General features: G+C 39.5%; 8 protein-coding genes and 1 pseudogene across 23 annotated transcripts; 3 read left to right on the forward strand and 6 right to left on the reverse strand.

The window, feature by feature from the left end:
* Window positions 1–6907: 6907 nt before the first annotated feature.
* LOC115747445 (pentatricopeptide repeat-containing protein At1g79490, mitochondrial) lies at window positions 6908–9888 on the reverse strand. Its single transcript, XM_030683626.2, is given in 3 exon segments — window positions 6908–7121; window positions 7250–9461; window positions 9463–9888. Coding segments are annotated over 2 exon segments (2490 nt in total). The 5' UTR covers window positions 9760–9888; the 3' UTR covers window positions 6908–7121; window positions 7250–7268.
* Window positions 9889–11265: 1377 nt separating this feature from the next.
* On the reverse strand, window positions 11266–16263 carry LOC115747447 (calcium-dependent protein kinase 26-like). The gene is made up of 8 exons (XM_030683628.2): window positions 15952–16263; window positions 14738–15576; window positions 14132–14275; window positions 13899–14051; window positions 13328–13443; window positions 12751–12918; window positions 12313–12537; window positions 11266–11789 (listed from the first exon to the last, which is right to left on the reverse strand). Exons 2-8 carry the CDS (start codon window positions 15504–15506, stop codon window positions 11667–11669), a joined length of 1698 nt encoding a protein of 565 aa, XP_030539488.2. The 5' UTR covers window positions 15507–15576; window positions 15952–16263; the 3' UTR covers window positions 11266–11666.
* A 14176-nt stretch (window positions 16264–30439) lies between these two features.
* LOC115747415 (mitochondrial phosphate carrier protein 1, mitochondrial) lies at window positions 30440–34473 on the reverse strand. 3 transcript variants are annotated; one of them, XM_048279818.1, is made up of 7 exons: window positions 34186–34465; window positions 33085–33217; window positions 32868–32982; window positions 32748–32791; window positions 31849–32063; window positions 31628–31752; window positions 30440–30879 (listed from the first exon to the last, which is right to left on the reverse strand). In XM_048279818.1, the coding sequence occupies exons 1-7, from the start codon at window positions 34321–34323 to the stop codon at window positions 30822–30824; spliced, it is 828 nt and encodes a 275-aa protein (XP_048135775.1). In that variant the 5' UTR covers window positions 34324–34465; the 3' UTR covers window positions 30440–30821. The 3 variants fall into 3 exon arrangements, with proteins under 3 accessions (XP_048135775.1, XP_030539426.2, XP_048135776.1); XM_030683566.2 differs by having other exon boundaries at window positions 32868–33217; window positions 34186–34462; XM_048279819.1 differs by lacking the exon at window positions 30440–30879 and having other exon boundaries at window positions 31628–31748; window positions 32868–33217; window positions 34186–34473.
* Window positions 34474–36582: 2109 nt separating this feature from the next.
* Window positions 36583–45495, forward strand: LOC115747492 (alpha-1,3-mannosyl-glycoprotein 2-beta-N-acetylglucosaminyltransferase). 2 transcript variants are annotated; one of them, XM_030683675.2, is made up of 18 exons: window positions 36583–36962; window positions 38561–38611; window positions 39492–39579; window positions 39982–40044; window positions 41680–41714; window positions 41812–41888; window positions 42001–42046; window positions 42192–42254; window positions 42484–42550; window positions 42617–42685; window positions 42766–42835; window positions 43016–43077; window positions 43534–43624; window positions 43715–43808; window positions 44276–44338; window positions 44413–44451; window positions 44534–44704; window positions 45162–45495. In XM_030683675.2, exons 1-18 carry the CDS (start codon window positions 36891–36893, stop codon window positions 45276–45278), a joined length of 1338 nt encoding a protein of 445 aa, XP_030539535.1. In that variant the 5' UTR covers window positions 36583–36890; the 3' UTR covers window positions 45279–45495. The 2 variants fall into 2 exon arrangements, with proteins under 2 accessions (XP_030539535.1, XP_030539536.1); XM_030683676.2 differs by lacking the exon at window positions 39982–40044.
* Window positions 45496–46959: 1464 nt separating this feature from the next.
* Window positions 46960–54217, forward strand: LOC115747435 (protein NUCLEOLAR COMPLEX ASSOCIATED 4). Its single transcript, XM_030683602.1, has 15 exons — window positions 46960–47417; window positions 47781–47873; window positions 47968–48041; window positions 48504–48565; window positions 48648–48696; window positions 49368–49468; window positions 49544–49617; window positions 49763–49864; window positions 50432–50490; window positions 50588–50762; window positions 51275–51448; window positions 52795–52948; window positions 53078–53135; window positions 53219–53324; window positions 53783–54217. The coding sequence occupies exons 1-15, from the start codon at window positions 47022–47024 to the stop codon at window positions 53984–53986; spliced, it is 1881 nt and encodes a 626-aa protein (XP_030539462.1). The 5' UTR covers window positions 46960–47021; the 3' UTR covers window positions 53987–54217.
* A 937-nt stretch (window positions 54218–55154) lies between these two features.
* Window positions 55155–58048, reverse strand: LOC115747436 (probable protein phosphatase 2C 27). Of its 10 annotated transcripts, none has more exons than XM_030683610.2 (6): window positions 57774–57854; window positions 57280–57320; window positions 56951–57185; window positions 56615–56809; window positions 56261–56466; window positions 55155–55904 (listed from the first exon to the last, which is right to left on the reverse strand). In XM_030683610.2, exons 3-6 carry the CDS (start codon window positions 57161–57163, stop codon window positions 55352–55354), a joined length of 1167 nt encoding a protein of 388 aa, XP_030539470.2. In that variant the 5' UTR covers window positions 57164–57185; window positions 57280–57320; window positions 57774–57854; the 3' UTR covers window positions 55155–55351. The 10 variants fall into 10 exon arrangements, with proteins under 10 accessions (XP_030539470.2, XP_048135767.1, XP_048135766.1 ...); XM_048279810.1 differs by adding an exon at window positions 57611–57645 and having other exon boundaries at window positions 56951–57320; window positions 57689–57851; XM_048279809.1 differs by lacking the exon at window positions 57774–57854 and adding an exon at window positions 57461–57594.
* Window positions 58049–65016: 6968 nt separating this feature from the next.
* Window positions 65017–72032, reverse strand: LOC115747438 (zinc transporter 5). 3 transcript variants are annotated; one of them, XM_048279817.1, is made up of 12 exons: window positions 71781–72032; window positions 70972–71164; window positions 70783–70868; window positions 70117–70201; window positions 69444–69522; window positions 69109–69239; window positions 68882–68968; window positions 68662–68774; window positions 67011–67141; window positions 65955–66081; window positions 65820–65862; window positions 65017–65424 (listed from the first exon to the last, which is right to left on the reverse strand). In XM_048279817.1, exons 1-10 carry the CDS (start codon window positions 71828–71830, stop codon window positions 65969–65971), a joined length of 1068 nt encoding a protein of 355 aa, XP_048135774.1. In that variant the 5' UTR covers window positions 71831–72032; the 3' UTR covers window positions 65017–65424; window positions 65820–65862; window positions 65955–65968. The 3 variants fall into 3 exon arrangements, with proteins under 3 accessions (XP_048135774.1, XP_048135772.1, XP_048135773.1); XM_048279815.1 differs by having other exon boundaries at window positions 65017–65441; XM_048279816.1 differs by having other exon boundaries at window positions 65820–66081.
* A 22383-nt stretch (window positions 72033–94415) lies between these two features.
* Window positions 94416–100592, reverse strand: LOC125315089 (annotated as a pseudogene).
* A 7409-nt stretch (window positions 100593–108001) lies between these two features.
* LOC125315042 lies at window positions 108002–116175 on the forward strand. 2 transcript variants are annotated; one of them, XM_048278913.1, is made up of 6 exons: window positions 108002–108146; window positions 108229–108519; window positions 115524–115608; window positions 115738–115771; window positions 115902–115940; window positions 116006–116175. In XM_048278913.1, the coding sequence occupies exons 1-5, from the start codon at window positions 108040–108042 to the stop codon at window positions 115907–115909; spliced, it is 525 nt and encodes a 174-aa protein (XP_048134870.1). In that variant the 5' UTR covers window positions 108002–108039; the 3' UTR covers window positions 115910–115940; window positions 116006–116175. The 2 variants fall into 2 exon arrangements, with proteins under 2 accessions (XP_048134870.1, XP_048134869.1); XM_048278912.1 differs by lacking the exons at window positions 108002–108146; window positions 108229–108519 and adding exons at window positions 114825–115052; window positions 115142–115435 and having other exon boundaries at window positions 116006–116136.
* The last annotated feature ends 26392 nt before the right edge of the window (window positions 116176–142567 follow it).

A 142567-nucleotide genomic window follows, 5' to 3' on the forward strand; every position in this document is an offset into this window, starting at 1 on the left:
CACTGTCCTGTTACTTAAAGCTCCACAATTTGTAATGAACAAACCAGAACTCAAAAAAACAATTGGATAATCATCTCTACGTGCTACTCAGCCTGCCACTCTCTTCTTCTTTCTCTTCTCTTCCCACTCCGCTGCAGTCCCTCCAGAATGGAGCAGATGTACCTAAGTAAAAATTAATAAGAGAAGAAAAAAGAAGGAAAACCTTTTGAGTTGCGGGAATTCGCTGGCCATCAACGGCGCCTCTCTCATTTCTTCAATAGGATCGCTCCCAGGTCACCATCAGAGTTTCAATCTCCTCCATGCACGTACGTTTTTCTTCTCGAAAGGCGGCTATAAATTGAGCTTAATATCCTTCTACTGGAGTTCATACTTGATCTTGCGCCTTCTCTCATCTACAATTCGTATTTCCTACTGTCACAAGTCCCACGTCTATCCTTGTTATTGCCACCGATTATAGTATCGTAGCTGAGTTCATCGAGAAATCAGAAGAACACATAATGAGGGAAGAGGAATACAAATTGCTATGTACGCAACTTGCAAGAGAGGAAGTTCTCTCTTTTTTTTATTTGTGCAGTCCGGTGGAGGAGGCTAGCGAGGAGGTCACTGCCGCATTCCAGGCCTATTCTCGAGCGGCACTTGCTGCTCATGCGTAGGCCTGGATTGCAAGTGCCGCTCGAGTGTAGGCCTAGAATGCGGCATTGACCCTCTCGGCAGCCTCCTCCACCGGATTGCACAAATAAAGAGAGAGAACTTCCAACCTTGAAAACTGCGTGCATAGCAATTTATACTCCTCTTTCCTCACTCTGTGTTCTTCTGATTTCTCGATGAATTCAGCTACATTGTCATAACCAATGGCCATAATAAGGATAGACGTGGGATCTGTGATAGTAGAAAATACGAATTGTAGATGAGAGGATGCGCAAGACCAAGTGTGAATTCTAGTAGAAGGATATTAAGCTCAATTTATATTCTGAAGTTCAACTTTTGAGGAGTAATGAGTCGTTTAGAGCTGAATGAGGCGAGTGAAGAGACTTGAAAGTGATGGGATTGATGGCCTTGTTTTTGATAAAGCAATAACTTCGTTTCTTGGAATATGTTCGTCTTCACAAGCTGAATTATGGGCACAATGGTTGGGACTTACTATAGCAAAAGAACATGGTTTCCATAAACTCATCATTGAGATGGACTCCAAAGATATCACTGGACTTATTAATCAAGAGAGTATAGCGGATACCATAGGACCAACACTACTTAAAGATATTAGAAGACTTATGGGCTCTCTTTATGAGTTCAAAATTCGTCATATTTTTTGTAAAGACAATCGACCTGCGAATATGCTTGTCAATAATGGTATAACAAGGCGATTGGATATTACGTTCTGCTTGCAGCCTCCTAAAGAAATATCTCATGTTTTATTTAGTGATAAAGTTGGGATATTAGATTGTAGTTTATTAGGTTTGTACATTCTGTTATCAAAAAAAAAAAAAAACCTTCATTTTCTCTGGCTCGCCATGATAGACTTGACTATGAAGTGGAGAGAAATAGAATGAAATTTGAATATTTTATGATTTACATCCAAGTAAGTTAAAATTTGAATTCTTGGGTAGTGCGGAAACGGTAGCGATTAAAAAGGAAAAATCATACCGCGGCAGAACAAGGATAAAGTGCAAGACGTTTGAAATTCAAGATTTTCTCTTGAATAACATACACACAAACATTTGATGAGATTAGCCGAACGACCCGGTCATAGTGTCATCCATCCCGTGATCCAACTCCGCCCCCTCCCTTTCGTGAATGGCTCCACAAGACTCTGTTAAATTTCAAAAGAAGAAAATAGAGAGTACCGAGAATGACGTTGCTTTCATTCCTCTTCTATCTCTATTCTGCCATCAATAGAGTCTTTATGGGAAGAGAGAGAGAGAGAGAGAGAGAGACAAGACAGTGTTTTATGGAATGAAATTTTCTCTCTTCTGCTTTCGAAGAAAGAAATTTCATTAGAAGAGGTGTTTTTTCAAACACTCTTACCCATGCTGCAACTATGAGGGAGTAGCGTTCGGTTTCTTCTTCAGAGAAGGAAAAAATCGATGGTACCATTATTGATTGGATCCATCTGCCTTTCCTTTATCGTTGGATCATGCATGGATGGGTTCCTGCTGGTAGCAAGGATTGTCCATTTTCAACCTGGGCTTCTTCTTAGCACCGTTACATTTGGGATGTTCTTGATATTTTACGTCGACAATATTGCAGAACAGAATCCCTCAAAAAGATAGCTACTTAAAACTTGATGGAGTGATTAATCTTTGTCTCTCATTTGAGCACACGAAGAAAAGGAAAAGCAGAGAGACTGAACCATATTCCTGCTCTATCTCTCTCTCTCTTCTTCCTTTCCTCGGGACTATTTCCGTGTCAAGAAATTGGTTTTCTTGTTAAGTGAAGTCATTTTCCTTTGACCAACTTATTTTACCATATTGAACACCGAGAAATGCAAAATAGAAGTTCCACAGTAACATAATAACCCCCATACAAGCACAGCCTAGTTGGAACAGAAGTTAAAACTTTGTAAGCTTAATTCAAGTCCAAATAATGATACATAGACAGTTCGAGTTAATCTGAATCTAGCTCGAGCCTATTAAAGACTTCCAAAAGACGGGCTTGAGCTGGGGTAATCAATCTTTGATTGTACATCTGGATCTATTACCAGACCCTTGAAAATGGGGCTCGGCCAAGCTCGAGGTCTAATCAATTTGACCCTCATTTATATGAAGATTTTTGTTTAAAAAAGAAAAGCGTATTGCAAGTTCTTCAAGAAGGTAATAGAAAAGTATTGCAAGTCTCAGCGCATCGCATCGATTGTCCTTAGAAGAACATTGAATAATATTTCCTCGTTAAATGTGTTTAGCAAGTATCTCGAAAGCAATCCTAAAAAAAACCCCAATAATAATTAATCGGGGAGATCAATGGCAATTACATGTAAACATCAACAAAACCCCCACCCCCACAATGATCGGAACAGCAAATTGGGTTGATTAATGGCCCATCTTCATGTTCGCGTCAAGATAGCACGAGCTTTGGACTTTCGTGTCCCGGTCATGTGATGAGATATTATAATTTTAAAATTATTGATTATGTATGAGAAAAGTCAGTGTGATGAAGTCGGGAAAATTACCTTAATTGGTCGATAAAAATTGCACATGGGGCATTTCGTCATGAATTTTTTTCTTCTTCTTTTCCCTAGCTTCTCAATTATATTAGACAACAAACATCATCGTATACTAAGTTTTATCAAGACTTTTAAATGATAATTGGTCTGGGGAAAATACATAGTTCTTCTATATAGATACTTGACCATGGTATCTTTGCGTAGATGGTTACTCGAGATTACTTTTTTTTTTTTTTTTGGTCTTGCGCGGCCGGCGCTATGGCTCAAAAGAGAGCTAGTCCGCGCGCCCGCCACGACCCCCTCTTAATCCCACTACCCGACCTCTCGGAAACGGCTCAACATCTTGGCGAGATTACTTTTATTCTTTAGATAAATAAACAATTGTTTGGCACGATTTTCGGCTTCTAAAATTTTGTTTCTTAGCATTTGTTAAATATTTTGTGCATATTTTTGTCTAAAGAGATTTTAAGAATGATTTCCATCTCGTCCTTCTCAGCTTGTTTCAACCTTGACCCATATTTTCTGCTTCCCCAACTTACGTCAATTCTCTAAAATCATATGAATTTCCCACAATTTTTTCTTTTAAGTGAAGTGATCCTTTTACTCTGACAAAGAAGTCACAAGATTAAATTGGGACAAATGAGGTCCTTAAACATCACCACAGCTGGCGCGAAAGTCCAAACACAATGCTCGAAGCTCTTTCGCTTTGTTTGAATTCAAGCAGAGCAAATAAAGCACAAGAATACTTCAGACATTGATTCCAATTCGTTTGTCCTACTAAAGATGTCCAACAATCCATTAAGCTTACCCAAAAAAAAAAAAAAATGTGGCGGCGACCTAATTGGAATTAATAAGTAAATATGAAAATAATCAAGATGGCCCGGACGCCACTTGACCACCAGATCAAAGAGAAATAGTCGAGATCAAAGTCGGAAGCATTTTTGTGCTTTGCTTATGCTTAAATTCGGAAGATGTGAAGAGCTTCAGGTCTTGTCGCGGGACTTCATCTTGGGGAAGAATCGTTGACGCGATACGAAAGATAGATGTCCCTCGTGTAGAGAAAATATTAGGTCCTCCGGGAGGGCCACGTGGCTGTGCTCCCCAACCAGTCAAAAAGCGACACGTGGAGCCACGTGTTTCTGTCATCCAGCTGGCTTTTTCCAAAAAAATCTTTTACTTTTCCTTTTGTATTTGAAAATTTGCTTCCCTTAATAGACCCTGCTGCTTCTGAAATATCCTTTCTCTCTCCTCCTCTGTTCCATCACTGTTCACTCGCTTTCCTGCACGCATTAATGATCGCATCATTCATCTATTATCATTAATTTCCGCTTAAAAGTAATACTCATCTGATAAGTAATCTATTATAATATGTGATTGCTTAGGAAGACGAATATGGTGGTTCTCCGAAAGTATAATTTTTCTACTATAATATTTATTCAGGCCTCAAAATCTGCTAGGCCCCACAGTCCTTATCAACCCATCAGCCTCTCTCTTTTTTTTTTTTTTTTTTGCAAATTAAAGACCTTGATATAATGATTTTACAAGACCGAGGTCAGCAAAAACCTTTGATTACCCAAACATTTAAAAATAAAGATAAAAAAAAAGTCAGTGAAAACTTGTTGTGAAAGGAAGAGACCGCGTTTGATACGATATGGGGAAAGATACGATGATTTTGTTGTGTATTGGCAGGTATTTTTTTTTTTTCAGATTTAACTATGAAATTTGGAACATCCGATCTTTGAGATGTGAACTAGACTTAATGGCAGCACATGAGATGGTCAAATTTTTAGATTATAATGCATACATATATTTAACATTATATGATTTAGCTAAACCAAATCAATATCATTTTGGAGATGGATATATTAACTAGAAATTTGAATTTGATACCGTGTATGACGTAAAGAAATTCGATGAATTAGGAGAGTTTTGTAAAATATGTGGTCCATTAACGGACCTAACATTTTAGGAAAAATTCCAAATAAGGATCTCAAATGTCCTCATTTTTATAAGTAAGGCCCGAAGTGGATCTAGCTGAAGCATTTCGTCATTTACTTTTTAAATTTTTTATTTTTCTTTTATTTTCTTTTATCTTTTTCCTCTCCCATCCCTTGGCCATTGCCAACCTCAGGCGTTAGGCAAGGGCTTTCCTTGCTAGATGCTGGCGAGGCCGACCCTTGCCTCAGTCCAAACTCTGATCTCTGTTATGGGAACTTCGTGAGTAAATTCACGTAACTCTCTCCCGTCCTCTTGATGGTGTAGAAAGATGGACATCTCGAGCTGGAGCTTGAGCTTGAGCTTGACCAAGTCGCTTCCTGGGCAAAACCTGCTTCCTGCTCCGAATGGAATGAAAGCACCTCCCTTCTTTCTATAATTCTGCTTGCAAAAAGTGAGCAAATGTAATATCGAACCACTAACGTGTTTGAAAATGCGCATTTGGAAACATCACAAATGACCGTGAAAAGATTTCTAAGCATAGTGCCACAGATTTAGTAGACGCAATGCAAGATGGTTCTCTTATATCCCATCTTGAAGGATCAAACTCTTCTGGTTCCGAGTAATTAGCCGGATCCATATTAACACCTTTGAGGCAAATTAGGACATTCCATCCTTTTGGTATCAGATATCCTAAGATGAAGAATTTCTTTTGAATGAGGAATCATCAGTAAACAGGAGGAAAATGAAGCAAATTGCGCGGCTGACCATTGAACTGTGGTGTCTTCTTTCGCATCTCGAAACAACGAGAATTCATGGATAGACAGTTGTGGATCTTCTCACGAAGTTCCCATAACAGAGATGAGAGCTTTGGACTGAGGCGGGGGCCGCCCTCGCTGGCATCTAGTGAGGGTCGTTGGGGAAGGGGGGAGGAAAAAGCAAAACGAAAAAAAAAGGGAAAGGAAAAAAAAAAGGAAAAATTCAAAAAAGAAAAGGATGAAAATACCCTTCGTTCAGGCTTTTATTTGAAACAATGAGGACATTTCAAACCCTTATTTCAAATAAAATCCACTTCAAGCTCTCATTTAAGAAAATGAGGGCATTTGGAGTTTTTATTTGGAATTTTCACCCTATAGTTGGATTGACTTGAAGTATTTTTCTCCATATATATTTGTATAGAGAATATCCCATAATTGTTCACGTCTTATCTTACATAAATTTGTTCAAATAAGACGACGGTAAAAAAAATTGTTGGTGCATTAGGAGTTCTTGTAGCTGCATTGCTTATTAGTCGACGATTCTAGCGTTTATGCTTTGACCATGGACCAATTGCTCTTAGATGTTCATGCTATTGCTTTAGTAGGGGTTCGAGTGTACACTACACCGAAATTTGTATGATTTTGTGGATCAATTGTTCTTTAAGTAACTTAGTAGTAAGATTTGCTTGGCCAACTATATTTGTCTATACAGATCTAAGGTTTCTGAGCCAGCCTCTAAAACTGTTCCATTGAAAGATTATGGTCATAATCACTCCCTCTATCTGCTTGCTCGTAGAGTAACTCCTAAAAAGTGCTCCATTTCTCGTATCCGGACAATGCTGATGGCTAATGCAGGGGACCGCAGGGCAGTGTTTAGGACATGGAAAGGCGATCGAGCTGTACAAGGACCGTAAACCCGATCTACATCAGAGCAGCTCACAATCGAGAAACCGGGCGGTGTTGTTTATGATGGTCATTGGAGTGGTGATCTGCCGGTTGCACGAGATATACTGGAGACTGGCCCGTGAAAGGAAGTTCAGATACATAGTCATTGATTGAAAAACCACATACAAAATTCAATTTTCAGAAGACTTCTGTGAAAGCCACGAGCTTTTAAGAGGCGAATACTGTAGCCACTGAGTACTTAGATAAATCACACTTCGGATATACTTCAAATACCCAACTAAAACCTGCTACTCTTCTCTCCTCCGCCTCTCTCATTATTCATCTCCCACATCCTCGCTCTTTCACTTTCAGTAAGATCATCACTGGGCATGCAAAAATTTAGCAGCTAGGTAAGCTACCAATGCAAAAAACGCATTGTCAACCCAATATGCATGTATAACAGAATATGAGATTTCTCATGATCACGACTGACGTTTGTTTACCAACTTACAGCTAAAGCGTTGCTACAGTCAAAATGCCTTCCTAGCCATGAGCGGTTTGGGCGGCGATAGAGATCTGATCTCTGGTGCTGAACTAGGAAATATTGTGTTAAGCTTGTGCATGAGAATGTCAGCCCTTGACGGAATCTCATTCAGCAGAAACTGTTGAACAATCGGTTTCTTAAACCACTCCATGACTGAATCCCCTGGCGCTCTAAGAACCACTTTGCTCACCTCAAATGGAGATTCCACTGAGCTCAACATCTGCGCAACAACAATCTTCAAAGTGGGCCCTGTGACCAACTTGATTCTTCTTGGAATGACCCCATAATACAACATTCTCTTCCTAAACCTATGAAGCGTGTGCACCACTGCTATTAGAGCAGCTCCCACAGACAAGTTTCTCACATCAAGCGACCAAGCAATATGCTGATCAAAAACAATTGCTTTAGGGAAAAGCTTATTCTCATATGCGACTTTCCAAACGCACCGTGCTCGATTTATCTGCCCCATAAGGACAAGGTAATTAAGAAGAACATTAACAAAGTATCTAGCTGCACCTTCTTCAAGTTCATAATCAATACCCTGGAAGAACTCCCGCACAAATGACAAAACAGGTTGTTTCCTCTGTTCAGGGCCTATGAAGAGCCCGCACATGAAAGAATGTGCTTTGTGCTTCGAGGCACTAAGAATTGACATCAAATGCCTCTCATTTTGCTCTTCTTGACATCTCACAAGATGGGCCAGAATCGATGTGTAAAGTATGAGATCCACCTTTGCAGCAGAATTCACATAGGTTTCAAGAAGAGGCTTTGCCGACTCATACAAGCCATTCTTCATGCAAGATTCAAACAACTGTCTGATTATAAAATTATTTGTCCTAATTCCAGATGAACCCATGAACTGTAGCCACCTTAAAGCAACATCAACAGAACCCTCCTTGATATAGACCATCAAGACATCACTAGCACTCACATCAACAGAAAACCCCATGGCTTTCATCTCAAGAAGTATTTTAGCAGCCACATCTACGAGCTTCTTATTAGCCAGGAGAAGTAAAAGGGCAGTGTAAGTGCTTAAGCCAGGCCTCAGACCAGCATTCATCATTGAATTGTACAGCTTCATGGCGGCATCTACCTGTCCAGATGCAGCATGCATCTCCAAGAGGCAAGAGTATGTAGATGGGGTGGGCAAAAATCCAGCCTTCTCCATATCTGCAAAGGCAGACATTGCAATGTCAAGTTTCCCTGATTTTGCATGGGACTCAATAATCATCGTGTACAAGCCAAAATTGGGCCTATATCCAGCCTTCTTCATCTCATCCCACAGCCTAATCGCAGAATCCAACTTGCCAGCCTTCGCAAATGACTCAATCATAGAGACATACATGGTTGCAGATGGCCTCATACCAAAGCCCTGCAATTCCATGTAAATTTTCATAGAGGTATCGAGCCGCCCAGCTTTCCCCATTGAATCAACAAGTGAAGCAAAGACATTATAGCTCGGTTTAAAGTTCCTAACTTTCATCTCTTGAAACAGCTTAAAGGCTGCGTCCAGTCGACCTGATTTTGCCAAGCTAGGTATCATCAACTCATAGGTGGATCCATTCAGCATACTTGTTGCCCCCTCCATACTTTCGTATATCTCGAATGCCTTGTAAGGCAAACCCTTGTTTAAAAACAAGCTCATAACGCAATTATAAGTTTCCGCATCAATTTGCCAACCCGCATCCTGAACTTTCTTGAAACAACAAAAGCAAACCTCCAATTTCTCCGCTTTGGCCATATACTGAATCACCTTGTTATAAGCTGTAAAAGAAGGAGCCCCAGTTGTACCGGAGATCATCTCCTCAAACAAGGATTGAATCCCATCAAAGTCCCTTATTTGATTCAACCCGTCAAACAAAACAATGTAGCACTCATCGTCATGGACATACCATGGCTGTCTCTTCGCCCATCGGAACAAACTCAATGACGCACTGCTCTCTTTAATGACCTTCATCGCCTGAACAACGTGAGTCATGTTCGGCACGAACTGGAGCTTGTCCAGCTGGTTCTCCAAATCGGGCCCCCATTTCCACCTCTTCACAACCTCGGCAATCTTTGCGACTGCCGACGCATTCAGCAACGGCTTCTTGAGGCCGCCAATAAGCACGTGATCGTCCAACCCCGGCTCCACCGAGCGGATGCCCTTACCGGAGTATATGACACTGCCCGATTCATCCTAAATACTCTATTTCTTCAGTCCACTCGCCCGATTTAGCACCATCACCACTATTGATCCCAGAACAGTAGCTCCTAAAAGATTGACAGCTAGGGTATCTCGGAAAACTGGGGATTTTAACTTCATGTCCCTTGAAAGAACTCAAGAAACAGTAATTTCTAGAGAACTCGCCGAGTCGCCATGTGAACGAACCAGGTGGTTTTGCAATGGCGCAAGACGAGGACAACAAGCAGGGAATGTTAATCAGGTGGGATACTTTGAGAGGGATTGATTTTCTACAGCGAATCATCCGTGCCATCAGAGTTCGGACATTCTCATGGGTTTGACGCTTACCAAAGCCTTGAGTCAGTAATTGTTTCGGAGAGACGTCTAACCGAGCTACTTCATGCTCCGTGCCGCCATAGCCGACGCCAGGGTTTAACCGAAGTGAAGCAGAGGAGAGAGAGAGAGAGAGAGAGAGAGTGGGAGCGGGAGAGAGAAGAAAACAGAGTAGAGAACCAAAACTCGGGCTTGGGATCGGGCCGGGCCTTAGAAGAAACGGGATGACGGGAACCTGGGCCTATTAAAGCCCGAAATGCAAAATGCTCGGGTCTTGGTAAGCCGTTTCATTCTTAGACCCGGCATGGCCCATTTAGGCCCGTCTAGACCCGATTGGTCTTATATTGATTTTTCCATTTGTTCTCAATTTGATTGAAGCGAAGTGCGTCCAAATTGCAATCACAGCAGAGGAGATCTCTACCGTTCTCAAATCCAATTGTAAATTACCGATTGCTTTTAAGTTCTTTAAGTAGACCCCTAATTCATCCGTTGACTTTGACTTGCTTACATACTATACTTGCCCACCAAAAAAAAAAAAAAATTCCACATTTTCTGATAGTGTGGGCTGCTTGCGTCTTTGGATCTCTCTGTCACTTTGCACTTGACATTGATTTTAATGACCTTGCAGCGAGAATCAACAGGTCTGGGAGTTTGAGATTGAAAAATTTATACCCTTTAAACTGTATGCATCCGAACCAGCGAAAAAGATATGATCTTCTCGGGCCTAACTCAGACATGTGTTGCGTTAATCTTGTGCATAAGAATGTTGGCCCTCGGCGGGTGGGGTCTGATCCAGAAAGACCGGAAGTCCGCCACTTCTCCGTTCATAAAATTTCTCGAGACTGGAGCCACAGCATGGCTTCTTCCGGTTATCGATTGATTTCCGACTGTTTCGACTCGAGTTGTTGTTCACATTTTAGTGGAGATATGAAACCCGCAAGCACAGCTCAGGAATGACGGTCGGAGATGAACTTAGGGAACGTGCTTTTGCCCAGCTGTGAATGCTGGAGGAACTAAAACCTCGTGCATAGAGAAGAAGCTACAGGTCTAGGAAAAGGAGATGAGTTACTTGCACGAGAATCTACTTCACTGGCTTTAGTTTTCACTCGGCTGGATCTGCTCATGCTAAACGAGTCTTGCGTTTTCGGAATGAAACAAGCACAAATAGCGGCTCGTTAGTCATAAAGATTGGCCAGAGAAGCGAAGAAAATGCGAACCATGTGGCCAACTCTGTGTGAGGAAGCTAGACATTTTCCATGTGAACCGGGTGAAACTTGAGAGCAATTCTTGATCCTTGAAGGCAGAAACTGACAGAAAACACCATTATCTTTTGCAATTCTAGTCATCTTCACTGGCCGGCTGCAACTTCCCCTTTGAGGAATTCTAGGGAAGCCAAGCTTTTTGATACTGTAAATTTGTAAGTGCAAGGTTTCCATAAACCGCCCTCGACCAGATCTGAAAAGGGTTCGAAACTTTTTTATATCGATGAATCAAAGAAAACCAGAACACTCTAGTTACATTTCCTTTTGGACGAAATAAGGCTCCCCACATAGAGATTTCCGAAAATTTAGCAGCTCAAATAAGTACGAGACATATACAATTGTACAACTGAAGGCAGTTTGGACATTGCCTTCTTCAACCATACAGGGCGCAAGAGAATAACAGGGAAATGCTCCATAAAAAATGAGTTAGAAACTATCGAGGAAGTAAAACCACTCTGCAATCATCATCATAATTTTTCTCTTCCCAATTCTGCTATCCGCCAGTCAGAAAACTATGGAAGAAGATTTGATCAATCAAATATTTGTCAGAATAAATGCTGTTAAGTCAAAAGGCTGACATGAACCTTCTAGGCTTATACCTCTGCTGGACATTCTCAACTGGATGCTACACAGCACCCTGAGGACCTCTCATGCTAATGTTTAAACTGTTTGTCGTTGTTCGTCTCCCGAATCCAGCATTCCCCTTTTGCATCATGGCGACGAATTCACCATAATCGATTCTTCCGTCCTATATAGCAGATGAAGCATAAACTTTTGAGGATCACATTTTGAGGGCAAGTTTGAATGACATTTAGAACTATAAGAACACTCAAATATAGCTCAAAATTCCGGCCACGACAATCCATAAACAGACATGCATGAACGCACAAACAAATATGTGCGCAACATCCATGTGTGCGCCTTGCTTATTGTAACTTATTCTTGAGATATCCCCATGTAATATGTAAGTAGCAGATGCCATATATGGTAAGGAGGAACCTCAACAACCAGCACATCATGAATCTTTCTAAACAAAATGACGTTTTATCAAGAGGAGACACAATCTCAAACTCATCTTTACTAGTAGATGCATCATATGGAAATGGGTTAAAATTTAGTATACTTGTCGTCTCTATGGCTGCTATCTTCGCTCATGCTCAAGGGGCATTGTTGTATGGCTATCAAACAACTAACATTGCAAAAACAAATACTAAACCCATTTCACTACCAAAAAAGAAAGCTCAATATTGGTCATATTTTCATGGACTTACATTATCTTGATCAACTTCTCTGATGATATCTTCAATGAGAACATCAGTTATATTATGCTCGGAGCAAGCGTGCTGGAGCTCGTCAACTGTAATATAACCACTTCCATCCTTGTCGAAGTACTGAAAGGCTGCAATGAGGTGCTCTTCACGTTCAAATTTGTTAAGGTGAATTGTTGCAGCTATGAATTCGCCATAGTCTATCGTTCCACTGTTGTCAACATCAGCCTGAAGAATGAAATTAGACATCACTTCAAGATGGCCGAATATATGCATCAGACAGACTACTTATCTGGTTAGTTGAGTTGATATTCGACATGATACTATAAAGAAACTAAACATGATATACTTTAAGAACAGCTTGGAAAAGTTGACCGAGGATGACAATTTAAAGACTCAGTCTTAAGTAAAAACAAAAGAACCTACAAGTGATATACTTACAGCATCCATGAGATCACGTATCTCCGTGTCCTTCATCGTGGAACCATATCTTCGTAAACCAGCTTTAAGTTCATCAAAGGTGATCGCTCCACTGTTATCTGTATCCATTGCTTTAAACATTTCTTTCAAACCAGCAATCTCCTCCTCAGAGAGACTTTCAGCAATTACCTGGTGAGATCAGCACAAGCAATAGAGTTTGTCACAATGAAACCCCATTTTCATAATCCAAAGAGGATTGGTGGAGATCAATAACATGTAAGTTTTGTACAGTTAAATGAGAGGGTCCAAATTTGCAGGAATCATATAACAGGATTAGTGCACAATGCAGAATAGCAAAGCATAAGCGAACTGAGATTTTGCAAACTTTTGTATGAGAAGGGGACTTGCATTTGAAGTCGAAATTTATGTTATTCCAATAACAATAGCAATTTGAATTCTGCCATAAGGCACTTGTTCATCCAAGAAATGGGAAGAAAACATCACAATCTAGCACTCATGATAAAGAAATAGCTCCCAATAAAGTGCACCCATGTCAATCAAAGCGAGAGAGATTAATATAAAGATGTCACATACTTACCCGCAGAGCCATCTTCTTTAACTTATTCATTGCAGAGAAATGTTTGAGCCGAGATAGAACTGCTGGATCTAGTGCTCTATCCGGGGCAACTCCATTCTCGCATATCCATGGATGGCCTGAAAATCATTGTCTTTAGACTCCTGAACAAAATAGAGCCTCAAACAGCCGAAAGACAGAAAAATATAGCCCTTCATGATAAAGAAGAAGAAAAGAAAGTGGAAGGAAGAAACGGTAACTTTATTGGCTCCCCTCTTAAGTTGAACATAATAATTGCAGTTGATATAAAGCTACTGACAGCGAAAAGGTAGCAATTCGCACTGTCAAGCATAGATATTTGGCTCCATTAGTTCGGTAAGCGTAAGATTTTTTTATCCCAGATGAAGCAAGAAAACCTGTGTTTATGGTGCCCGAGCACCATTTTAGCACTGGCAAATTCATGCAGGTGCCAAGAGCATTTTTCTAAGTAAACAGTACAAGTGATGCTGAGAAACAAAGTTTTGCTCCTTGAGACAGGGCATACAATAAAAGTATGTTTAGATGATTGAGAAAAAGCTAAAGGAACTGAGCATACATAATACTTCATGAGCTGTCAAGCGATTTGAAGGTCGGCAGCATAGCATCTTCCTGATCAGGTCCTTGGCACTGTCGGATATTAGGGGCCACGGATCTGAGTCGAAGTCTATGTGTCCCTTCAGCACAGCATCGAAGATTCCCTGCTGCGTTTCTGCAATACAGAATGTATCTACTTATAAGCTTCTCGCGTAATGAAGAACTGCGAGAACTTACGTCACAAACAAGGATTACCTGCCCAAAATGGAGGCACGCCACTCAACAGGATGTACAAAATTACACCTGCTGTCCACACATCTGCTGCTGGCCCATAATGCTTTAGAAGTACCTCAGGGGCAACATAATATGGACTTCCAACCACATCAGTAAATATTTGCCCTGAAGCAGAGAGCATGAGTGAAGTTTTTCTGATAGCGCATGAAAGGATAAACAAACACAGTAGCACATGTCAATTGCATGAAATGCCATGTTCTGTTTAAAAATTTTGCTTGGCCAGATATGATGGGGATGGACTTCACTTTCATCGGTGCATTTGTCTTCTGACTTGTGAAAGAAAAATCATAAAGCTTCATATGGAACGAGTGGTTCTCTTGCAAGTCGTCTGCTATATTTGGATGACAAATTTCAGTGATTCAACTTCAATCAGTGCCAACAAGATGCACACACCCGCAGAAATAAACTGCTCAAATGCTCGTGCATATGTGCAAAATTAGATGCTTGTGTATGATTACTCAGATGCTGGGGGTCAAATGGGAAAGAGATAGCATCTTGTTGTTTCATGCACCCGACTCGATTTAACGAATTCATGAGAAACTGGGCCAAACAAGCTCCTATCTATACCTGGTTTGAAGAAAACTGAGAGCCCAAAGTCGATGGCTTTGAGAGTGAAATCGTCGTCCTTGTTGACCAGCAGAAAATTCTCAGGCTTCAGGTCTCTATGCATTACTCCGAGTGAATGGCAAGCCTCAACAACCCCAACTATGATTTTAGTTAGCTCAGCGGCCTTCCTCTCACTATAATGCCCCCTCTGGATAATCCGGTCAAACAGCTCACCACCAGAGCAGAGCTCCATAACGATGTGGACGTACAATGGATCCTCGTAAGCACCCTTAATTGTGACGATATTCTTCTGACCAGCTAAATGGTGCATTATCTGGATCTCCCTCCTAACATCCTCCACATCCTCCCTAGATATCAACTTCCGCTTTGTGATCGACTTGCATGCATAGTCCATACCCGTGGCATTCTCCGTGCATAAGTAAGTAACCCCAAATTGACCCTGTCCCAACTTACGACCTAGCGTGTAGAGGTCCCTGATGTTAGCAGTTTTATGGCCTAATACATAATAAGCCTGGTTATCAGCGCTCCTCCTCATGACAATATCTTTCTTACAAGGACTAACGAGCGGTGAATTATCGTTACGTTTGCTATCTTTCTTTCCGTCAAACTCTGGCGCCCCAAGCTTCTCAGAGGTCAAGCAAGACAGCGAGTGACTGTAATTGGATCGATCAGATGGCGGGTTCCTCCTGGGATCGGTGGAATTCTCTAGGGGCTGATCGTAGCCCTGAAAGTACTTCTCATGGAGAGATCCTTGGCATGCGTTGCCCATAAAAGCAAAAACCAATCAGGACCACTTCACAGCTTTTACCTCATCCAAATAGGTCTCATCAATCACACAACTGCAGAGAGGTTAAGGAAGAAAAAAAAAACAAGAAACAAAGACAAAATTTTGAGCTAAACCCAGATCAGATGCCTCAAACTTGAATAGCAAGCCACATGAACAGGCAATATCTTGCAAGATTTGAAGATTTCCATGACAAATCAACGCTTTTGGCTTGATTTGCTCAAAGCTGGAAATTCACGAGGACAGAAAAGAACAGGGTAAAAACAGATCAAACAGAGCTTTCTATATCTGCACACGGATAGCTCCTGCCTCTGCTAAATCTGGGAAAGACGAATTTTTTCCATAAAGCATCACACGTAGAGACGTGCACTCAACAACATGCAGGGAGAGAGAGAGAGAGAGAGAGAGAGAGAGAGAGAGAGAGAGAGACCTGGTATAAAAGTGCGTAGGAATTGCAGGCGACGAAAAGGGTTGACGAAGCTTGCGTCCGAGACAAAGATGGAGATCACGTTGCACGAAAGAAGAGGAAGGGAGATGGCGAGGACGACGATGATGGCGCTAAATGCGAACGCGATGCTTTCATTTCTTCCCGTCCTTTGTCTCGTTGGAGTTAGTTGTTCCGTTATTTTTGGGTGTCAGAAACACCAATCCGCGCACATCTTGTTGACTACTGGTCAAGGGAAAAAGAACAGGACACCCGACTCACTCTCTCTCTCTTTCTCGGATCATGCGGCTCTGCAAGTTTCTTGTCTCTGGTCCGTTGTTCTCTCCATCGTCATTCTTTTTCCCCTTCTTCTAACTTTGTCGGACGATTTCTTACCTAGACCCGGATCTACTGCGTCAAGTTCGTATGGTAACGACTAACCATTGATTTTGTGGGCCCCGCACAAAACTCATACGTGGGACCCACAAAATCGAATGTGGACATTCACCCGGTGCGATGGATGTTTGGTCTAGGGAAGACATGGAAGTAATTTTCCGTAGCTATATCTTATAGAAATTTTCCGACATTGTGCCCTTACAAGGAAATGGGATAGATTTGGGGGATGAATAACGTCCGGAACTCATTACATGGTTTTATCATGGAATCTCAAATCTACTCAGTAAAACAGTAGACATCTTATTGCAATCTTAAAGTAAGGGAAGATTGTTCGAAGCTATATTATCTTATAGATGTTGTCAAACATTGTGCCCTTACAACAAAATGGGATAGATTTGGGATGCGAATGTCGTCTCCAAACTTATTACGAATGATTTTATCATGGAATCTCAAATCCACTCAATAAAGAAGTCGGATACCCATTCTAATCCTAAAATAGAAGATTGAGAATAAATTTAAGATCAATGATCATCAAAATAGAAAAATTTAGCAAGTCTAAAATGAGAAACCATGCTTGAAAGGGTGGCCCAAATTTTCACCGTCTAAATGCCTAATCCACCCGTGTTTATGCTAAGATAAAACTGCCCTTAATCTTTTAATTGTAATTTAAAAGTGATGGCCACCACTCCCTTTTTAAGTTTTTTTCCTTTTCTATTAAGGATAGTTACTATAATTAAGAATCAAAATAGTAAACATGTCTTTTTAGCGTACTAAGGAAAAGTGCATTCTCCGATATTCCTATTACGTTTTCCATGCCCGTGTAAAATTATCGCACTAATAGTAAGGAAAAAAAAACATTCTTTAATATAGTATAAAACCGAAAAGTCTCTTCTTCATCATTGATCTTATAAAAACTTATATATAATTGTCCCTATTATCTCAAAAACTCTCTTTCTTGGTGAAATTTTTATTCATTTCATTAGTCTAAAATATATATCACGTCTCTTTATTTACTATATTAAAGAATTTATATTTTCCCCATAATATATTGACAAGATACTTTCATACAAAGCATATTAGATGTTAGAGGAATATCCAGGAATACACCCGAAAACATTATCCACAAGAGGTCTCTCGATATTTTTTCGTAAATAGTTCCTATATGATATTAATTTTTGTCAACAAAAAACTAAAGATATTTCATTGGCATTTAACAAAAAATCTCATTTTATGCAAAATATTGATTTAATTAAATCTCATTTACTTAACAATTTATCCATAAATTTGATCAACAACGTAAATATATTTTTATGAAAGAGATATCTAAAAATTAAAAAGCATAGGGCCTTTAATATACATGGAAAACTATAATAAATAAAAAGTACACACATGAAATTCTTAATTATGGTAGGTAGATCCTACATAAATATAGAAAAGCTGAAAAAAAAAAGAAAGTAAATAAATTCGGGACCACCAACTTAGTTTTTTTTTTTTCAGAAAAATATATAAGGGACCACCAACTTAAGTTGCAATTGAATGATAGAGAACAATTTTGTCTTTTTAGTGAAAATTGGGTGGATTTAGTATTTGTTTTATCTAGTTCTATCATATTTTATTCTATTATAGAAACCACACTGTATGCACATAAATCTACGCGTGAGGAGGGAGGTGGATTTAGTAATTTAGACTATGAAAATTTGGGCCAATCCTACTTGAAACGGTGGCTATTACTAATTATAACCAATCCTATTTAAGTGTTTGATTATGAAAGGAAAATTATTTTTTCAATAGGGTAGCCGGGCAAAAGATTTATCGAGTTTAGGGTTCGAAATTACATATCGCAAAACCTAATACCTATCTCAAACCATATAGGATTTTCAACAATTGACACGATCCTATCCCGCTTCCCTTCGAAAAAACTCTTTTGCATCCCATTCACTTTTGGGTACAAGGTTACATGCATCTATCTTCACACTTATGGCGCTTTATCCTAAGTACAAAATGTCGTAGAATGTGGTATTTTCCTTTAATAAGTTTAATACATTTCGTCATTAATGAAATGATCAAGTCCAACGCATCCAAAACACACTCGAACCAAACAACGTAGGTAAAAAGTTGGATGGTCCATGATTATCAGACTTTGGATAGGTCTCATATTGTACTTCTTACCACTTGTACTTGGATCATTGTGGGCAATTAATGCTATATAAAGGTGCAAAACTTTGAAAACAAATGGCTTAATACCCAAAAAAAACCTCTAACTTTAACATTTACGATAATTATATCCAAATTTTTTTTTTGTGTAATAAAAAACTTTCAAACTTTTACTTTTATCTTAATTCTATCGGTCTAATATAAACGTGGCCGGGGGCCGTGAACCGCCGGTTCCGGTTCGTGAACCGGCGATTTCGATTCGTGGCCATCATGGAAACGGAACCGGCCCTTCAAGGGCCGGTTCCGGTTACCAATTTAAAATTTAATTTAAATTAATAAATTATGAAATAAAAAAATAATAAATTGTCAATTACAAATTATAGTCAAATTATTTATTGTAATCAAATTTAGGATAAAAAAAGGGGGAGAGGAAATGGACTTGAACTTAATGAATTATCGTTAAGCGCCTACATATCTTCTTGGGGATAAAAGAATCAAAACTCATGTAGTTCTTTTATCTTTGATAACCCTAACTTATCTCATCATCAATCGTCGTTATCCGTTTTGGTACTCGTGACAATGGTATTTCCATTATCATCATTGAAGAATTTGTCGTCTCGATCCAGCTCTTGTTCTCGAAATTTAGCCTTTGCCCAATCATGGACACAAGCTTGAGCCTTCACAGCATCCGAATTTAATCTTGAACGGCGGTCGTCCAAAATTAATCCTCTAATGCTAAATGTTTGTTCAACCGCAACTGTTGAAGAAGGGGTTACTATCATCTGGCTTATGATAAGAGCTAGGACTGGGAATTGGGTTGAATGAGTCTTCCACCACTCCTGAATTTTGAAATGTGTGTTGTGTTCGAACTCACGGAACTCAAAAGCAATGGTTAAATAATTTTCTAATTCGAAAATATTATATGTTACTCCATTTTATTTTTTTGTTTATTAATTAACATATTATACCCTCTACTAACTCTACTACTCTCTTCCCTTTGTGAGCCACTAGGTTGAAAAGATCCACTTCCACTATCACCTAAACCATATCTACTACAAAATTCATTATATAATTCTACTATAACCTTTTTTACCTCTACTTGTATAGTTTTAATATCTCTTGTTTCATTCAAATGTAAACAATCATAGTAATAATCATTCAAATAATCATACAAACCATCTAATTTAGTACGTGGATCGAAAACAATAGCAACCAAATAAATAAGAGGAATGTAGGCATAACAATGTAACCATTTTGTTTTCATTGCTATAATAGTCGGAGCTAATTGAAAATCTTACTCATATTCACAAAAAATACCAATAATGTTAACACACTCTATTAAAAATAAATGCGTAGTAGGATAATAAACACCGGATAATGTATAAGTTGCATTATTAAAAACTTTCAAAAAATCTAATTTTTTTTTTTTTTGCAAACAACCCAATCTTGAGGGAGTAAAATAATTTCAGAAACATTATTTGAAATAAACGTACATAATAAATCTTTATAAGCAAAAAATTAATGAAGCAACTCGTAAGTAGAATTTCAACGAGTCTAAACATCTTTTGAAAATCTTTTTTGTTTTTATCCATGTGATTTACAAAATCTGCCCCATTCTTTCATAACCTGGGGGACAACTTCATAAAAATTTAATTTCTTTCTTTATTGGGGTAAGAAAAATCTCAAGAGTTCGTAAACCATCTTATACACATAAATTTAAAATATGACAAGAGCACATCTAATGTGAAAAAATTATCCGCCAAAAGAGGGTTTACAAATATTTTCTAAATCGAGAATGGAAGCGGTATTCAACGCGGCATTATCAAAACCAATTGAAAAAGCTTTATTAATTAAATTATTCTCTTCTAAAACTTGTTTAATCATTCTATAAATATTATTGGCGGTATGTCTTTCATCAAACACTCAAAATGGAAGTATTTTTTTTTAATGTTCCAATCGTCACCTATCCAATAATATGTGATACCCATATAAGAATGAATTTGCCAAGGATCACTCCAAATATCGCTACCTATATACACATGTTCATTGAAATCCACAAAAAAAATTTGCAAAGCTTTTTTTTTTTTTTTTTATACACCCTAAAAAGTTCGTGTTTAAGAATAGTTCTTAGAACAGGTTTTGCTTGCAAAGTACATGCAGTGTCGATAAAAAAATTCAAACCAAAATTTTCACCAGTAGTAAAAGGTAAATGTTCAATGGCAATATATTGAGCTAATGTTTCTTTATAAAGTTCATCATTATAACGAAATAAAGGAGAAGTGTTAGGATTGGCATATCCGAAAACTTATTGTTGCCTGGTATTGATCCCCACTTGCGTTGCATGTTTTTGCGTCAGATTTCAACGGTATATTCCATATCCGTCTCCTTTATTACAATTGTATGATTTCGTACAATATTTACAATTTATCTTGTATTTGCCTCAGCTTACATGTACCTTGTCGAAATGTTGCCATAAGTTGGATGTATTTTTTTAGGCTTGTCGTTCCGGCTCCTTTATTGTCGACGTTTCTTTGACACCGGTAGGAGGATGAAGACTTTCTTGCGTTGGGACGTGCTCGATGTTGGGAACATAGTTGATATTATCATCATCGTCTACCCAGCATGTAAACTCACGAGGATCATGATATTGAGGATAATCGGATTCCTCCATCCCCATCGTCATTGGGCTCTTTCCCCTATCACCAGCTCCACTCTCACTTGCCAGTTTTTTCAAAAAATTGAGCGGAAAGCCGATTTAGAAAATTGACACAATTGAATCGGGATTGAGCGGATTGAGAGAATTTGAGAGAATTGAGAATTGAAAGAATTTGTGAGAATTTGTGAGAAAAAATAAAATGGGAGGATATAATATTTATAGAGAATTTAAAAAAGAAAAAAATAATAAAAATTTGGGGGGGTTCAACGGCCATAAGAAAAGAGGGGGGAAACAAAGGGAAGGGCCCGGAAGGGGCCCGAGGTCGGGGTGGTGGGCCCGGTGGGCCGCCGCTCTTTTTTTTTGGGGGCGGTTCTTAAGTTTTTAAAACCGGAACCGACCCGTGAGGAGCCTAGCCGGTTCCAATTTGGAACCGCCGGTCCCGGCCAACGGACCGATTCCGGTTATTCCACGGGCCGGTTTCGGGCCCAAACCGGCCCGTGGCCATGTCTAGCTATATGTGAAATATAATATTAGAATGAGGGTGTCTATTAAAAATTACAATTAAGGCTCCGTTTGTTTCGTGAAAATAATTTTTTTATAAAAATGATTAATTGTGTTGCCTTTAAAAATGAATGAATAAAAAGTATTTTCACCGCCGAAGATAATATTTTATATATAAATTATTGTTGATAATAAAAAAAACTCATTAATTAATTACTTTATGAGAAACAATGATTGTTTTTAGGAAAAATATTTTTTAAATCATACTATCATTAAACGATTGTCATCTCAACATATTTGTTTTTCAATCTGCATCTATCTTGATTCTTGAATCTAGTCTCTTTTACCATCTTATTTATTTATATTTGGATAAGTAGGTAGCGACCACTTCATGATTATTAAGTCGAGTTAGGGCTTTCCATAATGCATTTTAACTTGTTGTATACATAAAAAAAAAAAATTCTCATCATATATAATTTGATAGTGTTTATATAATATTGACGATTGCCGAAAAGGTAATTTGCCTTTTTACATGAGAGCTCATAATGAAATTCCATCATGCGGTATATCAATGTAACAACATATTGTTTGATGACAACGTAGAGTGGAGAACTAACAACATTTGAGCATGTGAATGGGATTGGGATTGGGATTGGACGAAAAATATTGGCACTTATGAATGTGGCAAAATCACATCATCTTAGGTTCATCGATTCCAAGGGACAATCCGGTGATACAATGCGTTGCTTGGATATTCTTGTAGATCCTTGTTGAGCGATCGCTCACTTGTTGGAGGCGAGCCATCTAGTACGACACCGTCCGTCTTTAGGGTCCTGGTAGACTTCGGTCTAATCGAAAGTAATGGTATTAAGTATCCATTGATAGCCTTCATCATCATCGGTATCCTCTTCCATGGTTGCGGATGCGAGTAAATTTGCAACTCCGTCGGATGTTGCATCTTCCATGAAGGTTTGCTCCATTGGCCTTCTTCCGCCGACAAAATCCGTAAAACCCGACGTCGTTTGTGTAGAGATCGCTAAGTGCGGGCAAAATGCCGAAGCCAAGGCGTCCTCCTTTGAACCCTTGCAATACAATCGTCGCCGCTTAACTTGAGGACCAAGACACATTGTCTTCGACGGTTCCATGTCGATGTCTTGATGAGGCCCATCAATTTTGTTGTTGAAGTGGGAAGAATTCTTAAGTCCACGATTTTCTCCCATTTTGATCGGCATGCTGATAACTAGTGTAGCACCTTGTTTTCCGTCGCTTTTTTCTTTTTTAAATCGGATTTTGCACAGAACAATCTACAAGTTATGGATCAAAGAAAACCCTAAGGCGTTAAAACATTTATGATGTCTCATCAAATAAAGTCGTGTAGAATATAACCTAAGTTGATTACATGAACGCATTGTGATTAATGTGGCTTTCAAAGAATGAGAAAAAGAAAAAGACACGCGGTCGGCTTTCAAGATTTTTTTTTCACATAATGAAACCCTAAATCAGCATAATGAACTCTAGAATACTTAACGTCAAATAATCAGAAAAGAACCAACGACTTTCCAAGGTTGATTAGATACACTCACATAATACGAAGTCCGTGATCTCTAACAGTGAAAAATTAACTAAAAAACCTAAGGTCGACAAACACGGCAATAAATTAACAAAGGCCAAAACAAGAGAATTCAACTCACTTCTTGGTTTGGCATGGAGTACTCGTGCATAATCCAAGATCCTTTGCCGGTGTTTTGGCTGTTGAAAGAGGAGCCATCCTTCACTTTAAAGTTGAAGTGTCTCTTGTGACCAAGGACATCGCCATGGCAATTTTTGATGTCGGTGGTTTTCATCACCTTCCAGCATCCCAAACCCACCGTTCTTTCAACTCTAGACTTCTTTATCTTGAGCTTGGTGAAGACGTACAAGCTTTTCTCTGTCAAGGATAATGGCACGGATCAAGGAGTCAAGATCAAATCAAATCATTCTGTTAAGGATAATGGCACAAATCAAGGAATCAAGATCACATCAAATCATGCTAGTACAAGCAAGTGCTAAGATCAAGGGATTGTAAATTCAATTTGATTGATTCTAATGGCATGTAATCTCTTCTATAAATACATGTACTCGCACATGAAAAATGTATTAGTTACAAAAATCTTTTCCTCGGAATCCTTTCGATTCTCATAAACCTTTTATGGTATAAGACCTTCTTCGCTCAACCGAGCCTTCGATCCCACTATGTCGAGTTCCGCCAAGACCAACTGTTGTTATCCGCCATTTTCGGCTCGGTTTCTGAACCTATTTTTACCGCTGATTGCATTCAGCGGAACCTCTCAAGAGGCATTAAAAAAGCTCACCAACTTGTATGCCAACAAATCTAGTTCTCGGGTAATGTTTCTCAAGGACCAGTTGTCCATAATCCGGCGTCAATCGAGGTCGGTTTCCGAATATCTTCAAGAATTAAAGGGTATTGCCAATGAACTCTCCATTATCGATACACCCCTTTCAAGATGATGATATTGTTATTCATGCCTTACGTGGAATTGGTCCTGAAATTAAAGAATTAGAGGCTGCGATTCGCGCTATAGAAAATCCTATTTCATTTGAAAAATTACATGACAAACTTGTCGCTTATGAAACTTACCTTAAGCATAAAGAGAAAGCCGCAGAATTCATTCCTGTCACAGCTCGGTATATTGCCAAATCATGCTCTAGTTCGTCCACTGCTCGTTGGAACGGTGCCCAAAACGGACGCGGTGCTTCTCATGGTGCTCGCAACAACTATGGCGATCAATAGTCCCGTAGAAACCCTCCCAGTAGGGCAGCCCATCTCGGTCTCATGACTCTAGGCCTCTATGTCAATTTTGTAATAAATATGGCCACACGGCCAAGACTTGCTACCGTATCCGAGGTCGTCCAAATACCGACCCTGTTGTGCACCACACAATCGCCACACGCTCAGCCCCTCAATGGCTTGTTGATTCAAGAGCATCCCATCACGTCACCAATGACTTAGCAAACCTATCTCTCCACTCGGAGTATGAAGGACTAGATGACATTGTTATTGGTGACGGGACAAGTTTGAGTATTTCACATATTGGGACGATAAAACATGTGTCTCCCGAAAACACCTTTGTTTTACCTAACACACTTTGCGCACCGTCCCTTACTCAAAATTTAATTTCCCTCTCTAAATTTTGTGCTCAAAAAAATGCCATTTTTAGTGTTTTTAAACCACTCATCAAAAAACAATTTCAACGTCCTATTATCTCTGTCTACTCCAATGGCGGACGTGAGTATCTAAAACTCAAAACTTTTTTTAGTACATACGGTATTTCTCATTTCACCACTCCTCCTCACACCCCACAACACAACAAGACAGCTGAATGGCAACATCGTCATGTTGTAGAAACATGCTTAACTTTACTTCACAACGCATCTCTTCCAACGTCATTTTGGTCCTATGCCTTTTAAACTGCTGCATATCTCATCAATCGACTACCCACCCCAATCCTTCAATATCAATCTCCATATCAAAAACTCTTCAATCGAAAGCCGAACTAACTCAAACTTTGCATTTTTGAATGCTTATGCTATATGTGGCTCTGCCCATATGCCCAAAACAAGCTTGATAACTATTCTCGTCCATGTATATTTCTTGGCTACTCGCTCTCTCAAAGCGCATATAAATGTTTCGAACCCCAAACCAAACGTGTTTACACTTCTCGTCACGTTGTGTTCCACGAACACATGTTTCCATATATCACAACAAATTCTTCACCTCCAAGCCCATTATCACCTATGAATCCCACATGGATCCAATTTCCAATCACTACCCAACAAATGAGTTCGGCCCCGCCTTCTATCCCAACGCCGATTCAATCGCAAGATCCTACAACCGCTGTCAATCCCGTTGCTCGCTCCCTACGCAACAGTTGTTTCTCCAATTCATAACACCGACACCATCAACAACCATTTTTTGCCCGAATCACAACCCCAGCCACCGCTCAACCCACCCACAACCGACCTTTTACTTGAAACCCAAACCAACTCAAACCAAAATAACACACCACTATCTATCACAAATCCCACCCCATCGGACCCACCTCCCTCATCCTTCGATCCACCACCCCAACAGGCCTTACCACCATCACCACCACCAACCGCAACCCGCAGCCATCCAATGATTACACGATCTAGAAATAACATCTTCAAACCCAAACAAATTCATCACATTACTAAACATTCTCTACCCGATACCATCGAACCAACATGTGTTACTCAAGCCTTGCAAGATGCCAAATGGCGACATGCCATGTCCGAGGAATTTAATGCGTTGCTGCACAATGGAACATGGGAACTCACTCCTCACACAAATTCTAGTAATGTTGTTGGTTGCGGGTGGATATTCGGATTAAACACGGACTTGATGGCGGTATTGAGCGCTACAAAGCACGTCTTGTTGCTAAAGGCTTCCACCAACGCCCTGGGATTGACTATAAGGACACCTTTAGTCCTCATTGTCAAACCGACCACCACTCGCGTTGTGCTTTCTATTGCATTGAATCGAGGATGGCTACTTCGACAACTTGATGTCAACAATACATTCCTACAAGGGGATCTCACGGATGAAGTGTACATGACTCGACCTCCGGGGTTTATTGATCCGACTCGACAGAACCATGTATGCAAATTGAGTAAATCTATTTATGGATTAAAACAAGCGCCAAGGGCATGGTACACCGCATTGAGTAAATTCCAACACACTCATGGCTTTCGTAACTCTCACTCCGATCCATCCCTATTCATTTACACCATGGGTCCAATTACAACATTCTTCCTTGTCTACATTGACGATCTCATCATCATAGGCAATGACACCTCTTTCATCGCCAATTTTATTGAAGCACTGTCTATGCATTTCTCTGTGAAAGATTTGGGATTACTTTATTACTTTCTTGGCATTGAAGTGATTCCAACCAAGACAGAATACTTCTCTCTCAACAAAAATATATTCGTGAGATTCTCCAAAAACACAAAATGGATGTGGCCAAGGAGATAGGCACTCCATTAGCAGTGGGAATCAACTTATCTGTCCATGATCCAATTGAGGCAACCAATGCAAGTGAGTATCGAAGTCTTATTGGGGCCCTTCAATATCTCACTATCACAAGACTTGACATCGCATTCTCCATCAACAAATTATCTCGGTTCATGCAACGTCCCACTATTACACATTAGGGCTGCTGCTAAATAACTTCTTCGGTACTTAAAAGGAAACATATTTCATGGGTTACATCTAACACGCTCAACGACATCTATTCTTCATGGGTTCTCCGATGCTGATTGGGCAGGTAATGCAGATGATCGATCATCCATCTCTGCATTTGTCATCTATCTCGGCCCTAATCCAGTATCCTAGAGTGCGCGGAAACAATGCACTATTGCCCGATCTTCAATAAAAGCCGAGTATCGCGCCGTTGCTACCGCCACAGCAGAACTACAATGAGTTCAAAATCTGCTGTTCGAACTTGGCATTCAACCGACCACCACTCCAACTCTCTACTGTGACAACATCGGTGCCACATATGTATGTGCAAATCCGGTATTTCACTCCCGAATGAAACATATTGCCATAGATTACCATTTCGTTTGTGATCTAGTTGTTAAGTGGAACTTTCCGCACCTCCCACGTCTCAACCACGGATCAACTTGCAAATGCTCTCACAAAACCATTATCCAAATCTCGGTTAAGTTATTTGCGACCCAAGATTGGCATCTTTGATGGAAGCGCCATCTTACGGGGGCGTGTCAAGGATAATGGCACAGATCAAGAAATCAAGATCAAATCAAATCACGCTATTAAGGATAATGGCATAGATCAAGGAATCAAGATCAAATCAAATCACGCTAGTACAAGCAAGTGCTAAGATCAAGGGATTGTAAATTCAATTTGATTGATTCTAACGGCCTGTAATCTCTTGTATAAATACATGAACTCGCACATGAAAAATGTATCGGTTACAAAAATCTTTTCCTCGGAATCCTTTCGATTCTCATAAACTTTTTATTCTCCGCGTTCTCGTTGTAGAATTCCCATGACTCCTTCTTGTACACGTCGAACTCGCGGATGACTTTGGGAAACACTGAATCCCCTCTCACCCTGCGCGCTAGGCAATAGAAGAGTTGTTCCTTAGACAGACAAAATCGATATCCAATGGGAAGCGCATCCGCCATTCTTCCACTCTTCTTTTACGTCTCTCTCAAGAACTATTTGAGACTCTTCAATTTGGAATAACAATCTTATATAACTCTCTAGACTTTCCTTTTAGCAGGGGGAAATTATACATTTATAATAGAGATAAGCGCGAAAAAATAGTTATAAACTCTATGAGTGCACTAACCCAAATCCTTTGCGGCTACATCGGATCAAATCCGAATAATTCCAAGATACATGAAAACAATTAATGTTTAGGGCAATCCTTAGGCTTTAAGTTATTAATTTTACCATTTAATCAAGCAGTGTGGTTCAAGGAGAAGTTGTGTTTTCAATATATATCCCCAAAGTCGTGTGTGGATTGATCATCCCCACGGGGCACGGGTGATCCATGCGTCTCATCTGCCTCGAGCACCACTCGACCGTCCATCCCATCCACCGACTTACAATTCAATTAGCTAACCGATTTACCGACTTTGATTTGAACCCGCGAATCTAGAGAGTCCAGCTGGTGCCCAAAGAAAAGGCCCATGCCCGACCCGGAGAGTTTGGCTCATTTGCTGTATCCGACAAGAGAGTTCAAATTCTTCGCTCATTGTGAATTTTCAACTATGCCCTCGAAAGCTAACGGCAATTCTCTCGAGCGGTCCGAAACAAATGGAGGGTAAATCCATAAAATCGTGATCACATACCCCCCCCCACTTTCCCTCTATTTGTTTCGCATCCCACACTTAGGCATGGCCACGGGCCGTGAACTGCGGGTTCTAGTTCCGATTCCGGTTCCCGGGGGGAGGAGGGAAAGAGCAACGGCTCTTTACCTAATTTTTTTTTTGCCGGTTCCTAATTTTTTAAAATCGGAACCGGCCCGTGAGGGGCCGGGCCGAGTTCCGGTTCGGAACCGCCGGTCCCGATCAACGGGCCGGTTTCGGTTCTTCCATGGCCCGGTTCCGGGCCCAAATCGACCCATGGCCATGTCTAGTCTAATACCAAAAAAAAAAAAAAAAAAACCTCAATCTTAGCATACGTTCTATATATCCAAAAACTTTTTTTTTGTTTCATAAAAAAATTTTAACTTTTACTTTTATCCAAATTTTACCACCATCAACCTTTCAACCATAATCATTGTTAGTTAATCCTACGTGGCTCGAATTTTTTCGCCGAACTTACCACTAAATCTTTGAAATTTAGAAACAATAGGTTTCGGGGACAACGAGATTTTAGATAGTTCATCCAAATATCTCCATGTCTAACCATTCTTTAGGCTATTGAGTGTCGAAAAAAATATGAAATGTCCTATCTTGAGTGATTCTGTATCTTCCAACAATATGTAGGGAAAGCAAACAACATAAGAGAAGTTCGGAGGTTTTTTCATATTAGCTTTACTGAAGTGTAATTCATTAACGATGTAAAAATGCCACGTAGGATTAACTAATGGTGTTATTGATGGAAGATTAATGGTGGTAGAATTGGGACAAAAGTAAAATTTGAAGGTTTTTTATAAGACAACAAAAATTTTGGATATAATTGGGACATATACTAAAGTTGATGATTTTTTTGGTACTAGGCCGATAGTATTGAGATAAAAGTAAAAATTTGGGATAGAATTGGGATAAAAGTAAAATTTGAAGGTTTTTTATGAGATAATTTTTTTTTTTATATAATTGTCACAAATACTAAAGTTTGAAGTTTTTTGGGGTATTGAGCCGAAAATAAATATGACATTTTATCGGTTTTGATAGGTTGTTTAGTACTCTGTAAACCTATGTGGTGTGAGGTTAATGGGTTGATAGAAAATTGAAGCTGCAAGTATTGGCAAGACCGAGAAGCCCTCACCGGACTCAAATTAAGAGAAGGAAGTAATTTTTTTTTCTTTTCTTCATAGGATCAGCAAATTCTATTTCCTTTTAGAGATTAAATCGCGACGGAACCATATATATATTAGGGGTGAACGTGATCCGGCTGATCGGGTTCCAGGGTTGGAACCAAGAACCGAGCCAGTCCCAGAGAGCCTGAAATGAAGCACCGCATCAGCGTTACCTTGGAACGGGCCCAATACCAAAAAAGCAGCCCTTCTTTCTTTGCCTCCATAGCTCGCAATTCGCCATTTCTATCCGCAACTAGCTTTCTCAAGACCTGACCTCTCCGTCCTTCAATGGAAGAGTGAGCTTTCATGATGAACAACTAGCCTTTTCAAGAACCGACCTCCCCATCCTTCAATGGAAGAGTGAGCTTACATGATGAAACAATCAAGCAGAATAATAACGCCATGCCATACTGTCATTATACATAATATTCGTAACACGACATACAGGGGAGGAAGGGAAAATTTACTGTCTTCCTCCTTCCGTATACCCAGTCCCAAATTGTCTCAGTAGTCCACCGATTCAGTGTTCACAATGCTTGAAAATAAACATCACAATCCATACAAGTACAATACGAAAAAGGGGAAGATGATCTTGCAATGTAGTTTTTGCCTTCTTAACCGAAAAAAGAAAAAAAATGGGCTACCCAAATGAGCGAGGAGCAATTGCCGATAAAGTCTGCAACTTAAGCAAATGCAAACAAGAAAAATAAAAATGGCAACTTGAGAAGGGGAGGTAACTTGCATGGCAAGAAAGTGTGTTCAAAAACCCGTTTTCTAGCCTCTGTGTGTGTGCTCAGACTGCGCTTGTTCATACAACATCAGAACAATGCGTCCCCATGACCATCAAGCGGAGCAAGCAACTGTTACAATTATGCAAATAGAGCCTTGACAATTGGTATAGCAAAAGCCTTTGAGCCTATAAAATTCTCTGAATCAGTGGGGTAACTGTGGATTGATCTGAGGGGAAAAAAAAAGCTGTACAGTGAAGGCTAGACTTCCTCTTCGATGAACTGCAGTGAATCCGGAGGTTCGGCAAACTTAGACGAGCTTCCTTGTTTGGGAAAGAAACAGGTTGATCCGGAGGCTGTTAGAACTCAAATTGATAAATTAGCTTCTTCTTCTAGGCGACTGCAAATCCCTCCACTGGTAGGCCTGAAAATTGGAACAGAATAAATTAATCAGATAGGTGTCCTCCAAAGGAAAGCAGAAATATATAATCTAACCACAGAAATCTCCATATGCTCAAAACCAAGCCTTGGTGATTAGGGAATTGTTCATCAGCATATCGAACGATCCAGGGAAGCAGACAAATACTCGTAAGGTCTATACCATCTGCACAAGGGTGCAAGTTGTCCTAGCAACTGAACCGAGGTTATAATCTTTATTGTGTCCAATATTTTCCTTCAAAATTTGGATTTCATCTACCAATTACCTTATATTATCACATGTTTTGTCCTTCATTTTCATCCTTTGTGTTTTCAGATGAAACCCAAGAGATACTACCAAAGTTATGCAATCGATTTTCAGCAAGTGCAAAAATCCCACACCTTAAAAGGATGATCAAGACGATACTCTGCGTAACTAAATAGACCAAATCGCAAACAAATTGCACCTCACTTTACCACGCTCAAATTGAGATTCCAGCAATTTAATGCTAGAAGATTTTGGTGTTTAATTAGATGATTCCCGCAAAAGCAGATAGCATGGATCCTGAAAGTGACAATGTTTAACTAGATGCTTCAAGTAAATACCAGATAGAGCTAAAGACGCAGAAAAATGAGCACATTGTGCACCATAGAATCAGTAAGTTCAAGTACTTCTCATTGGTTAGGGGTAAGTCATTTAAGCGATGCATCATTATCAACTTCTTGACCAAATGGAAAGGGCGAAGTATACTTACAGTCCGCTTAGCACTTTAATCGTGTCGTACAAAAACCACTGCAATGTAATAACAGGTCCCACGATCATGATACGAACAGGAAGGCTTCTTCTAAACATATTGACAAAGCCAATATCCTTCACCGCCTAAGACAAAAATAAATCCTCGGAAATCTCAAAATTCGTCGTTCCAAAGTCCACAAAAACAATGAGCAACAAACTAAATCTTCGCAAGAAAGATACCTGTACGACGTTTTCAGCTTTTCTGTTGTAAAGAGACGCAACGATGTTGTCAGCAGGGTTAGAAATCACAGTACCAACAGCACCGGCTGCATAACCCGCTAAACAAGTGACACCAAGCTGTTGGGTTCTTGAGCACTCCTCCTTTCTCCTTTTGAGAACTTGTCGATATATCAGATCCACTGAATGCTCAAATGTGGAGAACATCACCATAGAGACTGTGCCAAGGCAAAGCTATGAGAATTGAGAATGAGCTTGACCAAGAAGAAATTAAAACAGACACCGTAACCCCACAAATCTATATGTGCATTTCAGATAAGCTGAAAGGCATGGAAGGAATTGACAAACTCAAGGTGTAACCACATAACTGATGTCTTAAGCAGGTGCCACTAACTACGCTTCTGTTTCTAGGGAACCGCAAGATCACTTCGCACTGAAGTGGCAGAAGTGTAACTTCTTTAATTCATTCCCTGGAAAGATTGCATCACGTGCCTAATATATCAATACATCTTGCCTGAGGATTATAGAAAAACCCTTATCGGGAAACTTAAATCTACTATTCTGACAAGTTACAGAGAGAGAGAGAGAGATTCAGTTAGCCCTCTTCCCAGACCTAACATAGCAAGTATACCTTTCACAAACATGAGGAACAGACCAGGCGAACTAACAAGCATCAATCAGACATTATCTGCAGCTACATGGAGATAACCAAGGAAATGGATGGGGCAGAGTGCATAAAATAGGCATCGCTAGATCCAATATGAATATGAGCTACCCAGCAATTATATGGAAAGGCCAATGACGATCAGACTTTAATCAACATTTCAGCCTATAGATATCAGAAATTAATATGAGATTCATGGTATTCACTGTGATAATGACTGTCATGCCAATGAGCTTACATGGAAGGTTACGGCCCCAGAGAGGAAGTATCCCACGGTAGAAGCTGCAGTGAGATGTAAACTTCAAACACAATTGATTCATTTTAAAAAGAAAGTAAGATCAAAGTTTCGGTAGCATACCCAGAAAGACCCTCTGTCCTATACAGTTTTGGAATCCCCTCAACTAAGCCCTTCGCAAAGCTGGGCTGCGTTTGGACACGAACCTTGACAGCTTCAAAGGGACATAGAGCCACGTCTGCGAATACTTGAGCAGAAGCGCTGCTTAGAAAGAATACGAGACTACTGTTGCGGTCAACCAGCAAATCAGAGTAAAGTTTCTTGAAGTACTCGTAGAGACCAAATTTGCAGCCACCCTGGATGCCGTATCCAAACAACTTGCCGGACCAACCTCTCCAGAGAGAAGAAGGTCCTTGCTCTCTCCAGAGAACCGATAATCCCGATGCCATGCCATGATATTTAATCGGATTAACCTGGAACATATTAATCAACTTGGGCTATAAGGTTGGAAGTCATAGAGTTTGGAGGAAAACTTGTTTTCAGTTTACCTCCATACCTGTCTATTGAAAATTGGCATGTCTTTTTGGCACATGTATATAAGAAATACTGGTCATCTTAGCCAAATCTCGTTTCTTCGTTTACTCCAGGCAATTCAAGTCAATCACCTTTCTGTTACTTTCGTCTCGTTTTCTTAAACACCATGAGTATGAGTAAGTAGATTAAGAGAGCTAATTGGCACCAGAGTGACTCTGCTAAAATGCCTTGGGTGATCACATTTTCTTTTCTTTTCTTCTGGCCCAAAAGGTGATCAGATGGCTGACCTCACAATGCACTACTAAGATTCAAGGTTTTCCTTTTCATTTCTCCATGATGGAAAGAGCATAGTTATGACACATGACCCCATCCCACTCCATTGGTACAGCAGAAGAATTTAGACCTTACAGTGTGAAAATCCTTTGACTTTGCATTAAGCTACAAACTCGCACGAAAATTGTATCTTCCATGGATTGTCCACCGTTTTACACATAGAATGAGAGTCCACACTCCACCCTTCTCTTGCAAACTTCGTAGACGCGCACGCATAGGAGAAAATAACAAGAATGAGGATCATGCAATCCATATGCAGGTGGAGCAGAAGAAAGATAGAGGCGAACAGAGTCTCGTCAGCAATGAAGCACCAAAGAAAAGGATGAGAACATTCCCATTTGGGTACATGTTGCAAAGCTACGGGAACGCTGATATTTGGAGAGGCACTAATACTAACTAATCAAGCAAACCCCTTTTCAAGCAATGTCTCGTCGAGCTTATATGGGTACAACACAGCAAGGACCAAGCTACGCAACCACGAAAGCAACACAAATGATCAAATCAGAACATGCCCATTTGGGTGTTAATTCTTTGATATTCTTTCTTCCGGGTTAATAATAACTCGAGAACTGACCTGCATGTTCACTTTCAAGACATCAAGAGGCGTGACCGCGAGATGGGTGGCGCCAGCGCTCAGCATACCTCCGACAGTACAAATGCCATAATACCCAGGTGAGAACTCCTCAAAGATCCTCCCTTCGACCCCTCTCATTCCTCTCTCGAACACAAAGAAGCGAAAATGAACTCGTCCAAGAAACTTGGAGGCGTCAAAGGAGAGGAGGAATATGTGCGGCAAAGACGTAGGGGCTACGCACAAATTGGGTCCTCAACACGTGCTTAGGCCGTGAGTAAATGACCTTCTCTTGCTCGGAATACGTCCACGTTGGCGCTGTATGCGCCAAGGCTTGTGAAAGAAAAAGCTGAAGAGCTGGAGCCGCCTTTCTGGTTGGAAAAATCGAAACTTTTCATGGAGTTCAGTAGGGTTGATTGTGACTTGAGAGAGAGAGAGAGAGAGATGAAGTGGAAGTCGGTTGGAAGTTTCCAGGTTTTGCGGTTTGTGAACGAATTATTTGTAACGGGATTGTTCTGAATTGAGTTTAAAGCAATTCTCGTCTTACTCTATTTGCTCCGCCAAAAATAAGGAATTCTCGTCAGCCGGCCGGCCAAATATTTCTACCGATTAAGGATATTTTCGTTAAAATACATTTTAAATTTATTATTTAAATTTAATTAAATTGCGAAATAAAAAAATAAAAAGTTAAAATACAAAGAAAACCCGCATGTGGTTCTATTTTTTTTTAGTATTTTTTAATTCTTAAAAAAACAGAAGAGGGAAAAAATAAAGAAAAAAATAAAAAAAAGAATAAATGACGAAAATGCCCCAAACCTAATAGTGAGAGGCCCTTTTTTAAAACTAATATAACTACTTTAGGCTCTTATTTGAAGTAATATCCATTTCGGACCCTTATTTGAAATAATAAGAACACTTCAAGTTATTATTTGAAAATTTTCCAAATTTTAATCCTTACAACTTTTTATGTATCACCATGTTTGCATTCAAAATAACTAAAATGAACAATATATTGACATATAAGCAATCCTATACGTGCCAAGGAATTATGCACACTTGTTTAATAAATAATGCGGAAAGTTTATTTGTGATGCTAAAAAAAAAGCCAATCACTGAATGCCACGTGCGTTCTCATGGACTCGGCTGTCCATTGCATCCAAGTCATCATTTTATTTTAGATCCTTTTAGGTCCTTTCCTACATAAGAAAAATATGTACACAATTTCCTTAATTTTACCGAAAAAAGACATTATCGGAGATTTGCATAGGCCAAACGGAAGCGCAAACAATTGCAAAGTGATTCGAGTCGAGGAAAAAAAAGAAAGCAAAAAGTGAACTTGTCACGCTGAATGTACATAACACAATGTTGTGCCTAATTTTCACGAAGAGATCGACGAGATAGGTTTATTAGAATCCGTAAAGAGGAGATTACAATTGTTGGATCACACTCCGTCCAAGTGATTTTTGACGTTCAACCTCCCCGGCCCCCCCCCCCCCCCTCTCTCTTCTCTCTCCTCCTTCTCCCAAAAAAGAAGAAGAAGAAGTGATTTTTGACATCGAAAGCATTGAATGAAGTCCACAATGATTAATTAAGAAAATGCGTAATGAGATAATTAGTCCTTAAACTTTAGCTTAATGTTCAACCATAAATTTTTAATTTATCTAATGCGATCTGTGAACTTTATCACAACGTGTAATGTGGTCCTTAAACATTTACTTTGTTTAATGTTATATTTGAACTTTTAGTACATATTCGGTTTAATCATGAATTATATATAAACGTTTACTATTGTCATTCCATTTATTTAAGCTCATGGATAACATTAAACATATTCATTAGCCTATGGACTAAATTGAAGATGTACCAAAAGTCCAGAAACCGCGTCAAATAATTCAAAAATTCAAAGACGACAATACTACTTTGTTTAAAGTAGTATCTAAACTTTTGGTACATGTTCAGGTTAATCCTTGAATTATATATAAATGTTTATTATTGTCATTCCATTAATTTAAGTTCAAGGACAACATTAAATATATTCATATAGCCTATGGACTAACTTGAACATGTATCAAAAGTCCGAAAACCACATCAAACAATTTAAAAGTTTAGAGACGATATTACATATTGGGCTAAAAATTAGTGATCATATTGAACAAATTAAAAGTTTAGAGATTATATTACACATTAAATCGAAATTAATAGATCATTTGCGTCGTTTTGCCTTAAGAAAAGCTCTCACAACTTGCTTTCCCCGACTAAAGGAGTAGTCCGGCTTATCGGGCACGGTTGACCCTTGAGAAACGCCCACCTAAGAAAAATCTCGGGTCGGACTCGAGAGCTCAGAATCGGGCTACGTCGAGGAAGAATAGCAAGGCCTCGTCTCCAAACAGCCTCCGGCCGGCTTGCTCCGATAGTCCGACTCGGAAAGCCAGTCTCTCGCCTCAGTTCGGTTTGGTTTGACTCGCTACTCGGAGTCGTCGTCGTCGTCGCCGTCGCCGCTTCCAAAGATCATCAAAGCACAAGACGAAGAGCAAAGCGCCCCACATCGACGCTCGAGGATCGCCATTAAAGCCTTCTAAGAATCCTCAAGCTCCTCTCGTTAGCCCGACCTGATCCTTCCTTTCCAGTCGGCCATGTCCAGTGCTCTCGACACCTTCGCCGCGTGATCTTCAGCTGCTACGGCGATTCCCCTCCTCTCCGGCGACACGATGGTGAACAAGTTCCTCTGCGACTTCCGGTTCCTCCTCCTCGCTGCGGCGGTGGCGTTCATCTACATCCAGGTGATTTCTTAGTCCCCTTTCTCTCGCGATCTGGAATATTGCGGTGTGAGCTACCGATAGACGGGCATCTCTGCTCGCAGCTGCTTTTGTGGAGCCTAAATTGTTGGGAGTCATGAGCTATGCCGAGAGGAGAGTGTGTTTGCTTCTTTCATGGCAAGAATCTTTCTTGAGGTTTTGTTGTATTATTGAAGGGGTTATATGTCGTTCTGTAGGTTTGTGTTGTTCATTTCTTTCTCAAACGCCACGCCATTTTGCGTGTAGAATAGAATTCAGAAGCTGAGAATGGCGTGAATAAATACCAAAAAAGTTGTTTCACGCAGTTTGCTAGTGCTGATGGACTGAAAATACGGGCAAATTCAAATGCAGCTTTATCTTAGCTTAAGCATTTTGACGCCACATATGAACCAAAGATTTTGTTCCTTTTTCGTTTGCTTGCATCAGTCGCTGAACTAAAGTAATTACGGAATCATGCGAGATAGAAGGATTAAGGTTTCTTTCCTAACATGTAAAAGAAGTGTTTGATGTAGAACAAATCAGAAGAGGTTGTTAGTACTAGATTGTCTACCCCAAGTAATGATGTAGGAAATTATAGTGGCTGTGGGTCGTCTATTAATCGCACAAGGTCTCGTAACTGTAAAATACCGTAATTTAGATGGCAGTCGCCTTTTGGGCTCTGTTGTGGTGTTACTCTGGAGAATTTTGCTTTGATGACCATGGACAAATAGTACTTTGGGAATTTCAGATCCAATTCTAGGTAATTTGCTGGAAAAATGAATAGATGCTTTGATTCAAGAGCGGGGCCTGTAGCTCAGAGGATTAGAGCACATGGCTACAAACCACGGTGTCGGGGGTTTGAATCCCTCCTCGCCCCTGGGCTAGCTAAAGGGATTGATGAAAGAGCTTGACTGAAGGCTTTGACAGATCCGCTGAAGAAGGATGGGCTTAGAAACTACTCTGAAGAGTAAAATATGGGTCCATTAACTCGGGTATTTGATGCTTTGGTGATAGTATTTTAGGTGAAACTCGTTTTTCTTTTCTCCGCTGGTGTAGTTCCTGGTAAAGGACAAGACATCTTATGATTGAGTACAGGATTGTATTGCCTTTTGCCTCATTCATGGATTTTTAGTTATCTTAGCACATGCTAATAATCTATAACCACATTTAAACTGTTTTTTTTTCTAGATTCACCTTCAACTGCTGCCTTTTCAGCCCTTTAGCTCTCCCATTTCATGTATAAAGTACTGTTCAACAGTATGGGAGATGCCTCATCTCATGATTATCAATAACAGATATCCAAAATGGTTCCTAGCCAGGAAAAAGGATTTGTGTTCAACTTTTCTTTTATCCAGTTTCAGTTAAATCTTTCAGTTCAGTTTCTTCACCAACTTTATTGTTTTGCTTCAGCTTTAAAGAGATGCTTCAGCATCAAGCAATGTACATACCTATGTAACAGTCATGTTGGCTTTCATGATCAATTCTTCTTGCATTAGTCTATGTGTCCAATGGTTGTCCTTACTTCATTGGTTTATCTACCAACATCATATCTTTACTCGTTTGACTTATATCTTTTTGTTTTTGTTTTTTTCCCTCTCCCTTAGATGCGTCTTTTCACGACACAATCAGAATATGCTGATCGACTTGCTGCTGCTGTAAGTCTATCCTAATACCTCATGCTGGTCTCTCATTCTGGATTGATGGCCATTTGAACCTCTAGCTTTGTTTCCAAAAGGATACACATTTGTACGTAGTAAACTTCTTATTATCATGTGCAACCAGCATCTAGACTTTCTAGTTAAGTACATATAAGCTTGGGTAACTTTGTATCTGAAATTCTGTCCACCTGGTGAATTTAAAAAAGAATATTGAGCATGCGGTGGAACCTTTTCCTTGCTGTGTGGGAGGAACCTTTCTAAATTTGTCATGTTAACCATATATTTGACAATGCTAAGTGCTGAATCTCTCTTGCATCGAACTTCTAGTAAATTTACTATCTTGCTTGAAATATCGATTGGAAAGAGTCAATCTGTTCGAGTGAGGATAGGATACCCCATGAAATGATGGTAATTCTCAACTAGTGTTTTTATTGTCAGTCAAGAAGTACTGATGGAAAATCCATTACAATATTTAGTTTGTTTGGTCTTTGGATGGTCTTATTGTGCTGCTGTCGTTTGGGAGGAGTAGCTTCTGAGAGGATCATACTTGAATGATGGTAGTAATTCTCATGTATTGTGTTTAATGATTGATTCAAGAAGTTCTAATGGTGGACCTGTTTCATTTTTTGGTTGGTTTGGTCTTTGGATGGTCTTGTCATGTAAACGTGTTTCCTATGATTGTGTCCTTGGAGTAGCTTGTGGGTAATGACACGAAGTACTTTTATAACGCTATAGTTTATGAAAATATGAGAGGGAGGGAGGAAGGGAGGGAGGGGCGCGGCAGAAACCAGAAATCTAATGCGGGCATCCCCCTTTTCCTAACCCACAGCCACTAGAAATCATCATAGACTTCTTAGATGCATCTTTCATTTTGCAGGTTGAAGCCGAGACTCGTTGTACAAGTCAAATGCGAAAACTAATTGATCAGATAAGCATGCAACAAAGCCGTATTGTGGACCTAGAAGGTGTGGTAATTTGCTTGTGAGCATGTTTTTCCCTCATGTTGCTTCTGTAGAGGACTGGAAATACATGGATCTTATGCAAGCTTGCAGCATATGAATCTTTTAGTACTTGTCTGGCTTCGTGCATCAGGAAAACCGCATTCTGCATTTCTGGATTCTGCCAATTTGGAGTTTGATTGCAATTGTTGTGATGCAGTGCTTTACTTATAGAAACTCAAAATTTTACTGAGTGACTAAAACTGAAGGAGATTAATTATCATTCTTGTGCTGTGGAGTTCTACTACTGGACCTCTCTTTGAAGTTGGAAGAATCCTGTTTATCATTCATCATACTCAATCTGCAATGTATTTGTTTTTGAACGTGCCTTTATCTATATGCTTCACCCACTTGGTGTCTGAAACTCAGAGGATAAGAAACGACAAGATGAAGAATATGGGCAGATGAAGGCTCTTGTTCAAGATCTTGAATGTATGTTAGCTAGTATTTCTGCTCCACTTGTTTGTACTTCTTTCTCATTTTATTTTGACATGCTCATTCTAGTTGTGATCCAGTAGTTGATTTTAAATTTTACAAGTTACGAATGTCCTTTTACTATCAGTCTATTCTACCAATTTAGTCGTACTTTGATGGCCTTTCTTTAAGAATTATGACATGTTTGCAATAAAAAACATTTAATATTCTGACGGGGGAAGATGGTTAACCAATACACTCATTGATTTATGTAGAAGTTGTTGCTAATTTTCCTTACTTGCTGTAAGAAATTCCTAAATCATTATCATGATTCAATAAACATGGTTGTGGATGTCAATTTTTTTGTCCGTTATCTATAAGAAATATTCAATGTCCAATTTAATTGAGAAAGGAAAGTTTAAAAAAGAAGAAGAAGAAGAAGTAAATTCAACTGAAATGATAGAAGAAATGTCCTTGCATATCAGAAATGTACAAGCACAAATTGAAAGAAAAACATCACTAGGCTATACAGAATAAGACCGTAAATTGTTGGTTTTAGTGAGGTGAGCACATTATGGATGCAGAAATCATAAAATATATTTAGATTGATAGAGATAGGCAGTAGAACCTAAAGCTAGCATCAACCAGGATGCATTCGAATGAGAAAACACTCACCATAAAATTGACTGTGCACACGTGTGAGGCAAGCCCTTCATACAACATTATGCCACTAAACTGTGGTGGGGGGTGGGGTTTGGATATAACCTTGTGCAGCTCGTAAAGTTTGCTGTACATGCTGTGTTTAGGTTCTGGATCAGAAAGTATTCAGTAAAGAGATTAACTTCTTGGAAATTTCTTTTGAGTATATATAATTTTACCCTAGCCTTTTTATCCTAGCTGCTACTTTGCCCACTTATTGCTTCTTCGCTTACTACTTGATATAGTACTCAAGTCTCTACCTATGCTTTCATTCATAAAGACGAATAAAGGAGATGTAATATTCTGGAATCTATTCAGGTAGGTATTGCCAAATATCTGCTTATGCAGATGGAACCAAAACGGGTTACATTAAATATTCCTTTGCTCCAACTTCTTCTGTCAAATGGTTGCAGTGCAATAGCATTTCGGGGGATAAAATCAACATAAAGGTTTTGTTTGGGAGAGAAGGGGAGGGGAGGGGAGGAGAGGGGAGGGGAGCGGAGGGAAAATGTAAGGTGTTGTTGAAATATGGGAAAAATTCAAATTTTCGGTGAGAAGAAATGGAGGGAACATTTGGAAAAATTCCCAATTTCTTCACCTGTTTACTTCAATCCATGTCCCAAACAAAGCATAAAGGACCGCAGTGGGTAGAAATGTACAACATTTAGCTCTAACCGATGAAAAGTAGAAACAAAGAATGCTTACTGAGCTGTCTTAGATGGATATCCTCCTGCTGACAAAATTGAATGGAGTGATTCCGTTAATTTTCAGTCAATCTCCTTAAAGGCATCTTTAGAGGGTTTTTATGCTGTTGATTGCTTGCGGGTCTGTCAGTCGGTTTCATCATGTATCTCCTTTTTATGTTAAAATTACACACTTAAGCATATGGAATACCGATTTTGCTGGTGGAATGTCTTAAGTGCTACTAAAGTTTCTCTGTTGCTAATCTTGCAGTTAAAGGCCTTCAAAGACGGGTGGACAAAATACAGGTTTTCTTCTGACAATAATATGTTATTTAGCTTCTCTAGTTTACAAGTTCAATTTTGTTGGTCTAAGTTGATGAGATCTTTTTGTTGGATATATCAGACCCAAGTGGCAGCAGTGGTGATCATGGCATGCAATCGTGCTGATTATCTTGAGAGGACCATTGACTCTATCTTGAAGTATGGCAGATCTATTTTTTTTTTTTTTTTTTTTTTTTTGGGGTTTTGGTGAGAGCTCAAGGCACTTTGTACAGATCAGTTCTCCTATTATTGGATTCTTTTCATTTCCCAGATATCAGAATGTCGTTGCTTCAAAGTACCCACTTTTTGTATCCCAGGTAGTATAACCTCAGTTCCTGTTTTAGCAAAAACAAATCTAGCATTCCTTTATTGCTGTGCTAGCTTTACCCCACGGCCCCCCTCTCCTTCTTTAATGTTTTTGTTCTAATTTATTTGTGTTTGACCACAAAATTGTTTCCGTAGGATGGGTCTGATCCGCAAGTTAGAAAGAAGGCCTTGAGTTATGATCAGTTGACCTACATGCAGGTAAGCTGCTGAGGTCTTTCACGGAACAAGTTTCACACGATTGTTTCTTTATTATCTGAAAATCATGAAACTGAGAAGAGAGAGAGATTTTTGTTGTTTTTGACTATGTCTAGATGAAAGCTGTAATCCTGACTATGTCTAGATGAATGCAGTAATCCTGACCTAGGTTCTTTTGCAGAGGTTTTAGTACTTACCTGTGTATTTGAGAAATAACTGGAGTTCATTGCAGCATTTGGATTCTAAGCCAGTGCAAACTGAAAGGCCTGGGGAGTTAATTGCATACTATAAAATTGCACGTAAGATCGATTTCTTTTGCTATTGCTTTGATAGGTTTTTGCCAATCTCATGTGTGTTCATGTCAGGGCATTACAAATGGGCAATGGATGAATTATTCTACAAACATAATTTCAGTCGAGTAATCATACTTGAAGGTGAAAATATCTTTTTTTGCTGGGTTGCTTTCACTACATCTAAAGTGAGTGCCTATTCACAATCTTTCACCTCAATGCAGATGATATGGAGATTGCACCTGATTTTTTTGATTATTTTGAGGCTGCAGCAGCTCTCATGGAAAAGGATAAGTATAAATTCTGGAAATGCCTAAGCTGTAATTGGATATCTGAATTAAAATGTATGATAACTAACTGTTAAAGAATACCTCGAATAAAAAAAATAATTGGACTTAGGCTCGAATCTAAGTTCTGTGGAGGAAAAAGCACATTATGAACTTTACTGCAATCTTCCATCTCAAACTATGGCAGGACCATTATGGCTGTTTCCTCATGGAATGACAATGGGCAAAAGCAATTCGTGCATGATCCAGGTAAATTCTCATAAACTCTTGCCTTTTTAGGGGAAGAAATGAGGTCTATGCCCCAAACGAAAAAGGTCTTTTGCAGTCCCCATTTCTGAGTGTTAGATATTAAATGTCTTCATGCATGCACATAATCTTATTTTTCTTCTTTTTCGAATGTGCTCAAAAGCTTTGGAACTTTGCTTGGTATAAATGGACAATGAGCTTTACATAAGTAGCGAAGCTAAGTACTTGCTCACTGCCTGCCACATGTGAAAAAATCATTTGAAAATGCTGCTGAAGTTAAATGGCTGAATCAATAGTGTGGGGAATGTTTTTTTTTTTTTTTTTTTTTTTTTGGGGTTGTTATCTTACCATGGATTCAAGTTTGAAGCTTCATTCACAGCCTTATCTACCTTTCTTGTCTAAGATATGTGTTTCCTTCTCCACATCTCTTTTCTTGTAATCTTTTACTGAATTTTGCAGAAATCCTTTACCGATCTGATTTCTTTCCTGGACTTGGATGGATGTTGACCAGATCTACATGGAATGAATTATCGCCAAAGTGGCCTAAGGCATATCCTTATGGGTTTGATATATGTCTTTTTTAAATCACATATGTTGCTGGCTTATATGTCTCCCTAAATTTTCTTTGACAACGCTTCACTTACTGGGACGACTGGTTGAGGCTACAAGAGAACCACAAGGGTCGACAATTTATTCGACCAGAAGTGTGCAGAACTTATAATTTTGGTGAGCATGTAAGTGGATTTTGTACACGCGTACTCTGATTATGGTGATTTCAGTCTTCTGCAGTTAAGTTGCAAGTTTTGCCAGTATCACCTAGTATGTAAGTTAATTTTTTCCTCGCAAGTGGGAGTCCAGTACTCATAGAAGAATTGGGGAATGGATATCCCAAGAAAGAGGGAGAGTCCAGCAATGATGAGGTTCCTCATAGAATTCATTTTGATGACTGTGCTCATGGTAGAGGGCTTTTAATGGTTTTGCGGCGAAGGCCACATCATGTACCTGCTGGGTTACTTTAATATGAATTCGGGAGTTGTATGTTGGATGGCTTGGGGTTGATATGGGAGACAATAGCGCATGTCGTCTACAACTTTGGCATTGCAAAGGATTTGATATGACTACGACTCCTTATATGTTTGCATGTCCATTATCTGAGAAGTTGATACCATGAATGTTTATGACAAATTTGATATTCTCTCAGGGGTCTAGTTTGGGGCAATTTTTCAGACAATATCTTGAGCCAATCAAATTGAATGATGTCCAGGTAATTAATATATTACAAGTTAAGCAAATTGTTGTATTTGTTGTTGACCTTTTGTTATCTTTCATTTATGAAAGGTTGACTGGAAATCCAAGGACTTGAGTTACCTGATGGAGGTATCTGTAGTAGTTTGATTCCTAGAAGTGTCTATGCCTTCTAATGTTCTCCGACTGATGATGTGTCTTCAACTTTTCTCAGGACAAGTATGTTAAGCATTTTGCTGAAATTCTGAAAAATGCTAAACCTATTAATGGAGCTGATGTTGTCCTGAAGGCCTCTAATATACGAGGTGACGTGCGTGTTCAATATAAAGACCAGCCAGATTTTGAACGCATTGCCCGGCAATTTGGTGTCTTTCAGGAATGGAAGGTTAGCGTATTTCTTGATGGGATTTCTTTTAAGTTTATTCTGAGTTTTCTTAGTTTTATGTGGCTAATAAAACCAACAAGGTATCCTTTCTCTGCATTTTGAGCGGATAGTCTAGGATATGTGTCAGTATGAGCCTTTAGTTCAGCAAATGTTGGTTCCATGACTGGGTCTTCGATTATCCAACCATTTAATTGAAATAATCTATATATTCAGTGGATTAATCTGCACATCCAGTGCAGTCGGTACCTGTTACCTGATTCAATGGGATGTAGACACTTGGAGATTCTCCTGCACGACCTTTAGCCAACCCTTAAAATTCACCTTTTATTTTTTGATCCCTGAAATGAGCATGTTTCTATGCCTGCATTGTCCTTGCTAGTGTTAATGTTTCTGCAGTTGGATACTCTCTTTCTGTCTCACTCACACAAAAGTTATGATGCTTTGTCCCTTGTTCCAGGATGGTGTACCAAGGACAGCATATAAAGGAGTAGTTGTCTTCCGGTATCCACCCCCAAGACGTGTGTTTCTAGTGGGTCCGAATTCTTTCAAGCTGCTTGGGATCGAAGGTGTTTGATGTAGGGTTTCACGGCGCTGTTATATCATGGTGCCAGACTTCGGCTTCCTCTTGCCTCCCCAACGCCTAGTGTAACTGGTACATTATTAGAGGAACCGATTGGGCATCACAATCAGAGCTTAACATACAAATACAGGTCATCAGTCAGGTTTAATCCACTGCTGCTTGCTGATGAACAGAAGTGTAGAGGTCTGAGGATTCGATTGGCGATTTTGATTTAGGAGGGAGAGGGAGGATATTTCTGAACGACAGTGTCCAGTCTATATGCATTAAACGGCCAAACCAAGAGTTTGCCATAGGTCATACTAGCTACTTTAGCACTTAATAGCAGGCAACCTTACCATTTTTGTTGCTCCCGGAGGTGGTTTTCTTGTGTCTAGACCCCCCCAAAAAAAAAAAAGGTGCTTTTTCCCCGTCATACTAAGGAACATACATGTTTTTTCTCGCCATTTTTCCCTCGTGTTTTCGTTTCTTGTTCTCCCCTCTTTCTGTTAGTAGGAACAGGAAGGACTAAATGTAAGAAAACCACACGCATTTGTCGAAACTGGGAATTCATGTCTCTTTGTATACGAGCCTGTTGTACCGAACCCCGTGAAGAGGAACTTTCTAGTTGTATCCTGTGTTGTGAATGTGCATGACTTGGGATGGTCTTGTTTTCCGTTTTAACAGGAAGGTTGTGAAAAAATGATGACAATTAAGGGTTTATTAGGATTAGTGTTGTTTTCCTTTCTCCTGATTGAGGAACTCCGGAAGCAAAGCACCAACCTCTTGCAATCTGTGAGGTGAGCCTAAGCTCCTCCTGTACCTTCAGGAACTTTGGTCTGATTGTTTTAACAAATCAGAAATCTTAGGGTTTTGATCTGCCCGACTTTGATTTTTTTTTTATCTGGCTTTTTAATCGTAAGAACAGCAGGTTAATTACTGAAATAAACAATTCACTTTATAGTCATTAGCTAACTTTTGTTTCCACTGCAAAAACTTTCTAGATCGGGCGCTGCTTTGCGCCTCGGTCTTTCATGGCGGCATTCGCCCAAGGTCTTCGGTGGCGATGTTGCTATCCCCCATTGATGAGAGAGAGAGAGAGAGAGAGAGAGAGAGAGAGAGAGAGAGGAGAGATTGTGGCATTGCCGCCATAATCGGTTTGATGAGTCTTGCCTGAGGTCTCCTCTCCTGATCTCGCTTTGCGGGATCCCAGGCGAGCCTCTCATCGTGTTTACTCAACATTGAGGAGGCCAATCGCCTAGGTCGGCGTGAGGACTCTGTAATCTTGGCCAACCTTTTGCCAGGGGTCGCGGGTGCACATCGGACGGCTCATGCCGGGGGACGACGGCTCGCGCCAGGGGTTTCGGGGTTCTTGTGAGTGCGAGGCGAGGCGAGGAGCACGACTTGCCACTTGCACTTTTCTCTCCTTTCTCTTTTGCACTCAAGTTGTCAATTTCAGAGCCATTTTTTTTCCCTAATTATTCCGTTAATCATTCTGAAAATCAAGTAAAATCCTCTACGTAAAGAAACGAAAAATTTGTAGCAAAATAATAAGTCGAGGAATGTAATTTTAACTGAACCAAACAATAATAGATGCAAATTTTTTTTTTTTTTTGAGATTCAATGTCGATTGCCACATGCCTTTACTTAAAAAAAAAAAAAATGATTTAGGTGCCTGAAATTCAAAGTGGTTCTAAACCCTCCTCGCAAACGCAAAACCCTCTCTCTCTCTCTCTCCATCCACCTCCCAACCCTGCGACAATGGCTTCCTCAACCTCAGCTCCCTCCAAGACCCGGAAGAAGAAGAGAGACAAGTACAAGTACAAGCTCAAGGACCTCAAGACCCTCGGCCACCAGCTCCTCTCCTCCCGCGCCCACGTCAACAACCTCCCCATCCTCCTCACCTTCGTCTCCCCCGCCTCGCCGCCGCAGCACGCCCTCGAGTCGCTCCTCTCCCTGCAGTCCTTCTTCACTCCCCTGGCCCCCGACCTCCCTTCGTCCTCTGCTTCCGCCGCTGCTTCGGGCCTCAAGGAGGAGGATGCCGCCAAGGCGGATCCCGAGTTGATTTACAGGACGTGGCTCCGGTCGAAGTTCGATGAGTTCGTTCGGTCGCTCATCGAGGTGGCGGTGTCGGCGCAGGCCGAGGAGACCCTCAAAGTGAGTGAACTGCTCCGGGCGAATCTTCTGTGGGAGTTTCTTTTTCTGTTCGCGTGAGAATTGTTAGCTTTTTTAGTAGAAGTGACTTTGGTTTTTTTCTGTGATTGGCAAGTTGTGAATTTCTGGCATCTGAAGGACGATGTGGTGAACGTGAGCTTGAGTGCTTTTAAAATTGCTATTTGCATTTTAATATCCTGCTCGGAAGAGACATTGTGGCAGCCTGTGATTAGTTTGGTTCATCATAGTTTCGGCACAGTTGATTTCCTTGGCGCTTTGAACGTTTTCTTGTTTCTTTCTTGGATTTCTGCTTGAGCTGTTTTAGGTTTGTAAAGTCGTTATTGTCGAGGATTGTGGCTTGTGTAGGAAATCGTGTCGGATGCTATAATGGAATTCGTGAAGATGGGAAAAAGGGGTAGGTTTCAATCAGCCATTTACTACCAGCTTATACATAGCATTGTAAGCTACCTTTTCATCTCTCTTTGTTTGTGTTCTGGCAATCCATCTTTCTATAACTTGATTAATGATAATGCTCAACCGCTTTGTGTTCCAGGTCTATTCTTCTGCAGAAGTTGAGTTTTTGTTGGAATTGCTTTCGTCGAAGTACTTCAAGTACATTGACATTCGGTATGATGCACTAATAAGCTGCTCGTAACTGTCTTCTTTGCCATGCTTGGAGTTGGAGATAGATTTCTCATGTTGTGCCCTTCATTTTGTTGTATCCACCTTTAAGTGATGTCACAGTTATTTTCTAATTTTTACAAAAGGTTTCATGTTGCGTGTGATGGCAATGAGAGAATGACATCACAGTTATTTTCTGACCTTTGAAAGAGGAAATATATTGCCAGTAACACATAGATGCTTTAACAGTTTTAACTTTCATTCTCTCTTTGGTTAATGGAATCCAAGTAATAAAATTTTGGTGAAACAGAACCACAAATTTTCATTTTGTTTATTGGTGTCAAAATAGGATATGGGGTATAAAAATGGCAAATCTATTCTCTGTTTTTTCTTTTGGAAATGCTATTTTTCAGTGTCATGTTTTCCTGTAGTGCATTCTGTTAACTTTTTGTTATGTTCTTGCTGCAGTTACTTTACGTACATTACACTAGAAAAGCTTTCTAGGAATTTGGAGTCTAAAGATACGAGAGGTACTTGGTGCTCCTCCTTTAAATCTGTGGTACCAGTGCTACTTTTGGTATTTTCGTCATCATTTTGTACTCTTCCTGTCAGATGACAGAAGTTTTGCTGATGGCGGGGATGGGAGAGATTTGAAAGCTAGGTTCGTATATTACATCTTGTTGAGAATGAAATTTTCCAGTAGTTTCATTCTTTAATTCTCTTTTGAGTCTGAAGTCTCGCCAGTTCCTTATCGTGGTGAGACTGGTGTCTGTTTAGCTTGTAGTGACATTATCTGAATATTAGAGGTGTTAATAGCATTTACAGACCTCTGCATAATGTCATGCTCCATTACAAATTGTCTCACTGTGAAAACAATAAAAAGTGACCTAATTGGAAAAGAAGTAGGTTATATGATCATTCTTGTAGTGGTTTTATGATTATTTTTATGGTGGTTCAGGTGCTTTTCTTTTCTCTTACGTAAATGAAGAGCTTCTTATATTGATTTTTTCTTTTTCTCATGGTTTCATAATCTTCTATCTTCTGGTTACTCTTTGGTTTCAAGTTTCAACACATCTCCATGTCCTGGAAATTAACCACAGTTATACGGTTTATAGACAATGTATAGAGTACACCGACTGTTGTAGTAGTTGTTCACAGGAAGATGTTTCTAGATTTATTAGTGGTAAAGGGTTCCTTGGTAGTTAACTAAGCATCAAACTGTTGGCAAATTTATTACATGCCCAAAAAATGCTTAGAATTTAACAACAGAATGATGATCAGTGTCTAGGAGCAATTAGCCTGCCTTTGTGATTGATTTACTACTTGTTGCAGCATCGAGCACTCAATTAGTACGATCCATTACATCATATCACATGTCCCTCCTCTGAATAGCCTGGATGAAAAGTCTGATTGTGAGATGTGGAGTGGTTCAGGTAATGCTGCATGTTCTTCAGGATGTTCATACTTTCTTGTTGCTATATTCAAAATTTCTCTGGTTCAAAAAACAGGTGATGGTAGTGGAACATCCGAGTCTTTTAAACCAGAAGTTGAAAAGCCTAAAAGTGAAAAGCATGACTCTTCTGTATGTATTACTGGTTCATCTACTGCCCTTTAACATTTTCCTGATATGCCTCTTCCACTATACCTTCCAAAAATTCAAAGTGATCCGTATGCTTACTTTCTACTTATAAAATGGGTATTTGCTTCTCTGTTTAACATCTATTCAGGTTCTGTCTGCCACCAAAGTAGCTAAGAAGATAAAATTGAAGTTCACTAAATCATGGATTTCGTTTTTGAGGTTGCCACTTCCACTTGATGTATATAAAGAGGTATGTTCGGGAACTTCTTTATAGTAATGCGCATGAAAGTTTCCAGAGCGTGACTTTCTGTGGTGTCCCTGGTAGCGCTGTCCACTGGTTCACTGTGTTTCATATGATGGTTTGACCATGCAAATGGAGTATAAGATGATGGATTTATCTGTTCATCTTGGTACATCAACATTGGAACAAGTTTCGAGTGCCTGTTGACTGATGCAACTAGTTTGAAGGGGCCTTTGCCATCAAGTATTCTTCATTGCCGATTGTTTGCCATGTAATAATATGGAAAATCTTGTCTTTTCTAAGCAATTATTAATTTTGGCTCCTGAACCTCTTATTATGGTCGACGTTGAATAGTAGTTTGGTATAAGGAACAAATTTTTAGTATAACCTTGTTTGGGTTGCTGGTACTACTGGCTAAACCATGTTTCCTTCATCGTTTTTACTATTGACATTAGTTAACTTATGGCTCATGGTCATATTATCCTTCTATGGTTTCCTGATGGGTAGGGTGTTGTATTGACTGTACGTCCAAAGTTCTATTTAAACTAAATGACATGCCTAGCTTTGGACACTCAGGTTCTGGTCTCTCTCCCTCAGGCAGTTATTCCTCACCTGTCTAATCCCATCATGTTATGGTGAGTTTGCTTCCAGAATTTTTTTTTTTATTTGCTTGTCAATTTGACATCTTTCATGCTTGAGAAACAACTTAAGCTGTAAACTGAACTATTGCAGTGATTTTTTAACGAGATCGTACGACATCGGTGGAGTTGTCAGTGTCATGGCTCTCAGCAGTCTCTTCATCCTCATGACAGAACATGGCTTAGAATATCCCAACTTCTATGAAAAGCTTTATGCCCTATTGCAACCCTCCATCTTCATTGCAAAACACAGGGCGAGATTTTTCGAAGTAAGTTTCACTGATCGTGTCTATTATAGTACCTGACTCTGTATCATTTCTCCAAGCGGTCCTGGATCACATCAATTTTCATCTGAATATGCGATTTATGTTTATGTGGGACCTAGAAATACTCTGAATTGTTATAGAGGCATGAAGTTAGCAATGATCGAGGGTTTTTAATTTGTGTTTGCTCTGAATTATGTTGATGCAATATGTGAACCATTACTGTCGGCAATTAGGTAATGGTAAGTCCTTCAGATGACCGATATGCAAGTTCGTGTAGGGCTGTGCATTAGTAGAGGCTATCCACTAAAGCGATTTGGACCTTTCCTGACATGAAGCTGACATTTTCTGGATGCTTTGCTGGCTTCATTGCTTTCTTATGTTGACCTGCTCATATTGTCAACGATTATACGAATGTGTAAGAGGATGAACTAGAAACTAGAGACATTCTATCTGGCATTCATGCTTTTCTGAACCTTTGGAATGGTTTCTGACCCTATGGTAATTGTTTATTGCAGCTGCTTGATTCCTGCTTAAAATCACCCCTCCTTCCAGCATATTTGGCTGCTGCTTTTGCTAAGAAGCTTAGTCGACTAGCACTTTCTGTGCCTCCAGCAGGGGCACTGGTTATTGTTGCTCTTATCCACAATCTCTTGCGACGGCATCCTTCAATCAACTGTTTGGTGCACAGGGTATTCTTTTAGCCCGGCTTTAAACTTTTTCAAATTCCATGCCTTAAGGTCTGTCTTGATTTAGCGAATTTTTTTTGGTAATTTTCAGAAATTCAAGTAATGTTTAAATTTTGGCTTTTGCTTTTTTTTTAAATGCAAACAAATATGTTTTTTTTTTTTTTTTTTCATCTGATATGTGTGCTATGCACATATCACACCATCTATGTGGTGAATATGGTCTTACAAGTTCCCTGGGATGTCTATTCTGGAACTATTTTTAACTCTTTATAAGATTCTTTTATTCCAGCGCCACTTAAATGGGAAATGGTTACATTGTGGTTTTACAGGATTCTGTGTTAATTGGAATATTTTATGAGATGCATTTAAGCATCTAGGAAAAAAGTTCAAATTTATAATTTGATTGATCAAATTAGTAATATGGAGTATCATTACAATATGTAAAACACTGATGATTCATGTACTTTTTTGAAATGAAGTAGCCCAGTCTTAGGCCAGTGTATTTCGTTACTTGAAAACTATTTATTCTATGGATTTCACTTGAAAGAAAATATTCCGATTTTACGGACATAAGGATACTCACTGTGACTGAAAGGGAATGTTGTGTGCTTCTCAACTTGCATGCTTTGGCAATTTTTGTATGTCAATAAAGAAGGGCCATTGAATTTAGTGATGCCTTATATGATTATATCAACCTGGATGGTGTGTTCTTTGTGTATAGGAAGAAAAGTAATGACTTAACGATGATGTTGGTGTCTAGCTGATGGCATAATGTAGGGTGCAGTTGGAATGGTATTTCATGGTATATGAGCACCCAAAGGATTGGGAAAACGCTTCCATGTTTGTTAAATATTCTCGAATGTGATATGTGGCAATTTACTGCATTGGAGGCCGATATACGTGGGACCCATGTTTTGGCGGCTTGTAGCTGTCTTTTGCAAATATGCAGTTATTTTGTACATTACAGGCATCTCTGTCATGATGCTTTGATAACTTCCCTTATGTAGACCATCGACGGACATACCCCTCTAAAGAATTGACTTCTTAGGATTTTATGGATTGTACGGTTGCAGCTTAATATTTTGTTTGAGCTGAATCTTTAGAAGCAGATTTACCTTTAATTTTTGGTGAAATGGTGGCTCTGTTAGTTTGGGTAACGTAACGATGTATAAGAAAGGATGAGTTGTAGGCTTGGAAGTTAATATTTTTTCTGAGCTTCCACCAGGACTCTTTGAAGGAAGTTTTACCTTTTACTGGAATGATGCTTCTGTTTGACTGATTGCTCCTCCCCGCCCCACTCACCAAAGAAATAAACTCTCACGCACACAAATATTTGTGGAGATGTGCAGGAAGATAGTGAGTCCGAGGCCAAGGATCATCTGAAATTGGAAGAGCAGACTGCTGGCAATGGAAATGACTCAACTGGCAAAGATTTGTCTAAAAAACCTGGTTTTGATCATTTCCGGGTTGCTGAAGTTAATCCTGTGAAGACTAATGCAATGAGTAAGCAGGCTAAATTCTCTACATCTTATGCTGAGCTTAACTCATTCAAAAAATTGGCATTCGCATGGCAGAATAACATTCTTTGTTGCGTTGTAACATGCTGATGAGTGATGACATTTCTCTTTGCAGGAAGTTCACTTTGGGAAATTGATACGTTACGACACCATTACTGTCCTCCAGTTTCAAGGTATGGGAGACACGTCCTGGTGTTATATTCTAGTGCACTTTACATCCTACTTTTAACTCTACTTCTTTCCCTGTGCATATCAGGTTCGTCTTATCATTGGAGAATGATTTGACAGTCCGGGCTAAGACAACGGAAGTCGGCATTAATGATTTTAGTTCTGGTTCATATGGAACAATATTTGGAGAGGAGGTAAAATGATTTTTAAGTCCAAATTCCAAAACTCATCTCACTTTCTGTGGTGCTGCGCTTAAGATCTAATACATACTCCTATCTGCCTCCATTATTTTTTTTCACTTCTGTACTTTTTGTCTCGGTCTGTTTTGTCTTCTCAATTTCATTGGGGAACAGCTAGATTGGAATCTGTTCCGGGGGCAGGCTTTTTGCCCTTTACATGTTTGTTCTTTGCAACTCATGGCTGATTTACATGTCCTATATGTCTTGGAGGGAGCTTGTCTGTCAAGTACATAGTGTCTTCTGATGTTCAATGAGTTTCAAATTTGCCTGTTGCATTCCTCTAATGTAGTCTGTTTTTTCAGGAAATATGCTGTCGATGTATCAATCAAAATCATATGTTTATATTTGCTGTGACTTTAATTGTATTATGTAATTTCTTCTCTCTCCATAACCATTTCTTGTACCCGTCACAGATGAGACGAAGGGTGAAGCAGGTGCCCCTTGCATTTTATACAGCAACTCCCTCAGCTTTGTTCTCAGAATCTGATTTTCCTGGTTGGACTTTCCATTATGAAAATGGGGAGAAAACGGATGCCAACGATGATGATGGCACAACTAAGAATGTGATTGAAGATCACGCTCACTTATCTGCGAAACGTCAGCGAGTGGAATCCTGATGACTAAAGCTCTCATCTACCTTCTGCTGTGGTCCCATGCTTCCATACCTGGTCATTGCCGCTGAGGATTTTTTTGGCGTAAGCTGCAGTTTAGTAACGTATACCAATTCTTAAAGAATTGACCATTAGATCCAAATCTTGTTGTAAATTAACTTTGAAGGGACGTGAACACATTGAAAAATTGTTCGTGTCATTATTTTGCTAATATTTATCTTGATTGAAATTTTGAAATATGTTGGCGCACTTTGTAGATTCTCCTGCCAGTTGATAATTGAGATCACATAATCTGATAAGAGTACCATTGAAGCAATTTTGAGCTATGAATGATACACACTTCGCATGGATTTGAACGAGTTGCCATTGGGGATGGTGACAGCGGCTAGTCATTCTTGTTTGGGAAAAGCTATCAAAAATACTAAATTATGTCTACTGTGACATATTTATCTCAATTTTTTTTTTGTGACACTAAAAATTTTAACCTTGCACTCGTATAACACATTAACTATGAAACCAGAAACCCCAAGCTTTTATTTCTTGGTTTGAGAAGTGCATTGTTGGAACTGGATTGGAACACCAAGCGGCCCTAGATTGTTTGTGTTATACATTTACTTCAAATTATTTTTTTGTGATACATAAAATTTCAAATTTGTAGGTGTGTGACACATTTATAATATTTTGGTATCACAAGAAAAAATTTAGAATAAATGTGTTACACCGGTAATGCATCACATGGGTATAAGTTTGGGATTTTTGGTATCACCAAAAAAGTTCAGGATAAATGTATCACAATACGCATACTTTAGGATTGTTGGTGGTTTTTACCCTTGTTTTGCTTAGTTTGGAGTATTTTGAGATGCTAGTACTTCAAACAGTGTGGATAACTCAGCCCGGCAATTGGAACTTGCGAGTTAACAGCTATAGGTGCCGTCGGTAATTTTCTCATTTCAGCCGTGGTACGGTAGTCTTGTTTGAACAAAGAGGACCTGTCATATGTCCATTATAATCAGCGAAGGAGCAAAGGCAATCCAGATTTGGTATGAATGAACTTGTTCACATTAAATTGCAAATTTGTTAATTATGCGTTTTTCATACATTAATTCAGTGCCAGCTTGAGAGAGAGAGAGAGAGAGAGAGAGAGAGAGATTAACCATTACTTGTACAGCAGATCTAACATAGACAAAATCTTACTATCTTAAGATGTACACAAAGCTACATATAAACGTCAACCATTTGTTATTTCGCCTGACATCGATGACCTGCTATACAATGGAACGATCGGGAACGGCGGTCCTTTTTCTTCGTGAGACACGGTAGGGCTCCTTCCTCTTCTAAATTGTGAAGAATGAATTACGATTTTACTCCCAATCACATATTATTATCCAATGCATCCTGAAGAAGAGATATACCTTCCACTGATATACTTTTCTTGAACTTTGGCATCTCAAGCCGGGGCGGTGGATCGGGGGAAAAACATACAACTACAACCGTCAGATTATCACACGTTTCCCGATTAAGTGCCTCTCGAATTAATTCCCTCGAGCACCTCTCAGGATCGTTGTGAATCATTAGCTCCTTCCTCACAATTGTGACAGCACATTGGCTGCTCATCACATCCCACAAGCCATCACAGCCGAGAATCAGGAACTCGTCCTCTTCACAGAGCACCATCTCCTGCAGCTCCGGCTCTGCAGTCAAAGGAGAAGATGAGCCTTCACGGCCTTTCATGTGCCAGTCTCCAATAGCCCGTGCAACAGACAGATCACCATTCAGATAACCATCATAAACAACACCACCGAGTTCCTCGATTCTGAGCCGCTCTGATGTAGAATCGGGTTTATGGTCTTTGGACAGCTCAATTGCCTTTCCACGCTTCCCCAACACTGCCCTGCAGTCCCCTGCATTAGCTATTAGCATTGTCCTGAAAAGAGAAAAGGAGCATTTTTTAGGAGTTACTCCAATTACGAGCAAGCAGATAGAAAGAGTGATTATCATTTAAAACTTTTCACTGAAACAGCTTTACAATAAAAGCCAGATCAGAGACCTCGATCTGTACACACAGATACAGTTCACCGGGCAAAAAATCACAAAAATTACAATATAGTGGATGCTCAACTCCTGCTAAAATAATCGCAGGAACATCTAAGAGCAATTGGTCCATGGTCAAAGTATGAATGCTTGAATCATCAACTAGTTGGCGATGAATTTACAAGAACAACTAATGCATCAAGATCTTATTTAGAGTGAAACAGAATGGATGAAGTTCAACTCATTCACCTTCCACGAATAAGGGCTGTCAAAACAGTGGTACCAGAGGAACTGTCGAAAGAACCTACATTGGCAAATGCGCTATCAGCTTTCAAGAAAGCACTCTTGATAGCCTTCTTCGCACAGTCAGGGAAATGGGTGTCCTCGACTATAAACCTCAGAATGTTCTCTCGGACAAATGAAGCTGCATCGGTACCACCATGGCCATCAAACACCTGAAGTTATGGAGAAATAGTATAATAAAACATCTCAATCCATTCCATGAATAAACCAACTTGTTGACTGTGATAAGCCAAGTTAAACTGTTTATGAAACCAGTAACAACAAGTCCTCATCCACAATCAAAACAGTCAGATTACAGACCCCATAGAAGGCTCCAGGACAAGGAAATTCTGCAGCTGCACCTAAATGTTCGCGAAGGTTGTCTATACAGATGTGCTCATCCTCCATAGATTGCTTTGGCCCAATGTCAGAACAGCTTCCAGAGCGGAATACCGGTACAAAAGGAGGATCTTCATCTGATGATGGCCTTACAGTAACTACTCTGATATCCAATTCCTAATTAGCGAGAATAAACAAGATGATATCAGCTACCAACCAAATTCTGCCGATTACTTAGCAAAACGATCAAATACAGACACATTGTCTAAAACATTCCATGAGTAGCAAAAAAAAAAAAAAAAAAAAAAAGGTTCTAACCAATTCACTGGCAGAAGACAACTGGGAGGAGCTCATGCAGTGTCTAGGAGGTTTTCCGATCGTCAGTTGCCTCAGGTTCATCTGAGCCTCCCCCTTTTCTTCAGCTGTTAGCACCAAATTTCCCTTTTCATAATTAGCTTCGAACGACGAAGGTGGACACGGGTGATCGCTCTCTGGAGCCATATTCTCCTCAAAACATGAATTCACTCTCATGGATGGGAAGTTAAAAACAAGTCTTCTTGTCTTAGACAGAGGAACAAATTGTGCAATTGCATTAGCAGAACCCCCCAACGAAACTAGCATACACCAGGTCTATCTGCAATATCAGCCCCTTCACGGCGACAATTCCTCGAATATATGGCCGACAAACCTGGGCAAGATAAAGAATTCAGATACATATAATTTGAACCCCAGAAAACCATCCAAACTTCTTCCCAAATGTTAACACCCGTTCGAAAGAGAACTGAAAATCAGACTGGTACTTATAGTCCCCAAAACACATATCCTCACCAACCCAATGAAGCAAAGACCACAACTCCAAACACAAGAACGAGAGCAGTTAAACTCAGATGCATAGATCACCATCCACCAACTCTAAACAGAAGTTAAAAACATACCCTGACAAGACTCAAAACCACATGAACCACGCATATGCTCGACTGTGGAAAGGAGATAAATTATGCGGAGAGACGGAGAAAAAAGAAGAAAAAAACACAAGAGAGACGTAAAATCCAGTGTGAGAGAAAATGATTGGTGGGCTTGGTGGGCAACCGCTAATTACGCTTGCCGTTCCTTTCTGGTAAGCCGAAGGAACGAATCCTACCCAAAAATCTTTCAACGATGCCTTGGAAAGGCCTTTCCTTCAACAAAGAAGTGAATATGATTGCGCCCCAAAAAGACCCAAAGCGAGAGCACAAACTTACCGAGCAAAAGCTCGAATCTTTCGGATTGACGGGAAAAACAAGAATGGGTGCGCGAGCGTTGTGTGCTGCTGGGTTGTTGAACCGGCGACTTCTGGTTCAATCCGGTCATGGGTGGGACTGGCACGGGACACAGAGACCAGGAAGCGACACGTGGCCGAGCCTTACTGAAGGACCCGATTGCTTGACAGCTTGAGCGTGGCGGAGTGTGTCGGATTGTCAACAATTGCGGCGCGGTTATGTCGGAAATTTCTGATCTTGCTTTCGTTCAAAGCAGACAGACGCAAGGGGTGGTTAGACTAAGACAACCGAGACTAGGAGGCGGCTACCAAGTAAGCATGATTTCGTCTTCCTAAACCGAATCAATCACATGTTAAAAATCGAATTTTTATAGAATTCATGCATCGCAATTAGGATTTCTCTGATTACTCCACCATTTACCGATCGTGCTTATCTGCTGCATGTTTCATTAATATTATCTCATATTAACAGCATTTGTACTTGTTAAGCTATGCTGAATGCACTTGGGAAAAAGGGAAATTAATTTTTCGATTCATCTTGACTCTTTAATCTTGGAGCACATCTACACTATTTATGCTTATAGCATGTCTTAACTAAAGTGAGAAGAGATTAATGACAGAGTTAAGTAGCCATCCTAATCTAATGATTCTTGATCATGTAATTCTTCACATGTTTAATCTAATTTAATACTAGATGCTCCAGGGAAGGCCTCATCAAGAGCTGACATGTGGGCCATTGGATGGTTGCCACCGAATTACCCTTTGCTTTTATTCTTTTGGGGATATATATTTTTTTTTTTACCTTTTTCATTTCTGAGAAATAACCTGCCCATCAATGAAAAAAATACTTTTGTTTATTATGTGGATGCCATACCCTCTCTACCTCACATGGTCTATGAAAGTGTATCTACTCTAAATAGAAGTGTATTGGTAATATTTAAATAGTAAAAAGTTTCTAGATACCACTGAAACGATTGCCATACATGAAAGTTTTCTAAAAGAGAGATGAATATTTATTTATTTTTTTGTCTCATTTTCTATTAAAATATTAGGTTAGAAACAATCATAAAAAAAAAAAACTTGATCAATCAAAATAAATTGTTCTACATAGAATATTGACGAAGAACCTCTTATCCTATAATTCGATTCATATAAACATATTTTTCCGCATTAGAGTCATTTTATTTGAACAAATTTATGTAAGATAAGACATGAATTTTTTATAGATAATCTCATGAATATAATATATATATATATACACACACACTGTCATAAAATGATAGGTCCGTCAATGGGCCACATATTTTACTAAACTCTTCTGATTTGTCTAATTTCAAAATTATTTCTTTTACTTATTTACTTCTTGCCCTATTCAATTTGTTCTCCATTGCGTAACATCAAATCCGTTTACGATTTTTGAACAATTTATCTACCTCCATAATGATATTTATTTGGTTTAGCTAAACCATATGATGTTAAAATATGAGGGAGAATCACCAAAAATTCCTAAACCTGCTGTAACTACGTCAATTCGGTCTTAATTTTTTTTTTTTGTCAATCTAGTCCTAAATCTTTTGCATTTGCATCAATTTAGTATATTCAGCCAATTTTGATCAAAAATCATTGGTATGGACTTCGGCCGTCCTATGTGGCGTGGTCGATGCTGATGTAAACAATTTTTAATAGTATTTTAATATTTTTGGATTTTGATTTATTTTTAATTTTTTTTTCTTTCCTTCCTTCTTCCTTCAAGAGAATTAATAAAAAGAGTCATTAACATATTACAATTGTGTCAATTCATTCCTAAATCTTTATTTTTTTTCAATTGAGTTCTAAGACTTTTGCATCTATACCAATTCAATTAATCGGATCAATTTTGACTTGAAATTATCAAAATGGATGCTTGCCATTCTACATGGTGCGGCCAATACAGATGCGGACAATGTTTAATAATATTTTAATTATTTTTACTATATTCTTCCTTTTTTATTTTTTTTCTTTCTTTCTTTTTTCTCTCCTTCCTTCTTCCTCCGATAGAATTACTAAAAAGAGTCTTAAATCTATTACATTTGTGTCAATTCAGTCATGAATCTTTTTTTTGTACCAATTGAGTCATATCTCTTTTGCATTTGTGCCAATGCGATCCATCCGACCAATTTTGATTAGAAATCGCTAACATGGATGCTTGCCATCCTATATGGCGTGACCGGTGCTAACGTGGATAATTTTTTTATAAAATTTAATATTCTTTCAAATTATTTATTTATTTTCTCTTTTCTTTTCCTTTTTTTTTAATTCCCTTCCTTCTTTCTCCCTTTAGCTGGTCGCCGATGTCCGAGACATGTTGAAGGAAGAAGGAAGGGAAGAAAATAAAGGAAAGAAAAAGAACATAAAGGATAAACAAAAGAAAACGTAAAAAAAAATAATTTTAAAATTATTAAAGTAATATTAAAGATTATCCACGTTAGCGCGGGTCACGCCACGTATGATTGCCGATGTCCATATCGGCGACTTCTGATCAAAATTGGTTGGATGGATTTTGGCAAAATATTTAGGACTAAATTGGTAAAAAAAAAAGGGGGGTTTAGGATTGAATTGACACAATTGTAATATGTTTAGGATTTTTTTGGTAATTTTCTCTTCTTCCTTCGGCTGGTCGTTGAGATTTGGCGATCAGCTGGGAGAAGATGGAATGGAAGAAAGAGAAAGAAAAATAAAAATAAAAAAGAAAAAGAAATAAAAATTTAGCAAAAATATTAACTATTGGGGGCGCTATTTCCACTCCCAAAATGGCTCATCCATCCCCTAAAAATTTGTAAGGACACAATTACCAAATAGTGGCTCCCACCGGCCCCATCCTGACTTGGCTTCTTCTTTCTTGTGACGTCTCTCTCTCCCATCTCCGCCACACAAAACGAGGCGGAGACGTAGGCGAGAGCACCCAAGCTTCTCAGCCTCGTCGTCGGCGAGATCACGAGGGCGGCTAGCAGGACAATTGCCCAAGGTGGTGTAAGTAGTCCCCAATAAGATTTAGAATGTATTTATGCTCTTTTTCGATTTTCTTTGTTAGACTAGCTTTTAATCGTACTCTCTGCTAGGGTCAATCAGTGCCGAATGAATATGGGTTGGATCCTCGCTGGTGTCGGTGACAAGGTACGGTCTATTTTTATGGTCTCGTACTTTTTTCTCAGTACTCACTTGAAAGAGGTACCATCATGAGATTTTCTCTTAATGATTCCTGGGGTGGCTTACTCTTTCCGTCTGAAAATTGTGCCTAATTGCTTAACTCATGCTCCGTTTGTTTCGCGAAAAATATGACCTTTCCGATAAATGTTTTCTAGGAAGTCATTTTCTAGGAAAATGACTTCCTTTTCCGATGTTTGTCAAAAATTTAAAAAAGTTTCGGAAAATATTTTCCGCCGTTTGGTAAGGAAAATTCGTCTTATTTTAAGTTCGGAGATTTGATTATATTAATTTTTTAATTAATGCCATTTCGGTACCAATTTCATGAAAAAAGTTCAATTTGGCAATTTCGATGAATTCTGACTTGAAGTTCAAAGGTGCAATTTTTCGAATTTTCTTTTTATGATTTTTTTATATTTTGAAATTAAAAAATAAAGGAAAATTAAAGTGAATTGGTTCAAGGTTACCTTTCCGAATTTGAAACAATATCAAATCGATTCAATCCTACTTGCGGATAGGGTCGGCGATGGTGCGAATGGCGGTATCTCAAGCGAAGGAGCCTCACGGTTCATGGTGAGTTCTAGGGATGCTTCAGCAATCTCAAATCAAAATCAATTCCGTATGTCAACTTATTGCGCCCACGGAAATTGCCACCTTGCAAGGGGGGGGACTTGCAACCGTGCTCTCTATTGTGGCCGTGAAGTCTTCAATGAATTTTCGTGGCCTCAAAAGTCTCCCGTGATCGGAATCTACGGGAAGAGTCGCTTGGTTATCGTCACTGCTTAGTAAGGGAGCTCATGGATGACTGCTATGAATCGTTTTCTCGGCAAATGTTCACCATCGGGCAAACTTGTGAAAATAGAGAGAATGGAGCTTCCCTTGGCCGTTAGTAAAAGCGCGAGAACGGAGGGAGAGAGATGCCCCTCTAATTTTTGTGGAAACAAATGAAGGTGGTCCCCGTCGACTACGCTGCGGAGGTCTCGCGGCGCCTCTTGGAGGCCACCCTTGGCGGCGACTTGGAATCGACCTTTGAATGCCTCGTCGACCCACTCATTGATGTCAACTACGTCGGGGTGGTGAGCCTCAAGACCGGAAGGCCGACGTCATCCCGCATGGCGAGTCCTCCGTCGAGCTCTGCGTGGAGCACAAGAAGTTCGGGACGGACGTCATGACTTTGTTCCTTGCTATAGCTTTCCTTGCTCGAGGCCGTAGCCACTGGCTGCGGTTGTGGCCGGCAACCTGCCGAGAGAGAAGAAGGAATACTAAAAAAATAATAATAAAGAAAGTAATTAAAAAATAGATTTTATCCGAAAAATAAAAAATGAAATTTTTGAATTTTGAAAAAATAAATAAAAAACAAAAAGAAAGCAAAAAAATAATTAAAAAGAAAAAAATAGTTGAAAGAGAGGAGGAATGAAAAGTGTGGAAAATGTTTTCCCCTTCTCAAAATGAGGAAATCATTTTGCTTAGTTTTAGAAGGTTTTTTTTGTTGACCGGAAAATATTTTCCGTTGATTGCTCATTTTCCGCCCCCCAAACACCGGAAATTGGGGAAAATGTTTTCCGGGAAAATAGTTTTCGTGAAACAAACGGAGCCTTAGATAAAAAAAAGTTTAAGAACCACATAGACGTCCAAGAACAAAATTGTTCAACAACTGAGTTCTTTCATAAGTTTAAGGACTAAGTTTAAACACTAATGTCGTATGTAGTGGAAAAAATATTCATATAGTTAGATATTTGCATTAGTTTCGTTGAGTATTGGATGCATAGGAAGTGGGCAAATAACCAAATCAATCCAAAACTTACTGTATCAATATCAATTCAGTCTCAAATTTTGTAATGTTATTTGGTCCTAAACATTTGCACGGAATTCTAATGTAGACCTTTTTGTTAGATCTTGTCGGAAATCGCTGACGTGACGGCCCAATCATCACCAGCCGTCCTACATGGCACAATGTCACGTTAGCATCTTCTGGCAACTCTCCCTCCTACCGCCTCTTTTTGTAAATCTACGCTAGCCTCGATGCCCTGCCACCATCACATTGCTCTCATCCATCATCAATTTTACCACACGAAAGACTCGGGATTTGCTTCTTTCTTCTTGTGCTTTTTCGAAGCATCATCGAAGGAGCTGGTTGGACTTCTCCAGATTTAATGGTTGCTCTGTGTGCGCTGTTTTCTTGCTCTGTTTGCTCTACTTTTGTTGTCATGGGTACCACGTAGTTAGACTTGGACCTCCTAAACTCAAGACTCAAAAGTTTTGCAAGATGACTTGAAAAGTGAGATCAGAGACTGAGCCTATAAAGTGGATTTCATGGGAAGGATCTTTTGCTTGGAGAAGCGAGTGGCGGGAGATGAAGACGGAGATGTCAGGAGTGGGCGCCAGTGGGACCCACCATTTGGGTAATTCAACCCTTTTAATTCTCTAGGGAGTGGATGAGCCATTTTGAAAGAGGATATATCACGTCCCTAATTATTATTAAAAATTATTCATATCGGTGCTGATTTCACCACATAAGACACATGTCATTCATATCAGCGATTTTCGATCAAAATAAATCTTGACACAAATACAAAATGTTTAAGACTCAATTTCAAAAAAAAAAAAAATATGACTGTATTGACACGATTACAATAGGTTTACAATTTTTTTGCTAATTTTTCCTAAAATATCGTATGCACTACAATCTAAAAATTCCATTGAGTGTAGTTCACATCTTAAAGATTGCATGTTCTAAATTCCATAGATAAATTTTACAAAAGTAACCTCCAATACACAACAAAATCAACTTATATTGCCCATGTAGAACTATTTTGTCGAATCAAGTTCACTCCCTTCGTCTCAAAACAAGTTTTTACCTTTTTTTTTTGGGGGGCCATCAACGGTTTTTACTGACTCAGACTTGTAAAACCATCATATCAAGTTCTCCAATAGAAAATGCCGATAGATTGATGTAGAAAGTTGATATCAAATTTCTCTTATCTAATCTCTCGTAACATTAGATAAGAGAAAAATTTGAGGGCCTTTTGGAGAACCACACTATTGGTCCACCTAACCAATCATATATTAGTACTTTTAGTTGGAAATTAATGAGAATATTTTGAATTCTGTGATTGACTGCACAGACGATTGACGTGATCCTCCCAAAACTCTTACAGATCCCATCCGAAAATGTTCCTTGACATGGTTAAGTTTTTGCCTAAAATCCAATCCCACATATCTATGTGCTTCTTTCATTATTAAGCTTACATGGGACATAAAGAGCGTCCCAGGCTCTTATGTTGCACAGGAAAATTGCCAACAGTTTTGTTAACAGTCAGTTCCAAGCATTTCTTTTTATTGGCTTGGCGACCTTGTCGACCATGGAATTCGAGCATGACATATTAGTCATGCTCTAGCTCCCTTCAGCGTAGGCTTAGCAAGTCAGCATTCAGATTCTTTCGAAGCGGGTTGATTCTAGAGTTTTTCATCAAGGACTTAATTAATTTGTAACAGAAGTCGCCCCAAATGGGTTTGTACTCCGCAAACAGGACACCAAGCAAAATCCAACGCATTTACACCTTTGGTTCTAATTCTGGAGAACAATCGAGCAAAACGGAAACAAAAACATACCTTATCCAAAAAAAAAAAACATAAACAAAAACATTTGCAATGACAGTGGGTATTAAGAGGAAGGACTATGCAAAAGGATTGTAAAAAGCAAAGGGCAATTTGCATACATTGAACTTATAAAATTGAAATTGAAATCTAATGTCTGTTCAAAGTTCGTAAATATTAGTTAATATTCCTAAAGAAAAATCGCAACATAAAGATGAAAGACTTCCATTTGATACTAATAAATAACTCAATACATGTGGAAGTTATGACATTCTTCCACCAGAGAAAAAGCAGATCTAACAACAAGAGATGTTGCCGTTCTTTTCCTTAGAAACATGGACGAGAGTTCTACTTACCATAGCTCCGTACTTTTTCAATCAATTGATCACCAATGTATAGTTCTATCTATTGCCAATGCCCAACAAATGCAGCGAAACAATGTTCATCATCGACAAGGTGCGAACTACAAAGTAATTCGTTGTGATACAAATCTATACAAGCGTTTGTGCTTCACAAACTAAAGGTTAGGCTACCGCATGTGATTCAAACCGGCAATACAAAAATTGGCTCCTATTAAGATGAACGGGTCGGAAAAATATGCTCTCTTCTTATTAACGGGTAAAGAAGACAACTTATTCATCTTTGCCTCGCAAGGTCATATCACGGAGCAACCATGACAACTGACAGGAGAAGTTAGCAGCTGATATCTCCCCGATAGAATTCTCTGTCCGATGGAAAAAATTCGATAATGGCACTGCATGAAAAATGGAACTGTCAGCAGAAGGTAAACCCAAGTTATTTGATTAAATAGAAATATTTACGGTGAACGTGAAAAGTTTCTCAAATGAGAATTTTTGCATAACATTCTTAGATAAGAAGATGTTCGAAGATACAAGGGAAAATTACAGTTATAGAAAGATAGAAGATGCAATCAGACCCTCAGTTTGATGCTTCTGAATTTCTTAGGGCTTAGGAGGGATTAATTGGAAATTCTAAGTCATATTTACTTTAAGGGCTAACAATGTCGCTGTGACCTTACTGGGATTGTCTCTCTTCAGTCGAACTTCAACCAGTGGTGCAAGCAATCTATGATGCCCTATGAAAATAATTTCTAAACAATTCAATATTAAATATCACAAGACCGATTACCTCATTATGCTCCCAGAGGAGGTACTGTGGGATGTCACATCAACTGTCGATAGAGTCCCAATTGTATCAGAATATGGAAATCAATTAGACAAAGCTATGTGAGCAACTATGGGTTCATCCAACATTCATTCAAACCTCATAAAGAACTTTCAAGTTGGAAGCGGGGACATCTGTACTTGTTCCCCCAAAATGCCATCGGAATGGCCCGATCTTTGGAGAGAATCTCCCCTAGGACGCTGTAAAGAAGTTGCTGCATATATCCCTACAAAATCCATTATTCACATATCAGCTGAGGCCTCTAAAGGTGCATCATGATGACATTAAACCCATCAAGAAGACATACGCCAGGCAAAGTGTGAGACAGTAGCTTGCATAGTAACAATGATACCAAATGCCAGTTTGTTAACAATAAACTTGTTTGTATATGTGGATACTAGGCTTGTGCTTAATTGAGCACTCCCATTTCCTCGTGATCTTCACGTTTATCTATAATGCTGATGTCTCCTAATGGGCATAAGCCATATCACAAGCATAGAATACCTCCTTATTTCTATGAACATAGAAGAAAGTTAGTCTAGAGAGCAGATAACAACTGCATATTTCTGATCAGAAGAGCAGCTTTGACTAGTTGAAATCTCCAGAGTATCCCACAAATGGGAACTCGGAATGTAATACTTTCTTTAGACTGACAAGATGTTAGCTTGCACATTAAATAATCTAGCAAAATTACCAATTTTAAAACCAAATTAGAGATTAAAGCAAGCTATTATATCTATCAAATGTGTGTACCATCTTAAAACCTAAGGAGCCAAAAAATGCTTCTCCAATTCCATTTACTAGATGAAACTTTCCCTCGTAGTTATGATAAATCAAAGATGGAGATGCACAGCAATCTTTTGACTGAAACTTTCTGCTTAGTACACCAGATTTAACATATTATTTAAACTAAGAAAGTTGAGCTATGGTAAATGCATACAAATGGGTTCTTTTGCAACTTTATTTTCTCATATATTGGCGTATTAGTCTCCCATCTAGCATATGAATCAGCAGTGACCATTTAAGGTACACTGCACACTTACGTATTCTACAAGTAGTCAGTATCAATTTGACAGTACAAACTAAACAGTGGTTCCATTTATGATGATACTTTTTGGTGTAGCCTCATTGTTAATCAAGAGTTTCCAAGCTTACCAAAGCCTAGTATTAAGGCACAAATTAGAAAACCCATAAGAGAAAAGTCCATTTGGTAAACAATCTCCATTGTTATGATACATCCACCAGCTACCATCAGATGACGCGGAGAAGAAAAAACCATGTGCAATCTGCAAGAGACAAATTAGAAGAGTTGTCAACAAGGTAATCATCAGATTCTCCATATAGCTCAAGAACTAAATAGACAAACTAGACCATGGGGAGGAAATTTGATGGAAATGCTCCCTTAAGAACCTCAGAAGAGATGAACATTGAGCATACCACAGAGTCCTCTTAGTAAATGCAAAGGCGGATGGTGAAAACATCAACACGGTGAGAACATTAAATAAAATAATCTTGCAAGGCTTTTGCACCAGTGCAAGAGTCAGTCAGGCTAGTAATTTGCTGAGCAACAGTATAACTGGTTGGAATAGTTGAACTCGCTGGTTGGTATATAGAAATTACAAGGTAGGTAACCTAAATAAAGTAATCATACCATGGACACAAATTCAAGTCTAGCAAAGTGATCAGTTAGCACCCTCAAATGTTTGAGCCTGTGCTTCAAGACTCTTCAGCACAGGCCAGCGGTTATATCCCCAAGAGTGAAGCTTTATAACTGAAATCACTTGTTAACATGTAACTAAAGAGTTCCTTGCCATGACTGCTAAACCATCCGCACATGTTCCAAGAGGGCAGGAGGTTATATCCTTGCCCCACCATTGTTCGATAATTTTTTAAAGTTCCCATATCTGGTCAAACCGCATTGACTGCCTTGTTAGATTGACTGGTTGAACCAGGTGAATACTGGTTTGTCCAAACCAAAATGGATTATAAAAGAAAACCAAACAATACCATGTTGCTGTATCTAGTGCCACTAGTTAAACATACGGTTGTTAAGATCTGATTCTGCTTAAGATCGATGGGGATGTTTGCCAGATTGAATTGTAAGACTGGATCGAAAACCATAAGATCCTAAGAATTTCAAAAAGAAATAAACTAAAACTGTCATGTAAATTTTACCAGTTAGGACATTGTATGAGATAAAACTCCAAAAGGCCAAAATTAAAAGAACATGCATATTTCATAACCTAAAATATCAAATTGTGCAAATTTCAATTATAAATTTACTAGATTTATATGACAACTGAATCAATAGGATCCTATTAAATTTATATGACAACTGAATCAATAGGATCCTATTTATCCTACATGTTTTTCCCTGATTTTTAAATTGTAGGATCCTAAAATGTGAATGGTGATTCTTCTGAACATGGTTGGATAGGTCTGTCCAGTTAGGAGAACATTGACAAGAACAATTAAGTCACTTGAATGTTTGTAACTGCATTGCCCAATGTTGCGACTCATACAGGTCCAACTCTATGCCAATTTAGACTCAAGATTGATTACTTTATGCTGAAATACTAGACTGAAGAATGTTGCCTAAAATAATGAGCAGATATACGTATTTAAGGGATAGAGGGGGGCTCATGAACGGTTTTTTCATCTGTTTTGCAGTGTGCTCTCAGAGAGCTAGTCTGCCACCAAGTTACCAGAAAAATATGATCATGTTCACTTAAAAACACGATCATTGATTCATATGCCATGAGAGCAGAATATTAATCTCAAAAGACCAAATTTTTATGTAAGGTACCTCTCCTCCGCAATATTGTCAATGTAAAAGATCAAGATAATCCCAAAAGTAATGGTGCTAAAAAAAGCCCATGTTGAAAATGGTAAATCCTTGCTGCCAGCAGAATCCGATCCCTGGATGATCCATCAATAAAGGCAGATGAATATTTGTAAAAACTAAAGCACACTTCATGAATGCTTTAGGCAGCACAGGCATAACGCGGCGTAACTGAAGAACTTACAATGATCATATCCCACATGGCCACAGGAAACAGAAAACATGTCGCAGAAGCAACTGTTATTGCATGGAGTCTTCTTTTATATAGATTCTAACATTTGCAAGAACAAAAAGCACAATGGAATTAAATTTGAAGTAGTTATTTGCCAGTTTCCTCTCGGGAAAAAGCTTGTTAAGAACTGAGTGAATTCCAAATTACAGAACTAATTCCGGACAAGTAAATGCCAAAACCTTGAGTGAGACTCGTCGTGCAATCACTCTCCTCAATGCTGACAGGATTCCAGCAAAGATTGGAAGTATCATCTCTTTCATACCCAGATTGTGTTCTGTCTGAACGTCAGCATCAGGGTCCTCTCCAAACTGTATTTTAAAGTTAAGTCTACATTCATACGCCAGAGGTATTTATCAAATTGAACAGGTGGCCCAAAAAAAAAAAAAATAGACATGACAACTAATGAACTGACAATTTCAGCAGAACACGAGCAGCACTAATGCTAGTAAACCATAAGACTTATGAGCTTCATGCTGTTAAAATATGAAATATTACTGCATCAGTTACAGGATATTTATTGGAAAGTATGAGGCCATAGCCCATCCTTGCGATAACAGGTAGAAAGACGCCAACATTGCCACCAACCCGCCAACCTGTAGAGGGAAGAAATATTCACTAATTGGAGGAAGAAAACATGTGTACAATATTGAATGATCATTTTTGCCTCTATCAGATGGCCAACCTATAAAAGTATAGTGCAAGAATACTGCAAGACAACTATACTAACAAATTTCACACTATATGACATCCAGTTAGCTTAGAAATGGACTTCAATGTATGCCGGATGGGTCTATTGGTCTATCATGCTAGAGAGAAAAACTTACTAACATTCGTTCTTCTCCTTTTCTTGATGCAGTGAATCACTATTGACTATCTTCTAGATTCACAGTAATGAATAAAAAGGGAGGAGACGGACTATGACTGGTCATTTCCATAGGCATTCCAAGCAATTAAAGACATAAAGAATATGCACTAACACCTTCTCTAACATATATGAACATGACAGCGCAATGTTTGTTTTCACAATTGATGCCCTTATCACATGGTTCCATCCCACTCAAAGACAATGGTGAAAACAAACAAAGCCATTTCCAACTGGGTAAATCAATGCATGGATTCTCTCACATCATTGCGCTCTATCTAGATCCTCTTAAGAGCTTCACGCATTCGAGGATAAAAAGGGTTACCTTTTTCCATAAGTGCTGTCTTTGTCCATAGAGTGCAGCAGATAAGACCCCAAGAACAGCACCGGAATACTCCGCCATTAAAGCTCTATTTAAGTCAAAGAACCAAAAATGAAAGTCAATGATTAATGTCTATGCCATACTTAACATAAGATCTTGACAGTTCAATCTGCAAAAGAAAAGCAACAGAGTAGAAGATTGCGACTGGCAATGTGATTGCTGAAGTTCCTAACATTTCCTTTAATTCTAGACAAGATTCCGGAAATAAAAGACCCTTCTTTAGGAAATGGTTTCAGCTTTCTCATTAACTACAATGACAGCAGCATTATCGACACACAAAGCAAATTTGTCTACGCACAGAGACTTCTTGAGTACTGAAGTTCCAAGCAATGTTAAACAGAGGAAATACCAAAAACTTTCTTTCATAAGAAATGTCCAGTTTTTGTCAATTTACATCAATAGCTGTTCATTTAATAATTTGTCACTCTAAAACCAAGTTGCATAGATGAAGATCAATGCCAAGAATAAGTATCAATTCTTTCGCACATCTACCACTTCTGCCAACTGTGGACTTACCACAATGGTGCTAATTATTGGTGATTTTAAAAAAAAAAGGAAAATTAAATAAACAGTACTGCAAATTACTAAATTCATACTCTGGAAGCCTACCTAAGTGGTCCACATAATTTCAAGCCCTTTCCCCATAAAACAAAGTAGAAAGCTGTTATGGCACCATTTATCACAGAAGGAACGACCTGAAACCCAAAGATTAGATAAAGCATGTCAAAGGAACCAAACAAAAAAATTCACATTTTCTTTTGGCAAGATTGGATGAGGAGGAAAGTCTCATTGCTTTACCTGAGTATTAGAGAGTGGTCTACCCTTCCAAGGCTTCTGCAGGAGTAAAAACAGGATTGTTGCAGGGACCAGACAACAGAAGATAAAGAGCACAACTGATGCTCCCGTCTGAGTCAAGTAACGGTACATTGAGTAGACCGACCATATTCTCAAAAAGTTGCCCAATATATGGATTATCTGCAAGGAAGTGTGCCTGCAGAAAGTATACGACCACAGGTCAGTGGTTTTTGCCGGCTTTACCAACCATATATCTCAAGCAAAGAATCTATGAGATGCCTATGCACTGGGAAAGTAAGCTTGGCCACTCACAAGAGTCAACCACTGCACGAGCAATGCCAGTAGCAACATGCCAATGGAAGAGGATGTGGTTATGCATCATTTTATAATATTGAAGACATAAATATGCAGCTGTAGGAATTGCACCCAATAGCTGGTTTAGCCGAACAAAACAAGCACGGACGTTAAGAATTCACTATGTGCGGCTGCATGAATTGCACCCAATTTGACCATTTGCATCTCCGCTCAATTCATGTAGTCATCCCCACTTCCGCAAATACAATCACCGATCAGACTCAAATCCAGAAATCAAACAGTTGGCAAAAACTTTAAAAAACCATTCCTAATCGCTTTAAAACCTACACTTCAGCCCAAGCGCAACAATTTGTCGCGACCTCGGAAACAGCAAACAGAGTCCACACAAGACATCAGCTACTTCACTCGGCAACCCAAACAGGCCTCTTTAGGATCTACGCAGCGAAAGAAGGGAAGAGAAGTGACTCGAAAAAGCATAACTCCGAAGGCTTACTTACCCAAACTGAGGCGATCCTCGATCTTCAGAGGTTTGCTTCGGCGACATCATCTTCGCGAGAGTCCAATCGATAGAGCACAGATTAGAAGCTAGTTTCTCGCTGCACGATGCGACGTTGAACGAGCTCAATCCTGGACGAATTTGAGAGCCAATGCGTCCTTCGACGGTTCAGTGGGTACCAAGCAGAAGCTTCGATTCAATCTCCCGAACAACAGCGCTCAACGACGACGTGACCCTGCTCCGCGAGAGAGAGTGTCCATCTGATTTCTTTGTCTATGTAATTCACTATTGGTACCTTCTTCTTATCAAATTTATAATTGAGTCTCCAATCTTTTAACTTATTGCAATTAGGTCCTTTAGTCACCTGCTGCGAATTTTACTGTCGAGGCATAACTAGGTTGTTCTAAAATTGCCGTCGAGACCTATGTTGGAAATATTTTCGTGAAAGCTATTGGACACATTTAATTTAAACTTCTCTCTCCCATAAATTTATTACACCCACGTCACATATGTATAAAAACAAACTTAGTTATGCAAATGGAAGATACTGTATCGGCGATCGAAGTGACAATTCCGTATCTTATATTCTTAAGATATGCATAACTAGGTTGTTCTACCGTATACCGTCGAACTAGTGTTCTTGTCATGTTTGTTAATAATCAATATTGCATTTTTAAATATTCTAATTCTATAAATACTATAACGGAGTCTATTGTGTTGTGCACAGACCAATTAATTGTACATGTACACATGAATTGAAATACAGTAAGACGATTTAAATATTTTGGCTTTCAACTCTCCTCTCACCAAACTTGGGCAAACTCTACGGGCGCAAAGCTTGTTTCCCCGCCCTCCAACTCGCGAACTCGAAGCACTCGAAAATATGAGTGTCCCTTTAGTCTCATTTTCCTTTTTGAGCTCCCGCTACGGACGGAATTCGGAAGGGGTTAAGTGTTCCCGCAAGTAGAATCAACATGCCGGCCGGGAAGGATGCCGGCCGTAGAAGTGGGACTGTTGCGGCGAATCCTTCTAAATTTGGAGAAGGAGAGGATCGTCTGTCTGCTGTTTTGTTTATCCATTGTTAATGGTGTTTGCGTATGCGAACTCCTCAAGGATGCTCTGCACTCGAACTCTGTTTCTGCAGCTTTCGTCAATCCGTCAAGCCTTATGCTCTTTTGCTTTCCGGTTTCCACTATTTGATTAAATCTTTTTGATGGGTTCTGCTCTGCGGACGCAATGATCAACGTGATCTGATTTGGCCTTTATGCATTGGCTTGACGAACGTCGTATATGGCTGCCCTCTGCTTTTCAGCTTCAAGCCGGGTTCTTTCTGGTTTAGTTTTCCATGCAGGGCAGTTACGATTAGGGAGTGAGGGTGGGAGGAGAGGGTCTGTCGTGAGGTTAAATTTTGATTATTAATTAGAATGTCATGATATACGAATTGCAATAACCTAACCTTGTGTCTTTGCTCAAGTGAAATCGCCTAATATAATGGCCCGAAGTACTCTCATTTTCTCTAATAAGGATATGAAGTGAACTGTCTTTTTTAATAAGGGCATGAAATGACCATAGAATCTCAAAAAAGAGCTTAGCCTCCGGGGCATTTTCATTAATTCCCTTTTTCGATTTTTTTTAAATTAAAAAAAGTTGAATAAGAAAAAGAACACAAATGCAAGTTCGGGCAAGGGTCATTGACCCCGCGTAGATCTTGGAGAGGACTAGGAGGCCTTCGCCTCGGGTTGGCGAGGCGACGACCACAAGCAAGAGAGGGGTGTGGGTGTGTGTGTTTGTGTTTTTTTTTTTTCCTTTTAATTTTTATAAAAATAGGAAAAGGAAAAAAAAAAGAAAAACAAAACAAATAAAAAAAGGATGAAATGACGAAAATGTCCTTAAAATCACGCTCTTTCTTGAAACTTCATGGTCACTTGAGGCCCTTATTTGATATAAGCTTGTTGCGCGTCGAAATCCTTCGACGGGGCTTTGTTGGTTATGGGTTCTAGGCCCAGATTGACTATGGCCCAAAAGAGGGTTACTTACGCGAGAATCTTTTATCGAACTTAATCCGTTCGTTTTCCGAAAAGGGGTTATGGGTCGATTTTGGACAGAGAGTGTCAAATGCGGTAGATTTATACAAAAGGGCGCATTACAAGTAGGCTTTCGACAACTTCGACGGCCCAATATGCAATAGTAACAGTATGTGACAAACTTTGACTCGACCCAGGAATTGAATCGACGGGATCGGGAAATGATATGGGACACAATGCTGGAATTTAATCAACAGCACTGGACGGGGGATTGTAGGACACAATACCGGAATTGAATCGACGGTCTTGGACAAGATGGGTGAAGGGTGCAACACCATAATTTAATCAACGATCTTGGACCTAACGAGTAGACGCCGGAATCTAATCGACGACACCTAACTCTGGATATGATACTCGCCGGAATTGAATCGACGATAGGGATCTAAAAACTATAGCTAGGCTAGGCTAAAGGCTAAAGGCGAAGAGCTAGTTTGAAAATGCAAGTGTTTTGAATTTGTTGTGTGTGTGTGTGTCTTGTTCTTGCGAGGTATTTATAGGCAAGCTCTTTGGTAACCGCCGAGCGGTTTCTTCCTTTGGCCCTACGCTCTGCTCTTCTCCATAAGCCACGTGGATAACGGTTTCCCATTCTTCGCGCCTTTTCTTTTTACCTCGTGGGGATTACCGCCAACCGCCTCGATCGTGGCCTCCCTCCGCGCGCTTTTTCTTGTTCTAGAAGGAAGTGGCGCCAGATTTTACCCCGACACGTGGCACCTTTCTGATTGGTACGTGCCTTGCTTCGGTGTTCCTTCCTATAGCGGATCATCGCTTTCTCACGTGCTCGTCACGAGTCTTTCTTGGATCATTTTAAGTGTCAACATATGCCCCCTTAAAAGATGTAAATCGAAGATTTACCTCTTTTAAAATATCTTCCTCTGGTTTGGTGATCTCCAATTGTACAAATGATGATTACGCTTTCCCTTTGATCTCTTTTCCCAAAACGCAACCTTTTCGACTTCGTACCGTGCACCGGTCTTTTTCATCTTCGCTTTTAAGGGTCTTGAAAAAGCTCCCAATTGTCGTCTTTCTCCATCAACGTTTTTCCTTAAACCCTAAACCCCTTTTCCCGAACATTCCAAGCTTTCGTGGCGACCGAAACCCCCGAGTTCCTTCCTCACCATTTCATCGCCCGCTTCGATGGAATCATCAATAGTGACGATGCTGATCACTACTTCCTCAAGTTGTTGAACACTCATCGAGAGCACGCCGGTCTCATTCTTGGGCCCGGTCTCCATGATCACCACCACATTCCATCATCTCTTCGGTCTTGCTTTCCAATGCGGGCCGATGAGCAGCTTCCCATTCAAGCCCCTTCGCTAAAGGACATTTGGTCCATACCGGCTCAGCGATTTAGGAGTTTTCCGTCATTTGATGACAGGGCTTATACCTGGTTCCAAAGGCTTCAAGAGGATACTTCGACAGTTGGTCTCTGGGAAACGGCGCAGATCGGGACAGCAATTGAGGCCAGCATGTTGTCCCATGATTTGAATAAAGGCTTACTAGGGTCCGTCACAAGTTTTTGGTCCTCCTCTATCAATTGTTTTTTCTTCCCATGGGGTCCCATGTCCGTAACTCTTCTAAATACCTTTGCCATAGCTGGTCTCTCTCCCTATGGGGCCTCGGTCAAGAATGCGGGAAAAACCAAAGATTGCCCTATTTCTGACGATACCCTCGCCTACGGAAAGTTCATCGATGCTCACCGTAGAACATCCGGGGAGGTTTCCCTCGAATAACGAACAGCTTTTCTTCTTTTTTGAGTGTCGAAGTATCTATTCTTTAGCCCAACCCTCAAAGTGTCCAAGGACTATTACGACCTTGCCTTACTTTTAGCAAAAGGGAATCTTGTTGCTCTTGGCCCTCTTACTCTGGCGTCTCTGTACAGGAGTATTTCTTACGTTGCTCGACTAATGTTGAATTCCGAAGAGGAGGGTGTCTTGTCAGGTCCGCTCTGGATTCTCCAAGCTTGGGTCGCATTCTACTTCCCTTTCATGTTTGAGAGCGTCCCTTCCTTCAATCCCAACATGGTTCCTTTGAAGCTTGGCATACGACTACTCCAAGCTGTCCCCTTAAAGGTCCCCGGTGATGTTCAACCTTTTCGGTTCTTTCTTCGATAGCTTTTGTCTCACGAGGCCGATCGAATAGATTTCTTTCCTTACCGCTCGGGCGAATTCAATTCTTGTTTTAACTCTCGAACCTTAAAATGGTTCAACCACCGTGACTTTTGGACCTTTGTCCTATTCCCTCAAGACCTTCCACTCCGGCTATGTCTTAAAGGAATGTTCTATCCTGGTTTTGAACCATATTCTCCTCAATCTTGTGCCGGGCGGTTCGGCCTTCGACAGCAAGTACCTATGCCCATCCCTTATCTCATGGATTTCCCATCGATGGACAAGAAGATCTATAACATCAAGATCGATGGATCGTTCACCTGCTTTGCCGAGATTACGACCATGATGTATCGGCGGTTTTCGGGGGACATCCTATCAGCACTTCGCTCTAGTCCCGGCGCGACTTCTGAGTTTACGACCTGGTGGACGTCCTTCGCCTTCGAAAGCCCTTTCGAAGATGCCATCTCATCCATCCTTCAAAGTAGCCGAATACAGCCTTTTGGTCCCGCCTTGAAGAAAACCGGGAAAAGGGGTGCAACCAAAGCTCTCTCGATTGGTGGTCGCAAACATCCGACGACCGTTTCTGGTGAGTCTCTTTCTTCCTAATTTTCTCGGTGCTACTCGGCCGGAGTGATTTTTGCTTTACTTTCGCTGTTAGGTGACGATTTCGACGACGAAGCCGATGAGGAGACGCTCACTTCTCTTAAACGGCGAAAGATGGTAGCGAAGAAGAGCAAATCTCCGGTGGAATCTCCAATAGTTCCTCGGCACGTCGAAGCGTCTCCAACCGCTCGTCCCGAAGATTCTTTGATGGATCTTGATCCAAGCGTTGGGGGGCCTAGCAACATTACCATTGCTGGAGGGTCGTCTGAACTCGCGGCTCCTTCGCCCTCTGAGCCTCAAGGGGAACCTTCTTCGGCGACCCTTGCCATCGTCCCGGCCTCGATGGTCGAAGTTCCTTTAATAGCCGAAGGTCCCTCAACACTTGAAGACCCTTCATCTGCGGATGTTATGCGGGATCTTCCTGCTGCTTCTCTTCTTTTGTCGCCCATCGAAGATGTTCAAGCTCATCTTGCTGGATCTTCTCGCTCTTCGGATCACCCGAGTATGCCCGAATCAAGCAGCTCGCCTAACTCAAAGATTTTCAGCAAACTGGGAATCATGCTATCTTGCTCCTTGGACCTTGTTCATTCGGGAGTAGCCTCCTTTGTCGACAACCCATCGAATATTCGAAACATCCAATCTGTGATGGAGTGGTCGGTCAAAGAGGAAGTCAGCGTGAAACTTCCCGAAGGCCTAGTCCGCCGGCTGAAAACATTCTTGGAGCACTTTCCTACTCCCTTTATGCATTTTCGACGGTGTCGGGACAAAATGCTTGCTCTGTCGAATTTTCCCGATCGGCTCTTTTCTCCCGGCTCCGAGACCCAAGAAGCGAGGCAACTTGTAACTCAAGGAGAACAGTCCCTTCAATCTGCTGTCGATGAGCTCACTACTTTGGATAAGAAAGAGGCTACCTTAGAGCAACAGAGGCTAGCGATAGAGAGAGAACTAGAGGAGACTCGAAGTCGGCGATCGATAGTTCTTTCCCGTCGATCCTCCATAGAAGATCAAACGAAAACGTTCGCAACTTCCTTAGAAGAGAAGAAACGAGCCGACCGTGCTCGGGTTGTGCAGCGAGAAATAGACCGACGTCATACTAGGAATGTGTATATAGATAAAAATAGGAAGTTTGAACGTTTACTCAGTGAGTTGCTTGAGGGGATCAAGACGGCTTTGTATCCCGATATTGGTTAATGAAATCTCCCCCTTTTTTCCTCCTTATTTTCCGTATTGCATTCTGCCACGATCCATTTAATTGCCTACGTTCGAGTAAGCGCCATCACTATCCCGAGTCGGTTACCTCGAAATCCCTTATAAATAATGATTGCCTCCAAATGCCAATCCACACGAACTTTGCCATCGAGTTCACATGAGTACTCACGCAGCTCCTTGCTTATCGTGTTTTGACGTTTTTTCTCACAATGAGGCTAAATGGGAACTTTCCTTATCCTTCATGGATCACCAGCCCAGCAATGGTCACATCATTTTGGGTCCGCATCTCACAAGTTTGCCACCCCCTTCTTCACCGATTAATTGTTTTCCCCATTGCTCTGAAGAAGTATTACCTTTTGAGCAATCTATCATTTGTACCTCTACTTGGTCGTCGAGTAACTATAGATTTTCTTCATATCCAACCTTCGACCATCAGGTTTACAACCGGTACAAACGACTAGAAGGAGAAGCGGCTACCATCCCGGGCGCGAGCCGGGATAGATGTCCTATTGTCTTTTTGCGGTACATCTATTGATCCCTCGGAGTATGGCCTCGTCGGTAGTTTGTGTTGCTTTTGGTCACCATCATCGAACTGTTTCTTTTTGCCTATTGGTCCAGTGACCCCTACCCTTATTGATATTTGGTTTCTGACCGGTCTTTCTCCATTTATCGACGGTGACTCTCGACCTCCGGATGACCAATTTTTCCTTGATATGTCCTGCTGCCTTGACCCGCCCTATGGCGAATTCATGGATCATCATGCTAAACCTTTAGGACCCATTCTTTTCGGGGAACATACAGCCTTCCTTTTGTGTTGGCTTTGCAAATATGTCTTTTGTCTCCCTACATGTCGAATTTCCCCAAAATTCCTTGATATGGCCTATGAACTAGCATGTGGTGTTGATATTGGCCTAGGCCGGATGTTCCTGGCTGCATTATATCGGGGATTGTCGGATGCTCAATCTTCGTTGATGGACAATCATCCTGCTCCCTTTTCGGGTCCCTTATGGATTTTGCACCATTGGCTCCGAGTGTACTTTCCTCATATGTTTTTTGATCAAGCGCTCACTTCGACAACCGAGTCATCGAAAATTAAAAGGAATGATGTACCCATGGCGTTCAATCGGACCCTTCACTGTGCCCTTGACAACCTTACCCCTTTCGACGACTTCCTTGTTGAACTGTTGTCTCTCACCGGTTTTGATTTTTCCAGGCTGCCCGTCGATAATGATATCTATAACTCCTCCAACGCAGATCCCGATTCTCATCTTTTACGGATGAGCGTGTTAGTCCCAGCTGACTTAGCCATGAATTTGTCCGGTGGCGGCAAATTCTCATTGGGATTTGAGATTTATAATCCTCATTATTGTGCTTGCCAATTCGGGCTTACTCAGGGGATTCCAATGCCGGTGGTATATTCCATGAATTTCCCCTTTTCTAGTTGCAAGGAGGAGGTGACTAACATGATGGGCCATATCGAAGTTGTACATGCTGTTCTCGGGCGCTTTGTATTTGTCGGCTTCTCTTACCATCCTTGTAGCACCTCATTTTTCGACAAGTGGTGGCTCTCCTATCGCTCCTCTTTGTTCTCAACTAGTGCAATGGACATTCTTCCAAAAGTCTGTCGGAACTCATTGGGCTTGTTGCATCCTCTAAGAAGACCCGCTTCTTTCCTTATACCGAGCATTATACTTGAACAGCCAGGTGATGAAGGTAAACCCTCCGTTGATATAAACAAGCCGATAATGAAAATGGGTGCTTCTCCGTATTCTCGCTTGATGTAAGTATTGATCCGACTTCCTTCCCGGATGATTCATCGGCTTCTGACGGCCGCAAGGATGACCTACCCAACAAATCGTGGGTTGTTCATATGAACATGGCGAGTGCCTCAGGTGGCCCATCGAATAATCTTCGCTGCGACTATTCATATCTTCGCGGCAAGTGGTTACGCTTGCATGACTTACTAGGAGGAGGATATGCCGACATATGTAGCAAAGCATACGTAGAGGACGAGATCAAAGCTCTCCTTGCTTTTTTGGCTCACTTGCCCTATTCGATCCAATGTCGTGCCCTTGGATTTGCCATTAATGAACTCTTCCTCACATTTGGCTCGACTTTAAGGTCCTTCAGGACAAGACAGCGTGAACTAGCGATTATCGACAAATTGGAAACAGATTCCCTTCTCGCCGACAATGAGCTGGCTTATCAACGTAGTGTTCTTGATACCCTGGAGAATGACGGTTGTACCACCCCGCAAGTACTATCTGCATAATTGAAGGCAATCAAACAGCAAGAGGCAATTTGCGAATCACTACACCTTGATATGATGCGGGCCGGTCATCGAAAGGAGGCAATTGTTGACGCCAATTGCAACAGTGAAATGCAACTTCATAGTTTCGTCTTGAGTCTTGAACGGCACGTGTTGTAGTCCATTGTTGCTAGTCCCATATTAATGCCACATGTCCTTATCATGTTATTCTATCATTTGAACTGCCGGTCTTAGTGTCAATTCTCCAAAGTTCATCATGACATGATCTTCTCAAGATTATCTTTTTTCCATGCGGCATTTAATGAAAGACGTCGTTTCCGATTCTCCTTCTGAATTCAAATCGTCGTGACAGTTCGACGTGGTTAATAGCCAGCGGGAAACCCGCCACTCGCGTCATTATGGTTACTTATGTGCTTCATCAATCGCGATATACCTTCTCGCCTCGATAACCGTCCACTAACTTTTACCGCCTCGATCATCGGAAGGTCGTGGGCGGATACTCGGCATCGTGGGACGAACCGTTCCTTGGCCTTTATCTATAAATAGGATCACTTGCCTGGAGTGCGTCTTCATCCAAACCCCTCTGCCTTTCGGTCTTAGAGAAAACTTCTCAAAGCCTTAATGGAGCGTGCGTGTTCTTCTATGGCTTCATCTCCCCCTACATACTTCAGCCGTGAGTTCTCGGCTATCTAGAGGGAGATTATCTCCCTTCCGAGTTACACCTATACCATGCTGGTGGTGAAACCACGGGCCCTTGATAAGCTACACACCCCGCTCAACCGCTCTGCGCCCCAAAATCTTCCCTCCGACCACCCGTTCCGGTCGGACTACGAAGAGTTTGTCACACTCTTCGACTACGGGCTGGAGAAGTTTCACCGGAATCTGGCGACCATGTCTCAGCATGATCTCACCGAACATGAAGTTTGGTGTAAGATCGAAGAGATTGAGAACGACGAGGTGGTGCACAAGGAACTCTGCAACGTCCAAGAAGCTATCCATGCCTCTCATGCTAGCGTCCTCCAACTTCGGAACATTGTTTCGACCGCCGATCGCTAGCCCGACACACTGCGCGCAGCCTCACGAAGGAATTCGAGCAGCGGGAACATGAACCGGGTGAAGCCTGCGAGACCCGCTCCTTGGCGTCCATTGGGGCCCCTTTGGAGGGTCTGAAGGCCATGTTGGACTCCACCAATGGTCTTCTGCGGGGTCGGAAGGAGCACCTTCAGCGGTTGGAGAACGAAAAGGACAAGCTGGAGGCGGCCTTGGAAGAGTTGGGTGAAGCTCATCACCGCGCGAGGGAAGAGAACGCCAAGTTAGAGTGCCAACTGCGAGGCTTCGTGGTTCGTTTCGGGGAGCACTTCCAGTAAGGGCCTGCTGGGGCGAGCGAACAAGAGGGAGAGAGAGAGAGAAGGGAAGGAAGGAAAGAGAACGAAAGAGAAAGAGAGAAAGAGAGAGAAAGGGAGGAAGAATGTAAAAAGGTTTTATTGAATGAATGGAATTGACCTTTCTTACTCTTTGCTCTCTGATTCTCCCCGCATTTCCCACATCAATGGATAGAATTTTTTTAAATACTTCCCGTTGATCGAGCGTTGTAGTTCTCTTCCATCGATTTCCATTACTCGATATGCATTCCCCGGGAGGGCGTCTATTATCAAGTATGGTCCTTCCTATTTTGACGACCACTTGCTAAACTTCTCGCTATCGAGGTTCATAGGCAAAATAGTCTTCCATACCAAATCTCCCACGTCGAAACGCTTAGCTTTCACGTGCTTGTTGTAAGCCCCGGCAACCCTTCGCTTCTGAGCCACTAATTTTTCCAGTGCTGTGGCTCGGTTCTCTCCCAATTCATCAATGTTGGCGTACATCATTTCATCGTATTGCTCTTTAGCTATACCATCCTGGAGTTTTACTCTTAATGATTGCACCGTGATCTCCGGGGGTAACACGGCCTCTTGTCCATATGTTAGCATGTAAGGAGTGACTCTAGTGCTTGATCTTTTGGAAGTTCGATAAGCCCATAACACCGTCGACAACAATGAGTCTCATTCCCTTGGGTTGTCCTCCAAATGCTTTTTAATCAATCCGATGATTATTTTGTTGGAAGCTTCTGCTTGGCCATTAGCCTGAGCGTAATAGGGCGTCGAATGAATCATCTTGATACCCCTCGACTTAGTAAAATCCCGTATTTCTTGGCCTGTGAAGACTGTCTCTTGGTCGGCGGTGATAGTCTCTGGAATCCCAAATCGATGAATAATTCGCTCTTCGATGAACTCCCTAACCGTTTTTTGTGTCACGCTTTTGTACGACGCCGCTTCGACCCATTTTGTGAAGTAGTCCATGGCCACTAAAATGAAACCGTGCTTCTTCGATGAGGGAGGATAAATTTTCCCTATTATATCCATTGCCCAACCTCGAAAATGCCACGGCTTGATAATTGGGTTCATCGGTGCGGCGGGAACTTGTTGGATTGGTCCATGCCTTTGGTATGATTGACACCCTTTCGCGTAGTCTATGCAGTCTTGGGTGATTGTTGGCCAAAAATATCCATGTCGCCTTAACAACCACTTCGTTTTCAATCCAGACTGATGCGCACCACAGATCCCTTCATGGACTTCCGTCATGACTAGCATTGCTTCCTCCTACCCCAAGCACTTGAGAAGCAGTCCGTCGATTGTCTTTCGATACAACTCGTTGTCGATCAACAGATATTTTAAGGCTTTTCTTTTGAAGTCCCTACCGCCAGAACCCGGGTTTTTCAAGTAGTTTACAAAAGGGGTCCTCCAATCTTGTTGGCCGCTGGTTTCTCCCGAATTTTCAGATCGCTCAATCATCATTACCCGAGCATCTATCGATGGTAAGGTCCTTACCTGAGTAATGATGTGGTCTGCTAGTTCCTTCGATATACGATATCCCGACGCTATTTGAGCCAATTCATTAGCTTCTGAATTTTCACTCATCTTGACATGGATTAGCTCGTATTCGACGAACTTCGACAACAATTCTTTTGCCAGGTGATGATGTCTAATAATGTTTTCATTCAAACATTGATACTCACCATTTAGCTGTTTGATCACCAGGTGAGAATCGCCCTTCACTTTAATTGACCTGATCCCCATGTCAATTAAAACATTCGATCCCACGATTAGGGCTTCATATTCGGCTTGGTTATTTGAGCATTCAAAGTCAAGCCCGAATATGAGTTTTGTTTTCTGTCGAAAATGTGATATAACCATGATTCCTGCGCCCGCTGAACCGGACGCCACTGACCCATCGAAATATAATATCCAAGGTGCAATACCAAGATAGTTTTCATCATCCTCAATTTTTAAACCCGAAGGGTATTCGGTAATGAAATCGGATATTGCCTGCCCTTTTATCGCTTTGAGCGGAACATAAACTAGGTCGATTTCTATCAGAGTGAACGCCCATTTTGCAATCCGGCCCCTAATGATTGGCCTGGATAACATGTACTTAATTACGTCTGTTTTACAAATTACATGTACCGTAATCGGCAACATATAATGTCGTAATTTTATACAGGCGTAGTACAATGATAAACATAGTTTTTCGATGGACGTGTATCTTGTCTCGGCATCGTTGAGCATCCTACTTAGGTAGTACACGGCATGCTCTTTCCCCTCGTTGTTTTCTTGAGCCAGCATACTCCCGATCGTTGTATCGGCGGCCGATAAATACGACTTCAATGGCCGTCCCGCCTTTGGTGGCGTCAACACTAGTGGCTTGATGAGATACACTTTTAACCCGTCGAAAGCTACCCGATGTTTCTTTTCCCACACAAACTCTCACTCATTCTTCGGTTTGAGCAACGGGGAGAAAACTTCGATTTTTCCCGAGAGGTTAGCTATAAAACGCCGCAAGAAATTTAATTTCCCGATTAACATTTGCTGCTGTTTTTTATTATCGGGAGATGGCGGTTCTGAAATAGCCTTAGCTTTATTCATGTCTACCTCTATACCTCTTTGATGAACAAAAAAACCAAGGAAATTGCCAGCTTTTATCCCGAAAGCGCATTTCAAAGGATTCATTTTTAACTTAAATTTGCGCATTCTTTCAAAAGCTTGCTCTAGGTGGTCCGGATGACTTACCCGGTCTGTCTTGATGATGATGTCGTCGATATAAACCTCCATGAATTCCCCGATCATATCGTGGAAAATGTAATTCATTACCCTTTGGTACGTAGCACCGGCATTCTTCAATCCGAAAGGCATGACGACCCATTCGAACGTACCAATGGCCCCGGGGCATCTAAATGCTGTCTTGTGAACATCCTCTCTTTGCTATAAATATCTGATTATACCCGGAATATCCGTCCATGAGGGACATCATTTCATTATTGGAGGCCGAATCGATCAACACATCGGCCATGGGCATCCGGTACTCGTCTTTCGGGGTGGCCGCGTTAAGGTCGCGAAAATCAACACACACTCGGAGTTTGCCATTCTTCTTCTTGACAGGCACAATATTCGACAACCATTCGACATACCTTGCTGATCTTATGAATCCGGCCGAAAGGAGGTGCTCGATTTCCTCCTTAATTTTTAGTATTACTTCGGGAGCGAACCTTCTAGCGACTTGTTGGTGTGGTCGAAATCCCCTCTTAATTGGCAATCGATGCTCGACTATGCTCCTCGAAAGACCAGGCATCTCATGGTAATTCCAGGCAAAACAATCCTTATATTTTCTCAATAGGTTTACCATTTGAACCTTGTATCGCTGATCGAGTAGTTGGCTCACATAAGTAGGTTGAGGACATGCCTCATCTCCAAGATTGACCTCTTCCGGTGGGTCTTGAGCTTGAATCACCTTGTCGTCCTCCTTAATTGGGGATTCTTCAAAGTCTAAAATGCCGTCTGCAAGCTGTCTAGCTTGATCACTTTGCTCGGCTCTGTAGGCCGCATACCTCTTAGCGAGGTTTTGCGCAAATGAGCGATTTTCCATCGGAAAACGGGTCGATTGGTTCCACCGGTTCCTTTCTTGGGATCCATTCGGTGCTCCCTTTATCGAAACGGCGGAATGCAATATCTCTTGAGTCTACTTCGGGAGGCTTAGATATGCGAAGGCAATCATCCGGCATCACTTTGTCCCGGCCGAATATACGGGTCCGGGTAACACAAGTCCGGGGATTTGCTTTTACATATTCCACTTTGTCCCCATTCCAGAATGCCGGCATCCGGTGAAGTGTCGATGGGACACATTGGTTTCCATGTATCCAATCCCGCCCCAACAGCAAGTTATAAGATCCGTCGGCGTTGACGACGCAGAAGGACGTCCTTGATGTTTTAGATCCGACGATCGGATCAGCGACATATACTCCCTTTACTTCGGTAATCTCGCCGGTGAAATCGGACAACCGCATATTCGATGGGATTATTTCGCAATCATTCCTTCCTATTTTCTTGAAGAAGCGGTAAGGAATGAGATTTAACGTTGAACCTCCATCCACCAGTACTTTCATTGCTGGCCGCCCGTTGATCTTGGCATTTATATTGAGCGACCTCAAATGATTTGAGAGATCTTCCATGGGTTTTCTGTATTCCATGGTTTCTTCATCGCTGAAGCAAAACCGAGCCCCTTCCTTTTCTTGCGTCGTTTCCTTGTCGTTGTCGTCGCCCGAGGTCGACTCAAGTCGAAACTCGCGTGGTAATTTAACTCGTACCATACAAGAGCTTAGAGGGGAAACGGACCTGCTAGCAGGGGTTTTAAATCGGGATTTAGACGCGGACGTTTTCTGTGGCTTTGTACCCTTGTCCTCTTTTTCTTGAGCTGGGTATGTCTCTTCCGGTCGTCGTCGCCGCCAAACCAGATTTCTTGGCCTCCGCAGTTTGGTGTGGTTAGGAGCTGTCGCCATTGAGCCATAACTGGCTGGAATCTCTTGTTGCCGTAGTATGCGGACCATATTCTTTCTTTGCACCCTTCTCTTCCGAGTTCGGGTCAAAATTTTCTCCTTTTCTTGGTCCTCCGTCACCTCATACCATGATCCCTCTACGGGGTTGCTTGGCATCTTAAGGGTGCGTCGACGATGTGGCTCATGGAGGCCTTGTCGAAGATTTTTGTCGAACTCCTTGCCCCATCCATAACGGACTCTTTCTTGAGGATGTGGGGGTGGCGGACCATAGCTCACGTAATAATCGAACTTGCCACTTGGCTCTCCTAAAGTACCAATTGTAGGGTCCCCTTCATCGTATCTCCGCTTAAACGACTTGTAAATTCTCCGATGGTTGGGATTTCTTCGAGGTCCGGCACTTTCGATGTGAAAAGGCGTCTTATCCCTCCGACTAATTTGACCTCCCTTTTGGTACCCTTCCTCGGGTGTACTCATGTTTCCCAATTTTCGCCCGCAATGAGCGCATAAATTTGTTGACGTATGCCATTTACTCAATCGCTTTAAAGACACCATTCCGGTCATTCTTGGAAAAGGATCAATGTCCACTTCCATTGGGGGTTTCCCTTTGTCTTCGCCGAATTTGATCTTTCCTTGTCGAATCGCTTCTTGAATGTTCTTTTTAAGGACTAAACAATCCGATGTGTTATGGCTCCATGAGTGGTGCCATTTGCAATACTTCTTCCCTGCTAATTCTTCTTTGGACGGTATCTTACGTCCTTCGTTAGACCCGATTTGTCCGTCGACCAAACAATATGTCGAAAATTTCTTCCGCCCGATTCGCATCGAATGAATAATACATTGCCTCTTTTGCTTTAGCCATTATAGCTGACTTTTCTTTCATCCTTGCTGGTTTCAGTGCTTGGCAAGTGTATGGTTTGTCGATGGTTAATCGGGCGACGCCTACTTCGACGGGATCCGTTGATTCTTCGTCGAAATCGGGTGGCTCGACAAAACTTACATCTCCTCTTCGAGTATGTCTTTTGTCTTTCTCTTTGAGCGGACTTTCGTGCTTTGTTGCCATCGTGGATAATTCTAATAGATCTGCACATGGATGTCCCACCATCCTATCTCGTATTTCGAATTTCAGTCCGTTGAAGGTGAACTCAGCGAACGTCTTTTACGGTAAAGGAACTAAACATTTGTTCCTAGCTCGTTTAAACCTTGCAATAAAGCGGTCGACAGTCTCGTTTGTCATTTGCTTCATTGTTGACAAATCCGCTACTGACAAGTTCGACACCGCTCTTTGAAACCGGCCATGAAACAAACGCTCCATCTGCTCTCACTTCAACACCGAATTGGGTGGTAGTGCGGTATACCATGTAAATGCTGTTTTCGACAAGGATAATGGAAAGAGCCTTAATTTCCAGTGATCCGCTTGTGTAGCATCTCCACATAGTGCTAGAAAACGATTGATATGTTCATACGTGGACCGGTCGTCCTCACCAGTAAAAAGTGTGAATTCGGGTATTTTAAACTCTCTTGGATACGGGATTGTATCCATCCAATATGGGTACGGTTTTCGGTAAACATTAGCCTGGTATCCTACCATTAGGTCAATGTATACGGGTGCCCGGTCGAACACCGGCTGATGGTACTGCGGTTGATATGGCATTTGATATCCAGGTTGTGGCGGATGATACATGGGTTGCACAACAGGCTGAAACATTGGCTCGGGACCTGGTGGTTGTAAAGCCTGATTCATCTGGCGATATCCGAGTCGTATGGCCCGGTGTCCATACTGTCCTTGTCCCTTGGCTTGGGGAAATTGATCCCGCCCCCTAGCCTGCCATTACCCCCTAAAGGGTACTGCGCCTCGATTTTCGATGATCATGGGTACCGGTTGTTCATTGACTAGGACGGGGTTATGCTGGGCGGCGACCTCCTAACGAGCAATATTCTCGTCTTGTCGAACAGGGTGTCCCGGAAACATAACAGTATCCGCGGGTATGTCTTGTCGAATAGGATGTCTAGGGAACATACCTGTGTATGCATTTACCGGAGGTCTCGGTTCGTTGGCCGGTAACGCCTCCCTTCGTTGCAGAATCCGGGCAGGTGCTAAAGGCCGAGTATTCCGTCCCGCAAGACCTAAATTTAGCGGTGTCATTACTGGTAAACCGCCGCTTGCTGCTGGTACGAAACCATTCCCTTCTTGAGCATGAGGTGGGTTAATTGTAATCCCATGTTGTCCCGCAGCACATTCGTGATACGTGTTGATGATTAACGGCCCGACAACCTCGGTCATCCGCTGGACCATGTGATCAGCAAACTCGTTCTGGACTTCTTCGATGGTACGCCTTATCGATGTTAACATGACATGCGTCATTTCTGGATTTCTCCTTGGCTCTTCAACGTTACGTCGAGAAACCTCGACGTCCTCTTGATGGGCCGTGGATGACTCCATTCGTTGTATTTCTTCCTGGGGTTCGGCTCCACTACCGTCTAAGTTGTTACGTCCTCGTGTGCGTGGCATAGCACTTCTCTCGAACCGACACCAAGCGTCGAAATCCTTCGACAGGGCTTTCTTGGTTATGGGTTTTAGGCCCGGATTGACTATGGCCCAAAGAGGGTTACTTACGCGAGAATCTTTTATCGAACTTAATCCGTTCGTTTTCCGAAAAGGGGTTCCGGGTCGGTTTTGGACAGAGAGTGTCAAATGCAGTAGATTTACACAAAAGGGCGCGTTACAAGTAGGCTTTCGACAACTTCGACGGTCCAATATGCAATAGTAACGGTATGTGACAAACTTTGACTCGACCCGGGAATTGAATCGACAGGATCGGGAAATGATATAGGACACAATGCTGGAATTTAATCAACAACATTGGACGGGGGATTGTAGGACATAATACCGGAATTGAATCGACGGTGCTGGACAAGATGGGTGAAGGGTGCAACACCGGAATTTAATCAACGGTCTTGGACCTAACGAGTAGACGCCGGAATCTAATCAACGACACCTAATTCTGGATATGATACTCGCCGGAATTGAATCGACGACGGGGATCTAAAAACTATAGCTAGGCTAGACTAAAGGCTAAAGGCTAAGAGCTAGTTTGAAAATGCAATTGTTTTGAATTTGTTGTGTGTGTGTGTGTCTTGTTACTGCGAGGTATTTATAGACAAGCTCTTTGGTAACCGTTGAGCGGTTTCTTCCTTTGGCCCCACGCTCTGCTCTTCTCCATAAGCCACGTGGATGACGGTTTCCCATTCTTCGCGCCTTTTCTTTTTACCTCGTGGGGATTATCGCCAACCGCCTCGATCGTGGCCTCCCTCCGCGCGCTTTTTCTTGTTCTAGAAGGAAGTGGTGCCAGATTTTACCCCGACACGTGACACCTTTCTGATTGGTACGTGCCTTGCTTCGGTGTTCCTTCCCGTAGCGGATCATCGCTTTCTCACGTGCTCGTCACGAGTCTTTCTTGGATCATTTTAAGTGTCAACATAGCTTCACTTCAAGTCCTTATTTGAGAAAATATGAGCACTTCAAGTTCTTATTTGAAATAAAATTTACTTCGGGCCCTTATTTAAGAAAATGAAGGCACTTCGGATCCTTATTTGAGATGTTTCCTATATGTTTTACATCAACATCAACGTTAAGCGCTTCATCGCTTCTCTTTACTTAAAACTTGAAAATCACAGCCCCGGGTGAAATCGGGTATCACGGCTCCAAGAAAAACTTGTTATTAGTAATTAGTGAGAATGACTAATTTTGTCAAAAAAGGAATAACAAGAAAGAAACTCGACCTTTTTACAAAGTAATTTGGAAGTGATAAAATCGCAAATCTGTTAAAAAAACCGGCAGTGATCTCCTATCTTCTCCCCCATTATCTACCCCATCACCCCCCGTCACTCTCATTTAGACAGGAGTGGGAGACTATTCCCCTGTTTCATCAATGTTCACTATTTCATCATCTCTATTCATTAACGTTCACCACTTCATCACTTCTGCTAACTTCAAAACTTGGAAATCACAGCCCCCAATTAAAAAATCAGGTAATATAACTCGAAGAAAAACTTGTTTTCAGTAATTCTTGAGAATGGGTAATTTTGCCAAAAAAGAAAAACAAGAAAGAAACTTGGCAAACAATAATTCAGAGGTAATTAAATTGCAAACTTGTTAAAAGAAATCTTGAAGTGGGTCTTACCATCTTCTCCCCCACCACTTCTCTTCGCCTGTCTCAATCCCATCACCCCACGTCCCTCTCATTCGGATTTGTTGGAGCAGTGGAAGACTTGCCCTATTTCATCAACATTCATTACTACATCAAATTCTATGTACTTAAAACATGGAAATCATAGCCCCAACTACGAAAACAGCTACCATAACTACAAAAAAAAAAAAAAACCTTATTTTCAGTAATTAGTGAGAGTGGCTCATTATGCCAAGAAAGAAAAAAGAGAAAAAGAAATAAACTTGACCACTTTACATCAGTAATTCGGAAGTGATTTGTGATGACTTGAACTTTTACTTGCTTAAAATAGGAGCAGGTTAGTGCTTGATAATTTAGAATTATTTGGCACGAAATTTGAAATTTGGCCAATGCAAACACGACAAAGCGGAAATACGACAAATCGTCAAGCGCAACACGTCATAAGCCGCTTGACACGTATTGCGTTCTAGTGCGACTGCAAGCGCCTAAAGCCGCCGACTCATCGTAAGGCGACTCCACTGTAAGTTGTTGACAAGTTGATTGGACTTTAGCTGCTTTTCCTATATATACCTGGGCGATCGGTTTAATTAATGTAAAATAATTAGAATATTGTCACTTTACTTGTCTAAGACCGCGACCGCCTCTAGCCATTGTTCGCCGTCTGTTCATCCGTCCGATCGTTCGTTTGATCGTTCGTTATCCTTCTCAATTTATTGAGGCAAGTTGATCTTTAGTCCTTATTACTATATCATCCATGATTTTGCTATTGTGGGCATTGTTTGTCGATCTGTTTTGGCTGTGATAGCTTCAATTTGGATATTATGAGATTATGAGATCCTATCCTTGAGTAATCCTAGATTCTGGTTTGATAAATCTTGATTTGTGGTGATTATGACTCTGATTTGATTCTATCATTGGATTCTGATCGAGTCCGGAATTCTATCCTTTGGATTATCTTGGATTTCAATGAGGTGACTTTGATTACAATTCTTTGATTCTATAGCTGATTTAGTCGTTTAGCTTATGAATCATACTTATTGGAGGCATCGACTTACTCCCCGTTGATTAAACATTTTTCAAATAATCTAACCCAAGATGGTTAGAGTGATGGAGGCCGTGGATGATGATTCTGGAAATCGAGAGTAGATTATCATCCTTTGTAAATTCTCTCATAGTCATTTGAACTCTTGTAAAGAACTGATTGAAAGATATATAAATGAATTCAGTATTTGTTTAATGATCTTGCGTGTTATCTAGTTAGGGAAACCATGAAAGGCCATAGGCTTTTATTAGGCGTGCCTGCCATTGGATGTTTTGTATTCCACGCATTTGTGTCTGTTTGGCCGCCCTGCGTGATTTTCTAATTTTTAGAACTTTCGTACGTGCCGATTACTCCAATTAAGGAAAGATTAATTAAAGAATAGAGCGAGATTTTGGAAAGCCTTCCCATCGGGGTGATGACGGTATGGGACGTGACATGATTAGATTACAAATCTGTTAAAAAACTGGAAGTGGATCTAATATCTCCTCCCCCACCACTTCTCTTCGCTTGTCTCAGCCCCGTCACCCTGCCGCTCTCTCATGTTGGAGCAGTGAAAGAGTCTCCCCTTGTTTCATCAATGTTCACTACTTCATCACTTCTTTTTTACTTACAATTTGGAAATCATAGCCCCATCACCCCTGTCACTCTCATGCAAACTCTTTATGTTGGAGTAGTGGACGACTCTTCTCCTGTTTCATCAATGTTCACTGCTTCATCACTTCTATTTACTTAAAGCAAGTTTTTATTTATGAAGTTGAATGCAAGAGCTTCTCCCTGTGGTATTTGGGTAATGTGTATTGGCTCAGCTCCATATTTTCTAAGCATTATTCATCAACTCTAGCATGTGGATATCCGCTTCAAAGTGTCAATGGCATCTGCACATGCACACAAAAGGGTTAGAGAGTTTGCACCTTGCAGACGAGGTAAACGATCAAACCCCATGGAAAAAAGCGACGGAGCAGCTCATAATTATGGGATTCCCGTAATAACAAATTATGTCTTCGGCCTTTATATATATCTCATGTCATTTTGTTGGCGTTTGTTCCGTCATGTATTATCTGCAGCATTCATCACAACGATTAAGTTCACTCGCTGAGGTTTATTCTAACTTGTTTTGCGCTGTTGTGTACAGGAATAAGATGGAAGATTTGATATATACAGAGTTGGGGCAATATAAGCAGAGGTTGTTGTTTCAATAGTAGGCGCTGGATTTTCCAGATTATTTGCTTTGTCAGACGATTGTAAAGTCTTATGGAAATTTGTTTGCGATAGTTTTTTCGTGTGTGCGATATTGTGAATTAGTAAATGATCGGTGACTTAGAATTTACCCGCCTCTGTTGGAAATGTTTGGCAAGGTGTTTGTGAAGTGGATGTCTTGGTCAGTTCTACAAAATTAAAATAAGTCTTTGGCTTAGGACAGAGATAGAGAGGTCCGTTAACCGAGAGCGAATTGTGCGATGGAACAAAGGAACACTAGTTCTTTTTTCCACCTGAAGTCAATATCAAGGAGCACCAGTTCTCATATAAGCTTAAGTTTGCTCATTTTCTGAGCGCAAGAACACATTTGTGGACACTATTGTTCAGTACGTCACACGATGATTTACAAGCAAATGAGAACTGGAGGTTGATGTACTCTTGTTGTAGCAGGTTTTCCTGCTTCTTTGGAGTCTTCGAGGTTCGACCAAAAAGAAAAAAAGCCTTCGAGGAATGATACTTAGTCTGACATTGTAGACAAGCGGACCAATGAATGATGACGATGTGGTTCCCTCAGCCCCAAGGTTTGTCCCCATGGTACATTACAAGCACGTCGCTAATGCGATTATCGATTTGATATGTGTGCTCCAATGGCGTGGAAAGAGGAAAGTAGGCAAAATTTAGTTTAGGGGATAATCGGGTTTAATTGAGTTACTTTTCTTTTTTTTTTGCACGCAAATAACGAGTCAAATTAAGTAGATCTCCAGCTCGGCCGAACCCGATTAGCACGGGCCTTATGATAGAACCGTATGTGCAATCTAGCTTGATTACCCAAGTTCAAGCTCGACTTTCGGAAGGCTCGATCTCATCTCAGATTAACTCGATTTTATATATATCTTCAATTTGTGTTCCGACTAGGCTGCGCTTGTTTGGAGGAACTTCCAACTTTGAAACATAGAATCAAGAACAAGGAATAGAAGGAGACGATTTCTCATGGAAGGGAGAAAAATGGCTCATAACTGCTAGGAGAGAGAATAGGAACCAGATCGTCTTCAGAGCTCGTAAAGAACCGAATAATGTACCATCGATCTTAATTGAGTGCGAGACGAAACATGAGAGAGAGAGAGAGAGAGAGAGAGAGGAGGGAACTCTCACTTTCAAGTGAAAATCACAGTCCTATTTTCATCTCCTCAAAGCAAATCAAAACAAAAAAAACAAACAAACAAACCCATGGCCGATCCCGCTCTTGCCAATCCCCCTCTCGGTCTTCTCGCGAGGCTCATCCGAGTCTCCGAACAGCGGAGGCTCCGCCCCGCGGAGTGCAGCCGCGCGCTTACAGCTTTCATGAGAATTGCGAATAAGAGGTACACGGAATGATTTCAATTGGCAACGCTATTTCCATTTATTCTGATTTTCGATTTCTGTTTTTATTTCTTTCTTGCACATTGGTCAGAGCAGTTCGAGATACCGAGTATACGGATCATGGTATTTCCGTTTATTCTGATTTTTTGTTTTTTGTTTTTTCTCTTTCTTTCTTGTGCGTGGGTCAAAGCAGTTCCAGATATTGAGCATACGGAGTCAGGAAATTTCCATTTATTCTGATTTTCAGGTTTTTTTTTTCTTTCTTTCTTGTTCGTTGGTCAGAGCGGTTCGAGATACCGAGTATACGGAGTCAGGGTATTTCCGTTTATTCTGATTTTCGGGTTTTTCTTTCTTTCTTTCTTGTGCATTGGTCAGCGCGGTTCGAGATACCAAGTGTACGGAGTCAGGGTATTTCCGTTTGGTGTGAAAATAAATTTTATGACAGAGAACGGTGTGGATTCTTGGACACTTTCATTATTTGTTAGGTTACTAAATATTTTGGTAAGACTGCGTGGTGTAGTAGTACACCAACAATAAGTAGCATTGGATAAGCCTTACAAACCACATTTATGGAGTCTAGAACATAACAAAGTCCGTTCATTCAAGCTTCTCAGACTCTCTGAGATATCCCAATCTTTAGACAGAAATACTTGTGCTGAATCAAGTTCTGTGAGTCAACCTATTTTGCTTGCGAAAGCACGATATATGCAACGTCTCATGAAATAAGAATGTAAATTTTCTCTATCTGTATTGAGACAGTACCATGTTTGTCATGGTTGGTCATGACTTCCATGACCATATCAGAGACGTTGGCATGGACAAAAGTGGCTACTGGGAGGTTGTCGGTGTGATCGGCCAGCGAATCCTTCAACATTCCATTGTACTGCTTCGTGAGTTTGTTTGGCAAGTCGACACATTTGTCCGGGTTCAGCTGATTTATCGTCTTCTAATAAGGCAGAACCGACGAGGCCGGCGTTCTCGAGCACAAACTTCCTAGTACCCATCTTAGAAAGACTCTGTAATTGGCATGGCCAATCAAATGTTGTCAAATATAGCGCCAAGATAATTTCTTGTAGATCAACTATGTGAAGAGATCTACACACCATAAGTTGGTCTTGCAAGTGGCTGATCATGTCGTCCATGAATGCGTTGGGGATCTCAGAGATCTGGGCGCTGATGGAGAGAACCGGAAGCATGTAATTGCTGAGGAAATAACTTGCTCGGGTTGTGATGGAGAAGATGGATTAGTCCAAAAAAATGCGTAATCTCTCATGACATTGAGGAGAACGTAAAAGTTCTGACGAAAAAACTTCTGGTTGCATTCAGAATGCCTCCTCCGCCAGACTTTTTTTCTTTTTTTTTTGGGTCAAAGCCTGATGCCTAGTTGACTCAGCTCAATATCGTTCTGCCTGTCGTGTTTGGATCCAAACGGGTTAACTCATGATGTGGTTGTCCTATCTCTTCTCCTGGAAAAAGCAAAGACGAAACACAAGATATTGACAAATTGACAGTCATGTACGATCAATAACAGTTTCTATCACTATGAATGCATTTTTCTCAATTTAATCATAAATCTTTTGATTTTACCAATTGAGTCCTAATCATTTTCATCTTTTGCCAATTATATCCATCGTTCAATTTTGGCTAGAAATCGCTAACATTGAATGTTAGTTGTCCAATGTGACAAAACTAATGCTTTTTAAAAAAAAAAATTGGATTTTTTTTTCTATTTTCCTCTTTTTGTTTGCTTTTTTCTTGTGTTTTTTCTTCGGGCATGTAAGTGTCGCTAGTGATCCTCGCCAAGAGTTGCCTTCAGTCGGCAAGGTCGCGAAGGCCCAAGGTGAGGCCATCACGGTCTTGCTGGCCATGGGCGAGGGTGTGAAGGCCCTCGCCAAATCCGGGCAAGGCCTTTGTGGTCGGCGAGGGTCACCGGAATAGAAACAAAGTAAAGAAAAAGGAAAAAAATAAACATTCAAAATAATACATAAGAAGGTTAAGAAATGTTGAAATATCATTAAAGATTGTTCATGTCAGCATCGATCGTGCCATGTAGGATGGTCGGTGTATACGTTAGCGACTTCCGACCAAAATTGAACTGATGAATTCAATTGGTAAATATAAAAGGACTTTGCTAGTATAACAATCTTTGAGTGACCGTAAGAATAACAATATGTTGTTGAGCCACAAATTCTTAAAACAATGGACCTAACAATAAGTTTTAATTAGTTATTTTTTTTTATTTTTTTGTGGCTACAAACAGACGGTTAGCATAATAGTCGCCAAAATACTATTATATTATTAATTCTCAATATAAAAAAGTTGAGGATTCAATTGGCAAAATTAAAAGCTCTAGAATTGAATTGGCAAAAATGTAATATATTTAGGAAATTTTGGATAATTTCCCCTTTGGCATGTTATTGGGTATTAAAGGAAGACTATGCAAGGATGGTAAAAAAAGCAAGGGGTAGTTTGGTGCATTGAACTTATAAAATTGAAACTGAAGTTGAACGTTTGATCAAAGATGGTAAACAATAATCATCTCGCGACATAAAAGTGGGAGAATTACTTTCAGTTGATATTTATAAATAGCTCAATGCATGTGGAAGTTATGACATTCTTTCACCAGAGTAAAAGCAGATCTCAAGACATATAGATGTTGTTGTTCTTTTCCTTGCAAATTATGTACCATGTCTCCAGATCTAGCGACGAACGAGCTGGTCGCGAACAACAATGAATGGGTGGTTCGGTTTTTGTGAGCCGTGGTGACGATGGAGCTCACCTCTGACATCTTCTTCATCACTATCATCGTTGTCTAACCAAAGATCATCTTCTTGATCATCATTGTCGTCGTCATCGGACTCCACGTGCTGATTATGCCGACCATCGTCATTTTCACCAATATTGGAACCTTCCCCAACTGAATCATCTATCACTTAGTGTTCAGCTACAGTTGCATAAAACCGTAAAAACCCCGTAGCATTAGCTTGAAGTGCAAATTGCTGGATCATCCTAGTTGTACTATCATCTTGCACCTCCATAATGTCATATATAACACAATTGTGTGTTACAACCGGATATCTATGCACCATTGCTTGAATATACTGGTTTTCTGTTATATTCAAAGCACTCTTGATCGAGAGCACATAACTCATCAAATGTTGACATGTTTACAAACTCGAACATGGTAGATTGTCCGCCTTTGTAATCATTTCCATATTTAGTTCATACTATTCTGCCTCCCCAGTGCATAATCGCAAAAGATGTAGACGACATTTTGCTAAATAAAGAAATTACAAATTATTTCATACTTACAATTTAGTAAATATTGTCCCATACACATTAACAAATTAACATTATAACTACCAATATATCAAATGAAATAAATGTCCTAGTATAGTCCTAAGGGCTTAGAGGATGTGTAATCAAGTTCCAGGGGCAAATTGAGAAAATTTAGGAAACAATTCGCCAAAATGGCAAAATTGTCATTTTCGAAGGCATGGGAAGTCAAATTACCCAAATTAGGATTTGGCTAGTTTTTTTTTTTTTTTTGGTCAGAAAGATAAATTGCATTACCGATAATTCGAGTTTCGTACAAAAAGGCCCAAACGAGGGGCATCGGTACATAATAGATCCCAAAGGGGCCGAGGCGGGGCAGAGACCCAGTGGACCGGGAGTTGATTAGAACGATGCGTTTTGGCGACCCAATCCGCCGCATGATTTGCGGTTCGTTTGCAATGGGCCACGGACACATTTTGTAGTCTGGCAAGAAGCTGCTGGGCCTGGAGGACTAAATCTGCTGCTTCCCAGTTGGCATCCACTTCTCCTCTGATCGCACGAACTAACCCCAAAGAGTCAGACTCCACACGAACCCGAAGCTTCTGTACTTTAATCTCTCTTCTTTCTTCCAGCGACTTCAAGCCAGCGACAAGGGCATGTGCTTCAGCTACGATCGCCGTACAAGGGTGGATTTTTCTAGTGAATCCGTCAATGAGAGAGCCACTCGAGTCCCGAAGTACACCCGCGATTGCACCTTCAAGGTCGGCACCACTGACGGATGCGTCGACATTCAGCTTCAGATCTGGGTAAGGAGGAGGTACCCAATCAATGGGTGAGTTTGTGTCTATCCTCCCAGAGTTTTGATCTTTTACGTTCCACCTGCTATAGCTTGCCAGGGTAGTTTGTGCTTCTTCAATTAGATGACTCGGACTTGGTTGTTTACCGCGAAACACTAATTCATTTCTTGACTTCCAGATACTCCAGAGGATAACTGCAATCAGATCAAAGCTAACTGCACTGTTGCGGTCATCTAAGATGGCCTGGATCCACTCGTCCATACGATGGACTTGTGAATTGTGATGCCACACATTTAGCTTCCTCCAGATGGGTTCCGTCCACGGGCAAGAAATGAGTAGATGTTCTGTTGTTTCTGCTTGTTGGCTGCATATAGGACATAGTGGGTGGGGGATTATGTTGCGCCGAAACAAGTTGTCTCTAGTAGGCAAGGCATTCTGAGCCGTATTCCATAGAAAGATCCGAACCTTAGGGGGAATAGTGGCCTGCCAAATACCATTCCATAGTCTTCTTGTTGGTTGAAATGAAGTGGAAGCCAAGTTCGTGCTCTGTTTTGATGCTTTTTCTCTTAAACAATTGTAGGCACTTTTAACCGAGAAATCCCCTTTTGCATTTTCAGTCCATTTCAGCTTGTCTTCACGAGGAATAGGACTAATGGGAATAGCCAGGATCTCCTTAACTATTTCCTCATCGAATAGAAGTTGAATTTTTTCGATGTCCCAACAAGCTTCGTTTTTCAAAATTAACTCAGAGACTTTCACAGGATCCGAGATATTTGCCGGACCGCCAATGATTCCCCTCCCAAGCCAGCGATCCTCCCTTATATTTATTGCCTCTCCTGTTCCTATAGACCACCGCACTGACTCTGTAATGGTTTCTCTGCCATGTAGAATACTCAGCCAACCCCAGGAAGGTCTCGCGCCTCTCTTGCTTGTAGGAAGCATCTGTCTGGGAAGTACATGCCTTTGATGACTCTACTCCATAGGGAGTTTTGGTTCTGGGTTAGTCTCCATGCCTGTTTACCTAACAAGGCCTTATTAAATAAAGCCATATCTCTGAAACCCAGCCCCCCCATGTCTTTTCTTGTTTTTAGGAGTTCCCAGTTACGCCAATGCAGACCAGTCTTCTTTTGACTACTCTTCCACCAAAATTGGGCTATCCTTCTTTCAATCGACTGACAAATAGACTTTGGAATTTTGAAGATCGACATAGCATACTGAGGGATAGCCTGGACCACTGATTTGATTAGGGTTTCTTTTCCAGCCTTAGAAAATAGATTCTCCTTCCAACCTTCAAGCTTCGAGTCTACTCGCGCCTTGATCCATGAAAACATATTCTTCTTAGTATCCCCCCAATCCGAAGGCAAACCCAGATACTTCCCTGTTTTCCTCATCACTGGAACCCGGAGAGTATGTGCAAGGTTATCTTGGAGCTGTTGAGGACAATGTGGACCCATATAGAGACCAGATTTGTTTAGATTGATCTCTTGACCCGAGGCATAGCAGTACTGGTTTAGTATCATTCCCAGATTCTGGCATTCAATTAGCTTACCATCCAAGAAGAATATTGAGTCATCCGCAAACAGGAGGTGTGAAAGTGAAGGGCAAAACCTATTCAATTTGATTCCCTTAATAGTTCCTTCGTTAACTGCCTTCCTTAATAACATAGACAGAGAATTTGCCATAAGAATGAACAGATATGGGGAGATAGGGTCGCCTTGTCTGATCCCTCTCGAAGGTTGGAAGTACGGCAGTGGTTCTCCATTCAACTTCACACTAAGCGTAGCTGAGGTTACGCATTTCATTACTCTGTCAACCCATCTGTCGCAAAATCCCATCTTTACCAGACAAGCTTCTAAAAAATCCCATTCAACTCTGTCGTATGCTTTCTTCATGTCCAGCTTCAGTATAGCTTGAAACCTCTTCTTCCTCTTTCGTATTCTAAGTTGATGCAGAACTTCCTGGACAATCAGAATATTATCTTGAATTTGTCTTCCTCCGACAAAAGCACTCTGTTCTTCAGCAATAATCATAGGCAGCCACTTTTTCAATCTGTTTGCAAGGATTTTTGAGATAATTTTGTATCCGAAGTTGCAGAGACTTATAGGTCTGAATTGGTCAAGCCTCTCAGGGTTCCTCACTTTCGGAATAAGGGTTATGTGTGTTTTGTTGAGCTCCGGGTTCAATCTCCCTGTGTCAAAGAACCACTTGACTTCCCTAAAAACTCCAGTCTTAATATGCTCCCAGTTTTGTTGGTAGAATAGCCCATTGAGTCCATCTGGTCCCGGGGCTTTTTCTGCTCCCATTTCAAAAACTGCTTTCCGGACCTCTTCAATGGTAACATCTGCCACTAGTTCTGCATTTGCTTCATCAAGGACAACCATGGGGCATTGTGCAAGAACCGGTTCAAAATTCCTTGGTCCGGCTGAGGTATATAGCTCAGTGAAGAAATTTGATGTCATCTCCTTTAAAAGAGAAGGATTTTTAACCCAGGTATCCTGCCCTATCACTTGCAGCATCGAAATTCTATTACGTTGCCTCCTCTGGATAGTTGTCGCATGAAAAAACTTAGTGTTTTTATCCCCCCATCTCAACCAATTCACTCTTGACCTGAGGCCCCAGTACATTTCTTCCCGTCGCCACACATTTTCAATTTGCACAATAATTTCTCTCTGGATTCTTCTTTCTGCAGGTAAGTTATGGCCATTAGTTATCCGCTGGAGCTCGCGCTGAAGTCTCTGAATTTGGTGCCTGCAGTTCGGAAACACTTTCCTACTCCAATTTTCCAAAGCAGCTGAGATAGCTTTTATTTTCCCGGCCATATCAGCTCCCTCACTATCTAATTCCTCCCATTTTTCTTTGACTATACGACCGCAATCCTTGCTCTCTAGCCAGAACGATTCAAATTTGAAGGATTTTTTCCTTTTCACTTTGCCAGTGGTTAAGGAGAGTAAGATGGGGCTGTGATCCGACCCTATTGCTGGAAACGCAAAGGCCTCTGCTAATGGAAAGGCAACCCTCCAGGCAAGATTGCAGATAGCTGGCCATTTCCTATTTTTTGGGATTTCTTGGAATTTTTTTTATTTTTTTAGGAGACAATTTACCAAAAGGGAAAACTCATCATTTTTCTGAAAGTTGTCGGCCAAAATACCCTAAATAGTCCATGGCCAGTTAATTGTGGCAATTTCCTATTTTTTGGAATTTAAAAAAAAAAATTCAGGATTTTTTCAATTTTGTTGAGTGACAACTTGCCGGAAAGGAAAAATCGTCATTTTTTTTTTTAAAATCGGGGCCAAATATCCAAATTAGGATTTGGCTAGTTTGGAAATTTTTTTGGGAATTTCACATAATTTTTTCTATTTTTTTGGGAGACAATTTGTCAGAAGGGTAAAATCGTCATTTTCGAAGTAACGGCAAGTCAAATTACCCAAATTAGGATTTGACTAATTGATTGTAGCCATTTCCTTTTTTCGGGATTTTTTACTCATTCTCAGAATTTTTCTATTTTTTTGGGAGACAATTTGCCAAAATGGCAAAATCATTATTTTTGAAGTAACGGGAAGTCAAATTAGCCAAATTAGGATTTGGTCAGTTGATTGTAGCCATTTTATTTATTTATTTTTGGGGATTTTTTTACTCTTTCTCAGAATTTTTTCAATTTTTTCGGGATACAATTTGCCGGAAGAGCAAAATCATCATTTTTTGAAAAATCGTAGGCAAATACCCACAATAGTTCATGGCCAGTTGATTGTGGTCATTTCCTATTTTTTCAGATTTTTAAAAAAAATTTCTGAATTTTTGTGAAATTTTCTTTGATTTATCTACATTTTTTATCAATTTTCTATTTTCTGATTTTTTTAATTATTCAGTCTAGCTCATTATTGAAAAAACATTTTTCAGACCTGGTCAAACCCAGCCTACGCTTCTTGGGCCATCTGATCGCCTTTTTCTATTATTTTCCCAAAAATTCATTTTAAACTCCTAAAATTATTTTTAATATTTTGAAAATCACCGGATCGCGACATGCAAACATCAATATTTTTAAAGAATACCTAAATTCGTAATTATTTTACGGAATATGTAAACATAAATACTTTTAATATTTTGAAAATCGTCGGATCGTGACACTTAATTATTTTTCTCATTCCTAAAACGGTAAATATTTTTTAAAGAATAACCAAATAAATAAATCTATATTTACGAAACTACAAAAAATAACTACAACGAAATTTACTTCAAACTATCGAGGGAGAGCACACACCGAATGAGGAGCTCAAACTGCCAAGAGAAAGCACCGAATAAGGAGGCGGGTTTTGCTTTTATCTCAAATTCCGCAAAATAAAAAATTCACAAATTAATTTAAACATTATGAAAATAATAAAAATAAAATAAAAACATAGTACTAACAACCTATAATAACATAAATTTACATAAAAATGTAATACTTAATTGAAAAATTATTTTATACCGATAAAGGCTCATGAGATGAAGGAGATCTCCTTCAATGAGCAAATGAGGCCGATGAAAGGGCTCTATTTTTTAGGCTAGGGAGAGTGCGAGGTGAGGAAGAGGGTTTTTAAGTGAAGTGAGGGAGAGCCTTCCGCCAGGAGTTTCTGAGGCGAGGGAGAGTTCGAGGCGAGGGAGAACTTCCGAGGTTCAGAAGTGAGAAAGGCCGAGCCTTTGGTTACGCTTAAAAAAGTAGAGCCGAAGGCTCCGTAGTGCTTGCAAAGGTGCTGCAACGCGCAACACCTTCGATCTAGCGCCGCAGCACCTTTAATAGGGCGTTGTGGCACCCATGAGCCGGGGCCGAGCGGCGCCCGCTCGGCGGTTGGGTCGCCGAGCCACACCCAAAGTGGTAAATTCTTTTTTTATCTTATTTTGGAAAAAAGCCCCCCTCCCTCCTTGCCCACTTGTTTTTGTTTAATATGCGCTTTCTTAAGAACGTTTATTTCAATTTCTCTAATCTAAAGACCGGTTTGCCATCTCATGATAGGATTCACTTGTGGAAGCTGCAAAGGTACAACAGAGTTAACTAGATACCGTTATTGCCCAAGCCACCGATTACGATATACAATTGGCTCTCGATTCCCCGCTGCACCAGCTGTGCTGGAAGCATGCTTTCTACAACTCTATGCTTTCCTTGCAACGGTTGAGTTGTCGGTTTTGGTCATTGATGGACCTACTATGATGGTTAACGCAACATATAATGTGTGATACGCTTCATATAATATGCTAGTTTGGAGTGTTTGTGTTCGATTGAATATAGATATACACAAGATCCTCGGTGAAACAACTGTGAGTTCTGATGGCCCGAAAGGTCATTTGTCCCCTGAAAATTTTCTACACTAGATTCTCCTATTTAAGATATAATGTCTTTGGAATCTTATAAACCATTGCTTGTAACTTTGGCGGGAGCACTGACATACTCCATCCTGGAAATATTCTTCTGAAGTCACAATTCCGCAGTGTAAGCAGCTGCGGCAGAGGGAACATGACCCACCTAAGTTGTTAGTCTTTTGGCTCAACATCTTCATGGATGGCCCAAGAGAGAAGCAGCTATGTTTGGTGTTTCTTTTTTCTAGTGATTGAAGAAGATGATGATAGCTCTTTTCGATTTAAGGAGGGGATTAGGTGGGGGAGCTGTGGTTTATATTGATCAAATCTGTCTTTTAAATCTAAAGTTTCTTTCAAATGAAAAGCTTTTGGATTTGGTTTCCTGACTTTCCTGAAATTTGTTGTGTAAAGTAGCTTTGGCGGCCGGCACGATCCTTCCTTCTTAGGGTGAGGACTCGCATGGAGGATGAGAGCACGGATGAACATTTTGCCTCCCAGAGCTGTGCTTTTAGATTTTGATGGCACCAAATGTTATAGAAAAGGTTACGGGGATGAAAATAGATCTATCCCTACTGTCCGCGCACTGATTTGCGAGCTGGGTTTCTCCCTCTTTCTCATTTTTCATCGATGTTCAACTCTATTTTTATGTATTACTCCCTAATGCTCTTGCTATAGTTAATACAACACGAGCCGTCCAGGGCAATATGTGAAAAAGAAGAAATCAACCAGGATGAAGAATTATAATAAAAAAAAATCGCAAATAAAGATGCTAATTCAATTATAAACTTCTTAACTCGATCAATTTCATTGTAAATCTATTAGCAATTGCCAATGTAATCTTTCCGATCAATTTTGGCCGATAATTGCTAATGTGGATGCTAGCTATTATATGTGATATGATCGATGCTGATGAGGATACTCTTTTTTTATTTTATTTTTGTTTTCTTCTAGGACCGGCAAGGGTATCCGGCCGATCCTCGCCCGAATTAGTAGAGAGAGAGAGAGAGAGAGAGAGAGAGAAGTAAAAAAATACAAAAGTTCATTAAAATTTTAAAAATTGTAAGTATTTATTCACATCGGTGTTGATCGAGGCACGTAGGACGGTGAGCAGTCCACATTAGCAATTTTGGATTAAAATTGACTTGAAGGATTTTATTGGCAAATCATCAAAAATCTAATTATAAAGTGACAAAATTAAAAAAACATATGACTGAATTAGCATCTATATAAGAAAGCTTCTATTATGCTGTTATGTAACCCCTATGGTGTTAAAATATTACCCGTTGCATTTGTATGAGCAAAATCAATCTACGTGCATGCAACATGAAAATGCATTGACTATGAAATAGTGGATACAATGTGTTAAAGAACGTTTATCATGTCAAAGACGAGGAAAAAAAAAAAACACACTCAGACCAATCCGAGTATCACGAAAATAAGCAGGACATCAATTACAAGTCTATTAGCGATCAATGCAAATGCGCACACGCACATTCAGCACTTCTTATGGTGGCTAAGCCTCGAGGGCAAAAGAATATTTTTAAGAATCAGGTCGTAGGTTAAATTAAACAATAAAGAAATATATTTCATACGAACAAAACCGGTACAACCGACGTCGTTTGATGGCCGCTCTAGGTCAGCTTTGTTCACTCATTTGTCCGCATGCACCGCCACGTAATTTTTTTGGCGAATGTCTTAGACAGGACCATGGTCGCAGTATATATTTATTATAGTATTGTAAGTTTGGAGTTTTTGGCGATAAAAAGGATTTTGGAGCCATGGCAGACGTGCAAAATCTCCTCTGCGAATTGCGATATGCTTCTTGGACTGGACCGACCATTTTGACCCAATTACTAACTGAGTGGAAGTATTTATTGCCTCTATTTCATGGGTTTGAGCCACAATGATCATCATCTCTTGATCCAATCTTTGCTGCTAAATTTTCCAAGCCACTACTTGCTCGGCAATTCATTACAAAACGAGTGCTGGCCATAAGATGTACCGTAAAGAATATAAGGTTAAAAAAAAAAGAGCTATGGGGAGCATATTTTGAATTAATTTAACGAGAAAATTTTAAAAATTAAAGTGTCAATGACATACATTATACTTTATGAGAAAACGATATGTCACAATTACCTTAAAGACCTTGACATTTTGATATTCGGCTACTTAACAAATGCCTTAGATACGTCGGATAGCAGTGTTATTAAGATTGCAACCCGAAATTTTGACTCGATTCAAAGTACACAATGACGAGTTGGTCAAATAATTTCAAAGCTTGATGAGAAATTGAAAGCTGGAAATATCAAACGTCAATGGAGATGCGCCCTCTATCTTCTTTAGCTAAACTCAAGTCTTTAGCCCACTGGATGTGAGCTGCTATGTTTAGTGCCAGATAAAAGGATTATATATATATATATATATATATATATATATATATATATATATATATATATATATATATATATATATAAATTAGCCCCAGTGGGCTTCTTATTTCTTAGCCACATTTGAGATTGATGGTTGAAATTTTACTCTGTCAGAGTATATAAAACCGTTAAAAAAGTGAACGATTAGCAGTTTTGTATAATTCATCTAGATAACGCCAAGTGATCAAATTTGTGGAGGTCACATCCTCTAAAGAGAGCTAGGCAAAAATGAGTGTCTTCTCGAGTCTAGAGGCTACCATAGTATTTTGTAACGACCTACCTTGTTTTACCTAAATTTCATTGTAATTGTGTCAATTCAATTCATTGAGTCAATTTTGGTAGTAAACTGCTAACATGAACATCGAGCGTCCTATGTGGCATGAATGACGCTAACATGAATAATTTTTTAAATATTTTTCAAACTTTTTATTAATTTTTTAAATCTTTCTTTGCTTTTCCTTTTCCTTTTCCCTTTTTTCTTTTGCTTCCTTCACCCACTATAACCGGCAAGGGACGCTGGAGGTTGCCTTCCATTGGGTGAGGGTTGTGCATCCCTTGTCAACTGTTGGCAAGGGTCACGGTCCTCACTTGGCCTTGCCATGGCCTCCTCGATTGTTGGTGAAGGAGGTCTTGCCAACCTTGCCGACTGCGGGGGAAAGGTAGCCATGGCCTCACCAATCATGGGCAAGGCGGGGTGAGGCTAGACAAGGCAGCCGATAGGGCCTTCGAGGCCTTTGCCTAGTGGCCATCCTGCTCCGGCAAACCTCGTCGACCATAATGGGGGAAGGAAGGAAAATAAAAATAAAAATAAAAATAAGAAATTAGGTGGCCATGCCATATAGACACTTGGCATCTATATCAGCGATTTTTGGCCAAAATTGACCGGTTGAATTGAATTAGCTAAAATGCAAAAGATTTAGGACTTAATTAGCAAAAAAAAAAGGCTTATGATTGAATTGGCATAATTGCAATAGGTTTAAAATTTTTTTGGTAATTTTTCCGTAATTTGTTGAGTGACCATAAGATCGTGACTAATTAAGGACAAATCTTAGTTGTCAATGGGGTCTTTTCCGTAATTAAGGACAAAATTTTCCGTAATAGGTTTATGAAGCACTTAAGGGGTCTTTTCCATCTAATGTGAGACTTTGGGATATCATGACCTTTGCTATTACCAAATTGAGCAAACAAATATTATGAAGGAAAAATCATTGCTTATAGGCATCAGTGGATTCTTTTACAATTGTCAATAACCATATCGGTTTCATCACCAAACTTTAGTTGACTAAATCGAACTTTGTGTCGTGTTGATTATGAATAGTCTTCTCAATAGTGAAGGGGGAAAATGGGGTAGCAAAAGAGAGGTTTCCTATGTAAATGACCTGTACCCTTACATATCAATCATCATGTTTAAAGACAAGAATTTTGTCAAATTAAGTACGTACCAAAAGTGTGATAGGTCAAATGAATCTTCACATGTGAAATGGATACACGATTATTTCTTGCAATCGATAGATATGAACTCAGTATATTTTAAAAATTACTTTATAAAGAGAGTGATCACTATAAATGCATATTTCAAATAGTTAGAAAAAATTCAAACACCAACAATGGTTTTAATTATAGGTGTCAATATGGGTTTTCGGCCCACTCTTTAACCCACTTTTATTCATTTGGTGGATCTTGTACATGGCGCCTCTCCATGGGTAGGGCAATGCACAGCTTCATGGATTTATTAATGATGCCATAAATTATGTGGGAAACCCCAACATTTTGCCTTATAAGTAATGGTGAACTTAGCTGGCCTAAGTGATTATACTGTTCTTCAGAGTGAAGTAAAATGGCTTCTTCTCTGTTGTTCTTGTGGCTCGGTTTCTCGTTTCTCGCCTTAGGAATGACTTGGGCATTCGACCACATCAAGTACTTCAATGGTGGTTCCGAGATTCAGCTCTCTCTTGAAAAATACATTGGTAAGGGACATTGTGAGACTTTTAAGTACAGGTGCAAGACCCCCGGCACTCAGTTTCGTCTTGCGAATGTAGCTACTTTCGTTAGCACACCGATAATATTGAAGAATAGATCTGAAACCATATAAAAGGAGGATCGAATAGACGAGATCTCTCGGCTCGTGGATTTATTAATGATGTGTAATGATAACTAATGGTTCCATGTTAATGCGGGTCAAATTTGAGATTTGAGTTAAAGATAATGATTTTTTATAAGATGAAAAACAATATTTGGGTTAAATTTGGCACTCGAGTTAAAAGTGGATGATTTTTTATGAAACAAAAAAAATAAAATAAAAGGTTTGTTTCGTGAAAAAGGTCTCCAACAGACTATGGAGGGACGGTTTTATGAAGCTGGGCGTCTCAAGCGGGAGGGTTTGAACCATCCGATACCATCAAGGTCGTCTTCTTCAATGCGTTAGGGTTTTGGCTCATCGTATATATACGCTCAATCACCCAAAAATCACACCGCAGTTTTCTTCTCGTCTTCAAAACAAGAAGCCATGGCCAATCTGCCCTCTCCTCTCGCTCTGCTTTTACAAGCCTCCGAATTGGTGCGCCAACGTTATAAAGATTACAGTATGGCGCATCTCGTAGCGACTGCTAACAGGTAGCAATTCCAGTTGACATTGCGATTTTTATTTATATTCTAATTTCGGTTTTTTTTTTCGTTTCGTTTGCGTTGGTTGTAGTAATATTCTTGAAGCGCGACGATGCCCAAAGGTTTATGATGCCCAAAGAGCCATGGATGATGCCAACGATGCTTATGTAAGACAAGCTTGTAGAGTCCTCGGAGAGGGCACATTAGTCGCAACTAGCATGGAGGAGATTGAAGCTCTGTTGGTGGTACTCAGACGTGTACCGCCTCATCGATTTCTAAGCGTGGTGATTCAGGGCCCCGAATCGCAGGGAAATTTGGTAGATCCCCTCGTAGCACAAATGAGGGTCACTTTGGAGGACGAAGGCTTCATGTTGCGGCATGGGTAGGAGTGTTTCTCTACCGCTCTTTTATCTTTTTTGGCTATTTTTTTTCTTCTCTCTTCAACCTTTTTAGTCTAATCTATTTGCAGGAACGTCTATGATTTCCTAAAACCTTTAGTGCAGGCTGCGCAGCAGCCGGCCCCGGTGGAGCTGCAGGCTCCGGTTCAGCAGCCGGCTGGGGGGCAGACTTCGCAGCGGCAGACTAAGGGGCGTCGGCTTTAGGAGGCGAGAGAGAAGCAGTTGCTTTTGGTCTTTAGTAGGCGGGAGGGAATTAAGTGGGGGAGCTGGGGTTAATCTGTCTGTAAATATCTAAAGATTGTTCTTTCAAATGAAAAGCTTTTGGATTGGATTTGGTTTCCTGACTTTCCAGATATTTGTTATTTTGTGTGCGAAAATATACAACATTTTGCATCTCCTAGCTGTGCTTTTAGGTTTTGATGGCAATATAGAAAAGCTTACCGGGATGAAAATAGATATATCCCTACTGATCGCTCACTGATTTGTGAGCTGGGTTTCTCCTACTTTCTAGTTGTTAATTTTGACCAAGTTGGATTCAATGATGTTGTGCAGATATGCCAGTCTCTATTTACGTATGTGCATTGATTAGGATGACAATGGATTGGAGGTACTGGAGAAAATTCTTCATTTTGTTGAGAGTTTGGACCGGTACCTTGGCAGTGTGAGTACGAAATTTTCTATTCATGAAATACTAAGATGTTTGTGTTGAGTTCCGGATCTCCCCATAATTACTTGAACTCTTCACAGTTATGCGAGTTGGACTTGATATTTAACTTCCGTAAGGTCGGTTATGCTCATTCGGTACAAGAGATTACATATTTATCTTCTCTTCGTATTGCATTATTCGTGTTTATATGTGATAATTGATGATTCGTGAAATGCTGGTTGCTATCAACATTTAGGCTCGTTTGGGTCGTTAAATAAAACGGGATATGATATGTTTTATCTATTTTAAGGCTTACTATATAACGAATATAAAAATTTTAGGATGAGGGGGGGAAAGAGGTTTATTTTTTTTTTTTTATTTTTTTATTTTTATTTTTTTCATTTGTTTCTATTTTTTTTATTTATTTTTTTTGAAAGAGGTTTGAAAATCTAATAAAATGTGTACATTCAGTTTTTTTGTGTGTATGAGAACATTATTTTTATAGTAATAAGTCGGAATTTTCTAGCATACATAGATATATGTCATTTATATTGATAAACCAGATAGGATAGGATGAGATAGATTGACTTTAAATCCGTAGTTCACCAAATGATGGATAGGATAGGAAATCAGTTGCTTTACTATCAAAACCTTCAGTTGCTATATTTTGATTGATTGTTGGAAAGTCGCAATAGTTGCATATATTGAGGTCTCTCCCTCTCTCTTGATCTCTCGACTTCTGGGTTGCCCACTTGTTTTTGTTCAATATGTGCTTTCTTATGAACCTTTATTTCAGTTTCTCCGATCTAAAGACCACTTTGCCATCTCTCGTGATAGGATTCTCTTGTGGAACCGGCAAAGGAACAACATAATTCAATAAGTACCATTATTGTCCTAGCCACAAAGTAGGATATACAATTTGCTCTTGATTCCCCACTGTACTCGTTGTGCTTGAAGTATGCTTCCTGCAATTCTATGCTTTCCTTGCAGCAGTTGAGTTGAGAGTTTTGGTTGTAGATGCACCTACTTTGATGGTTAATGCAACATATGATGTGCAATATGCTTCTTGGAATACACTGGTTTTAGCGTTCGTTTGAGAATAGACACAAGCAAGATCCTCGGTGAAACAACAATAAGTTCCGATCGCCTGAAAGGGTTGTAGACTTTTTGTCAGTTTAGTCCTAAACTTTTTTATTTTTTCAATTGAATCTTAAACCTTTACACGTTTTCTTAATTGAGTTCATCTGATAAATTTTGAGCAGATATTACTGATATGGACACTGTCATCCTACATGATCACCCCCATTGCCAGAACTAGGAAACTTTTCTTCAAACCACTTCTCTAACATAATCATGTAACCACCATTGAAGCTGTTATTATCTTTTATTCCTCACGCAACTAGTTCTTCAAGACCATCTAGATGCACATTTTATTCATCTATTGTCCATACATGTTGGTCTCTCTTTTTTGCCCTTCCTTGACTTTGACTAAAATCACTACTTTCCATTCTTAAACATAGACAAGCCTTGATGATGTTATTTGAATAACGAATAAATATGGACAATATGCATGATCAGGAATCCAGCAAATTTAAGTCACATACAACGGATTAAGAACATGCATAGAATTCATGCATGCTGGATATAATGATGCAACCACATAGTTCAAAACTCGTTTGATGATGTTTTCATTATTGACCTCCTGAGTTAGCTTATTAGGTTCTGACCTAGATCTTCCTTTAGTTTAGAACAATTTTTCTGTTTCCTTTTTGTGCCAAGAAGTCAATGATGGGAATAGAGAAATATAATGCCAAAAAAATAGATGAAGACATACAGAACAACAGAAAAATCATCAAACAGTCATTAACAAATGTTTTGTAATACCAGGACAAGAGGGCGGTTTAAATGAAACAATGTTTTTATATACGCAAGTTGCATAAGAAAACTCCAATATTCAACTTTTTTATGCAACATTCTTTCTTGGATTCATTTTGCCATTGAGCATCAGCTGACCTGGAATTGGCCAATGCAGAATGAATGGAATGTGATATTCTCACGTGTATGAAGATGGAAGGGATATGAATAGAACTTTTCTGCTGCATCCAGCCTCATGTACAACCAATGCGGAATGAATGAAAGGCTTGCCCAAAGCTATTTATTGTTGGTGCACTACTACATTTCGTAGTCTTGCCAAATATTTGATAACTCAATGAATAACCAGCGACGATGGAGACCGGCAAGCGCAGGTAGTGGCGTCGTTCGCGTTTGACTGGTGCGTGGTCAAGAGTGTTTTATAAGAGGAGAGAGAGGGGGCATATGACGTTGAAGCCACATGGATATGGCTAATCTAAATGGAAGTTCACGAAAATTATGTCCACCTTAGTTAAGGGCATTAGATTTGTTTATGTAAGAACATTTAGCGGATCTTTTAACCATGGAATAGATTGAACAGATAAATTATTCAAAGACTACATTGAATATTGAGATAAACTTTGGTGTCATTACCGTTTTCTCTTTCATTAATTCTCGTGCCTCTTTTGGGGGTGTAATTGAGGGAACATTCAAGAATTGTATGGTTCGTGCAATTATAATCTCTACAGATTTATTTACAGTGACAACAGGTGGAGTAGGCAAATGGCATACCGTTAAAAACAGTGTGCCCTTTCTTCCCCTAGGGTTTCCTCTCCTCCCAGCCGCTAACCTCCTTCTTCCTGAAGCGTACTCTCTTGAGGGAGAGAGAGGGACCATATTCTCTCCCTCACTCCCCTCTCATTCTCCCTCCCTTTTATTGCTCCGTCTAGTTATCTTTTAGAGTCCTTGATGATTTCGTGGACATATTTTTTACGCACTCTTCTTTTGGTAAAGGCGTAGCTACTAGAGATTTTCTTGGTACACACGTGAGGTTTGACGCAATGACCATGTTCATGCCGCATCGGCCAAAACTTACCATCCCTTGGGCAAGTGTCGCGATGCCATCAATGGCGGCCGGCCAAAGGTTTGTGCCTCTTGCCCCGCCGAGCTTGCGGAGAAAAAAATAAAATTTTAAAAATCAACAAAAGTTAAAAAAAAAAAATGATCAAAATGTCCATGCAGCATCTCATATGTCATGTAAGTCACCCGGCTTTAATTGGACTACCATATCTGTGATTTTCGATCAAAATTAGTTAGAAGAACTACACCGATAATTTGTTAAAAGGTGTAAGATTAAATCGTCAAAAGTTTTAGGTCTAAATTGGCATAATAAAAAAGTTTTATATTGAATGCATTGCCGTACAATAGATTTACAATTAAATTGACACAATTAAATAGTTTATGATTGAAGTTGCCATCGTACAATTGGCTTAGAACTTTTTAGACAATTTTCCCTATCTTAACTACAATGCAAGGATGTCACTATCCCTAAATAATCTGAGGAAATAAGTGCATTAGAAGTCCTAAAACTTGTCACAAAAGTGTAATTGAGTCCTAAAATTTCAAAAAGTGAAATTTAGTCCTAAAACTTGTCAAATTTGTGTAATCAAGCCCTCCCTCTAACTTCATCTAACTTAAACGAAAAATTCTAATGTAGCTTTTTTTTTGTCATTGTTTTTCGATCTTTTTTCTTTTTGATCGGATTTGTCTTTCTATCTTGCGTGGCGCTAATATGGCTAAAACGATGTTGTTTTGTTCCGACGGTAATGGGCACATGTCCGACAATAATAATTACCTGAAATCAATGCCTTGGAAAACTAACGAACGGTTTAGAGTATCAGAAAATGTTGAAGTGTTTTCGAGGGTTGCTTCTTGTGAAACCACGTATCCATATATCATAGTTTTCAAGCAACCATCCCATGTTTAGCGTCCTACGCATTGGTAAGGAATGAATAGGATGATCAATCCAAATACTGGTATTTATATTGGACGATAGTTTGTTTGGCGACTTGGTTATCTTTTGGTTAGCTTAGGGCGGAGATGAGTGTGTGTCTCTCTCTATATATAGATACACGTGACGGTTCAAGGCTCAACGTAGTGTGTACTTCAGGATCAGCTGGGTAAGGAAGCCAAGTGGTAAAAGTGAGACAGGATCCGCTCTACTCCGGCAGCTGAGTTGAGCAGATACCCAAAGGGTACCTTGTGAAATCCTTACTACTTCGGACATTGGTGTAGCTTTCGAATGGACGTAACAAAGACATCATAGACACATTCTGAATTGGTCCCTGACAATTGATATAATATATACTCAGCTAAATATGTCTACACCAACATATTTAGGTCTTTTAAGTTGCCTTTGTGTCTTCAATCTTATTCGCAAACCTCTTGCGGTACATTCTAGTTGTTTTCACTCGATTTGTATAGTAAAAGCCCTTTCTCTTACAATTAGTAAGAACTTAGAAAATCAAATGGACAAATAGTACCAATTGGAGGAGAACTAGATATTCTCCTTCAAATGACATTTGTTTTCTTCCCTCCAATTCTTTTCCAGAATATATAGGGCTAATTCCCTAAAAAAAAGCACCAACTTTAATTCTAATAACGATTTTGACCCGAGCTTTTTTTTTTCTCATAAAAAATGACCAACTTTAACTCAGGTCACAAATATGGCCCGAACTTTTTTTTTTTATCTCATAAAAAGTTGATCAACTTTAACTTGAGTCCCAAATCTGGCTCCCTTAATTTGAAACAGTTAGTTATCTAACGTGCCAATTCCATGTCGTTAATAAATCCATGTAGCTTGCTGACATGGATTCAAGGCACCATTCATATCTTCTTAGCACAAAATCCCAAGTTGTTCATCCACTTCATCTCAGTCACAACTTTTAGGACGTCAGTTAAGGAAGGATGGTAACATTGTTTCGGATTCTAGCGAGAAAAAGGATTAGCCAAACTCACGAGCCTTTTTTTTTTAATTTAAAAAAGCTGCTCCTCTTCGAAACAGTAAGCCAAGATTTTTTTTAAAGATATTTTTTCGAGGAAACTGCGGCTAAACATCGATGATGCAATGGCCACATCAATGATAAACAGCGACTGAAGTTAAAAAACAAAAGAAAATGCGAAAACTTAGCTTACTGTTTAGAAGCTTTAGGGGAAGGCCTTGGGTTTGTTTAAACAAAAAAAAGTTCTAGTTTTCAGCTTGATGGTTCTTGTCCATGGCGCCTCTCCATGGGTGGGATAACACGCAGGTTCATATTCCAGTTACACAGAGGAGGCTTGCAAGTGAAATGAAGGAGACGATGAACTAGTTAATCGTCGTCCATCAAGCTATGACCGAGGCGAAGCGGATGAATAATGTTGGATTCCATGCTAAAAAGACGATGAATAGTACCTTAAATCCACATCAACAACAACAAGCCACGTGAATTTATTGATGATATGGAGTGACAATTAATGGTTCCAAATTAACATGGGCCAATTTGAGACTCAAGTTAAAATTAGTGGTTTTTTATAAGATAAAAGAAAGTTCGGGCCTGATTTGAGACTTAAGTTAAAGTTGGTGTTTTTGTACGAGATAAAAAAATTCGGGCCGGGAAAGTTGATGTTTTTTTAGGGAATTAGCCTCTTATATATATAGGGGCTGCATTTTTCATTAAAAACGTCCCCAAGAGAATATTTTCTCATGGAGGGGCGGGTTTTATGAGAGGGTTTGGACCGTCCGATATCATCAAGGTCGTCTTCTTCAGAGCCAATCAGTGCGCTAGGGTTTTGGCTCATCTTATGTATAAAGCTCAATCACTGAAATTTCTTCTCCTCACGCGGCCATTTTCTTCTCGTCTTCAAAACAAAAGCCATGGCCAATGGGCCCTCTCCTCTCGCTTTGCTTGTACAAGCCTTCGAATTGACGCTCCAACGTTATGAAGATTACTTGAACGCGCTTCTCATCGCGACTAATAACTGGTAGCAATTTCAATTGACATTGCGATTTTTATTTTTATTCTAATTTCCAATTTTTTTTATTTTTTTATTTTTTGCTTTCTCGTTCGTAGTGATTATTTTGAAGCGCAAAGAAACCCAAAGGTTTCTAATGCGCGGAGAGCCTGCGATGATGCCAACAATGCTTATGCAGCACAAGTTTGTAGAGTCCTCGGAGAAATCAGATTAGTCGCAAGTAGCATGGAGGAGATTGAAGCTCTGTTGGCGGTAGTCAGAAGTTTACAGCCTGGACAGGTTCTAACCGTGGAGATTCAGGGCCCCGTACCGCAGGGAAATGTGGTAGATCCCCTCGTAGCACAAATGAGGGCCGCTTTGGAGGGCGAAGAAGGCTTCAGGCTGCGGCATGGGCTAGAGTGTTTCTCTACTGCTCTTTTTCGTTTTATTGCAACTTTTTTTTTTCTTCTCTCTTAACCTTTTAATCCAATCTACTTGCAGGAACATCTACGACCTTCTTTACCCCCTTCCTCAGGGTTTCATGCCGGCTGTCCAGCAGGTCCTGGGGGAGCAGCAGGCCCTGGCGGAGCAGCAGGCCCCGGAGGAGCGGCAGGCCCCGGCGGAGCGGCAGGCTCCGGTTCAGCAGCAGGCTGGGGGGCGGACTTCGCTGCGGCGGAGTAAGCGGCATGCCCTGGCGGAGCAGCAGGCTCCGGTTCAGCAGCAGGCTGGGGGGCGGACTTCGCTGCGGCGGAGTAGCAAGCTGGCGGCAGCTCCGTTCAATAGGCGGGGACCCCCGGGGGGGAGAAGGGGACGAGCAGCAGGCTCCGGTTCAGCAATAGGCTGGGGGGCGGACTTCGCTGCGGCGGAGTAAGCGGCGGAAGCTTTAGGAGACGAGAGAGAAGCAGTTGTGTTTTTGGTGTTTCCTTGTTTATTGTGGTTGAAGAAAGACAGTAGGTGGGAGGGAATTAAGTGATGGAGCTGTGGTTAATCTGTCTGTAAATATCTAAAGATTTGGATTGGATTTAGTTTCCTGACTTTCCAGACATTTGTTATTTTGTGTGCGAAAATGTTTAATATGGAGCTCATGATAAAATAGAGGAACTTTGGTGTGAGGACTCCCACGGAGGATGACACCATGAATGAACATTTTGCATCCCAGAGTTGTGCTTTTAGATTTTGATGGCACCAAATGATATAGAGAAGCTTACCGGGATGAAAATAAATTTATCCCTAGTGATCGCTCACTGATTTGCAATCTGGATTACTCCTGTTTTCTAGTTGTTAATTTTATACGCTTCTCATTCTATATATGATCGCGTCAAATATAAGCTGGCTCTCTCTCTCTCTCTCTCTCTCTCCAATTGCCTATATTGGCCTGCATATGACTCAAGATGGATATTTAAGTTCTATTCAAATCTGTGCCCATGTTTTAGATTCGCTTTGTTCTTCTAATCAGTTGTCAAGGGAAGGTCAGGTTGACAAAATGGTATCCTCCACACACAGAAGGAAAGGAAGAAGGTACTGTCCTTATTCTGAGACATTGTTTCTTTAAACCTCAAGTTCATTCGAGAGCTCGGTGGATTAGTTCTTAGTAGAGGACTTAAGTTGTGAAGATTATTTATGTATGTGCATTGATCAGGATGACAATGAGTTCGAGGTACTGTGAGATAATTCATCATTTTGTCTAGATTTTGGACCTGTACTTTGGCAGTGCGTGTATGAACTTTTCTATTCATGAAATACTAAGATGTTTGTGTTGAGTTCCTGATCTCACCACAATTTCTTTAACTCTTCACAGGTATGTGAGTTGGGCCCGATATTTAACTTCCATAAGGTCGGTTTTGCTCATTCGGCACAAGAGTTCACATATTTATCTTCTCTTCGTATTGTTTTATTCGTGATAATTAATGATTTTGCGAAATGTTTGTTGCTGTCAACGTGTAAAGCTTACTATATTTTGGATGAGCTCTTGATTGCTGGTGAACTTCAGGACCCAAGCAAGAAAACAGTTGCTCGATTGATGGCAGCTCAGGTCGGTCTCTCTCTCTCTCTCTCCCCCTGCTGGGTTTCCCACTTGTTTTTGTTCAATATGTGCTTTCTTGTGAACTTCTATTTCAGTTTCTCTGATCTAAAGTCCACTTTGCCATCTCATGATAGGATTCAATTGTGGAAGCTGCAAAGGTACAACAGAGTTCAATAGGTATCATTACTACCCAAGCCACCAAGTTGGACATACAATTTGTTCTCGATTCTTCGCTGTGCATGAAGCATGCTTCCTACAACTCTATGCTTTCCTTGCAGCGGTTGAGTTGTCGGTTTTGGTTGTTGATGGACCTCATATGATGGTTAACGCAACATATAATGTGCGATACGCTTCCTATAATATGTGGTTTTGAGTGTTCGTGTTCGATTGAAGATAGATACACACAAGATCCTCAGTGAAACAACTATGAGTTCTGATTGCCCGAAAGGGTCATTTGGCGCCTGAAAATTTTCTGCGCTAGATTCTCCTATTTAGATGTTATGACTTTGGAATCTTGTAAACCGTTGCTTGTAACTTTGGCGGGAGCACTGACATACTCCATCCTGGAAATTATTCTTCTGAAGTCATAATTCTGCAGTGTAAGTAGTTGCTGCAGAGGGAACATGACCCGCCTGAGTTGTTAGTCTTTTGGCTGATCTTCATGGATGGCCCGAGAGAGAAGCAGTTATGTTTGGTGTTTCCTTGTGATTGAAGATGATGATGATAGCTCTTTTCCATTTAAGGAGGGGATTATGTGGGGGGAGCTCTTTTCGTGAAATACTGTTGCTTTCCTCCGCTTATAGTGAAGTTGGGGATCCTCCCGAGTGGATTCAGAATGGAGTCGGTTGGGGCCGAGCCACTATAGATCAACTTGAGCGAACTTTCTGTATCCCTACTCATTATATTTTGCATATTGTCAATTGCTCTTTTGATGGGGCCCAATTCGATTTGGCTAAGCATTATAACCAAGTCTCTTTGCCAGACCATTTGGCCAGGCGAGCTTAGGTAATCTGTTGTCTTTCCGGCCATGATAAAGTACAATGAAGATGTGATTGATAGCAAATGGAAAATGGCTCTGAATAACTTCAAAATTTTACGAGAGATTGCTTAAGTTCCTAAAAACTTTTTAGAGCACATATGACGCCACTTCGGAGATTTATTGCTCAGCCTAAATCTAATAGTTATGAAATCTAAGAAGACATTTGTAGCCACTTCGAAGATTACATAAGTGATTGATGATAAAGTTATCAAAAGAAATAGTATGTCTACGTTAGTTTAGTACTTTAACTGCTCTTTCCCGTAATACAAATGCTGCTCATTCCACGGATGTTAGGATGAATGAAATATTCCTTGTCTACAATGCCATTTTCCATGGTTGCAAATGCTTTTTGCCCTTAAGATGGACTTAAACACAACTCAAACAAGATGTGATTGGATCATAGGCAAGGGTGATCAAATTAAGATATCTAATTTCATAAAAAGGCAAAGTAAATATATTCAAGGATAAATATGAAGGGTGGGGCTACTTCATCTCCCAATACGTGTAGATCTAACTCATTTTCACTCAAAAAACGAAGTCACCCTCATTCCTCCAATTGAAACATGAAGTGTTGGCCTTCAAATTTATTCACTTTCGTTCTTTTTAAAAAAAATTTATTTCTATGTAGGATATATAAAGTGGATCTAATGAGATAATTGGATGAAACAAATGAAGCTCTAGTTAAATTTTGACAAATTAAATTAAATTTGCATCCTGCCATTTCAAAATTTTAAAAAGATGAAATTTAATTCAATCGAACATTTGCACAAAATGAGGAAAAAATTCACTAAAACAAGTAACTTTCATTTTAGGTTGACAAAAATTACTACTATGCATGGGTTCTCTTTTTGGAGTCCTTCATAAGCAAAATATCAAGGTTGTTCAATGTGCAAAATTTTTTACTGCATTATTTTTATTGTATTTTTATTACGCTCTGCCTTCTTACTTGTGCCGTGTAAAAGTATCAAATTGATAGTAGAATGAAATCACCAATCCTTTCATAAAGTAAATAGAGACCATATTTTTTTATTCTATTCAAGTGACATAACAAATTCACGACAAAAGTGAGGCTTTAACGTAGGAGTGATGAAGACTGGTAGGTTGCTATAAGAGCAAGAAGATTTTACTATTTTTTTTTAATTCTCATTGAAAAATTTGAAGGGAGCCCAAAATAGCAAAGTGACTAAATTGAACAAATTGTGCAAATATGAAAATCATTAGAGGCGGTATAATATATTTGTTGAAAATGAGAAGGTTTAATAAAAAAAGGGTGGGGGTGAAAATAGCCGCACCCAAACGTAGAATAATAATTAGATAAGGAAACAAATACAGATAGAAGTATGGTTGCGCCTTTAAAGGAAGATTTTTAAGAAGCAATCACATAAAGATTGACACATGAAACTAAAGAAACGGATGAATATCTTACTAGACAATGCAGATCTAAGAATCCATAAAATGATAATGTGATTCCGACATTGCCAACTTTTAAGGAATAAAAACTATCTAAAAGTTTATTTTGTACATTAAGAAAATGTCTTGGCGGTCTTTTCCCCAAATGTCAGTAAATAGATCAACATAGTTGTCAATCATCCATAATTATAGAAAAGAAAAATCATGGCAAGACTACTAAATAATGACAATGGTATAAAAAGAAGAAGAATTGCATGCTCCTTTTCATTATCAAATCTCAATTATCTTTGAAAAGTCATATCATGAATCGAAAGAGATTTGTTTGAATGGCAAAAAAGTAGGAGACGTCGAAAAGAAAATATTAAATATATTGGGAAAATGGAATAGGTGATTTTAAAAAAATCATCTTTGAAAAGAAATAAATAGAGGGAACTGTAGCAAATCATTAAGGAAGAAACCCTTTTGTACATAATTGTAGGGAGCAATACGAAGATCAATACATTTTCGTAAGGAAACTTCTATAATTTAAAAGCTACAATTACCAAATATGCATAAAAAAGCTCTCTCTTTTTTCAGCCTAATACCCTAAAAAACCCTCAATTTTATTTCCACTCTCATTTCTACCCTAATTTTTCTTTTGTCTCATAAAAAACTCTCAACTTTAGGTCTATTGCCAATTCCACCCTAAATTTTTTTTTTTTGTCTTATAAAAACTACTAAATTTTACTTGAGTCCCAAATATGCTCCCGTTAACTCTTTATCCAAAATTTCTTGTGATGACCGATTGATGGAAAACTCTTAAGCATGAGCTCTCCGACTACTAGATATGGAAGACTCCCGAGTACGAGACATTGAAAACTATTGACACCAAAATAATGTCAAGAACAAATTCCGAATGGGCGTCGGTGTTGCCATGTTCCGAGGTCGGTAAATCAAGAGCAACAAATCACTTTCCCTAAAGTTCAATAACAACATACTAAAAATGGCAAGAAGGTTAAAATCAATATTCGGGAAGCGGGAGATAAGGTCATTGAATCCCGAGATTCGATAAGATTTGGGAACATACCGAAAATCGCAGAAAGCCAGCAATAGAGGGATACGGGCGTAAAGAGGGCCATGAGTTAGCCAAGTTAGCCATGTCGGTGTGGAAGTTATGAGCAATAAATGAAGGTCATAGACATAAGCAGATCATGGGAAGTTATTTAGTAGGACAAAGGTAATGGACACAAGCAGATCATGGGAAGTTACTTGGAAGGATTCAAATTCAAAGCCATTGTGGCATTTGACGATCAAATTTTGGCGAAAGATGTGGGTGAAAAGGAAGTTATTGAAGGCGCCAAGATTCAAGATTTGAAAATAAGAAGATAACCGATCGAGCAGTTATGACGCAAAAAGATACAAAGATATAGGGACGAAAGAGAAGAGGACAAATCAAGAACACATCCAAAAAACCCAATTTTCCTTTATAGTTTAACTTTCATTGCACTTTACGTTTCATGCACTTTCAATTCCAGCAACCAAGTTTATTTCCTAGTTATTTACTGCTTTCCTAGGAGTATTGTAACGCAACTCAGACTTTTGTTAATCTCAAATCCATATTCGATCCATCTATATCAAATCCATTTCCTTACATTAGCCTTGCAACTTGTTTTTCGCCAAAACCCTCCTTGATAGTTGAGCCATAGAACCCTCTTAATAAAAAAACCAAAGAACGAATTTCGGTGAAAGATTTTCCTTGTTGAGAAACGAGCGAACAAAAACTGAGCGTAAAATCGAAAATCCCCAAGTGGGATGGAAAGAAGACTCTTTTAATAGTAAGAGCAATTGAACAAAGCCAACCCTAGTTGTCCAGTTTTTTTGCCCAAATTTCAGATCCAATATGACGTTGTATGGTCCAAAACAATAAATTCATTTCCAAAAAACATCTAGATAGAAATTTAGGAAATGTTACAGCAGTGACATGGAATGCCACATTACTAGGACGATTTGGATGGAGAACTATCAGAAGTAGATATGTTTGATAAAATAATTTTTATGGTAGAATTGAGACTTGACTTAAGTTTTTGATTTTTTAAGAGGCAAAAAAAGTTTAGTGTAGAATTGAGACTGGACCTTAATTAAGGAGTATTTATGAGGAAAAAATTTTTAAATAGAATTATGATGGAGCTAAAGTTGGAATTTTTTGCTTCAAGGATGTAAGTCTTAGTAAATGTTGTACTTTGAGTGGGTTTGTCAAGATATTTGTCCTATGGTGTTGTTGTAAACCGTGTTGATTTATTATGTATATTGGGCTTGTTTCACCCTCCGGTCATTTGTAAAGATCGAGTTATTCTGTGTTTTTGTGAGGCCCGGACTTGGTTGGAGGGTAGGTGTTTAAAGATATTTGTCTCCCAGATGAGGGAGGGGGATCCAGTTTTTATTTCCGTATTTGGATCTTTTCACTAATAAAGGTGCTATGGTGCAAATGGATCCCTCTCTCTGATAGTTATGACCAACGTGTGTTTTGGGATTGGAAGAATTGCGTTTTTACTTGTAGCTCAAATGGAGGATTGGTAATGGTCATTCCACATATTTTTGGTTTGATCATTGACATGATAATGGACCCCTCTTCAAGCATTTCCGGCTGGAGATATATATCGCTCTAGTACCTTCGTGGCTTCTCTATTGGTCTTGCTCTACTATGTTGGATCGGTTATTACATTGGTTGGGGTCATGCCCATTTATAAACCGTCTGTGTGGTAGCCGACTCGAACCATCTTACTTTGATGCCCTATCACGCTGGCCTTCATATGTCGGGCATCAAATTTGGTTGGTACATGTCCGTGGGATATATTCGGTGGGTAACACTGGTGGCCACTTTCTCTGGTCCCTTGCCTATCATTTGGAGAGGAATAATATTATTTTCAAATAAACTCTTTACACATTATTTTGCCCTACCAATGGGTTGACAGTCGTTCCCTTGTTCCCTTAAGTCTGCAATTGGGGCTTTCGCCATTTTTGAACATCTTGTGTGCATAGTTCATATTTCTTGTGCGAAAATAGGTTGTTCTTCTTTTTCAGCTTTGTCATCCCCTTAGGCCACACTTTTGGTTCTTGTATTAGTGATGCATATTGATGCCGTTCGTTGTTCCTGCTTATCTTCCTCTACAGCCTCTTTATGCCTTGGCTTCCCTACTATCTTACTAGGGGGGGGGCGAATAGTAGTTGATTTTGATGTCTTCCTGGTATTAATGCTATGTATCCTGCTCTAAGATGTGTTTCTTATTTTCTTCTTTATAGTCTGCTGTTCTCGGCTTTTCTGGGCTGGACTCAGTCCACTTTTACTGCTGACCCTCCTATCTACCATGCTCTGTGCCTCCTAAGTGACATGTTGATCCTGCTATGCTGCAACTTCAGTCTTGGGTGACGCCCTGTGCTTGTTCTTTTTCTTGCACATCACTTTAGTAAATTGCCTTCCTGTGATTTTTTCTGTCTTCCTCTGGATCCCATGTTCTTGGGGCTTTCGCCTGATTTTGCCTTAGGTTCTTGGGTGCTGACCTTTGTGCCTCTTTATACTTTTTGTCTGCTGACCTCCTTTATTTTTAATACTACAGGGTCTGTTTTCTCCCTTTGTATTAGCTTTCCTTGTTGTCTTAAGGCTTTGTATACCTGTACTTTTTTCCTTCTGTCTGTGCTGTTTGTTTCCTTATGCTGTTACGATTCTCCCCCTGCTGTGTAGATTTTACTTCTCTTGATGTGCTCTACTACCCTGGACTGCACAGCCTTCTCCTCCTGCTGCGAACCTCCCCTCTACCTTTTGGCCGCCTCCTAGAAGACTTGATGCTGCTATTGGTGTTGATCCTTACTGCTTCACGCCTACGGCTGATCTTGGATGGCTCGCCTCTCTGCTGCTCGGAGCTTACAAAGTTGTGATGTGTTGTTACACTCTGTGGTTCTCTGCTTACCATGCTCTCCACCACTTTTTGTAGGTGTGCTAATTTCGGTGTGGGTTTGTTTGTCTGCTCCCTTCTTTTTTTGGCTGTTGTTTAGTCTTGTTGTTTCCTTATGTCTCTGGCTTGGGTATCTTCTGCTTATGTCTCGTTCCTCTCTTCCATCCTGGTTTGGTTTTTTTTACTTGTACCTGCCTTTGAATTCAATAATTCTTTTATTTAAGGTATTAGGTGCCTCTTTTTCCAAGTGTAAAAGCAAATTTACGTTAAACACTCATGTTCTGCCACATAAGCAAATAAGAGGAAAGCGCGCCCTCTTTTTCTCTTCTTATAAGCTGATGTGGAAGCATTAGAGACAAATCCCAGTGGGTAATCTGCGGATTACATTCATTTATGGTGCCGTTTGTATTAAAAAAATTCTTGCTCATATCGTTTGCAATAATTAGTCAATAAAACATATTTTAGTATCCACAACAATTTATGTATAAGCATTTAAGTGGATGATAGAAATATTTTTCAGTTCATTCACTTTGTAAGTGACGCAAACTACCACATTTAGGGAAACATTTTTCAAATCATTCATTTTTTGAACGAGCAAATAATAACAATTTTGATTGTGAATTTGCTCATCAAAACTTAAAATCTATACAAGATGCAAAATATTTCGACTCGAGTAATGTTTATGAATGCACGCAAACTATCTAGTCTTTAGGTAATCGAGCAGAAATGCTAAATATTTATGTTACTTGAATGAACGATGATCACACATGATTAAACCTGATAATTTAAGAAGCAAGCAAACATGGTAAAATTCTTAGAATTGGACATCCACTTGGCCCGAGATTAATCAAGTGGACATTTTTTTGTATTGCGCATCACCAATCACTTGTAACTCGTACTTGCTTTGCTGATTTAATTTGAGGGCCTGTTTGTTACGGATTAAGTCAAAGCAAGTAAAAAACGTTTTTGTTTTTCCGCCAAAATCTAAGAAATATTATCCACATTTCAATAAAATAATGAAGATGTTATATATACAATCACGTGTGCATATTTACTTGTTCTGAAAATTTTGAGTAAAAAATTTAAAATGCATCTTTAACTGGGCGGGCATGGGCTGCCTTCTCCTGAGGTCGATGGAGGTTGATGGAATCACCGATGGACTGAATCGGCGAGTGAAAAGATTTATGATTTTTTAAAAACATTTCCTTAGTTAAAATCAAATTTGAGCGAATGTTCTCTCTTCCGGTCCCACAAATCATTTAACTTTATTTTTATGATTGCAACACGGCCAATATTCAACCAATTAGGAGATCAAATGATTTGTAATTCCCAAAAGTCAAACGTGTATGTTATTAAATTTTAAAAATGGATGGAAAGGAAGTTTTTTTCAAATGTGTTTTTAGATCCAATGAAATAAGTAAAGATAAAGACAAAATATCTTGAGATTAATTTCTACTATCCTTCCCAAATTTTTTTATGTCTGTCAACTTATCTCCTTCATTTGATATGAAATTGAGTTAAGAGCTGAAATATGTCTTATTACCTTAATCTTATTTATAATTTGAAGTACAGTTTTGTTGATTACATGAAAGTATATTACATTATACATTTGAAGGACAATTTTTGTCCTTCAAAAAATTTCACTAAACATTAAGTAAATTTAGAACTATGATAAGCGAATAAAATTGCAACTTATTGGAAAACTTGCATGTTTATTTTCATTTAGTTTCATTTCCTTAGTCTAAAGTGCACTTATTTTTAATTCCACTTGTTATAAATATCGGTTACATCATTTCGAGCAAATTTATTTAGCCAAAAATGAGAAACATTAGTTTTCTTTCAAAAATCAACTTAGTTTGAATGAGTTTCAGAAAGAACAATCAACTAAGCAATAATGTTGTTAGTTAATTACGTAGACAATATTGATGGGAAAATTTTCCTAAAAATCTTAAAACTTTTGTCAATTCAGTCCTAAACTTTTTGATTTTTTCAATTGAATCTTAAACCTTTTCATATTTTCTTAATTGAATTCATCCGACAAATTTTGGATGGATATTGCTTGATATGGACACCGTCATCCAATGTGATCACCCCCAATGCTAGAACTAGGAAACTTTTCTTCAAACCGCTTCTCTAACATATTCATGTAACCACCATTGAAGCCGTTATCATCTTTTATTCCTCACGTAACTAGTTCTTCAAGACCATCTAGATGCACATTTTATTCATCTATTGTCCATACATGTTGGTCTCTCTTTTTTGCCCTTCCTTGACTTTGACTGAAACCACTATTTTCCATTCTTAAACATAGACAAGCCTTGATGATGTTGTTTGAATAACGAATAAATATGGACAATATGCATGATCATGAATCCAACAAATTTAAATCACATACAACGTATTAAGAACATACATAGGATTTCATGCATGCTGGATATAATGATGCAACCACATAGTTCGAAACTTGTTTGATGATGTTTTCATTATTGACCTCCAGAGTTAGCTTATCTGGCTTCTGACCTAGATCTTCCTTTAGTTTGGAACAATTTTTCTGTTTCCTTTTTATGCCAAGAAGTCAATGATAAAGACATACAGAACAACATAAAAATCATCAAACAGTCATGAACAAATGTTTTGTAATACCAAGACGAGAGGGCGGCTCAAATGAAGCAATGTTTTTACATGCCCAAGTTGCATAAGGAAACTCCAATATTCAACTTTTTTATGCACCATTCTTTCTTGGATTCATTCTGCCATTGAGCATCAGCTGACTCGGAATTTGCCAATGCAGAATGAATGGAATGTGTTATTCTCACGTGTATGGAGATGGGAGGGATATGAATAGAACTTTTCTGCTGCATCCTGCCTCATGCACAACCAATGCAAAATGAATGAAAGGCTTGCCCAAAGCTGCTTATTGTTGGTGCACTACTACATTTCGTATTCTTACCAAATATTTGATAACTCAATGAATAAGCAGCGATGACGGTGAGTGGCAAGCACAGGTAGTGCTGCCGTTCGCGTTTGACTGGTGCATGCTCAAGAGTGTTTTATAAGAGGAGAGAGAGGGGCATACGATGTTGAAGCCACATGGATATGGCTAATCTAAATGCAAGTTCACGAAAATTATGTCCACCTTAGTTAAGGGCATTAGATTTGTTTAGGGAAGGACATTTAGCGGATCTTTTAACCATGGATTAGATTGAACATATAAATTATTCAAAGATTACATTGAATATTGATATAAACTTTGGTGTCATTACCGTTTTCTCTTTCATTAATTCTCGTGACTCTTTTGGGATGTAATCGAGGGAACACTCAAAAGTTGCATGATTCGTGCAATTATAATCTCCACAGATTTATTTACTGTGATAAAAGGTCGATATCTTTTTTTGGAGTAGGCATATGGCATACCGTTAAAAACAGCGTGCCAGTTCTTCCCCTAGGGTTTCCTCTCCTCCAAGCTGCCGCCAACCTCCTCCTTCCTGAAGCTCACTCTCTTTCTTTTAGACTCCTTGATGATTTCGGGGGCAAAAGCTCTTTTCAAATCTTCTTGCTAGCTACGGCTTCGACTTCAACTTGGGTGCTTGCTTCAAATTATCAAGCATTTTGCGAGTCTTCGAGGTTTATTTGTTGCTACTTTTGGCAACCAGCTTATCTAAAACCAAAAGTGATTTTGTGCTTATTTGGTATCTGTTTGGTAGTTATTCTCCCATGATCTGGAGTTAGAAATATATTTGAGTGCTCTTCTATCCCGATCTAGATATAGATAAGGCGTTTTCTATACTTTCTCAATCTATTTGTCTAGTTCTTATCTTTGCACGGTAATGATGCTGGGGACACCCTAGGTGCACATCTCCTTTTGACAAAGCCGTAACTACTAGAGAGGGATTTTTCGATATGTCCTCATCACCGATGATGATTCGAGATTTGGTGATTAGCCGTCGGTTATGCTTAGATGCTATGGCAAATCCATGCTTAAGGAATTAGCGAGTTTTTGCAAATTTTATACAATTGATTAAAAAAAAAAATACTGGCATACCGTCAACTCACCAAAATCTGCCGTTGATTTACTTTTCCGCTCTTAATTCCTTGATTGCATTGTTTGCGTTTATCCTAGCTTCCTTGGTTTCCGTGACTGCATTGATGCAGTGTATTGGGATCTGTCAATCAATATCCAATAATCAATAAATTTCATACAGATACAAAATTATGAAAGGGAAGCAATTTTCACGAAAGTTTTTAATTATTTCTTGACAACCCTAAAGACATGAATATGGATTTTTTTTCCTAATTTTTTCTCTATTTTAAGTTTAAATCCAAGATGTTAGATTACATCCATGAATGTGTACATTTGAGAGGACCCCAAGAAGAAGTGCCTTTCGAAAAGCTATCTTCTTATCTATTAAAAAAAAAAAAGATAAGATACGAAGTGGTATGAAAGAGGAAAAAAAAAAATAGAAAATTACCGAAAGATCGTTATTTTGAGAATTAAATCCGCATTTACATTGTGGAATGTGGATATTTTTATCTGTAATTATATTCAAACCATCGTGGGTTTAAAGATACATGAACAATGTGTCGATGATTCAATGACATTCCTAGGCAATTCCACAATCGAACATTGATAGAGGTTAGTCAAATTCCTCAATGTATAAGTCCAACATAGGATTTCATTCTTGTAATTTTCATAATTCAATGATTTTTTAGCAAAACGAAAGACGCAATTTATTGACTTTTGCTGGATCAAAAAATGGAGGTTGTGCAAAGAAGATATGGGTATGGTATGTTACATATACTTCCTTTTCCTTATCAATGTTCTCTTGACCAGTCAAACTGCCTAGGCCTCAATTCACGGATATCGCTATCCATCAAACTTTGTAGGTCAATTCGCTGAGAAATTATTATCCTTATTCGTTACTCATATGAAAGTGTATACATAAATATTGTCAATATAGGTCTCTAAACTACGAACATAACATTTGTTAAGCAATTAATTAGGGAAGTTTTGCAATTTTCAATGCACCGTATTAGATCAATGATTTTGAAACAGTATTCATGTAATTTCCATACAAATATAATAATCACTGACATGATCTCTAACAAAATGTTATGGCAATTGTTCACTTCCTTATGATCAAACTCACAGCAAATGTTATCATAAAATCTTTTCAAACGAACAATACAGAACCGTGATGCTCCTCTCTCTCTCTCTCTCTCTCTCTAATTAAGTTAACACAGATGAACCTGCTGCTCTTCTCTTCTCTCCCATGCCGCCTTCGGAGGAAGGACGTAGGTGTCATTCCTGCAAATGGATTAAAAATGAAAAAGAGAAGAAAAAAGAAGGCAAAAACAAAAGAGCACAGAACCACTGTACCCTTCCCAGAGCTGGAATCCGCCGGCCTCGTGGGACTCCCTCAATTGTTCAGCGGCGTCCGGGTCCGGGCTACAAATTGTGACCCTTCGAAGCGAATAGGGCAGTGCAACACCTTCCAACATCTCGTCGTCCATATTATGGACGTACACCTTGCTGTTTTTGATGAGGACACTGCACGCGTCAGCCGAATATGATTCTTCGGCTGCAATCATCTCTCTTTTTCGCTCTTCGAACCTCTATGACCTGCGCAAAAGAAAGACCGAAAATCAGAATAAATGAAAATATCATCGTCAATTGAAATCGCACTTCGTGTACCTCTTTTTCGCTGTTCTCGTGGCAGCTGTAACCGCGCGGCTGAACTCAACATGGCGAAGCCTCCGCTGTTCGGAGGATTGGACAGGCCTTGGGAGAAGAGAGGGAGGGGGATCGGCCATCGTGTTTCTTTATTTGCGTTTTAAAAAGAGAAAAATGGCAGTGTCATTTTCACTTGAATTATTTATAGTGGGCTCCAATGACTTTTGGCAATGACAATTATTTATGGTGTCGCTGTTCGCAGTCCTCCCGTGCGCTTGAAAGGCAAAGAGAATTATTTATGGCCTTTGATGGGATCCCCTTTTGCTGTCTTCACTCAGGGGCCCGAAAGGTAAAGACAATCATTTATGGATTTGAAATGAGAGGATTTGAATGAGGACGCCTAGCAATTAAAAGGTGTATGACTTAGTTGGCATAATTAAAAGGTGTCTAACTGAATTGACAAGTTATTAAAAAGTTTATGGCTGAATTAGCCAAATTGAAAAGTTTAAAAGTAAATTGACACAAATTCAATATGTTTAAGACTTTTTTTGTTGGTAATTTTCCTATAGAGGTGCATAGCGATTCTAAAGAGGTAAAAGGTCTATTTTGTATGAGGTTAATTTTTACTGATCAACTCATCTAATTTTAATTTTGTACAATCAAATCGTTAAATTTGGATATTCCAATTTCAAATCAAATTAATTTTATCTAAAGTACCTATTGGATTGATAAGAGTCTTAATTGGAGATATATTCCGTCACTACCTACTATAAGTTGCTAGCTTGGGGATCGAAAATCTCGAAAAATCTTTTGACAATTGAATCTTAAATAGTTTTAAAATTTAGGGATGAGTATGGTTTCAAATTAGAACCTAGAACCTGGAGTATCGAACCTATGGGAATCGATCAGGTTCCAAAAATTAGGAAACCTGTATGGGTAGGTTTTAGGTTCCAAGTAGGTGGAAATGGAACTTAGAACCTGGAGCATGTTTTTATATTTTTTTCTTGGTACATGTCTTCGTGCCATCTTGCGGTATTCTATAACGTTCGATGATGAGCGTGTAATTCAAAACCACTTTATCATTGAGACTTACTTTGTTAAAGTTTAATATTTTTCGTGTGTCTAAATATGAGTTGTGGTCGGTGAATTTTAGCAGCAGGTGGTGGTCATTAAATGTGATTGTTCATTGCAATCGTTCAACTAAGAATAAACGTGGAACATGGATGGAATCTGGAACCAATCTTAGAACGTATGACAAGGTAGGTTTTAAATTTCAAGATATGCAATGTAGGTTTTAGATTTCAAAAAATGAGAAACTTGTATAAACAGGTAGGTTCCATGTTCTAGGTGAAACCTATATGGAACCTGGAACCGCTCACCCATATTAAAATTATTGCACTTGTCTCAATCTAGTCTAAACTTTTCAATTTGATCAATTCAATTCTAAACCTTTAACAATTTGTCAACTGAGTTATAGACCTTTTTAGTATGCCCAATGAGTCATAAACCTTTTGAAGAATTATCAATGTAATACTTCTAGTTAATTTTAGCAGGAAGTCTAAGATGTGGTAGTTTAGTCAGCGTCGGTCATCCTACATAACGTGACTAACACTGACATGGACAATTTCTGTTATTGTTTAAAAAATTTTCATGTTATCTTATTATATTTCTTTCTTTTCTTCCTTTTTTATTCCAAACATTTTTATTGAGAAGGAAAATGTTTTCTGTAATTATTAAGTGATAGAAACAGTAGAGATTTTCTGTATGGTTGATTTTCCTCGAAAGAATCACAGCCTCGGACAAACGCAATATTCACGTTCTATTCTCATCTTCCAAACAGATATAGTGGTGCGGAAAGATTGTAAAGTTTGTAATTTTGTCTAGGATGTAATTCGGAATAAGATCACCGACAAAGTAAAAGGATCGTGTCGTTGCCTTGAAAGAGTGCAACTTATTTGTTTGCTCGAAATAATTTCGATCCATGAATTTACATTGTTGGAGGAAATTTATTGCGCTTATCAAATGTGATGCTAGATTGGAGGAAGAAAAAGATAACTAATTTGCCTGCCGAAAATCTTTATTTTTCCAGCCCCACCCGTTTATCATCATCATCATCATCATCATCATCATCATCATCATTATTCTTTTCATTTTTCTTTATCTCATGCCTATGTTTCTTGCTCTAGTACTTGTTATTAATGTGTGTGCAAATAATCTCTTCATGTTGAAATGAAATTTTGTCAACACTAATTTTTGCTAAGTACAAAAACACCGCCAGCCAAAAATAAGATGCAGTATATTTAGACTGGTTTGCAACATTAAATGCTTAAAAATATGTCAAAATTGTTATTTGGTATAAACTATGATCCACTCATTTAAAAGGATACTTTACGAATTTGTGCAAATTTGGTCCTCTAGATTATATCTTGTGCAATCGAATCCTTGATATATGAGGAAAGAAGGTATTTAGATGAGGAAAGATGCTATCCAGATAAGGAAGAAATGAGATACTAGATATTTAGTTGTTGTCTTGATGGTATAAAAAAGTATTTTTTCGAAGATCATGCTCACAAATCTGCGAAACATCGCGAGTGGAACCCTGACGACTAAGCCTCTTATCTGCCTTCTTTTGTGATCTAATGCTTCCATATGGGGTCCTGGCCACCAAGTTTCATTTTACCTAAGTTGCACTTTAGTACATTATACGAACCCTTAGAGGATTGACCACTATGAGATCCTTTGCAAATTAACTTTGAAAAGACGTGAGCAGAGTGAAAAATTGTGGTGTGATTCTTTTGCTCAATAATTTATCTTGATTTAGATTTTGAAATATGTTCAGGCACTTGTAGATTCTCCTGTCTATTGTTACTTGAGATCATATACTCCGATAGTGGTAAATTGTTGTGTGATTTAACTTTTCAATTTTTGTTAAATCTAATGTATAAAGAAGTAAGTAAAAAAAACTTTTTAATTTTGATTTTCTCTTGTTCTTCTATTGATGTATATAATGAGTTTAAATAAATACATAATCACAAATGAAGACGAAAGCGATTTCTCAAATCAAGGAAAGAATAATTCCTCAAATCGAGGGAATCACTCAAATCATGAAAAGAATAATTCCTAAAATCAAAGAAAAGAATTCTAAATACAAACATTTCAGATTGAGGAAAATATCCTCAAAATTGATTTCCATGACAATAAGTTATCAATGTAAGAAAGTTATTACCGAGACATGCATTTCAAATTTTTATGTAGCTTTGTTAGACAAGCGTTTGGAATAGATCATTGGCAATGTAAAACACATTTGCCTCGAAAGAGCACAATTAATTTGTTTGCTCCAAATAATTTCGACCCATGAATACACATTGTTAGGGGCTATCGCTTGTCTTTGTTGAGATTATTTGGGTCAGTTGGCCGGGAGGATTCGTGAAGACCATTCTCGCGAGCTCGGCTGTGGAGGTGGAGGCAAGAGCCGCAGTGGAAACCCTAAGTTTCCTTACCGTACGAAGAAGTCGAGAATTAGAACTGGAGTCAGACAATGAAGGAGTGATGAGGGCGCTTTTGTCTTCGGATCAGTTGAGCTGGGAAGGGAACGCTCTTAACAGTAAAGGGCAAGATCTGTTAGCCGGCTTTTCCAAATATTAAGGTGGCCCATTGCAGCAGGGAGACGAACAAAGTTGCACATTGGGTAGCCAAGGCCCAAAGAAATAGAAGTCTACCTAGCAATTGGATCCTTTATCCCCCTCATGCTCTGGGGGACTTCTTATGTTCTGAAGCTCCAGATATGTTTACACCTAAACTTCTTTTGTTAAATGCTGAGAATTTTTATTCGATCCAAAAATAAAAATAAAAATAGAATACACATTGTTGGAGGGAATTAATTATGCTTATCAAATGCAATCGTAGGAAACATGGGATAATGAATTCACCTATCCGACCAAAAAATAAAAAAAATTCACCTACAAGTTTTTTTTATTTCTTCTTCAGCACTCGTTTGCCATTGACTTCCCTTTTTTATCGGATCATTTTCATTTCTCTTTTTTTATTTTTCTTCATCCTTTGTCTTTGTATCTCATGCTTATTGTTCTTACTCTAATTGTTAATTCTTGGGACATGTGCACTAGAAGTCCTAAAACTTGTCACGAAAGTGCAATTCAGTAGTAAAACTTGCAAAAAGTGTAATCAAGTCCTAAAATTTGTCAAATTGATATAATCAAGTCTTTCCGTCAATTCCGCCTAACTTGACTAACGAAAAATGCTATCATGGCTTTTAACAATACTTTATCGCTTCTACATGGTGATGAAATAACTAAAACATGAAGTTTTGAGGCTAAAATAGGGTTGTTTTGGTCCAAGTATTATTTCAAATACAATTTTTCATATGCTAAAAAAGAAGAAAAGCTAGAACCATGCGGTGAGGCCTTTGCACATCACCGCCACCGCCCAACGATCACTGGGAAGGGCACACGATGGTGACGAAATGGTCGCGGGGCCCTCTAATATTCTTACCCCGCACGGTAGTTGCCAAGGGTGATGGGAAATGGTTGGCAGGGTTTGCCAACCCCACTTGCTCTAGGGGAGAGCCGGTACGCCCTCGCTTGCGATTGGCGATGATTGTCTATCCTTGGCAACCATTCCCTCACCATCGTTGCCCCTTCCCAATTATGATAGGGTGGTGGCCCTTGCCACGTAGTTCTAAATTTTTTTTAGCTTATTTCTATAAATTAGTTTCAATGAAAATCATATTGAAATTACATTTGGACCAAAGCGGCATCATCTTAACTAGAAAATAATATAAAAATCACGTCAGTAATTTTCCTTAACAAAGTTGGGCATAGTTAACCGAATAACTCGATTGCACCTATTTGACATGTTTTAAGACCGCTTTTTTTTTTTTTTTTAGTCAAAGACAAGTTTTAAGACTTGATTGCACTCTTTGCAAGTTTTATAACTCCATTGTATTTTTGTAATAGATTTTAGGACTTCCAATGGAAGTGAGCGTTTGTCAACATTAATTTGTGCTTAGTATAGGAAGACCGTTTGGCCAAAAAAACATGCAGTATATTAAGACAAATTCACAAAATTAATTTATTAAATAATGTATTAAGTTTTTTATTCGGTATAGAATATGATCCACTTATTTAAAAGGATACTTACAATTTGGCTCTTCATTAAAACCATTTTTCTAAGCTAAAATTTATATGCCTAGCATTCCTCCCAAAGCATGAGCTGATGAGAATTTCAATCTCGAAATTTTCCTAAAGAGTTCCATGAATTCCCAACAAGCTTCTATTGAACAGAGAAGTCACCCGTGGGATCCCCCAAAATCCTAACAGAAAAACTTCTCCTATCCGAAATTAAGATTGCATTTGGTCGTTTAAATTTGAATTGAAATAAAATAAAATAAATGAATAAGAGAGATTTGAAATCCTCCACATATTCTCGGGTTGTAAAAATGTCATATCATATGTTTCCTGTAACAAAAAAAAAAAAAAGATTTGAAATCTTTGAAAATCTGCCATCTAAAATGGGATTGAAAGTCGACCAACCAAAAAAAAAGGGATTGAAATTATTTAAAAATATTTGAAAATCCTGCCTCCGACTCCTTCTGTACACGAGACTCAAACCTTCCCGACCACGTCTCCTCTCAAGCCGACCCGAGTTCATGTAATTCGGGGATGGCTCCGCAAGTCTCCGACTTCGAAGTCATCTGTACATTCTTTGACAGCTTCTCTATCATCAGATCAACAACTTCCTTGATGAAAGTCTCATGCTCGATTTTGAATGATTATGATCAATATGAGCTCGAAACTTTCCTTCTTGAACCGATCCTTATTTGCCAGTCACACATTGCCCAAACTTTAAAGAGAATCATTTTCGGAATTTGACGTGTGGGGGCAGAGCTGCCAACGAAAGAGCAGTGTGGAAAGGTTTAAAAACATAAAGCAAACCCTACCCTAGTTTTAGAGCTTGGGGGCATTTATTTTTTGTATTATTAAATATTTTGAAAAATACCGACTTCGTCTAAAAGTGTGCTAGTAGGCTAGTAAGAATCTCTCGATAAAAACTGGTCAATAAGGCCCGTCAAATTATTGCACGGACCACACTTGCCAACAAAATAGCAGTATTCTCTGCCTCTCGGTCGACGGTGGGCATGTCGGGCTTATTTATAAGAGCTATAGCTCAGACCTAATTGATCCTTCAAATGTGTGATTGTGCCAACACACTGTGCACAACACCAATTGCGAGCTACTCATTCATGATGTGATTCCCTTCCTCGGAGTATTCTGTGGCTACTGCTGTTCAGAATGATGTTCCAAACATATGTTTCTTGTTTCATTAGAATCTTCACGATAAATTAATAGTGAATTCTCGTTATTGGTTAATATCGTTCTTTGTTTTTAGTATGTTCCACGATTTTTTTTCTCGGAATTGCACTAACTCGACATAGAGGATGATAATACTTAGTCTAGGCAATTGAATTGGTGACAATTGTCCACTACGCTTGATCCATGCACTCCCACTTTGTAAAAAGGTATATTTTATTTTATTGTGACGTCCATTGGGATTCTGTCCATATATTGTAGCTTTTTTCCATGGCGTATGATATTAGGGGCATGCAAACTGGACCGGACCGGCCGGGGACCGGCCCGGACCGGCCGGGTTGGTCCAGTCCTTGAGGTGGATGGTCTGGTCCCCGGTCCCAATAAATGGGACCGGTGACTGGGCGGTCCGGTCCTCGGGTTTCTTGTATTGGGATCGGACCGCCAATAATATATAATTATTTATATATAAATATATACAATTGCAAAAAAAAAAATTGAAAACAAAACAAAATAATAAAGTCCGCATTTTTTCCAATCTTGCGTCGCACTCCCTCCTCAAGACTCTCTTTTAGTTTATTTTCCATCTTGTTTTTGGTAGGTTTTTGAGTGCGGTTGGTGATGTTTTTATCATGTAATGGCTAGATTTGGTATTGAATTGAACATTTTGGTCAAGTTGTCGATCATAAAGTCATAGTGAATCGTTATGTTTTTACCATGGCATAGTTTATTAAGTTGACTAGATTTTATAGTTGCGGTCTTGGTGGTCGTGGTTTTGGTCAAAATATGGGTGGCTGTCCCATTCCTCCGGCGCCGGCTGCCCCTTTGTTGTTGTCTTTATTTTGGAGACATTAATGGTTTAATGATGAACCTTTACTATTAAACACGATGGGGGAAGAAGGATTGAAGAGGTGGTGGTGTGTCGGGTTTTCCGTTTACCTTTGTTGGTCCGGACTCCTCCTTCCTCTTTTCCTCTTCGTCCTATTTGTTCTTTGTCTGAGTTCTTGTGATTGCTTATCTCCTTGCTATATGAAAATATACAAAAGAATCGACACACATGTCTGTGAAGATGCGGGAATAGATGGAGCGCTGGTCAAATGATAGGGATCACCGCTATCGGCATTTTGGTACGAATGAACATATGGGAGATGTACAAGAGCGGTCCACTTACTCACTATCACGCATTTTTTTTTTTTTATTGCTCTTTATGTCTTGTTAGTAAAACTCTCAACTCTCTCGTGATCGATCGATGGTGCTTCTACAGGATCGATCCGATCTCTGTCGTCCTCTGCCGCCCGCCCGGTGGTTTCTCCGATCAAGAGCAGAAGAAGTTGCTGAAGAAGGCAAATGAAGGAGGACAATGAGCGCGCTTCAGGGAGGGTTGTGGCGACCGTGGAGACTGAGGGACCCACCGTGGGTTGTTTTGTCATTTTAAACTTTGAGGGCGTGGATAAGCAAATGGAGGCGTTGAAATAGTGACTCCAAAAGGTAATATGGCAAATTCCTATCCAAAGTAAAACGGAACAAATAATAAAAGGTAATATGGAAAATGTGGGACCCACCGTGCTATTATAATTACATGATTAGTCGTTGATCTTATATGGAAATTCTTATCCCAATGCATAAAAGGAAAATATAAAAGCCAGTATGGAAATTCTGATCCCAAAGTAAAAGGTTATATGGTTATGGCAAGTTGGCAAGATTCAATATCCTCCATTATTCATCCTTAAATAGCCCAATGATGTTGAAATTGGAGCAAAGACATCTTTGGACGATGAATTCATCAGCTAAGCTCGTGTTTATTTGTTCTTTGCTGCTAACTAGCTATGCAGGAGTTGTTTGGGGCGAGACGGATGTTATCATCTACAACGGTTTGCCGGATGGAGCTACTCTAACAGTTCATTGCAAATCCAAGGACGACGATCTCGGAGTTCAGCATATACCAAGCACGAGCAGCTGGGAATTCTCATTCGGACTCGATCTCTGGGGGAGGACGTTGTTTTTCTGCAGCTTTTCATGGCCGGATCAATTTCAGTGGTTTGATATATATGTACAAAAGAGGGACTACAGAACTTGTCACATTTGTGAATGGATGATCTATCCCAATGGTCCTTGTAGGTATGACCCAGGCACCAGAGGCTTCACTGATTGCCGTCCATGGAATCCTCCCACAAAACATGGGACGAAACCTCTTATGTAAATGTAATGGTGAAGAATGATGATGTTGTGAACTGATACATCTCAATTTAGATGGAATAAGAATCATCTTACTCATATTTTTTATTTATATACTATCAAGAGAGAAGTGGACAGCAGAGACTGGGGATCCTCCGTGGGTTGTTTTGCCATTTTAAGTTTTGAGGGCGTGGATAAGCAAAAGGAGGCGTGCAAGTAGCGGCTCCCCTATTGTCAATGAATTATCGACTCTAACACTATCAATTCTAATTCGTTTATCATAACATGGCGAATTTCATGCCAATTTTGCGAGAATTATAGTCATAACCCAATTTCATGTCAATTTGTCATCAAACGATCACGATTTGCAGTCTTGAATGCTCTGTTACAATTCTGATTGTGTGCTGGAAGTTGTGGATTAAGCACGGATTAGATGGATTTTGTCTTAGTTTGGTCGTCTATTTTTTCTTGCTCGTGCATGAATGATATCACGAGTTCATGTCCGCCCTAAAAAACCACAAACTTTAGTTCGATTTCCAATTTTGACTTAAACCTTTTCCCTGTCTAAAAAAAATCACGAACTTTCATTTGACTTCCGATTTGACCCCCCGTTAAATTTTCGTCCAAATCCGCCGTTAGAGATCGGACGTGGCAGTCCACAATGGTATTCACATTTTGCCCATCCGAAAACTTAATCGAATGTTCATCCTTCTGCAATGCATTGTTTGTTGTGCATAATTAAGCATTTCCGCTGCAGCTATGTGTACGACAAACATGATCAGAATGTATGACTGCTAAAATGATCGGATACTGTAAGAGTAATTGTGGCCCACGTGTCATTATCAATGGTTTCATAATTATTTAAATTCTAAAAACGGATTGGCTATGAAAAGTTGCATTTCTTTGAGGATAGCATATGAAAAGTTGCAACTTTTATGAAGAAAGAATATAAGACGTTGCCACTTTTGTGAAGATAGAATATTCTACGTGCTTTGATAGTAGACACTTATTGAAGGCATCTATTGATAGCTTATAAAAGGAATTCCGTCCTCTCTTCATCCATATTGACAACGAAAAGGTGTGTTCTGTCTTCCATCATATAAGATACGTTAAGAAAAGTGGGTTAAGGGAAAGAAATCGGATTTCATCGTTTCTCCTATTTCTGCAACAATTGAAGCTTGGGGTTATTGCTTTCTCAAGATTATTGCTATGGATAAAGGTATGCCTTAATCTCTCTTGTCATGAATAAATCATGAACATTTAGGATTATTTTATTATGAATTTATGTATTATAATTATATTGTTACTAACAGTTGCTATCAGAGCATGATTTAGGATCTCATAATTTGTCCAATTATTAAAATACAAATCATTTTGTTAATGTTCTCCTAGAAATGCTCGTTATAGATATATATACATTGCATTGATTAATTCAAGTATTTGCTTAATGAAATCGCTTGTAAATTCTTGTTTGGGTTTAGCGCTTTGGTGTATGTATATTCTTCTGTTTTCCAGCATGTTAATTGTTATGTATTCATATGTTTATTTATGAATCACATATATTATTAAGGCCTCAGGATATATAATTTGATTCTCACCCCTTTATGATGATTTTATCACATAAGTGATTAAATCTTTACTTCAGAGATATCAAATTATGAAACAATTATAAAAATTCATTTATGAATGGTTTGTTAGTCACCTAGCCAAACATTACAGTCTCTTGAATTTTTGAAATTGTATAATGTTTTATTCAATTACCCATTATCAATTGATGCCAAGACTAAGATTGATATGTTACATATCTTTATTGGCATCATCGATATATTGAAGTTCATTTATTATAAGAACTTAGCGATTCACCCAAAGTTAATCAATTTCTTATAATTAATGAACGTAATAGTTGGTAATTTGTATCTCTTGTTAGATTTGTTTGTATATTCAAAGATAGTAAATAAATTTTAATGAGGTCTATTTATACTAACCAAATAAAAGTTATTAGCATAAATATGGTTTAATGTATTGTAGGATCACCCAAAGGAGAACTTGATGTGTATGTATTTTTTATTTTGAATATGATTATGTGATATTCTCAAAGCCCTAATGTATGAGTGTTGTCTTGCATATTTGTAGTATTTGTACATGTTTCTCTTCATTGCATACTTTGTATGTTCCTTTTTCAATGGAATGAATTTCTCTTATTTGTGTGGACAAATTCATTTTCACTTGAGTGTCTTGGATCGTGATTTAATACTTCAAGTTGAAGAACTATGTGTTATTACTGATGAGAATAGCGATAATGAAAAGTCTTTCCATGAAGATTGGAAAAGATCGAACATATTGAGCATGATGCTTATGCGAATGACAGTTGCATACAACTAACTACTCTTCCCAAAATTGACGGTGCTAAGGAGTTTATGAAATTTGTGGAAGAATGTTCTCAAGTTGCCGATAAATCACTTGTTGGTACATTGATGAGCACTTTGGCTGCCATGAAATATGATGGTTCACGTACCATGCATGAGCATGTACTTGAGATGACAAACTTAGCAGCAAAATTAAGGATTTTGGGAATAAACATGGATGAGTACTTTTTGGTACATTTCATACTTAATTCATTACCTCATGAACAATATGGGTCATTTCGGATGAATTATAACGCTATAAAGGATAAGTGGCATGCAAACACAACCGGCATAGACGTACCCAATCAGCGAACTAATAGTTAATCTAGTGGAATGTATTAGAGATTCTACTTGCCTTTAGTCCTTTGCTCAAGATACGGAGCTTGAATTACCATTTGAATGAGCTCAAGTCACTATTCTTCCCTCCCTAGTTCACATCCAAGTATCAATACAAAAAACCAAGGATTTAGCCACGAAAAATTTGTGACGGAAAAAATACGTTGCTAATTTCCAACGAAAATAGCGACAAAATGAATATTCGTCGCTATTTGCGACGAAAATAGTATCGAAAAAATTAGTCGCTAATTAGCGACTAATATAGCCACGAAAACAAATACGTCGCTAATTAGCGACTAATATAGCCACGAAAACAAATACGTCGCTAATTAGCGACGCATATAGCCACGAAAAATAACTCGTCACTAATTTGCGACTAAAATAGCCACGAAAAATACGTCACTAATTAGCGACGAATATCTTTTTTTGTCACAAATTCTTCTGTTAAAATTTAGCGACGAAAATCAACGTTTGTCGCTAATTAGCAACGAACTTTTATTTTCGTCGCAAAATTAGCACTTTGAATAAAAATAAAAAATAAAAAATTAAAATTACCGACTAATCATTATTTGCATCGCTAATTTTAGCGACAAAATTTATTATTCGTTGCTAATATGAAAAAAAAATAAAAAAATAAAAAGAAAATGGTCAATTTAGCGACGAAATTTATTTTGCGTCACTAATAGGATATAAATAATAATTACAATAAAAATAAAAAATAATTAGCGACGAGCAATGTTTTTGGTCGCTAATTAGCGACGAAAACCAAATGTCGTCACCAATTTGTTGCTAGCATTTAGCGACGAAAACCTATTTCGTCACTAATTAGGGACGAACTGAGTTTTTGTCACTAATTTGTTACAAATTCTCTACTTAATTATTAACGATGAGCAATGTTTTTGGTCGCTAATTTGCGACGAAAAAAAAGGTCGTCACAAATTTGTTACTATCATTTAGCGACGAAAACCTATTTCGTCACTAATTACCAACAAACGTTGATTTCGTCGCAAAATTAGCACTATGAATAAAAATAAGGAAGAAAATATTAAAATTAGCGACGAATTATCTTTTTCATCACTAATTTAGCGATGAACAATTTTGTTCGTCGCAAAAATAGCACTGTGAATAAAAATAAAAAAGAAAATATTTCATTTTAGCGATGAAAATAATTGTTTCGTTGCTAATTTAGCGATGAAATGTATTATTCATCGCTAATATGATATAAATAAAAATAAAAAAGAAAATATTAGCGATGAATAGTTGTTTGTCGCTAATTAGTGACGAATATAGATTTCGTCGCTAATTAGTGACAAAAAAATGTTCGTCGCTAATCGAAAACAAATAACTGTTTTGTCGCAGATTTCGTCGCTAATTAACGACGAATCGATGGTTTCGTTGCTAAAATTGGTCGCTAAAGTCCACCGACACTTTTTCATAAGTAACTTCATGTTTCGTCGCTAAATTCCTATGCCTTTTAAAACCACATTACCTTCTCGCTCCGCACTCTTCTCTTTCATCGGCTCTCTTCTATCTTCTCTCCTTTCTATTCTTATTTATATCTTATGGTAATGATAGAATAATTTGTTGTTTATTTCGTCATTTTCTTTTATTAATTGCTACAAACTTCATGAATGTTAAGTAATTTTTCCTTTTTTTTTAGGTTTTCGTCCATTTGAAGGCCTCGTAATCCAAGTGAATCTTGCAATTTTTACCAAATTGACCACGTTCTCCTACGAAAAATTCAATCGGATATTTGGGTAAGTGTTCCTGACGTTGTACCTTTTTTTTTGTTCAATTTGAAAGTAAAGTTGAGCTGATAGAATGAAATAAGTTATGGTGTCCATGTAAAAAGTGTAGTAATGCAAAATTAGCGACGGTGTTTGCGACATTTTTCTGCCAAATTGTTCATGTAGGTCGCAGTGAATTTCATCGGTAGTTGCCGGAGAAATTGATTCTGTCGGAATTAGCGACAAACATGTTGTTTGTCGCTAATTGGCGACAGAAACCTCATTTTCGTCGCTAATTAGCGACGGAAATGATTTTTCGTCGCTAATTAGCGACGAAAATGAGGTTTTCGTCGCCAATTAGCGATGGAATTAATTTTCCATCGCTAATTAGAGACGAAAATGAGGTTTCCGTCGCTAATTGTATACTTAGCGACGAAATGAAGGTTTGTCGCAAAATTAGCAGTGATTTTAAAGTATTGTCGCTAAATTCGTTACAAAAAATTTCGT

Source organism: Rhodamnia argentea, chromosome 5 (assembly GCF_020921035.1).
Source record: "Rhodamnia argentea isolate NSW1041297 chromosome 5, ASM2092103v1, whole genome shotgun sequence".
NCBI classification, from domain to species: Eukaryota; Viridiplantae; Streptophyta; class Magnoliopsida; order Myrtales; family Myrtaceae; genus Rhodamnia; species Rhodamnia argentea.

What these genes read in the sequence shown, in the direction of transcription:
- LOC115747436 (XM_048279809.1), bottom strand. Translation starts at nt 57,535, where the DNA reads ATGGTGATCTATGCATCTGAGTTTAACTGCTCTCGTTCTTGTGTTTGG. An exon ending in GGAATTGTCGCCGTGAAGGG is followed by an intron (nt 57,186 to 57,279) that starts GCTGATATTGCA and finishes TAAGACAAGAAG; the next exon opens with ACTTGTTTTTAACTTCCCAT. An exon ending in TGTCTTCTGCCAGTGAATTG is followed by an intron (nt 56,810 to 56,950) that starts GTTAGAACCTTT and finishes CTCGCTAATTAG; the next exon opens with GAATTGGATATCAGAGTAGT.
- LOC115747435 (XM_030683602.1), top strand. Translation starts at nt 47,022, where the DNA reads ATGGCTTCCTCAACCTCAGCTCCCTCCAAGACCCGGAAGAAGAAGAGA. An exon ending in GGAGTCTAAAGATACGAGAG is followed by an intron (nt 48,566 to 48,647) that starts GTACTTGGTGCT and finishes TCTTCCTGTCAG; the next exon opens with ATGACAGAAGTTTTGCTGAT. An exon ending in TGAGATGTGGAGTGGTTCAG is followed by an intron (nt 49,469 to 49,543) that starts GTAATGCTGCAT and finishes TTCAAAAAACAG; the next exon opens with GTGATGGTAGTGGAACATCC.
- LOC115747447 (XM_030683628.2), bottom strand. Translation starts at nt 15,506, where the DNA reads ATGGGCAACGCATGCCAAGGATCTCTCCATGAGAAGTACTTTCAGGGC. An exon ending in CTCAGTTTTCTTCAAACCAG is followed by an intron (nt 14,276 to 14,737) that starts GTATAGATAGGA and finishes TCTCTGCTTCAG; the next exon opens with GGCAAATATTTACTGATGTG. An exon ending in TAAAGAAGATGGCTCTGCGG is followed by an intron (nt 12,919 to 13,327) that starts GTAAGTATGTGA and finishes TGATCTCACCAG; the next exon opens with GTAATTGCTGAAAGTCTCTC.
- LOC125315042 (XM_048278912.1), top strand. Translation starts at nt 114,946, where the DNA reads ATGGCCAATGGGCCCTCTCCTCTCGCTTTGCTTGTACAAGCCTTCGAA. An exon ending in CTCATCGCGACTAATAACTG is followed by an intron (nt 115,053 to 115,141) that starts GTAGCAATTTCA and finishes TCTCGTTCGTAG; the next exon opens with TGATTATTTTGAAGCGCAAA. An exon ending in GGGAGCAGCAGGCCCTGGCG is followed by an intron (nt 115,609 to 115,737) that starts GAGCAGCAGGCC and finishes CAGGCTCCGGTT; the next exon opens with CAGCAGCAGGCTGGGGGGCG.
- LOC115747438 (XM_048279817.1), bottom strand. Translation starts at nt 71,830, where the DNA reads ATGATGTCGCCGAAGCAAACCTCTGAAGATCGAGGATCGCCTCAGTTT. An exon ending in AAATTATGTGGACCACTTAG is followed by an intron (nt 70,202 to 70,782) that starts GTAGGCTTCCAG and finishes TGACTTAAATAG; the next exon opens with AGCTTTAATGGCGGAGTATT. An exon ending in GACAGCACTTATGGAAAAAG is followed by an intron (nt 69,523 to 70,116) that starts GTAACCCTTTTT and finishes TTCCCTCTACAG; the next exon opens with GTTGGCGGGTTGGTGGCAAT.
- LOC115747415 (XM_030683566.2), bottom strand. Translation starts at nt 34,323, where the DNA reads ATGAGAGGGGTCGAAGGGAGGATCTTTGAGGAGTTCTCACCTGGGTAT. An exon ending in AAGCTGAAAACGTCGTACAG is followed by an intron (nt 31,753 to 31,848) that starts GTATCTTTCTTG and finishes TTTTTGTCTTAG; the next exon opens with GCGGTGAAGGATATTGGCTT. An exon ending in ATTAAAGTGCTAAGCGGACT is followed by an intron (nt 30,880 to 31,627) that starts GTAAGTATACTT and finishes TCCAATTTTCAG; the next exon opens with GCCTACCAGTGGAGGGATTT.
- LOC115747492 (XM_030683675.2), top strand. Translation starts at nt 36,891, where the DNA reads ATGGTGAACAAGTTCCTCTGCGACTTCCGGTTCCTCCTCCTCGCTGCG. An exon ending in ACCATTGACTCTATCTTGAA is followed by an intron (nt 41,889 to 42,000) that starts GTATGGCAGATC and finishes TTCATTTCCCAG; the next exon opens with ATATCAGAATGTCGTTGCTT. An exon ending in TCAAATTGAATGATGTCCAG is followed by an intron (nt 44,339 to 44,412) that starts GTAATTAATATA and finishes CATTTATGAAAG; the next exon opens with GTTGACTGGAAATCCAAGGA.